The 114,560-nt window shown below is 39.9% G+C and overlaps 6 protein-coding genes across 6 annotated transcripts; 1 reads left to right on the top strand and 5 right to left on the bottom strand.

The window, feature by feature from the left end:
- Positions 1 to 4,971: 4,971 nt before the first annotated feature.
- Positions 4,972 to 12,806, bottom strand: lin28aa (lin-28 homolog Aa; the record flags this gene model as incomplete). Its single annotated transcript, XM_079227513.1, has 4 exons — positions 4,972 to 5,188; positions 8,204 to 8,388; positions 12,126 to 12,298; positions 12,776 to 12,806. The coding sequence occupies 4 exons, from the start codon at positions 12,804 to 12,806 to the stop codon at positions 4,972 to 4,974; spliced, it is 606 nt and encodes a 201-aa protein (XP_079083639.1).
- A 4,243-nt stretch (positions 12,807 to 17,049) lies between these two features.
- Positions 17,050 to 29,350, top strand: LOC306744562 (glycoprotein endo-alpha-1,2-mannosidase-like protein; the record flags this gene model as incomplete). Its single annotated transcript, XM_079227230.1, has 4 exons — positions 17,050 to 17,560; positions 19,558 to 19,667; positions 27,612 to 27,688; positions 28,714 to 29,350. The coding sequence occupies 4 exons, from the start codon at positions 17,050 to 17,052 to the stop codon at positions 29,348 to 29,350; spliced, it is 1,335 nt and encodes a 444-aa protein (XP_079083356.1).
- A 1,354-nt stretch (positions 29,351 to 30,704) lies between these two features.
- On the bottom strand, positions 30,705 to 36,801 carry yrdc (yrdC N(6)-threonylcarbamoyltransferase domain containing; the record flags this gene model as incomplete). The annotated part of the gene is made up of 6 exons (XM_079227740.1): positions 30,705 to 31,545; positions 34,068 to 34,198; positions 34,393 to 34,512; positions 34,608 to 34,722; positions 35,491 to 35,686; positions 36,630 to 36,801. 6 exons carry the CDS (start codon positions 36,799 to 36,801, stop codon positions 31,467 to 31,469), a joined length of 813 nt encoding a protein of 270 aa, XP_079083866.1. The 3' UTR covers positions 30,705 to 31,466.
- A 4,519-nt stretch (positions 36,802 to 41,320) lies between these two features.
- mtf1 (metal-regulatory transcription factor 1) lies at positions 41,321 to 50,808 on the bottom strand (the record flags this gene model as incomplete). Its single annotated transcript, XM_079227670.1, has 10 exons — positions 41,321 to 41,814; positions 42,481 to 42,550; positions 42,925 to 43,601; positions 43,689 to 43,791; positions 43,991 to 44,068; positions 44,370 to 44,503; positions 45,776 to 45,849; positions 46,131 to 46,262; positions 47,223 to 47,461; positions 50,317 to 50,808. The coding sequence occupies 10 exons, from the start codon at positions 50,806 to 50,808 to the stop codon at positions 41,321 to 41,323; spliced, it is 2,493 nt and encodes an 830-aa protein (XP_079083796.1).
- A 1,869-nt stretch (positions 50,809 to 52,677) lies between these two features.
- On the bottom strand, positions 52,678 to 66,608 carry inpp5b (inositol polyphosphate-5-phosphatase B). The gene is made up of 18 exons (XM_079227037.1): positions 66,538 to 66,608; positions 63,767 to 63,845; positions 62,372 to 62,542; positions 60,047 to 60,148; positions 59,673 to 59,787; positions 58,765 to 58,881; positions 58,290 to 58,477; positions 57,980 to 58,091; positions 57,770 to 57,879; positions 56,960 to 57,095; positions 56,634 to 56,744; positions 56,218 to 56,383; positions 55,662 to 55,897; positions 55,106 to 55,210; positions 54,497 to 54,581; positions 53,662 to 53,789; positions 53,459 to 53,570; positions 52,678 to 53,106 (listed from the first exon to the last, which is right to left on the bottom strand). Exons 1-18 carry the CDS (start codon positions 66,560 to 66,562, stop codon positions 52,997 to 52,999), a joined length of 2,208 nt encoding a protein of 735 aa, XP_079083163.1. The 5' UTR covers positions 66,563 to 66,608; the 3' UTR covers positions 52,678 to 52,996.
- Positions 66,609 to 88,390: 21,782 nt separating this feature from the next.
- On the bottom strand, positions 88,391 to 95,012 carry zc3h12aa (zinc finger CCCH-type containing 12Aa). The gene is made up of 6 exons (XM_079226959.1): positions 94,956 to 95,012; positions 93,649 to 94,097; positions 93,054 to 93,193; positions 90,641 to 90,875; positions 90,362 to 90,468; positions 88,391 to 90,239 (listed from the first exon to the last, which is right to left on the bottom strand). The coding sequence occupies exons 2-6, from the start codon at positions 94,020 to 94,022 to the stop codon at positions 89,209 to 89,211; spliced, it is 1,887 nt and encodes a 628-aa protein (XP_079083085.1). The 5' UTR covers positions 94,023 to 94,097; positions 94,956 to 95,012; the 3' UTR covers positions 88,391 to 89,208.
- Positions 95,013 to 114,560: the final 19,548 nt, after the last annotated feature.

Genomic DNA, 114,560 nt, shown 5'->3' with positions numbered 1-114,560 from the left:
CACACCAGGCAGAAAAAAGAGGAATTCATTGTTTGCTTTGCTGTTTCACTTCATGCAATGAAACGCTGAGACTGACTGTAACGCTTTTACTCAGAAGTTGCTCATTTGCACACAAAATGACTCAGTTGCTGATACATAGGAAAGCTTACCAACATTCAACAGTGGTGGAATGTAGCTAAGTATGCAAATGCAAGGAAATGTTTAAAAATAGCAAACACAATTGCCATCAGAAATTCTTAGAACCATGATTATGTTTCTTGTTTTGTCAGAATAACCATCCAAACCCAAACATATTCCATTTACAGTTCATATCTTTATATGTTGAAGCAAATTTCTTTGAGAAACAAGTGTTTTTTTTTTTGCTCAATAAAGAACTTTTGACAATTGTTGCAATTTATTTTCTGTAGACGAATGAATTATAGTTCCATCACTAAACTATTGTTGTACTTTTTACACCACTACATCTATTTAACAGTTATAGCTACTGGTTACCTTTTTATTATTAAGCTCATCTTATTTAGCTTTGACAATGTACACCATTGAAATCCTGGGTAACACTTTATGTCCTTCTTATAAGTTCTAATAAATAAACATAATATGTATTAGAAATTCACTTAAGACCATATAGATTTATAAACTATTAAATTTGGTAACATTTGTGTTGTAGTATAATATAATCTATTTGGCTTAGATTTATTTTAAATGCAATATTTTTAGTTGACATCTTAGTTGTTTGCAGTATCTGTTTCAAGAGCAAGAAAAGAGGCAAAAAAGACACATGAATATTGACATTTACTAGGAAACGGAGCAGATCTCAACATATAGAAACATAATCACTGTAATACTTTGAAAAGCCTACATGCTGCTCATCATCGAAAAACTAGTCTTCAAATCAAGATAAGATGGATCAAGACAAATGTTTTATGGCAGTAAACATTGATACATTCATCAGTAATAAATGTATTTTTCTTTTTGGAAATAGCTCTAGCCATTTATCTGATAATCTTTCTGGTTACCCTAATCTTATAAGATACACCACAGATGAAATGGCTGATGGTCACAAACAAGATATACCATGAAAAGCACACACAATGCAAACTGTGATACAGAACGCTATGATGTGCTTCAAATGTTGCCCTGAGCACATAATATTACAAGTATATCTGAGGCATCGAACACCCAACTAACAAATCACAATAACGCACCACTGACGGGTCAAACAGGTTTGTTGCAATTAGAATGTCTTTCATGGACTTTAGTTCACAAATGATACTTTGAAAACATTACAGCAGAATATTGCAAACATTACAATACAACACTTTCAACCTTTTTAGGTGTCAGAATCCAATTAATATGTTTGACAGATGATTTAGTTAGTGGTTTCAGGGATTAAAAAGAAAAAGTTAATCACAGAGATAACAAATAACAAAAGGTGTTCAAGTTAGAGGATATACTGGCACTGCAATCACAAGTGGTAAATTCAACATAAAAATACACCGAAAAGTAAACCATTCCATCTAATCAGAGCACTTTTAACAATCTTTCCGTCCTTTCACATCCTGAGTTATTGTTTTTCATCAATTCTTAAACTTGTATAAACACCACCTAACAGCAGAGTATAAAACAATATTTGAGTGTTAAATCATCCATGACACATTCTTTTTTGTCTTAAGCATTGATAGTCTGAAACACCAAGTATCGGTTATACGTGTTGAGAAGAGACAACCCCGAATTATATACTACTAGACCCAATCCCTTTAACAACATTTTACTACATCCCCATCTACAACGATTATAGAGGAAAAAAAAAATACAATAACAGTGGAACATTTTCTTCATATTATGTCATATCATGGCAAGTTATGTCAAAGAGGATAAACTATAAAGAACATCATCAAACTGGGTGCATGAAGTTGACAAAGTGTGGGAGTCAGAAATCTTATGAATCTCAATCACAACCATTTCACATAATTTGTATTCATTCCTTTTTTTCTTGGCCATTATCTTAGTTTTTTTTCCTTTTTAAAGTAAAAAAAGAAACGTTTGCACCAAGACATTCCTAAACCCATTTTACTTTGGCATCTCATGTCTCTAATTAGTCTTGTATAAACACTCCGACTCCTTCAAATCCATCTGAACTATTCCCTGAGTTTTCAGATTGGCAATTCCTGAGATGAGCCTAAGAGTGGAGTCTCTTCCCCCGCCCAATGACCGACCATATGTGGTATATGAAAATCAAAAAAATAGAATATAAAACATGGAACATATTCAAAAAGAGATTAACCGAAAATAAAAAGTATTAATGCATCTTACACATGATTAGTGCAGAGTAACATTGCATTGGGTTTGGCATAGATAGGAATAACAATGGGACTCTCTTACAAAAGTCTCATTGTTCATAAAAAAATAAATTAAAAAAGAAAACTCATTCAAGGCAAAGGAAAAACAAACTCACAGTTTACGTCAGTCCTCGGAATTCTATGTACCTGTATGCACTGTATATTGTTATATTACTGTTACACTGCATTCATACTGCATTGCATTATTGTTAAAGACAGTGATTTATCAAGCACATATGTACAAATTATAGGAGTACCTTGATGTTAAAAAATGTGTTACCCAAATATATTCTCAAGTCATATATAGCAATGAATGACACTTGGCAGTTTTCTGATGTCTACTAGCACATTAATGGCTTCAACAGGAGCAGAGGGAGAAGCGGCAGCACTCTTGGATGAAAATAAATTAGTATGATTTTTTTTTTTTAAAAGGCTTTAGAATACTTTTTCATATATATTATTTGGGTGTAAAAGTTGTGTCAGCTTCTCCTGTAAAACGGGAGTAAAACACTGATTAACTAGCTAGTTCTAAATGCTCCTATGTGCAGGCGTGGTGTTCCTGAACTATTACCCTACTAAGGGTTATAGGGAGGTAATGTCTTAAATAACTACCTAGAAATGGATCACACTGGATATAAAACAAAAACACCAGCCTTCCCACTGGCAACATTATGTCTAATTCTGCCTCATTTTTTTTTTCAAGTATCAAGAGGAGAGCTAGCTGGACACCTCAGTAACTCAGTCCAGTTCAAGTATCTTATTACGTGTGATGATGTATTGGTGTGAGTATCACATTGGTTGGAATTCTATCAAATCCAAGTGGAGGTAATTATAAAGCAGCAGTATTTCACACAAGAACACACTGCAGATGGAAAGTTGACTCAGCTCCCAGTTAAAGAGTAACTCAAGAGCAGGCTGAACAACTCTGTTTTGCTGCCATCTGTGGTTGAGACTTTTAAGTAACTACACCCAGTCTAATAATCTGGCTTTCCCTTGCACCTAAAAACAGCTGACCACATCCAGCTGGTGTGTGGTCAGAGGTTCAAGACATATAAGTGGCCAGTATGCTCCATCAGAACTGCTCGTTTGATGGTCGACACACTTTTGAAACATCATCCTCCTGCACTCTCCAGTATCTGAACTGGAGGGGAGGTAACGCACAATTTCTATAATTTTCAAAACGGAAATACACCATTCTGAGGTATTGTTTTGTTAAACTCCTCTTTAAAATTAGGGTTGGTAATGTTGCAAAACTAGCAAGATATTTTTGTATTATCCAACCTAGCCCAGTGTTGCCAACACTTATCTAATTAATATAATAACCAGCAGCACAAGCTCCAAAGGCAGCTAAATCTAGCAAGAATCTCGCTAAATACGCAATACTGACAGCTCATCCCTTCAGGCCTCGCTCCAAAGCCATTCTTTTAAAACTATCGTCGTAAGCATGAACATAAACGGCATTCATGGCTATCGGTAGCAGCTTGTGAAAGACTCAATGAAAGCACAAGCAATGAAAGCATGCAGGCAGGCCGTCCAATCATTTAATTTAGGCACAATAAAATGATTGGACGGGCTAGTCCTGCGACAGCCATCGATACCAGACTTTTCTTTTTTTTTGTGGTCAAATTTGATTTATTGAGTGCTGTCGGTATGTTATGATGATTTCAACAAATATAAGAAGAACTAAACCAAACCCTAGCTTTAAGGGATTATATTATGACTAATGGCAATGCTTTGTAAATACTGTAGTGCAAAGAGGATTTGATTTAATCCCAATCTCCAAAACCGTATTCTGAAAATATTTGGTTTACCATCAGCGGTTAAAATGACAGTTTTGGTAGTAGACCAAACAAGCACCATGAGGTAGACCGTGCACCTTTAAACAGCCAGCAAAACGCTGGATAAAAATGAGGAATTGACAACAACAAAAAAAGTAACTCTGACCCAAAGTTGGAAACCACTTCTGGTCTGACATTCATTTGGCCCCAGGAAAACTGGATGGTCAATTGCAATATTGGCAGATGCCAATACATGGCCTATACCCTAAAACCCGTCCCATGTGTTTTCCCAAACCCTCCTCTTCCCCATGCAATATGCAAACTAACATTCATTGCAGAGGTACCCACTGTCTCACCTCTGTTGGATGTTGAGGTGTAACAGTCAGGAAGGAGACTAAATGGTAAGGCAGCAAAAGTGTAACTCTACTAAACACACACCGAGTATGTCACAAAAACAGAAGAAGTATATAGTACCCACAGGAGAGGCACAGTATCACATATAAAAATAAAAATAAAAGATTCTACAAAAACTCAAGATAACCCGTTATATGGTATTGCTCACTACAATCGTAAAACCCTCAAGCAACAGCAGTGATTTTAACATTTGGAAAGCATCCTGAGTGCAATAATACAGCAGTATTCCTGAGTGTGTGTTACACCAACTAAAAAACAAACAACAACAAAACTTCAGCAACATTCTTCATCAGTATTTTTTTTCTTTCTTTTTTAACCTGAGGTAGTTCCAAAAGCAGCTTCAACAGGTGGACGAGGACCCGTGTGTCCCGCCTCTCCATCAAAGCAGTTTGATTGGCCTCTGTGCTTCCCCCGACGTCAGTGTTGCCCAAATCCCCCGCTCAATCAGAGGTCTCGGGAGGCGGTGCTGTATGGCTGTGCTCCTCGTCTCCTTTCAATGGGGCCGGTTTTCCCTGAGAACCTGGCGATGACTGTTGCGCTTTGATTGGGCAGTTAGCAACCATGTGGTCGATGCTCTGGCAGAAATGGCACTTCTTGGGCTGGGGTGGTAACTTGCACTCTTTGGCGTGGTGGTCCAGGCCGCCGCAGTTGTAGCACCTACAAGAGCAGAAAGTATTTAGTCTTGTGTATTGTTTGCTTGAACACGCAATAACCGGCTTATTTACACATCCAACAGAGCACATTGTGACTGATGTGGAGCTGTGATGTTTCTGGCCAACGTGGCCAGAATATTCATACATTAAGTCACTTATTGAAAAATACCTGTCTCTTTAGCTACTAAATAAATCATTATGTTCACCAGCAAGTCACCAACTGTTTCTGTCTGCTGTTTGGCACTGAGCAGGTAGCGCACAGTTGCTCTACAGCTATTTTTGCTTAAGTCAGCTGCCTGCTGCGGCACCATTGAGAAACAGCAGATTCATATAAAAGTATTAATCTAAAGATCCTCTCCAGAATATCTTGCTTTTTTTTGTACTAAAAAGTTCTATTCACTTTGTGCACATACTCCTTCACGATCATTTTTAAATCCCAAATCCGGAAATGTATCTAAAGACGTGAGCTACTTCAATGAAAAGTCCGATGTCATATGGCATATTGAAGCCTGATCGGCTTTCAAAGTGTTTTGTGACGTCACAAAAATCCTGCTTGTACGTCGTGCACACCTTAATCTCAGATTTAAGATAAACTACAGAGAAACATTTGTCCTTCAGAAGATGAATGTGAAAGCACTGAAGGCAAAGCATCCAAAAGAAGTAACAATAACCAAAGCACATTTTTGAGTGAAGGGGCATTTGTAAGTTGCACCTGTTTTCCACTAGATGGCAACATTTCGCCTGGAATGGCATTTGGTCATACATCTTGAAAGGGCATGTTAGGTCACACCACATTGCTCAGTAGAGGAGCACACCAGGTCAGAACAGCCAACAACACATCATAGTTAGAGCGTTGCACAAGCATTTCATTTAGCTCTCAAAACTGTTACTATCACTAACAGTACAAACTATGGCAAAGTGCTGACACAGCTAACCGTGTTTATCCGAGGGTGAACCAGTGGGTGAGTCCTACGCTTCGGCTGTAGCGGCCGTATGAGCAGTGCAGAGCGGCAGCTGTAAACAGTGGGGTTTACTCACATGCACAAACATGCACTAAAGGCACAAGGCAAAACTCAGACTAAAATGTACGACCTCATTTTCTGCTCAGGTAAACGTTTCTCCATCATATCTTTACATAGCAAAACGTTGTTTACCGCTGTATTTATGCTCCGAATCTAATATATTACACCTTTAAGTGGCACGGCTCATACTTTGTCATTACCCTGGTAGTGATACCAGGACTCATTATCTCGAAGTATCGTGAACAGCTTGTCCTATTTGTCCCTGCCTGTAGCTCACCTTGGACCTCGTTGTATCAAAAGGAAGACATCCGTTTCATCAGCTTTGAACTTTAGAAATGGACACCATGAGGGGTCAGTGGGAGCCATCACGGACGCCATCGGTCACCACAGTTTGAACATAATCTATAGAATGGCCACGCGTGCAAGGGCGGAAGACAGATGGGTGGTGGGCGTGAGGCGGTCACTCTGTGCCACTGCGGAGCCCCTGCCACCATTGTAGCGGCAGATGACGTTTGAACAGAGCGCCTGCCGAGGGGTCAGTGTGGCCGTTGGGGTGGCGTCAAGGTCTATACCGTCACGTCACAGAAGCTACCCACATCAGCATCCATCAGGAGGCAAGTGGAGGGAAGGGGAAGTGGTCCCTTTGTCTAAAAAAGCTGCAGTAATGACCTCTGAACCTTGCCCTACCCGCCCTCTCCTCAGTTCTCTAACCCCCCATCCCAGCCCTCTTGCATTTACTCATACACTGTTGCCATGACAACAGTGACCTTTCACCCCCTTGCCCAGGCCCTTACATCTGTTATCAATTAAATGGATAGGAGATTTTTTCCCCCACCATAAATATAAATAAAAAATACATACATGTGGTCTATAAAACATAGACTTCAAAAACCACTGTTCACTTTGGTTGGCAAAACACGAACTAAGAACTACAATGTACTTCTTACTCCTGTCCCAATGATATCGGACTATTAGTTTTGATCAATCGATCAATCGTGAACCAATGAAACGCCCTCCAGTGGCATTAGAAATACGCCAGAGGGGTACGATATCTTATCCATGGATCAGTGTGGTCAAGGGAGAGTTATTGAGCCACCGCGGGCCTCCCAGGACTCTTTGGGGCAGTAATGATCTCTGTTCTCACACTGACTACTCTCTGGTTCTAATCACAACTGACAGGAGGGTGAAGTTGATACACCTCTAACCCTGTGCTTTATTGATATTCAAAGAATGACCCAAAAATAAAGGCTCCTGTTAGCTTCTCTTTCTTTCACTTGGAGGGACGTTGTTGCCTTTGCACGAAACCCCTTAAATTTTCACGAGAAATTGAATGAAGGACGATACATTTGAAGATTTGGCTCTTTTGTAACCTTCTCAGGACCTGAACTCATGAAACTACTTTTTCAGGGATCATGTAAAGGTTCGGATCAAAGGAAAATCTAAAACTTCCTTGTAATGTGCAATGACTATAACATAGATTTGGTAGAGTCTAAAGAGAACGTGTAAGAATTAACAGCAAAACCTAGATGAATGTTTAGGTTATTTAAATCATGATTGGTTTTGGAGTTTCAAATCGCATTGATGGTTTTAGGAAGGTTTAGGAAGAGAAAAGGAGTCAGTGGGCGTGAATTCACTAGGGGCCAGCAGATTTAAACAGTTATTGATCCAGGTCACACGTCAAGCCTGCTTGTGTGACCCTTGCTTGGGCTGGAGGTGGGGGTTGGGGTCGAGAAAGAGGAAGGAAAATGGGGAGAAACTAAAACACCATTGTATATCTGCTCCAAACTGGACCCAACAATGCCTGTTTGTGGACTTCCGAGAAGGAAAGCTTCTGAGGGGTCTCAAATGTGAAAGCGCAAAATCTGTTGCAGAAAATCAAGTATTTCCAAATTATGTTTTAGTGAAAATGCAAAGTGTTCCTTTACAGGTTTAGAAAGCTGCACTGCTGGCATTCATTGAATGTCTTTCCTGCTCTTTCCCCATCTCATCCTGCTTACCTGTCTCCCTTTGAACGTCGCTTCTGGACCTTCTTGCCTTTGGGTCTCCTTTCACTGCCCACACAGTGTATGCCACCTGGTCCAGTGACCTTCTGCGACTCGAGGCCCTTTGACGACTTCTTGAAGGTAAACTCGGCTGCCTCGCCCTCCTTCAGGCTGCGGAAGCCCTCCATGTGCAATTTGCTCTGAAAGGTAACACAGGAAGAGGATTCAGCATCTAAATTATTGTCTAGTGTTTGGGGGAACTCCAGTTATGTGGGGACTTGAGTTTGTGAAAGGAAAGACGAGTCATATATTTCAATATTTTTCCCATCACAGAAATACAGAAGATAATACTTAGTGGGATATATGCCTGCTATATTATCAGACTAGTGTCCAAATCACCTCCACATTGACCCTTGAGAACACACAGTGAAGAATGGGTGGGGGTTGATCTCATCAGAGCCTGATAGGACTTATCAGGTATTTACGGTGAATATTACCTTGCTAAAACAAACAACCACTACAAAGCTTGCTGTCCCCACTTTAAAAGGTCAGATTGTACAAATACTGCCCTGCCTAAAAAGGCACCGTTGTCTTAATGCTGCTTTGTCTTTTTTGCTGTGTTTGAGTGGTAAACCTGACGAGGATAACCTTCACCCCCCCCCTTCTAACGGAGGAACAGCATTCCACACTGCTGCCCCCACCCCATCACTCTTCCCACCCACATCACAAAGCTCCACGAACACACTGACCACCACCACTAAACCTAAACTGCAGGATGCAGGGGTTAGTGCTACGGTTGGGGGTGGGGTGAGAAGGCAGTGTGGCTTCTCTGGGAGGTTGGGGGGTCAGCGGGACATTCCTTGGATAGTTGTTTGGCAGAAAGACATGAAAGATAAAAAAAAGTTGAGGGAAAGCCCAAATGATTGATACCGGCCTCAGTGCTTGAACATGTGACATCTTATTTTTTGTGAAAGAAACATGGGGATATGATTTTCTAGCATGTCTGGTAAACAGCAACATTGGAGAGGCGTGTTGTTTTAAATCAATCAACAAGATAAAAAGGTTTGAATACGCTTAGAGTAAAAACTAATTCAGCGTCATAGTCACTGAAACAGGGTTCACCTGAAGTGACCTGTTGAGGTTCTTCTACTCCTCTTTCCAATTCCAAAGAAATTAGTGACGAAGGGAAGGTGTGAAGCAGCTTTGGCTAACACAACATGGGAAACCCCTCTCTAAAATCCCCTTGGTGTGAGATCTCACAACTAGAACAGACTGTTGACATAAGAGGAAATATCCCTGATGAAGCAGGTTTGTTTTGATAGACATTAATCCCATTTTCTTTGAGAGTAAAGTTATATTATGATCGTTCTGCATTCTGCGTTTACCAAATCAGCCAGGGATCAAACGGTCCTCAAAGCACATGGTTTATTGGGCGGAAAGTTTGGCGTCTGCTTCAGACCAAATCCAAAATGATCAGTTAAAGCATACAATAGTTTAATGAGCTGGGTATTAGCATTGTGCTCTGCAATTAGAAACAAACAAGCAAGCACCATCTTCTCTAATCCTACAACTCACAATGGAGCATCTGCTGCAAAGTCCTCAGCAACACAACTGGTGAGCCATGACATCTGAGTGGTGATATGGACGTCCGCAGAGTCCCAATCCTGTCAGGCCTCTCTGGCCCGGTGACCGTTATCCCACGTCCTCTTCCATGTGTGACCTTCCCTACCCCCATAACGGACCCTGACCAGCCACATGCCCACATCAGGTTATCCACACACAGGTACAGATCAGTGTCAGGGTGGGGCCTTTTTAGCCTTAAGGATCTGATGTGGGGGGCCTTATAAGTACTGTAAACTCTGTGCAGAATGTGTCTGGAAGCCAAGTGAGGCAGAGAAAGACATCAGAGCAACGCGGGACAATAGCAGGACTGCTGCTGAGACAAAGAGGGGCTCGGTCACGGCCGAGGGCTGCTTCATTCGGATGCATGGCTCTATTGTCCACCTGCACAAAGGCCAGTGGAGCCTGGGAGTTAATTTGACACGCAGCCACTAATTTTAGGGCTGAGGCCTTTTACGTTGCCATAACCCCTATACATCCATCATTGACACGCGTGTCTCCACCATTTCTACTGACAGAGAGGGAAGTAAGTCATTGGTTACGCATTTCTTGTGGATAAATCCTGAGAACATGAGGTCTTCAGTAAAGCAGTGAGCATGTTCTCTCTCAATTTGAGCTTCCTTTTAACTATCTGCAGCAACGATCAACTTGCTTTCACAACGGAGACACTATTTGTTTTGTAGGATGCATATAATGGCAGTTTGTCTTATACTTCTTGTAAAACCACCCATTCATCTGCATTTTATTTTAAATCTGTAAGCACTGGAGCGCAAAACTAAGTTTCTAACCCCACTTCATTCGTGTTTTGGTTTGCATTATGATTAATCAGGCAGCAACGTCCTGTGTAGAGTCAAACAATAATTCAGTTACAATGACTGATATCTCTATATGCATCATCATGGAGCACAAATGACTTAAAAACAGAATTGTGTGTCTGAAAACTGGCTTCAATAAAGTGGGGAGACATGCAAGCTTATAGGAATACAATAGAGAAAAAACAAACTTGCATTTTATCTCAAGCAAATAAAGTTACATCTTTAAAAAAGGAATTCAGTAGATAAAAGTCTCCACAGCATGAGGCCACCAGTAGCCTGGTGTGAATAAGAAAATATACCAAAAATAAAACCCTGGGATCTCCTTTCCTCATTAAAGCTACCACAGTGCCACACACACAGGGGGTTGAGCAGACAGCAAAGAGCCTTTAATCATTTTATGACAGGAACCTTGAGGTGATGAGCAGCTAGTGGGGACGCCTCACATTCACATGCTAAGCCTTTATCTTATCAGACAGCAATGGAGGCGCTCGCTTGCATGCGAAGGGGGAGGGAACTGCACCCCCCCTCCCCCCACACACCTCTTTACCACCCACGCCACCCGTTGTATGCAAGGTAAATGGTTTGAACAGAGAAGACTTGGAAAGTTATCCTTTATCTCTTCAGACTGAGAAACAATTAAACCTCAAGTGAAGGAGTAAAAAACGTAGAACATCACCAACCTTAAAACTACAACTCTATTACATGTGTCCATTTTTCACAGCCTGACATGGGTATGTGTTAAAAGCCTTCGTTAACTTTAAAAAGTGATCAATAATCCGTGTTTAGATGGTTTGTCTATTTACAGAGATCAACCCAGTCAAAGTTTCCACTTCAGCAGATGCAATGATAAATGTAAAAATCCACTCATCACATTCCAAGCAAAAAGGTAATTGAATAAATATCGTCTGTAGCTCCAGAAGAGGAGCATTTAAGAGTCATGGCGTTTCCTCCCCTTTTAAATAATCCGTTTTCATCTCTACTCACCCGATACGTATCGATGCCAGACGAGTTCAATCTAAACTCTGACCACACTTTTATTTGTCCATAACATTATATCAGCGTTCCTCTTTGAAAAACCACGAGGGAGGCCGGCAGCAACACGTGGTCCCCTGAGGGAGAAACACCCACCACACTGCGAATAAAAGCGTCCGTCTAACTCCGTTAAATATATCTCATATCATTTGAACTTTTTAATCAAACATATTGAAACTCCTGGTAAGATCGTTTTTAAGTGTTCTATTCTTTACATCGTTGTTTTTTATTCGGGTGATCTGTTAACTTTGATTAATGAGTCATCGCTCACGATAGTAACCAAGACAAAAATCCTACATTTAATTAAGCTGTATTGGAAACAGGTGGGGTGATCTCACTTCTGCTGGCAAGACATGCTACTTGATTTCAGAGGGAAAGTTGGATTTTTCAGCACGAGCAACGTCGATACATTACACCAGTGTTGAGTTTCACTTAGTCACAGTTTCCGCCACCGAGAGAGTCGTCCTTACCTGGTGGACAAACACGTCGACCGGTTCGTCCAGTGGCACTCCCTCTCGATCAGTCATGGACAGGAACCCGAAGCCCATGCGGACGTTGAACCATTTGCAGAGTCCGACTCCGTGGAAGGACTGTGAATCCTCCTCGGTGCTCGGTCCCTCATCCTCCTCAGTCTTACACACTCCTGCAATAAAAAGTGTATGATTTATAAAAAAATAATCAGCAAGCCTACACACTTTTGGAAATTGGGGCCATCCTTTCAACAAGGTCTGAAACCGGAAAAAAAAAGAAAAAAAAACTTTTCTCCTTTCTCTCGCGTTGCTGCATCACCAATCAATAGGAATCGATTACATGAGGAACAAGCTGAGGCTGCAATGTGGCTTGATTTCGTATAAGAAACTGAACGACACACGGCCCTCTTTTCTCAAGGCATATACCGCAACTTTGCACTAAATAAGTGATCTCGGGGGATTTGCGTGCTGTCAGAATCTCTAAAGAACGTTTAATGCATCGATAGACACACGGGCTGCTCATCACGTGTGTGAACAATACCTTAAAATGTTCTACTGATACACAGTCCTACACTAGAAAAAAAAAACACAAACATAATTAACTCATTCAAAAAAGGAAAAAAAAATGCTGTTCAGTTATGTTACTCAACCTGGGAATGCCTGGTTAGAAACGGAGCCCATGTCTTCAGTTCTGCCTTGAGTCAAAATTAGCACCCACGCTACAGTATCCTTTTTTTTCAGCCCTCAAACTGGGTAATCCTCACAGATTGCCACTTTCATGCAAAATGCTGTGAAAAGCAGATACTGCGCAGCGAGAGGGAAAGCGGGAGAGGGAGGTAAACAAAAGGGGGCTGGCAATCTATTCCCTCTAAACAATGAGGGTGGAGGGGAGTGGGGGTCACCGGGCAGGGTTTGACGAAGAATCCCCCCCTCAAAGAAAGAAAGAAGAAAAATACAACAACTCAGAAACAGACTCTGAAGATATAACTCCCACCAAAAGCTCCCAACATACCTTCTGCCATGTTTGTGGGCCAGTTTACTCCCAGTGTCTTTCTTTCCTGAAACGCGTTTCACCCTCTTTCTCTCTCTCCCTCCCTCTCTCTTGCAGTGGTCAGCTCTGCTGGTCAATACAAATGACCATTTCTCATCCAACAAACCCCCCACACACTCTCGGTCACGTCCACGTGATTCACAATTATACAGTCCCCAAGGATAGATTGCATATTGTGTAATAGAAGAAGGGCTCAACTGTGGAGAGTGACCAATCACTATAGCGACACGTCCCCGCGACATTATTATGGGATTTCTATTTAGACTTGTATGAAACTCACAGTAAGTTGTTAGTACGGTATTTACATACAAATAGAGCCATTTTCAATCTAATATGTGTAGCTTGTGGGCCTTTTTTTTTTTTTGCAGGACAGGGGGAATTTCTGTAAAAATACAATCAAACCTGCTTTTATTCAGCTATTTCTCAATCACGACTCTTGAATCGTGACTCTAAAATAGGAAAAATGAAGAAGAAGAAAAAACACACATTTTGTTTCCTTTTAAAATGAGATCTATATGCAGTATGGCTGCATGCACCCGAGGTGGGAGAGAGGAAATACAACTAGTGGAGCCTAAATTGCCTGTTTTAAAAGACCCAGGTTTTTTAAAAGTCAGTTTGGGTTTAATATATAGGTGTTTTTTAATTAGTGTAGATTATGTTTTTTATAAAACAATAACATCGACTTTATTGTGCACCATGTCATCTCGACTATTGTTTCTCGTTGTGAGCTTTCGTTTCTCTGCGTTGGTGAGCTTCTGTCCTAACATGCCAGAGAAAGGTTTGTAATGTTAATCCAGAACATGGAGGGCGGGGGGAATAGCCAAACTGACTCAAACCGACAGGAGAGTTTAAAATATAGAAGTAAATAAAGTAGAAGAATGCAGAACCGATTTTTTTTTTAAACGGACCAAGATTCAAGGTGGCAGCATGTAACCAAGCCAAGCTGGCCAAACGAATTCATGGATCAATAGTGATTGATCACATCATGTTAAGACGTCGACTCGTGTCCTTGTGGAATGATGGATGCATCAAAGACCGAGGAAAGTGATCTTTTAACCAAGCTGAAAGTGAGAGTCCAGCTCCGAAATGACAAACAAATAGCAAAAATAATTATTTTACAATTAATTAATTAATTAAAACGAAACACAAACAATTTTAAAACAACTTCAGCTGACATAAAAACAATAAACACAAAACACTACAATACAAAGAAGACATATTTTTGAATTATTAATTTGTTCAGATTATACCAACGAACATCTTAAAGGATAAACAGATTGTATTTTACTTTTTATATATATTGTTTTTGAATGAAAAGCTTACTTTTCGATGTGTGTGAGAGAAATTACTAGTTGAATTAGTCACATCATTTATCTGTTGAGATTAATTAGAACGTTTCGTTAATAGTATTATTTTTGGTGAATGCAGATAAGCTGCGCCTCTGTGTGAACCCTTGATTGATGTTTCAGAGGTGACTAGTCGATTTCATCACAACTACCACAACGACCCCTTGTGGACCCGCAACATGCGTATAAATTGCCCGAAACATTTGGCTGCATAACCGCCAGCCAAAATTATGGAATCGTTAAGCTACTCAGAGAAAGCTGTATGCACCATATCAATGCGTTACACTGGTACATTGTTTCTTTCAAGAAACTTCCGCCATCATTCCAAACATCTTGGAATAAATGTGTTTATTAACATGCTTCTTGGCTAGAGAGAAGTTATAATATATTATATTATAATATGAATCAGAACCTCCAACTAAAGTCTCAGGTTTACTGAAACATCTTCTGGACCAGGACGGAAGATAAGAAAGGAAACATAGGAACTATTGATGTTCTACTATAAAACCAAGTACACCAAAATCGATTTGATACATTATGCTGATTGGATTTTTTGTTTGTAATTGGTTTTCGATAATTTGTTTCTATTTCGGGATGCTGAAATGTGAAAATGACTAGATGTGGTATTTTTTAATCTGCAAAATGAAATATAATATTCTAGTTTATCATTACGTTTTTGAAGATGTACACTAATCTTTGCGACCCTATTATACTACTTTCTGACGTCTTAAAATGATTTAGAATGGGACAACCTAAAGTAGCAGATTCATTTTGAGGGATTTTAACTAATAATTCTGACACAAAAAGTATTCTCAAAGTAATACACAATTAAACGTCTGGGACTCTTTGTTTCATTGGTTTCATTGTTGGTACATTTGGAAAGATTACAGTAATGACTACAGACCTTAAACGACCTTAAACAAATCACAGTAATAGACATTTGAGCTCCTCCAACTCTTTAAGAATTGCGGTGTACGAATTAACAGTATGAAAGCTGGGGAAAGAATCGGTAACATACTTCGTCATTGAACAGCAATTGTGCTCTATTAGGATAATTAAGTTTGTTTAACTGATACGTTAAGTTATTTTAGATTTAATTTTACGTTAAATACCACAAGTTAAAACGCCGGATTGCGTCATCAAACTGCCTCAACAAACTGCTCCGTAGACATGGAAAACAATGTAATGAAGTATCAGTAAACCAGATGGAGGGGTCAGTGCCTCCCAAGTGCTGCCTCAGATTATCTTGGCCGGAAGCCAAGATCTCACTGCTGGCCTCCAGCCAAGGTGCACGGAGCTAATGGACTGCTTTACCCTGTATACTGCTGTTAAATCAACCGGGCTTCCCCTTCTGTTGGATTGAAGCTAAACTCCTTCATTTAGTTCATAGTCGACAGTAATAAATAAAATGAAAGTAACATGTTGCCTTTGATCAAAAATAGATACAGCAATACATTAGAATAAGATAAACTAATTAATAATAATACACATTATTATTATTATTATTAATAATAATAATAATAATAATAATAATAATACAATCCCTACTCTCTCTGCATATTAAACTGGACATCACAATGGCAAGACAGGATGTCCTAATACCCGGCAGTACCTGAACGCAGTACGGGGAAGTGCCCTCTGGTTTCATTATATAAAATACCACTAGATGTCAGTACATCTCTTAAGTCAACTAACACTTGAGTTTGGATTTTAAAGTCAATATTATGACAACTGATAGTGTCTCGTGCTAAAGAGATTAGACTCGGTGAGGAGTCACGGGGAAGTCCCGTCCGAGACACCGACAATACTACAGCCGACTTGATCTGTGCTGCTGATATGCTGACAGCATTCACATGATGGCTATTCGTCTCGCATTTCTGTTGCGCGAGGCTCTGCAGCACAAACAAGCACAACTAGAGATCAACCGAGCCCCGCCTCTTTGATACTCAAAACGAACGACCAACCAACCACGGAGGCTGAAAACCCCCTCTGGACATCACCAGGGTGCATCATCCCGACGCCGGTCGTCTGTCCGTGTCCGGTGTCAGGTGGATGGATGGATCAGCATGGGCGGGACTCGGCGGCCAGCTGGAGCCAAGCAGCTCAGAGAATAACAGTTTGGAGATCAGTGAGTGAAGCGTTTTGTTGGGAACAGCATCGCCCTGTTATACAGCCGAATCGGGTGAAACGTTAGCAAACTCGGCTATTCTCATTGTATGGAGCAGAAGGAGCGCGTAAGGGAGTTTCCTCACAGGCTACGCAGCTCGGCAGAATGGAAAACACGAAGCTGCAGGAGAAAGTTACAAATCCAACAGCCAACTGCGTCAAGTAGTCTGCTGCGACCGGATTGCAACCATGTAGCTAACTTTTTTGTTGTTTTTTTGTTATGAATTCTGAAGAATATGTCATTTGCAGTTGGCTTGCAGGACACTTTGAAGAGGAGCTCGTAGCGTGTGAGGTGAACTCTTGGTGAGGGGAAAGACAGCTGGCAGGTTAATTTGCGCTCCTGGTCACTTCCAGCCAGATAATGGCAAGGCTACGCAGGAAAGCGTGCATAGCTCTGTTTCTCTTCACGCTGTTCGTCTTTGGGACCATGATGGGACTGAGGACCCTGAAGCCCAGCGACGGCTTCTCGGATCTGGCTCCGGGCTTAGAGCTGTTGCCAATGATAGCGGGAAAGATGGACCGGCGGTCCGTGTCCCGTGACGCCACCGCGTCCCCGGATCAAGCCCTTCCGGCTGGCAGCAACACTAAAGCAGTGTTGTCCAACTCTGGCCCAGAGGGGATCATATTTTATGATGTTCATATCTTTTACTACACCTGGTACGGCACCCCACACATGGATGGCAAATACATCCATTGGGACCACATCCTGGTTCCACACTGGGACCCCAAAATCGCATCTAGCTACCCGAGAGGAAGACACATGCCGCCCGAGGACATCGGCTCCAGTTTCTACCCCGAACTCAATCCGTACAGCTCGAGGGATCCGGACGTGTTGGAGTCCCACATGGAGCAGATAGGAGCATCTGCAGCAGGTACAGTTCAGAGGTGCAACGGACTGTCTAGATTTCTTGGAAAGAAATAGAAAGACAAATAGTTCAGTTTAGCTTTTTCATGCTCAGATGCAGCAGAGAATATTCTGGCCTCTAAAAAAAAAAAAGCTGCTGGAGAGGCACAAAACATTTCAGCACCACACATCCACTGGACAGCTCCCCACACCCCGAGCTCAAAGTCCCTAAAGATCTGCTGCTGCGCTTTTTCCTGCAGCACAGAGAAACTTTAAAAGCGCCAGTAATCAAGAGATCAACTTATTAGGGCTATATTATGAATGGAACCCCTTCCTGACAATCCCGATTTCAAAATAGATTTAGAATATTTCGAGTGGTTACATTTTAGTGTGTTTTTCAACATAGCATGTTCCTCAGTAGGGTAATATGGTTCAAATCAATATCAGGATAGTAATACGTTTATATGTTACAATACTCATATTCATAATTTGGCAGCAAAATATTCAAGGGGAATAAAATGGTGTACATTTAAATATGTGTCTTGCCTTACCGATATTTAAGTGTTTGTTAATTAAGTGTGTGTTACAAGACTTGCATAAAAGAAGAGATGTAGGATATGGAAGTATCACCCAGTCCTGATTGTCATCTCGATTAAGGCTCAGATCCGGGCTTTTTTTTTTTGGGTGTCTCATAAAATATTGATGTATTATTCTTTACAAAAACGTGTATGGCTTCCCTAAAAGACAGCAGTCCTGTAGCGTGGTATTGAGTAACAGCCTGGTGTGTCCAGCTGTCAGCAGCCTACACATGATAGGCCCGGAGGTTTCTGTCCCGTAGCTCAGTAGGTTATTGTACACCATCCGGAATGATGACCATGCCATCCATCCGTTTGAAACCTCACCACGAAGACAGATGGATCATGGGAGTGCTGGCCCACAATTCTTTGTAAAAATAATCAATTTAATTAGGCACCACACCCAGCCAAACTCTAAATAGTTCCATTTGGCTTGATGACTGATTCCCCACCACTTCACAGAGGCCCATAAATAAAATGAATAGCAGCTGCCTCATTCTTAAGACACACAGACATAGTTGGGTATTGTAATCTAATAGTCCTCATAGCTCCACAGCAAGTGGACATTTGTTTAATGAATTAGCTCTTAGTGCACATCCCATGTGCCAGATCCTCTCTTGTGCCAGGCGCCGTTGTTGCTGATATGAAGCTATTTCTCAGCCAGAATCAGAGCATGAGAAAGCATTTCTCAACCGCAATTTATAAGGTGTGTCACACACCAGAGCTGCGCGGCGAGATTGCCACTAAAACAATACATAATAAATATGTGTATGTTCATCAATCGGTTGCAGGATATGGGTGACGGGCAGGCATTTAGATAAAAAAACACAACAAATGACCACAAAGAGACGCTTAACAACCACAAATCTCAAAGCAACCACGAAGACACGACCAAATGAACACAAAGAGTCACAAAATAGCCACAAAGAGATGTCAAACAACCCCAAAGTGACACATGTAGTTCTATATGGTGTCTTGCTCCTATTTAGGTGGGATGGGGAGCCTTTTACATATGTGTGCCCAATGACTCCTTGCCTCATAATTCAACCATGCACACAGTATTTTACCACAAACCTTGCCAGCATCTGTCTGCTCCTATAAAATACGGTAATTACCCTAAATAGATTACCGGTGCAGAAATTTCACAGTGTGTGTAATAAATGCACAACTGACTGTGTGGTCTCAATGGTCTTAAATGGGTCTGTAAAACTGTGTGAAGAGCTGCATGAAAAAACTTCACTGTACATTAATGAAAGCAAAAAAACGTTCCGCTCCCATTCGGGATACAGGACTGTCAGCATTTCTTACAATCCATTTCAACACGGCATAAGATAACTTATTTAGAGGTTCATATGCATTTTGGACATACTTTCTATGCTCTCTGAGGTTTTAACCAGTATCTTAGGTCCAGGATGGAGGATCAGACTCATGCGTTTACGTCTGTCTCCAGGGGTTCTGGTCCTGTCCTGGTATCCACCCGGCTTGGCTGACGACAATGGGGAACCTTCTGAGGATTTGGTATCAGTTGTGCTGGATGCTGCATATAGACACAATCTCAAGGTAAAATGCGTGTGCGTGTGCGTGTGTGTGTGTGTGTGTGTGTGTGTGTGTGTGTGTGTCTGTGTGTGACCTGACACAAAGTGAGGAAAAAGTCCAAGGCAGGAGAAAGAGCAATGAAACAAATATATTTATCAGCTAAATCTTTACACTGACTGCAAGTTGAGTGCTGATTGTTCAATGATTCGTCCATTTTAACCAATGCCACCAATAATGCTGGTATGGGTTTTGTAGTGGGTATTCACAACTTTCTTCTATTTGTATTTATTTAAAGTTACTGTGAGGAACTTTGAACTGCTTATGAAACTGTCTCAATTTATTACTAAACTATATGAACGAAATAAGTAAGACCATCAGTGAGAAAGTTGGTTATTTCTATATATTCTTAATGCTAGTTATCAGTGCCAGCTGGTCGGATTCCTGGACAGTTCCTTTTAGCTTTAACCTTTTTTATAATCAGGCAAATCACATTGAGAAGGAAGACCTGGCCAAGACGGCAGCTTAAAAGGTTTCAGACGAAACGATACAAAATCAGATGACAGATAAAACGTAAATAAAAAAACATAATAATAGTAAAATAAGACTAAAAATAGGCGGAGAAAAGACAGAATTAAGAATAAAATAATGCATCAATACATGAACAATCGTCTATTTCTCATCTAATTATATGAAAGATATTAGATTCATCACAAATCCAGACTGTGTTTCAGTGACTAGATAAGAAAACAGAAAGACTTTCTTATCTGACAGATGCTGTATTTGTCTTGTGATTTGATATAATGAAGATAAACACGCTTTATAAATGAAAGCAGGACTTGTATTTATGAATTGTATCTGGGAGAAAAGAACCACGGCTATACACCGTATCATCTGCATAGCAATGAGTATTAGTTCCACGGGCACAACAACCAACATGATTTATGGAAAGAAAAAAGAAAGGAGGCCAAGAAAGAAACCTTGAGGCACTCCAATAACTACAGCAAGCTATATTGAACAGTGCCCACTGAATTTCAAACACTACAAACTAAACTACAGCTCAACTAACAAAGACAATGTGTTGTATAGTAGTATTGAGTAGTATTGAGGCATAGGTTCGATGTGTAAATATCTCTGTCCATTATCACACTTTCATCTCACTAAGAGCAGAGTGACACAGGAGCTAGAAAGGGATTAATGGTGCTTCAAAAAGGTGCAGAGAGTTAAACACCTCCTCACAGCCATTGTGCTGTGAGGAGTTATACACGGAAACAGCAGTTCGTTTTTGTCACAGGAGAGGAAGGTTGAGAGCTTTTGAACTTGTTCTGCTACCTCCCATGAAGCTGTCTCTGCTACTCATGGATTTGACTCTGGATGATTGCAGCTGCAATGACATTTCCTCTCCAGCATTAGAGCAAAAAAACAAAACAAAGAAACAGGTCAAATAGCTGCTCTTGCTGGATCAGTTGTTCAGTCAGGATGAACATATCAGCAGGCTGGAGAGGTGGGGGGTTGCAAAACCACATGACCGACTTGCCAATTAGGTTGGAAAATGGCACATTGAAGGAAATAGCCGCCCACCATGTTGGTCTCTCTGCCTCCTGTCACTGTATCGAAGGCTTATTAAACTTTTACAGGGAAAGCTTGCTCGTAATGCGATACAATTCATGTTAGATTCTCACCAGATAAAGATAGGGAAGGGAAAGACAGAAAATACATTATGACACAATGATCAGAGTTTGATGTGTTTTTTTTGGTCAGACTTTCTCTTAAAGGAGAGTTGAAGAAAAATACATCATGTGTTCATGTGCACATAAAAAGCTACTCAGAAGCTTTCTGTATGAATATGAAATGACACATAAGAGAGACAAGCGGGTAAGAGTTTTCCTATGTAAAAGCAGGTGCCATTAATAATGCACTTACACATTTGCACAACACGCTAAATGTTTAAGTAAAGAAAAATCAGCCAGCCAACCAGATAAAAGCATCAACATATCTGTAAGGTTTTGTTTGAGTTACTATGATTTTTAGAGCTGTTAAAATATAAAATTTGTCAAATTGTGGAGAAAAAAAAGACAATTTTAACACAATTCATTATGCTGCAAGTGTTTGTATCTTGATGTGAAGATAAAGATCATTTATTTTCCAGCAGTGATGTGACACATATTGGCCTCGTCCTGCGTATAAACAACTCTGAAGAGAGACAGTTTGTCAGGCCAGTTTGTCAGATTTGATATCCCATTTGTTTAGTGTGCCGTTTGGCTGCAGGCAAAGAAATAATGTATCACAGCGAGGGCAAGATAAGAACGGCCGGATTAGACATGCACCGCTGAGCTGATGAGGTTTTACACATAATGCTGTCAGGAGAGAAGCTAATAGATGGAATGCAATGCCATGCTATATTATCATGAGTGACCGAGCAAGCACAACATTTTCAGAAAAGCGTGGAGGAGGTTTGTGTGGAGAGACAGACCCTGATAGGCCTTCTACAAATGAACGGAACATTTCAGAACCTCTCTGCATTGAGACGGAAGTGTTGTCTTGTGGAAGCCCTTAGAAGATCACAATCATGCAGCAGAGCAGAGAAAACCAGAGAATATTCTCTCTGTGTACAGCAGCATGGCGAGTGCAGCATTTCCAGGCATCCTCTTCCAGTTTTCCTTGTTTTTGATGAACTCCTCCCACTCCCTCTCCACACAAGGACATTTATTTCTGGAGTGTTTCTTCTTGCATAATTTCAGCAAAAATGCTGACAAGGCAAATAACTTTGGCTCTGATCATTTGGAACTCAAATGCAAATTTTCTAAAGCAACAACCTTAAATTATTTCTTTGCTCTTTTCAACTAAAAGGCAGGCTAAAGGGAGGGAGGGAAGCCAGTGGCAACAGCCAAAACATGTATCAGATCAGGATTCAGCAAACACACAGTAAAGGCAATCTGCTTTTATAGCAAAGTGGATACCAGCCCATCTGAGAAATGCTTCGAAGAATGCATGAGCAGTGTTGTTTTGAAACATCAGGCCCTTGGAGAGTCGATATAAATACAGAAACAATAATAACGTTAATATAATAGCGTTATATTACTGAAAAAAATATGAGCAAACGTTAAAGAGAAAAGTGGGGTATGGTACCTGTCCATATTCACTTGGTTTTCCATCTCACATCTTTGTCCGTCCTTGTCCTTTGCTGCCTTATCCTGTTTTTTACAGCAGCACTCCTCCTAACTGAAGACATGGATTGCAGTGAGCTTGGCAGACTTTTAACTGCTTCACAGAGCAATCTAAAAACAGCATGTGAATGTGTCTTTACAGAGGTTTTATGTGGCTCACTGTGGCATGAATTTGACCTTTTCAAGATTCTATGTATTCAGGATGCACCCTCAGATTGACAGCGCAATACAAACCACGGCTGAAAAATCTAACTTCCTAAACATTTAGTTTTAAGTTGATTTATTCAAAATTGTGTTACTCAAACAACATTTGAAATACCAATTGTATTGAATGTACTGGCATATATATATATATATATATATATATATATATATATATAGAGAGAGAAAAGCCTCAAATGTTCATATATTAGAAATTGGTAATTTTTTCTTGAAATTTTTTTTTGCTAATTTTCAGGTCCCTACCACGTTTTCATGCTTTAATGTGCGATAGCCACATTATTTTTCTCATACTGTCTTCCCCAATATACCTGTAATTACCTCTGTATGTTAAATACACAAAATTACACATTTGGCATAACTACATGCTCACAAACTAAAATTAAGATGAATGGAAACTGGAGCAGATCTATCACCAAAAACAAAACCAACTTCCATATTTCTGGCAATCCCACACAACACCGCTAAAAGCACACAGGCTCCCTACCCAAGAAAGCAATGCACTTTTTTATTATATAAGTTGAACAGTATTTTAGCAGCACCCACACAAGAAAAGCTTGTGTAGCCTGTATTTGGTTGGAGAGCAGATCACATGGAGCCTCCACAGCAGAGCTGCTGCTCGACCTCAGCTTGAAGAGGAGTTGAAATAGTCCTCCTGCCCAGGGGAGGGTGGGGGCGGTTTGGTGGGGAAAGGGTGAGGGGGTGATCGAAAGCTGGGTGCAGGAGGGAAGGAGCAGAGGTGGAATGTGCATCATGGGTCCCATGACTCAGTTTGCCGCTCCGAACAATCTGCACCCCGAGGGGCTGTACAAGTTCTATCCAATAAATAGGCCATGTAGCTGTGTGTACACGGGGCAATAATGCCAATGGGTGTTCTATGATGGCATCAGCCACACTTTCCAGCAGTAACTATGACACTCCATCCACTGGCTGTGACCACAGAGCAAAACTGACACTCTATCATGAAGAAATTTGCTCTGCTTTGTTGAAATTGATAAAATTGTTATAAGGGTCTGGACCTTTATCTTTGTGTTGGCTCATATCCCTCCTTCAGGGCTTTCTGCACGACATGGCACTAAATTCCACTCTGCTCAGCATGAATCATGGGGTTGATCCTGACCCATGCTGTCAATGTTTATGAGGTATTAAAATGCGAAGACTCTGTCTCATTTACTTAGAAATTACCACAGAGTAATAGGCCAATGTGTTTGGAAAATTAGCTTTATATAGTGGCCTGCGTTCTGCTGCAGTGAACAGGAGACCATCACAGCTTTTCCCCTTCATATCGGCTAATACCTCACAGTTTCTTTAAAAAATAGGTTCACATTTGGTCTCACATTATTGGGCTGTTACTTTGCAAGAAGTCCAGAGAATTACGGCTGATAAAACATTGTTTCCAGGCTTCATTTTATCAGATGGCCAGGATCCTCTATTTTTCTTGAAATTGATATTTTGCCAGCAACTGCATCTTACACCATTAAAATGTATGTTTTGTAGCACATAAAATCACTTAGCATCTCCATTAGCAGCACAAGTGGTGACAGTTTATCTATAGACATTTGCAGTTTGAAATAGTTTGCGCAGCTCTAGCCAATTCTAAACATCACTTTAATCGATTAGTACACTTATGCTCAATGTCATAGCGACACCTCTTTTCCACAGGTAAACAACAGTGCAGTGTGAACCCCTGTTACGCCCGGCCTAGGGGAGCCTGAGCGCAACATACGGACGGGTCTCCCAACCTCCCAAATTAGGACCAATGCTGCAGAGGAGTAGTTCAATTATGTTTTATTTTCCACCAGGTGTCATAAATTCTTCAGGGTGAGCCTGGCCCAAAATAACAAACAAAACAATCTGTGCACGTAATCTAACTTCCCTACCACAAAAGGAACAAAAGAAAATACAGGTGTCTTACCTATCTCCCTACCTGAAAACAGGAGAAAACACGGCTAAACAAAAAGGGCTTCTCACCCGTACCGACACTCTTCCTAACCCCACCACCCCAAGGATCCCTCTTGTGCAGCATGGCCCGGTTGGAAGCTGGAGAGAGAGAGCCGGCCCCACAGGTTCCCTCCTAAGTAGCCGTCCAATCACCTGCAGCGAATGAAAAAAACACAGGGCAAGGCAACACATATCACAACACCTACCCGCCTGAGGGGAGGTGAACAGCACTAAGTTGGGGCTTCTTTCCATGATGCCCCGAGTCATAACATCCCCCCACCTAAGATCAAACATTTCTTCACTTGAAGAAAAGTTTGTTCAACACCCTATCCGGGACAAGGCATCCGCCATGACATTATCAGTCCCTTTAATGTGGTGAATCTCAATGTTAAAGTCTTGTAGCAGTAGCGACCAGCGCATAAGACGTTGATTGTGGTTTCGCATACGAGACAAAAACACCAGCGGATTGTGGTCGGAATACACCCGGACCGGGGTCGAGCTCGAACCAACGTATACCTCACAGTGCTGCATTGCCAACAGCAACGCCAAAGCTTCCTTTTCGATAGTGCTGTAATTCAGCTGATGTTTGTTAAATTTCTTCGAAAAATAACACACAGGATGGTCAATACCATGATCATCTTCCTGCAAAAGAACAGCGCCTGCACCATGAGCACTGGCGTCTACCTCCATTTTAAAGGGGCGCGCAAAATCAGGTGCAGCCAAGACATTTGCAGTTTGAAATAGTTAGCTCTAGCCAATTCTAAACATCACTTTAATCGATTAGTACCCTTATGCTCAATGTCATAGCGACACCTCTTTTCCACAGGTAAACAACAGCGCAGTGTGAACCCCATGTGTGCAATACAAGCTTCCCCATAGTACGTAGATCATTTTATTACAAAAATTACACGAGACAATGATTCTAAAATGCAAAAAACATACTTTTCATCATTGAGAAGTTCTTATTCTAGAGAGTGATGCACGCGCTGCAAACCTGCAGTGTTTCTGTCCGTGTTTCTGCATGTTATCCATGCTAACAGCGTGGCTCTGTCTGTCGTGCGACTGTGTCATTTTTGCACAGACATTCACGGTGGAATTAATTCTGTGGGTGCTTAATGACTTTGTTGATCCACTCACTCTAGCACCACCAGCAGACATTCGTGGGTTTAAGTGGATTGTCTCTGCAACTGTTATATGGATTACAATGAAATTGGCTACATACATGTATGTTCATCTCAGGGGGATTTGTAATAACCCTGGTGATCACTGAACATTTTCTTCCAGAGTAACCACCAGGTAAAACATTTAACCTGTTCGATCAGTCTTTGTCTCGTTCAAAAAAATACTGGTCTAAATGAAGACGTTCATTCGGTCAAGAGAGGAATACAACGTAGGTGATGTAGCTCACATCCATTTAGTTACTGTTGGCCTCCACCATCTTAAAAAGCCATTTTTATTCACATTTTCCCCCTTGGGTCTCCACTTCTCAAGAAGGAAAGTGTTTCATTTTGATCATACATTATTCAAAGTCTCTGAATTCTCTGGCCATTCCTTAAAATATTCAACTTCAGCACTTTTTTTGTACGTGTCACTTCAGGTCCCTTGTTCCTCTGCTGTTGTTGTTCATCAATTACAAATAACCGTTTCTAACTGAGCCACTGACTGAGCATTACAAAAGTCTCCAGAGGGGCAGCACTGAGGGTGAAAACATCTAAAGTGTGACATACGTTGTCGTGAAAATGAAAACATGGTTCTTTTAAGTCACATCCTGTCCAAAAAGGACTTGTTTGAATGGATAACTTTTGTGATGTACTGGTGGCCAAAGTGTGTGTGAAATGCATCTATTCATAGGTTTTTAGAAAATATGTAAATAACTACAGTTATCTGTAACATGGTACTAGGGAAGAGAAACCAGAATCCGGATGTCATGCTATGCTTCAAGGTGCTGACATGGATCGTGGTTATCTGAATCGTGGACCATGCCTACTACTCATTACATGATTAAGTTCTGTCATATTCATTGAATGTGCTGTAACTCCGTTACGCTATTCATTCTGGTCACATGACATCTATTGCTTCTGTCCGTCCGGCGAGAGGGATCCTCCTCTGTTGCTCTCCCTCAGGTTTCTTCACTTTTTTCCCTGTGAAAGGGTTTTTACTATCTTTATTTGGGGGGAGTTTTTCCTGATCCGATGTGAGGTCCCGGGACAAGGATGTTATGTGTACAGATTGTAAAGCCCTCCGAGGCAAATTTGTATTTGTGATGTTGGGCTATATCAAATCAACTGAATTGAAGGTCAAAATACAAGGTAAAAATGGTGCATGACTAACTTTTTTAGGCCTTTCTCTCTAGGAGGAGGAGGAAGCGGAGGTCCAATCAGCTGTTACAGCCTTTGACTATCATAATATGCATCATATTTGTGACAATCTTTTAACTAAAAAACATATTGTCATTTTCACTCCCTGATGACTCAAAATCAACATTCAGTTGCTTAGGGGAGACTTCCTCCCCATGGCAACTGAATGTTGATTTTAAGTCAATAAGTTGCTCAGGTCATCTGTGAGTGGTATCATTTTTTGAATGACAGTAATAAGATAAATGGAAAAACTAACAAAGTGTGGTTCTTTTTGCTTGTTTTCTTAGGTTGCATTTCACATCCAAACATACAGAGGACGAAACGACCAGAGTGTGCATGACAACATCAAGTATATCATTGACAGGTAGGCTGTACTTCTCTGTCACTGACTCAACTTCAAAAGAAAACCATTAAGATTTCATGGACAGTTAAAAGAACATTGGCTAAAAAACTGAAATACGTTTAGAAAGCATTTCTGATTATATAAGGCTAGTTTCATGACTTATGAATGAGTTTTTGAAGCAAATTAAATTTTACAAAACTTTAAGTGTAAAGGTTGCTCTGAAAAAGAACACCTGTCAAGTACATTCAAACTCAAATCCAAACCCTCCAAAAGATATTAACTTTTCATCAAATTCTAGCAAGAAATAAAAAACAATGTATGTTGTCATTAAATGAAGAATCAGTTACCCTCTGACCTTTTCTTTAGAAACCCTATTTGGCCCTAATTGTCCCTTGAAACGACATATTTGTCCATGACAATGTCTCCTAAATCTATTGGCTGGCTTTTCATTAAATTTGCTGTGGAAATTCATGGCGCCCAGAGGATAAATCTTTGTGTTTTAGGTGATCCTATAAACATTCAATAACTGATTTATTATGGCCCCTTGGGAGCAGCAGAAACAAGTTATGAACACACAATTAAGATTTTCTCACCTTCGATATGGTGAACTTCCAGCAGTTAACAATTGACATATCCAGCAGTTCTGGAGGCATTTTTTTTATTCCTTTAGAGTTGTGTTTCTGGCCACACTATGGTCCAATATTCTCTCCCTTTTAGCTCTGCTTTTGGTCGCAACCAGCTCCTGCAAGAAGATTGTCAAGAAACTTACTGCGCAGATTCAGGCTCCCCAGAAGATAAACCCTCTCCCTCTTTAACCTGAGCCTTCCTCCTGTGTCCTCGTAATGTCTCACAGTCAACTTGAACATGCAGATTAAACTGACACTTGATAATATTAATGCTGAGGGGAAACACCTTTTTAGTCCCATTAACTCGCTGTCAAGCCTTGCAGAATGATAAGTAGCGACCACAGCAGCCTTTTGACTTAATCAGCTATTTCAGCCCCAACTTACTATGTTATTAATTTACTGTGTTAATGTCTTCAAAAGGTATGGTGACCATGGAGCCTTCTACAAGTTTACTTCCAGAACAGGGAAGACTCTTCCTCTATTTTACATCTACGACACCTACCTGACTCCTCCAGAGTCCTGGTCCGAATTCTTGACTCCCACTGGCTCCCACAGCGTGCGCGGCTCGGTCTACGACGCCATCTTCATTGCACTGATTGTGGAGGAGCGCCACAAGCACGACATCCTCGCAGGTGGCTTTGATGGCATGTACACTTATTTTGCCTCCAACGGTTTCTCCTTCGGCTCTTCTCACCAGAACTGGAAGGCCATCAAAGCGTTCTGTGACGGCAACAATCTCCTCTTCATCCCAAGCGTTGGACCGGGTTACATCGACACCAGCATCCGGCCGTGGAACAACCACAACATGCGCAACAGGGTGAACGGCCGCTACTACGAGACGGCCCTGCAGGCGGCGCTGAATGTGAGGCCGGAGGTCGTCACCATCACATCTTTTAATGAATGGCACGAGGGGACGCAGATAGAGAGGGCGATGCCCAAAAAAACTGTTACCCGCGTGTACTTGGACTATCAGCCACACGGACCGGATCACTACCTGGAGCTGACCCGCCGCTGGGCAGAGCAGTTCAACAAAGAGAAGGAGCAGTGGCTCATGTGAGCTTTAATCAAACTGACTTGAAACAGCATGCGCTAGTGGAAGTGTGTGTACACATGTAGGAGGAAAAAAGGGGGGGAGGGGAGGGAATGTAGAGACTGATCGGTGTAGAGATAAACCGAATGTGAGAGTTTCTGCGCGTGTGTGCGCACACATGCTGATCTGCAAGAACAGGACACTGTGTCGTTGGTGTGACTTGTCTCATTGGAGTTTCGGAGTAAAGCAGCATTAAGAGGGTTATTCTGGGGGAATTTGTTCCATTGACAACCCAGAGTCTTAAAGGTAGGCCGCCTCTCGGTCTTTGTTCCCTTAATGCAACTTCATAAACTGTCACCATGTAAGGGCCTTTCCCTCTCTGCAGTTAAATTAATAGCATAATCAATGCTATAGTTAATGGCATTGATTACAATAGCCAGACACATCTATGGTTTCGCTGTCATACACAACCGGCTGTCAAACGAATTGAGATGCTAATGGCAACCTCCCCTTTGTGTTTGAAATCGCATGCTGTACCGCATACTGCTTATTCAATTAACGATTGAGTATGCCATTACCAGCACACTGCTCACACTGAAGTATACTCAAGCAATACATCTTCTCTGCATCACATGAATGTATTGATCACAACGTTAATGTTAGGCGCTACCATTGACTAAAAATGGTTGATCACAAATTTGAAATCAACATTACCTCTACCACTTAATTGAATATGTTCCAGTATTGTTTTAAGGCAAATTCTAATTAAGAAATATTTTAGTGTTCTACATAGTTTCTCAATGTCGCCATCATTTCTAATGATTCTTTCCAACGGTTAATTATTCAACCCGGCTGTCGACCGTCTGAAAGGCAACAATACATTTTGGGGCGGTTGAGTATGTCCAGTAAGCTCATGTTGCATACATACTATACACACAATCCACATAACATGCAATTGGAAAGCACTACATACTACATTTTACACATGAGTTCGAACACAGCTGTGATGTTTTAAAAGCTGTACATAGGGGTTAATAAGCAAGTGAATAGAACCATTTAGAGTTTGACTGAAGTTAAAACAGAGTCATAAAAATGTTTTTTTTTGTCTTCAATGTTTTTGAAGTGGCTATATGAATAAAAATGCACCACGTACTGGAGCACTTTGCTCTATAGATTAATTTGATTTAGATTTGATGAAATCCTGCGGTCTATTAAAGTAAAAGGTACTTTCAAACATGTTTGAGAATAGAAATATGCTCTTTGGTTGTGAGGGGGCTTATGAGTGGTTTCTGCTTAAAAAATAAAATAAAAAAATTAGACACCGAAAAATAAAGACAGGCATATGACTCATATTTTCTTATTCATCAATAAGAATCTGATACTGGAAAAAAACAACTTTTCTTTTATTGTGGCTGCGCGATCCATCAAAACGACTCTCGTCAGGCGATGAGAAAAAAAGCTCCAGTTTGTAACGTGCAAATGGGCAGAAGAATTACATATTGTTCATCCACTTATCCAACATGCTGAAATATTACAGTATTTTTAAACTTTTAAATGTAGTTTAGAGTCTAACATAAAACAGTTATTGTAGCTGTCGCATGTGATCAATTGTAGTGCAAGCCTCACACGGTTTAAAATGACATGCGGATAAAATAAATAGAGGAGATTCATAAGAGAATAAAAAAGTCATAGAACTCCTCCCATCCCTTATGTCAAATATCACATTTAGGCCATAAAATGAAAACTATGACACCACTAACTGGCATAGAAAAATTTAAATAAAACCTCAAACCATTGTATTTTCTGTTAAGCCACTTTGTTTTGACAATACAAAAAGTTGTAATTCTATGCAAGAAAAAATAAAAAATTCAATACAATATAGCTGACTTTGCTCTACGTTTCTAAAAAGATGGTAGAGAACTGTGAAGCTTTAAGATCCCACGTTAAGACAGTCATGTGAGAGAATAAGGTCATCAAAGGAAAAGCGCCACCAGAACAATATCAGCCGTCGAGTCGTTCTGGAGTTCTAGTCCTTCCTTGGGAAAGAAGGACTCATTCTTCCATGTGAACATGAAAAACGTTCGTCTCTTCTGAAGAAGCCAACGGTCAACGTTGGTTGTGCGTCTCAGCGTGTGCGGAGAGTTTAAAGGTTCACCTTCTCCCCCGAGTCCTCTGACAGTCCATATTTGTGCTCCAGCACATCAACCGTAGAAGGAAGAGCACTGAAAACAGAATTAGAGTCATAATGTACCGAGCGTCCTTCAGAGTAAACGTGGCAGGACATGAGGCAATAAAGCTTTTTTGTGTGTGTCCATAGCCATGTTTTGGTCTGCTAATTAATCCATTACACCCCTGATTACTTAAGTATTTACATATTCTGATTCCATTGACTTGATGAGTTTCCAGGAGATTCATAATCACAGCAGGTGCTGCAGGAGGCTCATCCTCCCAGTGGTGGAGAACATTGTGATGACACTGTTGCTTCAGTACAAAGCACAGCAGTAAACAAAAAGGCACTGGCAGGTGCTTGTTGCATCCAGGTGCATCTTTCAAGGAAATTAGCCTGCACTTTTCCCTTGGTTCGTATATTCCCTTCTTCCCGAGTTGTGTAATAAACAGGAAACCTGAAGGTACAACGATCACGTTACACTTCAGTCTTGCATTTATATTCTCTCAGTCTCCAACTCACTTAATCTGAAGACTACAAATGTCAAACTTAAGAATGTGTTTCCTCCTTGTTCAACTTTACCATGCAAGTAAGCATGGGCAGACGAAAGTGTCCCAAATTCATACTACAGTGTGTGTGTATATATATATATATATTCTATACAGTATGTACAACATCAGGGGTCACTAACAGGCGGACCGTGTTCTGCACCCAGACGCCGTTGTCTCTGGACCGAAAACTGATAGATAATTGAGAATTATTACATTTTCATGGATCACTATTCAACCGGCGCAGCTTTTCTAGCCTTTACGGTTCTCGTTTAGCACACCGACCAATCACACGCCTTGTAAATCCTCTCATGTGATTGAATCACATGTATGTATTCCTATAAACACCGCCCTCGACTCAAGTGCCATATTCACACACACGGGAGCAACAGGAAAGACCCGATAGTTGGAAAAGGTATGAGAGTCAGAAGTTATTTCACTTGCTCCAAAAAGAAAAATGTGGATATCTTAACCAGAGCCTTTAACCAGGAATGAACAAACCCTTATACGTTTATTATTCCCACAGCCAGTTCAAAAGCAGTATGTCTCATGTTCAGAGATATTAAAGCAGTGATGTGAAGCGCCACTACGAAACAAAGCACAAACCTTTAGAACAAATGGACCGACTCGCATCCAAAATAAGGCACAGAAAAATAAAGAGAAGAGCCCAATGTGATCAGAACCCGAACACATTAATTAACTGGCCAACAATGATGTTAACAGAGAGGAGCAATTAGGTCAGAGAATAGAACCTTGAGGTCAGAGCATAGAACCCTGAGGTCAGAGTGGTTAAACAAGTGGTTTAATAACCACTAAATCATATAGCGCAAATTTGACATTATTGTGATGTTCCGGACTTTGCATGAGGACATTTTCTCTAACTGGACCAGACGTCAGTCTCTTGATTGTTGTTTGTCTCGTCTAATGTCTAATGTATGCACCTTCCGCCTAACTAAATTCCTCGTTTGTGCAAACATTCCTGGCAATAAACGGTTTCTGATTGTCTGGATAAATGCATTGCATGTATTATTCATAATCAGAAATTCAATCAATTGAAGCAGTGAAAAGAAATTGTGTGTGATTCTCTGTATTCTCATCATGAGTCCACCTTAATCATGTTCTACAATAATGATATGTATGGTGTACTAATAACACTGTCATATAATTATAAATGGTTTCAACACATCCATAAGTTTCTTAAGCGCTAAATAAACTTAAGAACAGCATGCAGCAGGTCATAGTCTCTGTCTGTGAGACGGGCAATGGGCGTGTGGTGTTCACAATGTACGACTCGAGAAGGTCTCGTAAATAAGTGATTCCTTGTCGGCAGAATCGATAGCGCAGCGTACAGGAAGTCTTTATGACGTGAGAACAGATCTTGGCGATCTGGAAGAATTCTCTTCCTATAAAACTAATATAACTAATATCACTCCTTCATCAATGAGGAAGGGAGCTGCCTTTTTTGTCCGGTGGGAGTGGCCAGCTTATCCAGTGAATTTCAGTAAGCCTGCTCGGGAGCAGGTTTACATTTTTGGCTGTGTTGTTATGGTGATTTTTCTAAACTTGCTTCGAGGAACCGAAAAGCCTGACATAGGTCATCTTATCCTGACAATTAGCCCGCTAACTCAGTAAGCCAGCTACGAAGTATAGGGCCCTGAAGTATAATGCAACCTGTATCAGGCTTATTTATTTTGTGTACACATATACAGAGATTAATACTGAAAAGGCCAAACATATATCATAGGAAACATCATGGCCACTTCAATGGAAAATGAAGTACTCCGTGCAAATAAAAAGATATACCGACTGCATATTAGACCATATATTTGTTTTGTGCAACCAGTAAGGTTGTCCAAGTCTGTCCAAAATGTCATCACTTCAACATTTTATCTAAAAGGTTTTTCCTGCTAAAGGTTTGGTTTCCTGCAGATATTATTGGTGGGTATGATTTAATACGGGGAGAGTAAATGGCACATGCAACAGCAGAGAGTAAAAGCTAACTGGTGTCACAGAAAGGACATTAACTCACCAGCCGGGTCTGATGATGCGGTATTTGCCGAGAACCGATAGGTCGACCACTGTTGATCCGAGGCGGCTGTGGTCTCCTATTGGTCCGGCATCTACGACCACTGCCAGTTTGGGCCAGAGCTCCTGAAACTCCTTCAGAGGAAAAACAGCAACATTAATGAAAAACGTAGGAAACTTAAATGACAAAGAGATAAAAACAAAGAGAAACTCTTGCAGCCTGAAGTGAAATGCTGGGAAACATACTGAATTAAATTTGAAAAAAAACACAGTGAATGCAAGACTGATAAAAGCGCGACTAAACTTGTCATGTACTATTTTTCACTCACATGCACGGCCACGGTGCTGGTGTGCGAACTGATGTTGGCGCTGGTAAGAGCGAGTGGTTCAGCACACATCTGGCAAAGGCGTCTCATGAAGTCATGGTCCGGGATACGAACACCGACAAGCTGAGGGGCACGTGGACATGTTCACAGCAAATGACTGATGTTCAATACGAAACCATTTGTTTGCAGTAATATCCAGGGAAAAGGGGTGGGCTTACTGAAGTAAAGGGGTTGAGATCCGTGTTCAGTACTTCAGATCTTTCAAACACCAGAGTGACAGGTCCAGGCAGCAGGTCGCCCAACAGCCCATCCTTCACCTTCACCTTACAGTACCTGACCGTGGAAACAAGAACAGTGTTTAAAGGTTTCTCTCAAAAGGATTTAGAGCATTAATATAGCAGCAAACAATTGCCATTGACTCGTCGATCTTCTGATTGGAGGACAACCCGCTCTACCACTTAGCCACTGCTCTCATACACGGCAGTTACCGCTGATAATGCAGCCCCCGACCTAACCTACAGTTCCCCCTCAGCTAAACAGTGTTAGCTCGGCCAGCACTGTTGCACTGTTAGCTGCGAGCCGCCGGCTCTCTTTTAGTGGTACATACGGTAATTATCTGAGAGAGTTACATACAACTGCACGGTTCCACATTGTACGCCTGTGATGTTCTATGTTTAATCCAAGATGTTGTCAGCGGGTAGTCTGCCTCATCTCCTCTGTATTATTTTGTGATTTACTTACGAATGCCTCAATTTAAGAGATTTCTCCCGAGCAAATAATGAATGAATACGGGGGTGTTTCTGTGACAGCAGGTGTGCCCATCACTCAAAATGTAAAATGTGTCTTGTTGGTGTGGAGACGGCCTCTTCTACGTCTGACTCATCTGTGGATGACTAATATAGTTTGGTCGGTCTATGATTAAAATATCACACTTCTGAGGCACCACTGATGTTCTAAATTACAAAAACTGCCCTCCAACTGTTTGAAATATCAGTTTACCACATTCACAGTTGACCATCCATCAAACAACAAAATAGGCCCAGATCTAAGTCTTCCTCTCATTCTGGAGGTAAAATGGCAAGCATCCGGACAGAAACGTACTTATAGATATCCTGGATTTCTCCGAGACAGATGGCCAGCGGTTTATGTCCATTTCGTCCTTTGATGTCGTAGGTTTTTCTGACGGCTTCAGAGTTCTGTGCCAGACATGCCAGGCCGTAGATGGTGTCTGTGGGCACGCCGACCACATGACCCTCCTTCAGAGCCTTCGCTGTACAACTCAGGATTTCAGCACCATCTACAGTTCAAAAAGACAAGGAGGGTAAATGGAGGCATCAATCATAGCAAGACACACATGACAATAAAACACAGAGGGGGGGGGAGAATATATATAAATAAATAAATAAATAAATAAATAAATAAATATATATATATATTATCATATTGATATTGAACAAGTCGGTTGTATACTGGAGATTGATCAACAGCATAACTATTGACTTGCATGATGGGACGTGCAGACCATTCTTTAACAAAAGGTACATACGAGCAGTGCAACAACACTTTTTTGTTACTTAACCACTCCACTGTCTTTCTGAGGGAACTGTGGTGTCTTCTCAACTACACTGATCGCAAGGTACTTTGCAGATAAAAGGGCTTGCAAGCAGAGGAAGAAGCTAGGAATATGATAAATTGTTTTAGTTTCTACTGCCCAACTAAACGAGACACATTTATTACAGATCCATAGTTTATCAAGTCATTTCCCTTCTAATAGCGGAGCACATCTGCAGTTAGTGCATTAGTGCGTCCACACTTTAATATAAATCCCACTTTGAACGTAAGTAGTAAAGGAGTATATTACATGAATTTGAATTTTTGACGTGCAGAATTAGGATACTTTCCCGAAAGCTGTTAAACAGCTGAGGCCATGGACTGTCACATGATGACATTAAATATAAAGCTATGATGCCTTGATGCTCAGTGTGTGCAGGCAGTCTGATTATGAAGTCTATTAACGTTATTATATTGGACGATAACATAAGCTCTGTGTGGGTGCGTACCTGGAACACGCATGACCGGAAAATCAGGAGGCTGATGTAACACGCTGCAGTGTTTACGTTACTCACTGCCAAACATCTTTTAAACATCGTTCTTCAATACTGTGGCTCAAATCTATCAAAGTTATACAACCTGTAGTCTACAGAGATGCACGTGCACTTTTGCCGTGAATGTAAGCTGACCTGTTTGGCCCGCCTGATGAACACATGGCCCATTGGAGGTCGGCGGCAACAGACGCAGCACTTTGGTCTTGAGCTCTTTACACATCTCTCCTCCGAGTCGACGAGCTGAGGCGGAACTGTGAGCTCTTCTGGATTTGATTAATTCAACAGCGACTTTACAAGCGGACTTCATACAATCAAAGCTACAGCCTATTACCTCACAGCCGGGGAGCAGGCATGTTGTCGCCTGAAGAAATGACAGAACTCTTCCGGTTACGCCCCCCAACCAATGACGCCGACTCACTTAAAGGGCCAGCAGCATATTGTTTTAACTATCAAGCGGAGAAAAAGAACGTTTGGACTGGAGAATTGATTTGCTATAGCAAAATGACACATCCCAAAATATACTGAATAATGTAATATATATCTGCAAACGAGCTCTCTCTCTCTCTCTCTCTCTCTCTCTCTATATATATATATATATATATATATATATATATATATATATATATATATATATATATATATATATATATATAGTCTGGACCACTGATAAATGTGTTACATTACTTTCAATTTTCCTATTTTTCCATTTAAACCAACATGTATTTATTGAAGTTTAATATTGCGTTAGTTTGTCAATTCAAAAGAGAGAAAACAAAACAATGATAGTCATAGACTGTAGATGAATTTAGTGGAAATGTGTGGGAAGCATTGTCTGGCACTTTTTCAGACCCACCAAACAGATCACAAATCCACGTTACATGCCCGCCTCATTGCTCATTAATTTAATTAGGGGAATGTGAATCACCTGTGAACAATTGCATAAATACAGAAGGCACAGGCAATATGGAAAAGCAGAGCTTACAGGACAAATAATAAATCTATCAACATGGCTGAGGACAAAGGTAACAACAAAATGTACTTTTAGGTTTTAACCTTTGCATTATTTACATTTCTCTAAGCAGGTTTGTAAAACAGTTACAGATACAGAGTTGCAAACTGACGAGGCTGTTTCCCCGGTCAAACAGGTCAGCCACGATCTTAAGCTTGAACTTTTAATTGCCGTCTGCCCAACATTAGCAAATGTCCACCATGTTTTATTTGACAGGACTTGAAGGACCTGGACGACAGACTAGGAACCCTGTCTGATAACGTAAACCTGTGCAACCAAGTCCTGAATGACTTGAGCGATCTAAGTGGTGTCCTCGTGGTGAGCTCGCCTTTCTCTCCTTTGGAGGTTGCGACTTTATGACTTTTTGTTTTTAACGAGCAATCTTTATTTCCCCACAGAGGAAATTTCTCCAGGATGTGTCCTTGCCACCGCAGAAGTGATCCGAAGTGGAACATCCCCCCCTTTCTGTTTTGACTAAATAAAATTAAGATCAACTGTCAATTTTAACTGTGAACCCCTTTAATAAACATAGGAAGCCATCGTTTCAGTGACAAGGTTTTATTAGTATATTGCTCTCAATTCATAAATGTATTTACCATATTACTTTATATGAAACAAGCATAAGCAAACATTTTCACATTATACATTCTTTAAAAATACAAACCCTTAATTATTCCTCACTCTTTGGGTTTCAAGACATTCATTTGGAAACGTATTGTTCTTTTTTTCCTTTTAACATTTTTTCTCAATTGGAACATTTCTGGATCTCAATTTCAAAACCTAACTATATAACAATGTGATCAAACAATCTGCTTCCAAACAAATGACTCGGATTTAATTTTTAATTATTTTATTTTTCTGATGTTTCCAGTTCAGGTGAACTCCCAGAAAGACATACCTGGGCCACATGCCCAACTATTTATCTGCTTATTGATTAAAACAAATGACAGCTGTCAGTTTGACTTCTACTGGTGAAGATGAGCCAACAAATCATCCACATATTTTAAATGTGAAAAGTGATGATTACATAAATGGAGTGAGATCAAATGAAACATGTTTATACAAATTGTAAAAAGAAAAATCTGCATACATTTGACCAACATAATTCTTAAAACAGAATCATTCACTAAATACTCCTTCAAACTAATCCAAATCCAGTTGGTTTTAAACAGCATGTAAAAGGGTCACTGTGCTTCAACATTCATGGGAACAGCGCTTGGACACTCCAAATGTGAAATGGAATTTACTGGAGTTCAAGAAATGTTTCACATATGCATTAGAAATGCAATTTCTGCCTCTGGAGTTTCACATACAAGGTTGTGGAAGAATATCATTTAATGGAGGGCAGAGTAAATCTTTTTGTCGTGAGTCGGTATGCAAACTTGCAAATGCCATACATAAACTTGCATAGTTGTTCTTTGACTGTATGCATGCATGAAAATATATATTCATGGTATGAACTTGACACATGGCAGAAATTTAGAGTGTCTTTACAAAGAAGGGTTGCGTAAATTAACATTTTGTAATCCAATGGAACCAAGTCGAGACACTAATACTGCATACGTGGAATGATTTAGAGACGAAAATGTGTGACTGGAGCCTTTCACATCATATCTAACTGCCTTCTTGGCACCTGTGAATTAAGATGATGCTCCACTCCTAAAATTTGGCAAAAAAGAAACCAGACATGATTTATATGACGTGCATGTCAGTTTGGTTTGATCCTACAACCTGGATCTAAAATGTAGAATCACATCACTTGTAACCATTATGCTGCGTATCCATCAATGACTTTCCAAAAAGACAGCTGAAAATTAAAAAAAAATGTTTCTAAGAAAACCATATACTTTTCTGTGTCAACGCTTTTGCCTTATTGGGGTCTGTTGCTGGAAGTGATTGCCTGAGACTCGATGAAGATGATGGGTTGGCATGTCAATGGCAAGTCTGTCTGAAGCAGAAACCGTGAAGGCAAGGAGACTCAAGGAAATAGTTATGTTGTAAGGCCAAGTAGCTCTACACTCTATAGTATACAGGGTATAATGCCTTCGTTCAATTATCATTGCATTGTGTCCCGTGTGAAACAATACCGTTAAACTCTGAGCAGGAGGCTATGCGTTACATATATTTTGTTACTATGGGGACTGTACAAAAGCCCAGCTGCTTAAAGAACCATTCAACTAAAATACAGCAAAAACTCCTCTACATAAATGTGACTGAGGGAAGAATGCAGGGATCGAGGGTATACATCAACTCGGGGATATACATTAGCTCCAAACTCAGAGTTAGTAATTCAAAAGTCTATACAAAAATACAAATTCTAGAATAATCTACAAGTTTCTCAAAGATGTTTACACTAAAATGTACTGTATTTACATTGCCAGGACATCATCTTTGAAATGCTACTTTACAGCAGTTGTATACAAAAAGTCTGTAGTGGTGCTGCGCCTCAGCTAACAAGCTGTCAGATTACTCACTTTACAAGTTAGTGTGCAATAAACAGGGAAGAGTGCAGCAAAACGTAGAGCTACTGCAAGTGTGGGCATCTGGTAAGAAAAACTTATGTCTGAGTAACAAATTAAGGGAACCAGGATCATATTATGACTTGATGCATCCCTGAGAGGGTCACAACCCTATAAAACATGGGATATTGACAGTAGTTCTTTACCGTTTCATTGCGGACAATCTTTGCAAACAAGCAGATCCTCTAGGACATTTTGTTTCACTGTGCAGTGTACTATAGGTGCCTCTTTTCTCAAACTTGCTTTTAGCAATACCCATTACATTCTTAAAAAAAATAATAATTCAGTAACATAAAAACAGCTCAACTTAAAAATACAAGTGATTGGAATAAATTAATAGATTTTTCGGCTATCTTAAGGATAATAGTATTATCAGTATGATGAAATAATCAAGTATTTAAATAAATTAACATGTACAATTTTAAATTAGTTTAAGTTATAGGCAACTTATTTATGTTTTTTTTTACTTAAAGACAGGCAGATCGACTCACAGGTTCTTTTCTCGATTAGTAAATATCTGTCAAAAAGAAATAAAGAGAGAATTATCACATTTTCTATCACACTAGTTTTCCTAGAAAAAAATAATAATACTGAGGAAATCACTTCATATTGTTGCCTTATGAGGAGGGATGTGACCAAACCCTTCAAATTCCTACTGGGAGCAATGAGTGTAAAAATCAAATTCCTCTAATATACAGTGCATTCTGGTCAGTTGCATACCAGCTTTAAGCATTTGTTAGGACCTGTAGTACAGTACAAAGATATACAGACAAGTTTTGTTTCCCTGCTCAGGTGTCTGACCTTCAAGGAAAATGGAACTATTAAGTTATCAGTGCTTGGACAACACTCATCTGTTTCATTCAATCAATTCAGATTGGATATTGAGGGTTATTATATACATTTGGATTGTGTTCATAAAAAAAAAAAAAAAAAAGAGGATAGACTGCTTGCTTTTTCCCTGCATTATCATCATTAGCAAAAACATTGCTAAATCTCAATAAGCAAACCAATCCCATCTTTAAAAATGCAACTACTGCAAAGAGACTCAACAGAAAAAGTATTCATAGTTTGTGTGTGTGTATATAATGTTGCACAATTCTCTACAGAACAGAAAGCACTGCAGGTACAGAGGGTTCGATATATACACACACACACACACACACACACACACACACTATATAGGGAGAACGAAGAGGCGTCGCTGTGGAGAATGACTAGAGATGTGGGTGGAATAGATGCCTTTGGATGAGTGGGTGCAAAAGATGAACACATGGTGCCAGACTCAGAAGGCAGCTCTTCTAAGGATTGCCATCAGTGGCCATGTTGAAGTCCTCAGCGACCAGCAGCAGAGCCTCAATGTTGGCAGCTGTCTCGGGGCTCTGCAGGGAGAGGAAGTCCGAGACGTCCATATTGGCTAACCCGTCAGATGACGGGGGGTTTGTGGCAGTGCTGCTCTCTATCGTGGAGAGAGTCTGAGTTGAGGAAGAGGAGGAAGAAGAAGTAGAAGAAGAGGGGGCCTCCAGCCGCACCTCACCCACCTTGGAGGAAGACGCGGGGAGGCTGTGTGAAGAAGAGGCGGTGGCTGGATGATGTGGAGGCTCTGGGGGTTGTGATAGTGGGGGAGGAGGAGGCTCTGGTGGTTGCGGCTGTGCTGGGGCCGAAACAATGGAGGAGGCACTCTTTGAACTTTTGTCTTTAGCAGCGTCCCTGCAGGCACACTGGCACTGGCAGGATTCCTCCTGTTTGATGATGATGACGGGCAGACTAAGGCCGATCTGTTGAACCGAGCTGCCTGAAAACAGAAGAAGAAAAAAAATTAAAAGTTGAAAACAAGAAGCACAAGATACATTCATTTTCCAAAATGTCCTGCAAAGCTCATCAAAAGAAAATGAAGATAAGATACAAAAGTTATAGGGGGTGAGACACAATGGATGGCTTGTTGGAATTCATTAGTTCTTGACAAAGAGAGCAGAGTTAATGCCACATGTACTGAGAGACCTGTTCCGTCAACAAATTAAAAGTACAGAATGTGACAGAGGGACAGCTTTTTTCCTCAAAAGATAATCAACTTTTAAATCTTGTTCCTTCCCAACATTTTTAACCTTTAAGGGAACAACTGCAAGATAATTCATCAGGACTCTTTTGAAAAGAAACATATAAAAGCTAAAACAAGAGGTCAATTAATCGGTTCATCGACCATACTCATGTTATTGCTCCTCTCCCTTTACTTGTAATAATAATAATAAAATAATGATACCATTTTAACAGTTCTAGCACTCTGCATTAATTGTGACAGTATCTTATTGAAGCTCTCTGGACACCAATCAACCATTTACTTAGTCCTATTAAATAAAGCACTGGATGCCAAAACTAGATTTATAATTTAATTACAGCCTTTTGGCTGATGTCCAAAACATAAAAATATATAATAATAATAATTCACAACTCATCGACTTACCAGCATGTCCTCCCACTGGTATGGCTGTAGTGAAGAAAACTTTTTCCACTTTAGGAGCTCCTTTATGCGACTGTGAACAAACATTAAACACCACAGTTGAATTAGGATATAACAAAATATTATGAGGTTGATTTACACCAGATTTATAACTGTATTGAAGGGACTTGTGTGGTGCATCTGTGTTGTATTAAAAGTAATAATAATTTAAAAAAGTAACACTTTTCCCTATGCTACACTCGCTGCAAATATAGTCACTGCGGAGCACGACTGTAGCTATCCCAACTGGCTTTTACTAATCCTCTCACATGAACATACTTATGGTTAGAAGGCAAAATGCCAGAAATCCCTCATTGTAGGAATGTGTCTTTAAATTTAAGAACGCATCACAAAATCAAGACTAATACAAATCAAGTTTCCATTGTTCAGAGTGGGAGCATTACTCACCGCTTGGTCTGGGTTCTGCTCGCTGTTGGCAGCACTGCTGAGGATCCACTGGAGGTTTTGGTCGGACATGACCAGGCTGGGCTGAAGCAGGTTCGGGGTGGGAGCTATGGTGATGGTGGCAGAGGTGGTGGCCAAACCAGGGCCAGAGTTGGTAACAGGGTTGTTGGCCAAAGGCACAGGTTGAGCCACAGCTGCCACGACAGCATCTGTTGCGGTGGCTGCAACAACAGACACAGGAGCAGTGCCTGGTGCTGTGGTAGTCAGTGATGGAGCCACTGCAGCCGGAGTGGAGACAGACGGTGGTAGAGGAGTGGTCTGGGTGGCACTATCCGGCTGCAAGAATGTGGGTGGCAGTGCCACGTAGTGCTGGGGGGTTACATGGTTTAGTTTTTGGACAGAGGCTTGGGCAGGCACATCGGAGATCTGCTGAGGCCCGGTTACTTGCATGAAAGGGGGAGGCTGTGTTGAGCTCACTGTAGCAGTGACAGAAACAGAAACAGGGGTGGAGGCCTGGGAGGAAGAGCTCTGACTGAGCTGGGAAGGAGCCTCCATAACTGCAGTTGTGTGGGAACAGGAAGATGAGCAGGTAGGATGGAAAGAGAATGAGATGAGAGGCGATCCATCAGTCACTACCGAATGGGTAGGCGTCTCTAGGCTGAAGGATTCAGCAAGGCTCTCTGAGGAAGAGGCACACAAAAAACTCCCCTCAGTGAACAAGAACTTTCAATACAATTTTGGCTGACAGGTTTTGGGAATGTACTGACCGTTGGGATGGGCATCATCTTGGCTGACACTATTCTCAGGACTCTGGAACATGAGCTCAAAGATTTTCACAGGGGTCACACTGCTCAGGTCCAAATGTTGAGCCTGCAGTACAATTAAAACGTATGCGATAAATACATGGAATGGCTTACTTAGTATTACAACAGTCAGAAATTATTTTCATCAGGGACAATTTTCTTTAGGTGTCAATATGGTTGCATGTTAATTTCCATCTTTACTGACTAGCTTGAAAACACTTAAACCACTGTCTGTTAGGCAAAGCCAACGCAAAGGCCAGACTTACATTGTGGATGTTCTCTCGTAGCTCCGAGTCTGTAGAGATGAGGCTCAAGTCACTGAGGCACAGCGAGTGATTTGCATCCTGTAATTAAGAGATTAATTGGACCCGATTAAACTTGCCACTGCTATGGAATCAGGCGTCATGATAATTGGAAAAGAATGCAACACCGTGTGTATGCTTTTGTAAAAATAATTTTACCATAAAAAGCAAACTAGCGACTAATGACAATTATTAACTATTCATGTGAAAAAGATGTGCAAAATTTGTTTTAGTGAGTAGACTAATTTAAAAACATTTATTTTTCACGGTCACGTTCAGATTTGCTGAGGACCAGTGTCATGTTGCTCTCAGGCTGCATGGAGAACAGGTGCCAACAACTCACTTCAGAGAGCGGATGGGTGAGGGTGACCGTGAAGGGCTGTCCTTTGTCGTGGCCCCGGATGTGACTCTTCAGACTGTACTGGCTGCTAAAAGTCTTCTCACAGCCGTTGCTCGGACAGTTGAATGGCTTCTCCCCTACGAAATGAGCAGAGGCCAAGAGGGAAGGATGCAGAAGGAGACCGACAGGTAAGAGCTGGTAGTTACAGCTTAATCATTAAACGTCAGCCAAGATAAAAGTTGCGACATTGAATCGAGAAAATGTTACAAAGAAATCTAACAATGACCTATTGCAGACACTAAAAACTTAGAACCACTTGTTCTTCCATCAAAGATTAAAACAATATGTGGTAAACTGCAGCAGCTTTCCGGTTACTTTTTCATGCACAGAGCTGGAAACACAGGCAAGCAATATTGCGCACAGAATCTTATGTTTCACTTTTGTTTTAATAAATAGGATGTACTACTGAATATATAGCAATAAAAACAAAAGGTCTATTCTCCTTCACTGGAACAGAACTACATTTAGGAGATTGATAGGTTGGTCTTATGCTCCACTACATTAGTTCAAGCTACAGTTTGGGAGAATCATCGATATAAAAAACTACAAATAAGGAACCACATTTAAAAAAATAAATAACACCTGGACAGGAGTGAGTAGCTGGGAACTAAACAAGAATCTAAGCATTCGAGAAATAACTTAACCTCAGGTGCCCTTTTGGGAACTTCCTTTCAATATATTATTTCAATTTATAATTTAAGATGCACCTCTGAAGATCAAGAAACAATACATGGAAATGAACAGACATTTAAATAAAAGAAATAGGTTTTTTAAAGTGTCAGCCACACAAAACTAGTGATAAATAAAATAAAAGAACACTGAAAAACTAAATACTACTGAATATGTAGAAACTGAATCTACATATAAACAAAGAAATTTAAATCAACATCTAAAAACAAGCAAAGAAGCTTTGAAGTCACGAAAAGAAAATTTGCTTCTCAAACATTTTAGCTACTGCGCAAACAATAGAAATTGCTCAACAATTATTAAGATCTAGCAGATCACCTTCTTTTTGGAGAAGAGTCACTTTAGTACATTTGGGAAAATTAGTACTTGAGAAGCTTATTTAATATTAAACGTAGTCTCTAAGCTATCAGACCCAGGAGCACAGCCAACAACAAGTAGGGAAGTTATTTGTCCAATAAGACAAAGTACACATGACATGATCACAGCTTTTCTACACAGACCTTTGAAAGTAAAAACAAAACCACATCAAAATGTCTTTATATGCGTGGGAGGCAGTTGTAACAATGTAAATGCAAATCAGGCGTAGCGGAAAAACAAACACGTCCATGTTCAAGCCTCCCTAGAAAAACCAAGGTTACATAAAACAAACCAGTAATATGTACCTGTGTGTGTCCGTACATGTGTTTTTAGGTGATGACTAGCAGCAAATGCTTTGCCACAGCCATCGTGGTCACACCTGAAGGCAAAGACAGAAAAATTAAAATTGTAACAGAATGTTAGAAATGTACAAATAGACAGTGATGAATTTTCATGACACCAAAGTGTAGCTCTCAAAAAAACAGAGTGAAAGACACTGAGTTAAATTTATTACTATGAAAATGCCTTAACCATTTCATTTGTGTAGACAGGCAAACATTAAAACAGACTCAAAGAGCTATCTGTGAGTATTACAATCACAGTTCCTTCATCTTCTACTAAGGGGTGGAATACATCTGGTGTGATAATGGAAATGCTCACCGGAATGGCTTCTCCCCGGTGTGTGTGCGAATGTGCTTCCTCAGGTCGCTAAGTGTGGTAAAGTACTTTGAGCATCCCTCTGATTCACAGTTGAATGTCTTGCCTGTGTGAAGTCTCTGGTGTGCTTTTAGTCTGTAGAGACAATCAAGTGTGTGGTTTTAAACCACAATGGGAGACATGCAAAGAGAAACAAACAAAGCACAGTGGCATTAAACAACACGTGTTGATTCCTGTTGCGCTTTTCTTTTCTCTTTAAAGACTCTCTAAAAACATTATTAAAAAGACAGTCGAATCCACATTCAGATGACAACGGCATCTACTCAGACATGGGAGCCGGCTGAACAAAGTACACAGTCTCTAGTTGGTGGTCGCATAGTCTGGGTGACATGGAAGATGGGTAATGTTATTAAAAACAGAATCCACACATGTCATGTGTGCCACTAGTTGGCTGCATGAGTACCAGCCTCTGCCAGGGGTTTGATGGCACACAGCTCCACCAAGCAACCAAACGCATTAAGACCAGAGGGCTCGGATGTTGACTGCTTGAGCTCACAACAAAATACAGAAACATCTGAACGGTCAAAATGCAATAAACTAAGAACTTGAATGACCAAACGTACGCCTCCACCAACATTTTAGTTGATAAAAAAAAATGTACTTGAAGATTAAAGGAGGGTGTTTTCATTCATGGAGAATTTGATAATTAGGAAGCAATTAGAGCGAACATGCAGGACAGAGCACCCTGAGATGACAATGTTCTGGTTTATCATGGTATTGTTCCTTTTATGGCCAGTTTTGTGGCACCTCTGACCACACAAATGTCCTTCTTTTGATTATATACTTACATTTGAGATTTGTAAGCTACAAATAAAATACTTCAAAATACTAACTGTGGTCCAGGATTACACACCTCTATATAGAACCTAAGACAATTATACAATTTTAGTTTATTTACTCATTGTGTCCATCTCATATCCTTTTATTTAAATAAAAGTTAGACATCTCAGTGGTTTGACAAAACTGGTGAGACAATCTACTTCATGGCAGGACGTGCCAAACAACTGACTTGATGACACATATGTAAAGGTTTACCTGTATAACGTGTTAAAGGCCTTCTCACAGCCTTGCACCTCACACTCAAACGGCTTCTCCTTGGTGTGAACACGCACGTGGATCTTGAGGCTGTACGAGGTGAGGAAGGCCTTTCCACAGCCCTGTTGATTGCACACAAATGTGTATTCGCCCCGGTGTGTCTTCTGGTGTGTTCGCAGGTTTCCCGCCGTGCTGTACGTCCTGGTGCAGCCTTCGAGCATGCACTGGTAGCGCTTCACCTGATAGAGGAAGAAGAGTGGGACATCAGCGCTTAAACTTGGTTCAATTCAAATAAACTGAAATCATTCTGAAACAAAAGATAACATTAACGCTTTTAAAAATCAATTAAAAATGGTCTTTAAACTGTATTTAAAAAAGCCAAGAATTAGCTTGGTCTCAGTAATAACCAGCCTGGCTCTGCGATGAGTGACAGTCTGGCTCGGTTTGACCTTTCAGTTGGGACCTGAACTTAATGACTCAGCCACCCGTCAGCACATGAAGCGAGTGAGCACAAAGGACAGTGATGATGACTAACCCCCCATGCAATACATCCCATCCAGTTCTGTTTCCCAGCAACAAGCTCCACTGCAGTGTGGCAGTCTCCTGCTCACACAAAAGCCCTGGGGCAATGTGAATAAAGGCTTTTCATTCTCCTCTTCGATACAACGCTACCCTGTGATGAACACAGTCAGGTGGAGGAAGCTTGTGGTGGGCAACCTCAACAAGAGAATCCACATTCTCAACTAACATTGTTCCTTTAACTCACTGCCTCGATCCTCAAAGAGATATTGTAAAAACATAATTACCGTAAAATTCCCCATTGACATGACTCAGATAGCAAAGTGCATGTTTACCCCTCGCAATAATAGAGTAGGGATGCACAAACACCAATACTGATATATTTTTATTTTCATAAAAAAAAAAAAAAACTAAAGTTCCCTCATGACGTTATTTATATATTTGTTATGGTGAAAGTGGTGGCTTTGTCAGTTGTGAAAATAACTCGGCCATAAGTATTGTTCATCCTAGCTAACAGTATCAAACCTTCACTTCAGGACATATTCTCCAACACACCTCATCATGCCATGAAACGGCCATTCGCTTAGATTTTAAGGATGTGGGAGAGATCGTTTGTGAAGCAAACAGCCACTGTAGGACGTCTGCTAAAGCGTGTAGCTCAGTACTGGATTCATCTCCCACACCGTCGTGACTCTACTCCACCATTAGTTTGATCAGTGGGAGAAAACTCTATGCTTTGGTCTCCCACATGTATGCATGTGGAAAAAGACCACTCCATTACAAATTAAATGGTTATGTGAATGCAATTACAGCAATGCATTACTAAATGCTTCATGTTGCTTGTCATTGGGTGTTTTCCTGTTGAACAGGAGGCTGGGATCTTCTTTTCGTTGTTCTCAAGAAAGTCACTCTTGTTTCCTCTCTACTCTCGTCATGCCTTTCAAAAAAGGTGGCTACATTTTGTTTTATATGTCAGTACACATTCAATTGAATGCACACAGCACAATTGGAACCACATCACAATGTCCTCATGTGACAATTTACTAAACACTCAGATTTTGTGTAAACATAAGCAAGATGGAGAGTAATCTGGTTAGAAGTTTCTTCTATTTTCTTGAGTTCAGTTTAGGTACATTGAAGTATCGTAGCTGAACGTTTACCTTCCTCTTGGAGATTAATTACGTCATCATCATAACAATGTCATAATAAATCAAGCCACAACATCAAAACAATAACATTGAAAAAGAAAACAATACAGATAAAAGCCAACCAACAATGGAAGAACAATTATGTTGATCCAGACAATCAAACATTACATGAAGATTAAACAAATATCATGCTCTGTGTACAGAAGTTAACGCCCACAAATACTGGCCGACCGCCACAAACACAGTATCATATTGTGTTTGTTCTGTGATATTATTCTGCAGAGTTAAAAAGCATTACAGGCATGTGACTTCACAAAAGGAAGTACCCTGTGGCCTCAGAATCAGGTCAACACAGGATTTTCACTAAAAAGTGATGGCACATCACCAAGAATTGTGTGTAATTTTTCTTGTGACTCAGAACCATCAGTACACAGTTGTATCATATCGGTGTTGCAGGAAATAAACTATTCATGCAGTTTCTTATTGTAGACAAGAAAACATACCTCTCTAAAAAAATCTTAGTAAACTTCAAACGAAAAGAGTTTGTTTTAATTACTCTCCATAGAAATGAGTATTCATCCACAGCTCCAATGCCATTCTCCTTGTGATGGCAGAGGGGGGTACAATTCAAATAAAACAATGTTTTCTTCCATATTAAAAACATTAGGGATAACACTGCATTCACTCCAGTTGTTGAGGCAAATGGTCAATAATTAACAATTGATGTGCTTGGCAAAATAATTGTATGTCACATGTCCAGTATAGTGTGAACCATATGACATTTGAAACAACTGAAATGCAGGACAAAGTTCTTCCCAGTAGTCCCTCAGCACCATACCCGTTATTCCGCAAAGACCAGCTACTTTACTAGTGCACACTTACTATCAGATGTTTTTAAAGTTCACTTCCACTAATAAGTCAACCAGGCTCAAGCTGCTGGGGAAGCTAATTTTGAAAGAACTTCCAGCATTCTAATGTATTTGCAGTTGTACTTTGCGTTTCATTTAAAAAAGCAACCACTTCCTATATTATGCATCAAACAGTTTGTAAGGGTATTAGACATGTTAGATTCCTCTTTAAACCATCTGCTGTTCTGTTGAGCAATTAGCTTGAATGACTGGAAGAGCCTCCACTAACTAAACCGAATGATTACTTCAACAACAACCAAACAAAACCAAGCAATTGCTTCAGCACTAAAGAAACAAAACAAAGCAGTACTTCTGTCAAAGAGCTGACAACATTCTATCCTCCTCTGTTTTGTAACTGATGCAAAGAATGTATTCACACCATATGCTACTGAATAGAAGCATAAAACCGTATTACAAAAGAATCTGCCTGTTGAAAACTAAACTTCACTAAAGAAATGTCCTTCGTAATCCAACAAGCATAATATATAACATTCATCTGTATCACATATTTAGGCTTACCTCTCTCATCTTAGTCTCTGGGCACTCAGAGTGCAAGGTGAGGGTGGCCCCTTCTATGTTGCGTGGCATGCGAGTGGAGCCAGGATTTATTGTGAACTGGATCTGGTCCTGAGAAATGGTGTGGTGCACATAACCCTGTGACATGCCATCAGGGTCATTCATAAAGGCCAGAGAGCCATCCTCCTCATCTCCATCGCCTTCTGTTAGGAAGGTGACCCCATCGTCGTACCCTCCACAGTGACCCTCCTCCTCTCCCTCCTCATCTAGCCGGATTGGGTCCCTCTCAATGAGTACTGTAGTGCGGTCGTACACCCGTCCAGAGGACGATGAAGGCTCAGCGATCAGGTCGTCATCATCTTTGTCGAAGTGTATCTTGTCCTCCTCTTCTTCTTCTTCTTCTTCATCATCGTCGTCGTCGTCGTCATGCTCCAGGTGATCCACCTCCACCTCAAAGTACATCGTCGCCTCTGTATGAGGGCGATTCTCACTCATGGTCCGTGGTGCCTCTCCTTCCTTGGCAGGGAAGACTGCACACTCACCGTTAACGTTACAACCTGAAATATACATTTGTTGAATAATTATTCAAATTTGGCATTTCAAGGAGCTTTAGATAAGACATTAAAATAAGTTATAAGACCCAGTGAGTTATACAAAATGTAAATAATAGGGTTTAAAAAGAGTAACATGAAAGGTAGGCGTAAAAAAAGAAAAAACAGATGAACAAAAATTACAGTGCCATTAGAATGAAATGCAGGATATTAACAAATAGTCCTAGATTCAATGTAATAAAAAGGCAGTGCCAAACACAGTGTCTGAATTAAAACAAAAACAGAGTTGGAGCAGACTTGGAGCAGACTTCATGTTTTCAAAGTAAGCAATGCTGTCCCAAATGAGTTCAGAGGTTTGGACAGTCCTTCACATACATATTGCACATTAGAGAACATGTTTAAGTGAATCATATCACATATACATTATGCATATTCCTAGAGAGTACTGCATCTTGAACGCCTGTTCTAGCAGAAAGGAACAATAATACACATCCTCAAATGTATGTGTTCTGCCTAAAGAAGGTACTTAAATTACCGTTATACTAAAAGCCAATGTAAATACGTCCGTGAATCCAATCTTAAGGAAGACAATTATGCTTTTCTTGACTGAAAAATGGATTGTTTGCCAGTAAGCTTGCGGGCAACAGGACACGTTAGCGAGACCAAAATCTAGAACTTTCGGATTTCAATGACAGAAGTCACGAGACACTTGCGGCTCAACTCGAAGCTAATTTAACTGACATGATCGATCATTTCCCAATCAATTAAAGCCCCCCATAGTACCTTGTACAGGACGTTACGAGCACCGTGAGATAGATGTCACACACATACACGAATGCCAGTTAACTTTTCCGTAACTCACTCGAAATAGCGGGCTCACGTTTACAAACACAGAGTGGCCCGATGGACGCGGAGCGACTGACAAGTTTACACACAGTTTGAATGACAATGCCGTATTTAGCTTTAACTTAGTATCACAACACGGATGGTTGTTCCACCGTTGAGCAAAGCCGTGTAACAATTGACACAGACCTGACGTTATTTCACAGAGCGACGTTACATCTTGGTCTGCATCGGCTCAGATGTGTTTCGCTAGCTTCCTGCTACAAACACACGTCGTTGGAGTGATATTAAATAACACGTTCATCGTTATTAACTATTCTCGACATCGAGTGACTTGATCGCAGAGCCAACGTAACAGTTACCATCCCTGTATCAGACATCAAAATGAATGTTGTGGAGCTATTCGCTAGCAATGAGAACTGACGTTATCACTTACTCCTCTGCACATGCATAGCTGCGCTAGCTAGCAAGCTAAGCTAGCTGGTAACGTTAGCTCGTCCACTGTCGACAGTTGACGTTGCCTCTCTTCCCTGCTAGGATACCAAGTTTCACGACACCAGGTGACAGGCTGACCAACACCCAGTGCTGCATTAAGGCGTAGGTTCGTCAACTAAATAGAAAATTACATCAAAACATATATTTACCTGTCCAATTTTAAGCCTTATCCCTATGCTTTGGGTGTTTAGCACTTTCTTTCTATCCCCTCCCTATGATAGCAAACAACGTCACAGACTCGCAGCCATTCGTGATGAATTATGGGAAATTAAATAGCATTTCTGACGCTAAATTAAAACATCAAATGTCATGCTTTTTAAAAGATGGGAATTTTGACTTTTTGTGGCAAATGTATTTTAGAAATTGTATTCTAATACAAACACACTTTGAGAAAAATTAATAGTAATAGTTTATTTCTTTGTTGGCTGTCAAAAAAAACACCAGTGAAACGCACATTGTTTCCAACTATTTTATGTAGAAAAACAACTGATCTCAACAACTGTTGAGATCAGAAACATTAAAATACATTTTTTTGTTTAAATAAAATATACATACATTTAAAATTGTTACGTCTCTACAGATGCTCAATGATATATAATAAACTCTGTGCATTCAAAGATCACAAACCTTGCTGTGTGAGAAACAATTAATATCAGATAAGAGTCATTACCGTAATTATACTACATATCTATACAAAGAAAGGAATATGAGAAATCATTTAAGTTTATTTCAAATACTGGACTGTACAGTTTTTAGTGTTCAGTTTCAGCATAAAGGAGAAGAGAGTCCTCCATCTAGGAGGAGCCTTGGGTCAGGAAGTGCTGGAAGAACTCCTGAGTCTTCCTCTTTTCTGCAAGATCCTGCTTGGTAGGTGACCTCAGGAGCAAGGAGGCAAAAATGGTGGCTATGCAGAAGGAAAATGAGTTTTAATGTCATATCTTTAACAGCAGGGTTATATTTTCTGTGATAGAGAAGATGAGAATACATTTAATGTAATAAATCATCATGTATATATTTTTGATAATTATCTTCAACCATTATTTATACAGGTAAGGTTAAGTGAGCATCCATTCGCTTTTCTAGAAAGTTCTGGTTTCAAACAGCCCTTAAATGGGATATTTATTATTTTCACTTCCTATGGCTTTATTTCTTAGTTTCCCTTCTCTTTCTCATCATGCTGACTAAAACAGAAAACAGCCGCTAATAATAACACATTCCCAAATGAAAGTGACATGCAACAAGCTTCTGTTTCTTACCCAAGATGTTGACATCTGATCGATTGCTTGCAGAATTCTTCAACAGCTCACGGAGAAAGGCAGCTAAATAGTTGAACACATTTTTATGGCACTGAGGTAGCATGGAAATAACCTGAAAACAGAAGAAATTCAAACTTGTGATTTAACACATCTTGGAATAGATCAATAGTGATCAGCGATTAACTGTGGGCTATCTCACTCACTCTCTCACACTGACTGGCATTGGAGCAGCATTCTAGGCACTGCTGGTAAAAGGAGTAAGGAACCACAGGCTCTGGGAGTGCATCTAGGAAGAGGAGCAAGGCCTCTGCCACCGAGTGGTTACTGCCTGCTGCAGGTCAATACTGAGTCAAGGCCGTAATTCTTGAGAGGAATCTGCATGTCTTGAAATGTAATCAGTGCAAAAATAAAAATATAATATGTGGCAAATGGATTCATTAAAAAGGCAAGGTTAAAGTTACTACGAGGAACTTTCATTGTGTGTTTGATTTTGGTAGTCCCTGTGGACAAAAGCGGTAGCGTTTCAGAGTCCCTTTAGAAAACATCTACATTTTATAGGAGCAAGTTCTTCTGATAGTCCTCCCAGCTCAGTCATGGGTCTGGTTCTCTCATGCCATCAGTCCAAAGGGCCCAGAAATATGGCTTGGGCCTCCAGCAGCGTGGTGTTGGTGAACTGTTGACCAGTGAAGCAAAGCTCTGCTCCTGGCCAGAGGAAGAGGCACTGCTGCGGTGTGGGTACACAACACTCGTAGGCACGTCTCTTCTTCTGGCTGATGGTCTTGATTGTCTCATACTTATTTTGGCCATATAGACGCGTCAGTAATACATTGAGACAGTTTCATAACCAGTTTAAAGTTCCTCATAATACCTTTAACCATCAGACAGACAGAAATACAGAGGAGTTATAAATAATTAAAGGGCTGTTGTCAAAACAATAACAACATATGTATGAACTACATTGCTAAATGTTTTTAAATATTTCATAAAGATACAAAATAAAAAGTCAAAGGATGGTTATGATGTAGTTTTGAAAGATACGGAGAGAATCTGGAATGCCAGTGTCAAGGCAATCCCTTATTTCTGCAAATTCACTTCGGAGCCCAGGTTGCTGAATGATGTCTTCCTGCAAATAGAGAGTGAATATCAAATAGTTGTTTCCTTAAAATGCACAGTAATTAAGTCAAGGGTGTAAATTACTAACAGCTTCCCTTGGGCTGAAAATACACTTTTGATTTGTGCCTTAGTGGGGCTGCAAATAGACTAAATTAAAATGAAAAGCAAAATCCTATTTTTAAATTTTGAAAATGATAAGAAGATTAATTCCCTTTATCAATGCAGAGGCCCAACAAAGCTACTTGGCTCGCTGGCACAGCCATATAAAAGATCTGCAGATCAGTTTATTTGGTTCAGTTACTACCAGTGTCTTTGTCGACTCAAGAACATTGAAACTTGTTATTTATATCAATACTGGCTGCATGCAGCGACTTTTATTTATTTGTCCTTATACGCAAGACAAAAAAAGTTTGACGGCAGGCCAACAGTTGAATAATTCACTGAATGGATATGCCATGGAAAATTGCCACAAAAATGACACTATTGTATTCTTTGATTTTATTATAGCACCAAAACAGTTAGCAATGTTCTTACCTGATTGAGTGCATTGCGGAACAAGTGATCCACCATCATCCAGAGTTCTTTAGGAATGTCTAGAGGCTTTTCAGTGTTTTCATTATCATCTCTAGACATCTCCGCCTGATGTTGAGAACCAACGGAGCAAAGACAGGAAGTTCAGTTAAAATGGATTCAACTTAAAACATGAAATACTATAAAACCAGAATTACTGCCTCTGTGGTTTATGCCTCCGCGAACCACTTAAATTGCAGTTTACATCAATATCGACCAAAATGTCCTCACTTCATAAATTGATCCTATCAGACATTTGCGTGAAATATAACGTTTGTATAAACTCTCGAGTTATGGCCGAAAGTGTATTTTGTAAGGAAACAATGATCGTTGACCACCAAAATCTAATCAGTTCGTTCTTGAGTCCAGGTGGACATTTGTGCCATATCTGAAGAAATTCCCTCAGACAACCGGAAAACATAATGCATATTTCTGTTATGCTGCGGCCTATGAGACAGCTCTGAATGGATGAGAGGTATGTTAAGGGCACATTCACTGTTCTGCACGTGGGACTACTAACCACGTTACGGAGGGTCTCTTGGGGCATGTCCTGGATGGGCTCCCTTAGTTGGCACAATGAATGGATGGAGGAGCCGTAGCAGCTGGGCCGGTAGTTTCCTGTCACAGAGATAAAGTAGTCCTTGCCACGCTCCAGGTGGAGCACAAGGATGTCTTCTATCTGCTCCTTTCCAGAGTTAAGTTCAGGCGCGGTTGAGCGGTTTACAAAAACCTCAAGCTCAATGTCCACAGAACCACCTATAAGTTGGGAGAGATGCATATGAAGTGACTAAGGGTGTGGCTCACTTTATGGCTGACATGAATCAGGAACTCATGCCTGCTTCCCCAGTGAGTCGCTATGTTCGTGTCACTACAAGCACTCACTGAAGTAACGCTGTTTGAGCGTTTGTGACGCATCAACACATCTATAATCTGTGATTACTTACCTTGCAAGATAAAACGCCTGCCATTGTAACTGTACATAACAATTTCTAAAACTTACAAGGCACGACAATGATGCTTTATCAAAATGAAATATGTGAACCCAGAGTGAAAATCTTACTTTATGTGCTACTTACCCTGAGCAATGAAGCCTTTGGGAGGGTTGGCTGTGAGCCAGGGCTTGCAGTACGTGGACTCATTCGGCTTCTGGATAAACTCAAACTGACAAGGGACCTGCCCATCATTGAAGAGGCTCAGTGTCTCTGCCTGGTGCTGCATGTATTTCACGTCCTTAAAGTGGAACTGAAAGAAGCGGAAACTGCTTATGAGGCAAAATAGAAACATTCTACTCTATTTCATGTAAATGTATCCTTTAAATATCTCCATTATCCTCACAGAACAAGTTAAATATACAGCTTCATTGGATGTGGTTTTCTAACTGCATTCATCAAAGGACCATATTGAGAAAGAAATTGATTTTACAAGGTGTATCAGAGAGGTATTACAGCTCCCACTAAGCTCTAAGGGGATTGAATGTGATGGAAAACTTTACCTCTCGCTTGGACAAAGTTACAGATGGAATGCACTCATTCTCCATTTTGTCTATATTGCGTACAATCTCTTCAAAGGTCTTCTTGTAGGCCTCAGCATTCACTTTCTTGATCTTTAGGAACAGAGAAGGAACATGTTCAAGGCTAAGTAACAATGCAGCATAGACATCCGTGTAATATGACAATTAAATAATACACAACAATAGAAAACAGAAGCCTATTGACGGGAATCAAGCAGATAGTTATATCTTAATGCACTTTTTTTTTTTTTAAATAACGTAATTAAGGAAATTCAAGATGAAACCATTTATAACGCTGAATTATTTACCCCGACGATAAGCAGGGAACTGACTGGTTTGTGGTCACTGGTCTTGATGGTCATGTGACTCTGGTAATGCTGCTGCATGATGTTCTTCCCTCTCCACAGGATACGGTCACACCACGCAGGCACGCGGCATTTTTCACTACATATAAAAGAAAGCCCAGATATTAACACTTAAGTTATTTTATTACAGTTTTTGACTCTACAAACTATTTGAATAGAGACGGCAAACATTACATATTTATTGCAGTGTATTCTACAGTGTAAACTAGTCAACTACAGAAGGGAAGCTTTCTTCAGGCCAATTTACAACAAGCAAAGGAAGTCATTAAATTAAATGTATTATTGTAGGGAATTTAAGTTTGATATGCTACACTAATAAAAGGCATTTTAACTACACCCCTGGCTCGATGCAAGAGTGCTTGAATTAGGCCCAGGGACCCAAGCGGTTTCAACATTGCTACAGGGCAGAGTCTAATTAATGACTGGCCATGTCCCCTTTGGACTATATTTGTATTAAAATATAATATTGGCACACAATCCTGAACCCCACATTTTTATCATAATGCTACTGTGATTCACTATTGTGCCATTCTTTTCGTGAATACTCCAGTCAAGTGGTTTTGACATAGTAAAACATAAATAAAAGACATTGCCTCACTATATGAGAGAAACATCCACAGGAGAAGTGTCATTGTTGTAGCATTTCACCTATCTTTAGCCTAACTGTGAACATAACTCATTACCGAAGAATCGTAGTCTTCCTATAAATGTTGCATTCTGCTATTTCACAGTCAGGCCTTCATATGAGATTACCTTGTGTCCCACTTGTCAGAGCCGGTGTCATATTTATAGGTAGGCTGGAAATCAATCTCTCCTTCCACAAAGCCAACAAACACAGCCTCTTCATCGATCTGCCTCTTGAGCTGAGGACCATTTGCAACTGGTAAGTATCACGACTCATAAACACAAGTAAAAGTAAATACTTTTTAAATAGCAGAAAGAAGAGTTCCACATTGATATCACCTGATCGTAACTGTGTAGTGTTTCAAAGTCATTTTTGCTTATTAGCTCCTTCACGTTTGAGACGTCAAGTTCACTGATCCTGTAGTTGAGGTCTCCAATCCAGAAAATCACACTGGTGGAGGACAAAGATACAGAGATAGAAACATGGAGATAACTTGAATATGGGGAAAATGTTGTCTCAGTTGGATTTTGGATGCGAATTTGCAATAAATTCTTGATGTAGTGACATAATGTTTATCATTTATAAATTAACCACTTCATACATATGGTTGACACTAACTGTAATTTACACTGTAATTCAATTTCATACTCATGCTTCATGATAGTAAGTGAAGGCTGGGAAGGGTCGAACTGGCGAAACAGGAGACGACCGCATATGTCCTTGTAGTCTTGATTACGTCTCTCGTACTCTTCAATGTGGGCAGCGAGGTGAGAGTTGACCACGCAGATATCAGAGTTGTAGAATCGAAAACGGACAGCCACAGCACCCTTATTTCCCTGTGAATCAATGAGTGTTTTAAAGAGAAACTCAGATAACATATTAAGTAACACAACTTAAAGCTCCTGCAAAGGATTTAGAGAAAACACAATGTTTACGCTGACGAGGGGGAGAACGTGCAAACTCCACGCAGAAGGTCTGTTTATCCCTGAAATCGAACATGGGCCACTCTTGCTGCGAGGTGGGTGTCAGTGCCGATGTAATATCTTATAATATACACACAACCACATATATTTACATCAGGATCAGTGAATGAAATATAAAGACCTGTGAAATTGGTCCTTACCATCCTTCCCATAATGCCAGTGCCCACAGTCTCAGCCTCCACATCAGAGATGAACTCTGCATGCTCCTTTTTCACATAGAAGATCAGCATGATGCCCACCAGTCGCACCAACTTCACCTATAGCGGAGGATGAGTAAATTTACAAATGTCAACGATTAACAGAGTAATGTAACATGCATATTGACTGGACTTTTTATTTATTTAAATGTCAGAGAGTGGAGTTTATTTGATCCTGCAGCCACATGAAGCAGGCTCAAAAGTGCTTTTATACAGTTGTTGCCGTTTATATCAGCTTCTTAACAGTTTGTCAACCACAACTACTGTGAACAGTGACAACATTTACAGTTGAAGACATGTAGTGTCATCCCCTGCCTTATCTCAAGAAAAACAGAAGCAAAAAGTGCATCCGAGAATATAAGCAGTTATGCAAGAGAGGACTTAAAAATAGTTTGATATGCCTCCCTGTCAAACTTCCCCAATCAACATTCAGATGTGAATGGGAAAAAAAATAGTTTTTCAGCTTGTTTTATACAGTGTCAGTCACAGATCAGCCAAGTATGCTTTAGTCAGAGCATTGACAGTGGATGAAGAAATGACACGTCATTATACTACCTACGTGACTTACAGACATCCTGTATGCTCTAAAATTATGAGAAGAAAACAGTCAAGAAAAGAGGAAGCAAATAAGCTAGAGTCAGCGCTGTGAGAAGAGGGAAGTAGATGAAAGCGAAGAAAAAGACAAAAAAGTAACGTAAATTAATAAAATGATGGTACCAGCATCCATGTTAAAAAGAGCTAAACAAGCTCTACAGACAAAACATAGTGGGCACACAGGCCCAGTCCAAATTCCAACTCGCTGTTAACTTTGTTAATACTGGAAAAACAGGATATATAAAAGTCTTCCTTACTAAGGCATACTTGGCATCTGGATGCAAGGCATCCGACACAGCCCTCGTCCACTCCAGCTCCTTGGGGGTGTCATTGAAGAAGAAAGCCTCTTTGCTGAGGTCAAGCTCCTGAAAACTATTGGGAAGGACAAACAGTAAATGTAATGTAGAGTTTTTAGCTTTACCCAGTACTTTCATGGTACTTTCAAAACTTTTCAAAACGTAGGCAGGATTACTCTGAGTACTGAATCTGAGGGTAGGTCTGATCTCTGACTTAAAACAGGATCAATGGTTGCATACATCTGTCAGAGGTTTGAGCAGTAAATATCTGTCTGTGTAATGGGATTAAGCGGAGAATTGCAAGGCTATTCTCCATCAGGTTGAATGGTACTTACCCCACGCAGTACATGTCAGGAGGGTTTGGAGTGCAACTCAGCCAAGGACGGAGGCTGTCTTTTGGCGGCTGTCCATTCACATTGTATGTGCCGAGAAAAAAGCTGTAGATATTGGAGAATAAAAAAAAGTCATCTTTTGACCTCCGAGCAACCCCACTGGAATTTAAGTGCCCTGTTGAAGGTCACCTAAATAGCGAGAAATGGTTAAGAGGACCCAACCCTTGCCATTTACCTCCTCACTGAGCTTTTTTCCTTTCAATAGCCCTCTTCTCTGACCTTCAGGCAGGAGCTGCTCTGATTATGCTGCTGCAAAAGAGCAGAATTTTGTGCTGACTGCCATCGCACTGTACAACACTTTCTACCCTAATGTCCATATGCTCAGCTAACTCTAAGACGCCAAAGCTATCTTTATACAGACTGCTGCTCTCCTTAGCTTTTCCCCCTTAGTTTGCTTAATCAGCATGTATTGTTTTAACATTCTCAGTATGTAGACTTTTTTGTATATCTGCTGTTTCCGATTATTGCAACTATTGAAGTGTATTTATTTATATTCAGAGTCATGCAGGGACAGAAGCCTGCCCAGCCAGCTTTGAGCAAAATGTAGGTAATAATTTAACTCACAAATGACAAGATTTGTTTTAAAAGCGATAACAAATATAATCTTTTATTTCCTTATTATTTAAATTGTGTGTTTTTATGAGGGAAAAAAAAGTAAAAGGATAGCATTTAGAATGTTGATGGTTTACCAACTTCAGAGTGGCTGAAATGAGTGGGAAATAAAAATTGTCTGGAACCTTGTCGATCAGCTGCTATAATTAAACAACAATATGGATCAACAATGATCGGCAATTAATATTGACGGCCAAAAACATGATCAGCGATCTTTAAAAGTTATATTTGCTTCCTTTTTTTCCCTTTTGTGCTGATCCGATCTGTGATCCATGATACAATCCGAACCATTAGTTGTATGATTCATTGAGCCACTAATGTTTTAGTACAGCATATAGAATAATTCCCCAATTAATTTCTTTGTATCACAAATGCTGTTGTATTTTTATATTATTAAGATTCCTTCTTCCATTTCATTATATCTATATTCCTGTTTATTCTCTGCTATATTCTTTATGAAGGTTTAAATAGTAAAACATAGATCTACCAGCAGGAGGCAGTGTCAGCATCCTAGCAAAACCATGACACTGACTTCAGCAAATGCATATTTTACATCTGATGAAAACAACCTGAGCTACAGCAGTTAATGCACTACATTGGTGCATTTCTTTGGTGCACAGTGTCTAAGGCAGTACAGCTTAATTTAGCAAAGACCTAAACACACAGAAATACAAACCCACAGAGGTTGACTTCATTTTACATAACCCTTTAAACTCAAAACTGTGCTTACGGTCACCCTCTGGGCTCCCCTGGTCATGCATGAACTGTCTTTAAGAAACTATTTTAGACTTGCAACTTGACCCAAAGCGTCAACACATTATTGATTAAGTAAAAAAAATAAAAATACCTTGATATACATTTACTGATTTGTTATTTATGATTAAGATATTTAATATTGCACCATCAAATAAACAAGAATTACAATTGAAGTAATGAAGCAACAAATTGGTCAAAACTTAAACAGGAATTCCTGTTTATTTATATATATATATATATATATATATATTTTTCTTCTCTGTTCCTAAAGATCAAGAAAGTGAATGCTGAGGCCTACAAGAAGACCTTTGAAGAGATTGTACGCAATATAGACAAAATGGAGAATGAGTGCATTCCATCTGTAACTTTGTCCAAGCGAGAGGTAAAGTTTTCCATCACATTCAGTCCCCTTAGAGCTTAGTGGGAGCTGTAATACCTCTCTGATACACCTTGTAAAATCAATTTCTTTCTCAATTGTCACGGCAAAGATCTTCTATTGCTAAAATGATCACAACCTCAGTTTTTTTTCCATGTCTCACTCCAATCTCAGAAATGGCAGACAGTTGACCCCCCCCCCCCCCCCCCCACCACCACCACCCTCTCTCCCAAAAACAAAAACTCTTCGGATCTACGTGATTCACGTGGATGACATATTTTGGTTTCAAAACGGCGAATTTCGCCGAAAGGTGAGGGATTTTCATGTCTGGTATATAGTATATCATTAAATTGAATTGAATATATCGGCCCCAGTGTCACAGATACCCGAGTCAGTATGGCCTGAAATCAGTATCTGTCCGCCCCGAATGATCACCTAGTTCCACGTCCAAGTTGCTGGACCAATCTGCCAAACACATGTACATTTTTAAAACAGATTCATAACTGATATGACGAGATAAATACCTGAAGTCCTCCGTGTAAGTGTAAAGGACCTCATTCTTCAGCAGTTCACATTTGATGAGGTTGTCTCGCAGGCCGAACTGCGGCATGGCCAGTATCTGAGCTTTGTTGGAGGTGGTGTGGCTGGAGGAGCGCACCAGGTCATCTCGGTCCTCGCGACTGGATTTTCCCTGACTGGAGACCAGGACGGAAGAAATAACGGTTAGGCGTGGGAGGAGGGACAGTCCAAGGCAGAAATAGAGTAATTTTCTCAAACTGGTGTGATTTCATAAACTTTGCATTTGGTTGTTTTTTTGGTTGCCAGTTCTCATGCAGGATACTGCAGCCTAACTGCAACAAGCAATACCTCAGCTAAAAGCCAGAAATACCATTTGGGAACAGCAGAAACATTACACTCTGCTCCAGACTAACAGGCCAATGTACAGTAGATCACCACAGTGACAACAGGAACCCGGGCTGTGGGGTGAAGCTCTATTTCCATGTTGTCAATATAGAATGAGGCTGAGGGGAAAAGGAGAAATGCAATATGCCGAGACCCTGTAATCTTCCAAGAATATGCTGTAACTGACCTCCATTTTAAGAGTATCGGCATTTTATCCAAAAGCAGCAGCAGTGGCTTCCAGGTTAAACAATTGAACTGAGCAAAATTGCATTTTAGACTTTAACAACTTTAAATACATTTAATGCTCATCACCAAGCCGCTGCCAGACGCATACACAGTATCTGTTGTAAAGCTGGTGGAGGAAAGTAATCAAATCACCATAATTATACTGTTATATTATGCACTCAAACACAAATAACATAGCATATGTTTAAGGCTTTACCGAGTGTTATCGTTAAAATAGTTTCTGAAATACTTTTTACTTGAGTAATAATAATAATAATGTATTCTGTCAAGTACCTCTAGTAGGATCTATGGACTTGTTTTTGTGAGTACCGTCCCATTTTGGTTGTTCTCATGTACCAACACAAGCGTGCAGGTTATGCAATACACATTCCCGTCAATGGTTTCACACTCTTCCACTGATCTACAGCCGGCGATAATGCACCACGAAAAGCACCACTACACCAACAAAAGGCAGGAAAGACGACAGCTTGCAAGTAAAAATGTGTACAAACAATGCAGGTTCTAAATGAAAAAAGATAAAATAATAAAAAAATCAGCTTTACACATTACAATATAAAATCAACATTTTCAATAATCCTCAAGGATACAACTATTTGGTAAATAACACTGAATGAACACAAAAACTTTGTTGAAAAAGTTAAAGTTAAGAAACACCACTTGAGTAGTGGGATATTCTAAGACTCCATCTACCCCCATGTAAAAAGACATACATAAACATACATGTTAAGCATTTTCAGAGCTCCCAATGTGAATTAAAAAAAAGGCCTTACCTCTCTGGGCCAGAATAGGCTTGTTTGGACTTCTGTGTGCCGCTGTTAGCACCTTTCTCCTTTTCGTCTGACGATTTCTCTGTTCGGGAAGAGCGGGAGAGAAAAGGAAGATTCATTTTATTTGAACTTTTAACAATGTTAAACGCAGAGCATGAAGTTAAATGGCCGCATTATAGCACAGCCTGCACTGTGTATCACAAACTAATATATTGTTTGCAGGTTGTCAGTTAAGACTATGTGTCAGTGTGCCTTGCAAGCTTCTGGGAGACCTTCCCATCTACATGACCTTAAACTCTGCCCGAGGTACTGACAACCTGGGACGACTCACTCTAATAAGAAAGAACCCAACCCTTGGCAAACCCATATCTTGACTCTTACAACTAATATGGGGAATACATAAGTATCACTAAGAGTAAAAACAAACACGCAGTAACACGGAGTAACACACACGTCAATCATAAAAGTGCCATGGCACAGGTCAGTTGTTGCGGTCAATGGACTGAGGCTGCCTTTTGCAGTTGGTTACAGTTATTGCATCCTAAGTAGCTGGATTTAATGGGTGCATGTGAAGTATGAGACAGCATGGCCCCTGTCTCCTGCAGCTTGGCAGGGAAGACAGCTGGCTGCTCTGAAAGGGAAAGCCAAGTTCTTTGAACAGGAAATTAAACTCGACAAAAGTTGTGGCAGACTACATTAAGGGTGCACCTGATCAACAGTACTGAGATGTGCATCGGTTTCCATGTTTGTACTCTTTTTATTAACATGATCTCTATTTGGCAAACTGAAAGCCACTTTGTCTCTTAAAAATGGGATCACAACCCATGATGCATTTGTTTTATGATCCGTTTGTGAGCAGCATTTAACACAAGACATTAACTGACTGGACATGGATATATCAACAACATACCTACTAATAGGATTATACAACTATTTTCAGAACAAGGTCAGAGAGGTAAGGAAATAAAATAAAAGGTAATACATTTGTGCAACCAAAAGGATTAAGAGTTTGAAAATAAATCTAAACAACGCATTTGAATTAAGTCTGACTGGCGATCTCACAGCCCAATTTCTGTTAGAGAGGTGTCATTTTGAAATAGCTGTGTTTAATGCAGCACTAAAGTCTGAGTCAGTCAAAACAAAAAACACTGCTTTTATCATAATTGCCACAGTTGTAGTTTTTGTTTGACTGAGAAAACCAACAGCATACTGTGAAATGCTCCTAGAAGTGAGAGTAGGAATCTTAACTTTGAGATGGTGAAAATCTCCATGTGCACACAGAGAAACCTGCCTTGACTCAAGAGTTTACAAATTGTTCCTATGCAAAACCAGAAACGAGTATTAACAACCCTAACCCTGGGATTGCAAGGATGCCGATGAATGAACCATAAATCATTAGAGTTCCTTCCTATTCTATTGTTTGCATCGATAAAACGGTACAGTAACTTTACAGCATTTATTCTAAACTGCTCCGAATACCAGGTGGAGCAGAAAAGACAACAACATAAGACTATACACAAGGGTTCTACAGTGTTTCCTTTTTTAACTCGACTAAAAATTGAATGTCAATATAAATGTACAAGTGGTCGTTCTTGTTAGAAAATGTTAACATCTATTAGTCTCAGAAAAACAATACAAAGACAGACAATGTTGTTTGCAACCTGCCGAAGACAGTTATGACACAATGCATTGAACTTCTATGGTTTGTCATTTGTTAGTTACTTAAACTTGACCATTACTGCAACCATTTTTTTGCAACTAGCACCTGAATGAAGACCTGCCGCCGTGAGGCTTTTGAGTGTGAGCACCTTTGTTATTTCATGGCATGTCTTACATTACTGCTCATGCTTTAGTATTCTTAACTAGCTAATGAGCTTAACCAAACTTTCAACCTCCAAGGAGTAAGTTGAAAGTGTGACTAACTGCAATTTCACACGCCTGTGCCTCTATCTGTGATTGATAACAAGTCATCATAAATGTCAAGATATATCAGCTCTCAGTCTCTTCAGCATTAAAAGAGTCATAGCTGTTTAACTAACGTTATATCTGCACAAAGTTCAACATTGCACAACTTCCCCTCATGCTAAATCGACAGGTAATAAACTGCAGAAGAACACAGTTATGTTATTTACTTCTCTACTCAACTGTTGCGAATCATTTTATTATTATTTTTAAAGCAGAAAGTAAGTAAGCACCATAATCTCTACAAGAGGCCAGGAGAAAGTTTACAGACCACTGATTTGTTAAGATAATAGGCTTAAAGTTAGCTCAAAGTTAGCTTGGAGGATGAGCCTCCAGTGAAAGTCTCAATCTGGAAAAACAGAGAGAAAATAGAAGAAGAGCACACTGCCTGAGAAGGGAGACAAAAACAGTGTCTTGATGGATGACACAATTCTGTGTCACCCCAAAAACACGTTATTACACCACCAACCACAGCAGGTGTGTAATTGTCTGTCACACGAAACCGTGAACATTTAGCCGGGACTAGTGACTATTAGCGTTAACTGGTGTGTGAAGCGAATCGTCGATTCGCGTTAGGAACATATACACATCAATTATATAACAAACTATTATTCCGCCGGACGACAATCGGCCCTTTCGCCGATTTGGCTAAAGTTAGCTTGTTAGAGACGAGCACGAGCGTTACTAACGTTACTACTCGCGAGCGTTACGTTTGCTAGCTACCGGATGCTACGGAGTTGTGCGATGGCTTTTCCTTTCCTACCGCCTCAAAATGAAAAAAAATAACTAATGTAGGAATATTTGTTTCATACCAGAGTCTCCCATCACCCTAGACATCTCCCAATCATTATGTGCAGAGGAGCAATGTCCAGTTTGTGTCAGACCTGCCCATGCTAGCGTAGGAGGAGGTGCTTAGCTTCCCCTGCTGCAGAGGGGCAGGAGGAACTTATTCTGTGCAGAAACGTGCGACCGGAAACTGCTTCAACACTGTATTACATCAGGAAGTTGAGCTCGTACATTGCAAGACGATAGATACGTTGACTAAATAGTAATACTCATAGCTTATTTTTAACACCCTGTAATGACCAGATAGGTGAAACATGTGGTATGAGTTTGCACGTGAACATTACATTTTAGTTGGCTCCTTTTACATTCATGTATCTTTGCATATGGCACGCGTGTTTTAAACAGCGTGGCTCTAATCTGGCGTGCAAAAACATAACGTGGAGTGAAATATGTGTGAAATTGGCAATCAACATGCCAGACGAATTACAGAAACTGTACATACAAAGCCTACACATTGTACATTTCACAGATCTCGCATGGAATCATGTTGCAGATGTATTTATTGATTAATACGTAGTTGCCTTTTCTTTGTAAACCAAAAGATATGTTATTGAACAGCCTGGGCCCATGTTTAAAAAATGTGAAATGAACCATACTCATACTTTACAGGTAGAAGGCACTTTACTTACAAAACGCCCCATTATTTGACATGGCAAACGTATGTTGTTCCGTGTCAAATCTTAGCATGCTTTTGCTGTCTAAGTTCCAGTGTGGCGCCTACCACCCTTCAATATCACATCTACTTAGTTTATGCCACATCAAAAAAATGCAGAACCTACCAGTATAGGCTGACATTTGTATAACTCATTAATTTAATAATGTTTGACCATTCCCTGAAATTGCTTTCCGGTAATGTATTTTATGTGCACCAGGTAAGAATCTTGTCAGGTGCAACACAAATAAAGGATACTTATTTACTTACTATCTGTTGTGTTATTAAGTGTTATTAAGAACACTAATGACTGCATTCAATGTAGTTATGCCAGGACCATTACACTGCTGTTGTCCATGCTGGTTCGCTGTTATTACATTTCAATAAAATTGAGCCATATATTAATGACATTAGTTACACTTGTGTCTTTTCTGCTCAAGCCTATTTCGTGGCTAGTTTCCCTCTCCACATGGCTCTCTTAAAGTTATATGTATTTCTTATAACTCATGTTGGGCCAATTGTATTTAAAGGAAGTGGTGCTTTCAAAACCACCTTGTTTCATCATGCAACCCTTTGATGTAGACTTTTATCTGTGTGAGGCTATACATGCAAACACCAAAGAGATTAAAAAAAAAAAAAACGAGCATTGCATGTCATCTACTGCACAAATACTGACAGACCTATTCCAATTAACTAAAGTTATATTGGACATAAACTGGCTGTGAATGTCTGCAAATAGAAATAAATTACAAACCTGTTTTCCGGTGCTGGTTGAGTTTAGAGAGTGTTGTGCCCAGGGGAGTAAGGGCCTGTTTGACAACTCCCTGGCCTCTGGTGGGTTTGTGGTACTTGCTGATCCATTCAAACTTGGGTGCCTGTGCGGTTGATTTGCAAACATCTGAAGAAAGACAGACAGAGAGAACATGGAAATATGAATACATTAGGATAATCCCAATACTTTGTGAGTGAAGAATACAACAAGAACTTTGCTCTGTTTTTCAGGCAAAAGTGCAGAGGATAGAGCAACAGTAATGGTGAGATTCGTGATATAAATACAATTGCATATATTTATTTACTCCCCTTGTGCTAAAGATATATAAAAAGTGGTATTTCTAAGCAACATCTTTCTTTTTCTTCCTATTCCATATGGGTCTTACTTCAAATTTGTAAGACCACTTCCACACTGTGTGCTCTACTACTACTGCTCTACTGCTTTAAATGTGGCTACAAGTTACAGGTGCTGCAGTGCATCTCACTTTAATCCACTTACCTTTACCACGTCCCGCACTCTTCCTTTTAACAACAACAGGTGCAAGGTCGTTCAATCTTTCCATTACTGATATCCCTCACCAGGTTAAAAGCCTTTGTTGCTCATCTTAGAGTACCACCAAAAAACAACATATCAGTCTTTGTCCGTCCTTGTGTGGAGTTTCCACAGTGAAAAGTAGTGAGCCAGTGTCAAAGGTTACACACCCTTCACAAAACAGACTGTTAACCTTTCAAGTGTCAATTCCAGTCAGTTGCGCAGGATGCAGAAAGTAAAAAGTGGTCCGAGAAATGCATTGAAGTGGAAAGTGCACGTCCTTTTTAAACTGTTCTCATCATGTCGCTCTGTAAACACGTACGTTAAAAAAGACAGCGTACACTATCCAAACTCCACCCCCTCTCTCTCTCTCTTTCTGTGTCTCTTTTTGTGTCAGCCATGCGTCATGTACACACCCAATAACTGACAGATGAAGTGGCACCACCAGTTTGTAGTTCTAAAATGGTGTAAATTGTAAACCACAGCCACCAACAAACAAAACATTGTTTGTGTACTGTTTTTTAATGCTTTTTTCCATAAGCTGTCACATTTTTAAAATAAAAGTCTTGTATAGTTTGCCACATTATGTGACCTCAAGGCAATTGAGGACTGGCTGAGCAAGTTTCCTTCAAACAAATGATTAGAGCAGCAGATTATTTGTATTTCTTCAGACATGCGTGCTTGACTGCCTATGTTGAACAACTAAACCCAAATGCATAAAAAGAAGTGAGGGTCCAATAAACTGCATTGTTTGAATGAATAGTATTTTCCCCACACATGTCCACACATTTCAGTTGTATCCTTGCCAATGTCGTCTCAGTTAAACTCTTTTTTCAATGAGTATTTTTTTGTTAAAAGTAGTTTTTAAAAACTACGATCATCCTCAATAAAAGAAAGTTCAGCTGGATGTCATGAGAAAATATCACACATCTCTGAAGGCTGACCTACCACTCCACGCCCTGTTGACCTCACTGAAGAAGAGACGTGAGTGGGAACCAAAAGGAAGTCTGAGCTCTAATTCGTCTTCCAGGAAGCTGACTCTCACTTTAGTGTCGGCACCTAGAATCAGATAAGGAACACAGGTAAAATGGGATATTGAATGTCACGCAGTAAATCAGTTATGTAACATATCATAATCAAGCTGTATTAAGGGCAACTCACCCACGATCGCAAGTTCCTCAGGTGAGGAAACTGAAAAAAAGAATGCACCATGTCAAATGTGGAAGGGCCCTTGAGATACATTACTATCATGATATTTCCTTCACTAGAAACATTAGTTATCTTGAGTAACACATTATTATCTGTCTCTCTCCTTTTTAAATGTCCGTCTGTTTGCAGTTGAATACAACATATGAAAGCAGCTCACCCTCCACGACAGCAAAGTCGAGGGAGATGGGTATGATGTCCTCCAGTGACACGTCATCAGCAGTAATAGCCATCCTTCGATGGGTATAAATGAAGATTCTACAAAATATTACAATTGGATTTAGTGAGCAGTCTGAAGGCACATGCAGGGGAGGGCAGAAATAATACATGTTAGTATAATATATAATTTTGGTTACTGTGTCAGACAGGTTGATGCAACTTTGTGGTCATTTATTTCAGGCCAGTTTGTGACTGTCACTCCCTCTCTCTACAAAATGTAATTTACTTTTAAATATAAGCACGCTCAATAACATATACTAACATATTATAGCTCCATTGTACTATATTTTAAAACTTACGCATGCTCTTTTGTAGACTCCACCAATCCCAGCAGTCTGCTCTCTGTAATGTTATCAAAGAAGACGTCACATTGCACAGCATGTTTACAGTTTAGTTAAGGGTATAGTGGAAATATGTGCATGTGGGTTTTTTCAGTTGCACCTTATATTTCAACTTGGGCAACCTTTGTAGTTGGTTTCCTACAGTATAACAAGTTAGGTAGTTGTCTTAGAGTATTTCGATGTTATACCAACTCCTTTTTTTGTTTTACATGTAACTGACATAGTTACCTTACAAATTAATAATTCTCATATTAAATGCATCAGCAGAATATAACATATGATACGTTAAACTGCTTAGCAGAATGTAAAATAGTTAAGATAAGCCAAATACATTAAAATGGTGTTTACATTCTCATGAACAATAGTACAATATTACATTATACCATTCTGCTGCATTCAAAATACTTTTGATACTTGACTTAAGTAACAATATGAATGCAGGATTTTTTTCTTTGATATTAAAGACAAAGCAGCAGCTGGTGAAACAAAGCTGCCATCTTGCGGCTGAGAGGTCTCACTACAAAAGTTTGCCCAAATCCTTGGAAAGTCACACCCAACTTGGACTAAACCAACTCTCGTGCTACAAACTACGTGCACTTTAAATACGCTGCCATGCGTTAAATTCACAGGTTACCATTTATTGATAGATGTCAACAGGGAGCTTTAATCTCACAAACCCATCTTCGAACTCTCCGATATTCTTCAACGGAGTTATCGTCCAATTTAGTTTGAGGCAGGTAATCCTCCGTGTGAAGTGCTGATAATCGATAAACCAGCGCACGAGCGTCTCAAAGGATACTAAGATGCAGTTTTCTTCCCTTTCCAAAGTCTCTTGAATTGCGACGGATTGATCCATAGTGAGGACTTGTGTGACAACTTCTGCTCTCCCGCGCCTCCGTACTCGAAAGTGCCCTGAGAAATTTCGAGTAACTCCAGTTATTCCTCTTCAAATACATACACACTTCATGGTCCTCGTGTAATCCGACATTATTTCCCCTTTCGACCCAGATGCGTTCTTCTTCCCCCACTGCTGGCTCGACCCAGTCTGCCACGCACCGATTTGGGATCGCCCCCGTGCACACGCGCTGACGTCACATGTGAGCTGTCATCAGCTGGATTTGGGCCTCATGCGTTTGACCCAAACCGGATTATGTCCTAAAGAGCCGTAGCCCAGTTTCTGCACAGATATGCCACATCCTTCGAGGAGGTTTGATGAGCCATCAGGTCGATTAAGTGGTTGTTACTTTTGGCGTGAAAACCAAACTGATAGTTTAAGATGACTGGGGGCATTACATTCAATTCTGTTGTAGGATAGTACACTTGTTTTTAAAACAAAAAACCTCAGTTCCTAGGGTTAAAAAAAAACTATTTAAATTGACCTTATCCTTATAATCTAGACCGCCACCTAAAAAAATAATGACTGATCAAAGTGGCCTTCACACTGAGTGGGATATGTCAGAGCATCAAAACAACATGCTCAGGTGGACACACTGTGGTGATACGGTTTCTAAACCACCTCAAACCTAGAATGACATTTCCATATTATACTTTCTTGTTACTCATGGTATGATACATCTGCAATAAGATATTATCGCTCTCTAATCCCAATAGTTTAACAGTCATGCAGGGAGCAATGTGTTGGTACATAATCAAATTCCGCCATTCTTTTGGCCTAAAACTTTTTCCTAGTGTACTAAGACCAACATTTGGGCTTGACGAGGAGATCTGTTTACACAAGCTCTCTGGTGATGGAGGAAGTTCAGATCCTTCTTCCCAAATGAAAGTACCAACTACATTGTATAAATACAGTTTCAAGTGAAGACCCTGCATTCAGTTCCTAGAGTAAAAGGTGTACGAGTTGGACTTCTAAAATTGTATTCTTCATAATCTGTAGTTATCAAATAAATGACGCACAAAGTACAATATTTGCCTCTGAAATGTAGAGGGATGATATGAAGTACAAACTAACTCAAAATTGTACTTTATAACAGTATTTAAATATGTTCATAGTTTCAATTACTGTTCCCTGAGTAATTTATATAATACACTTTATTAATTTAGCCAACAGTTGAAGGCAAGTGGCCACCACTTATATTAATTAACCTTAAGTTTAACAAACAATCCTTTAAAAAAATGTTGTGGCCCCCAGAAATGTCCTCACTCAAAATAAATATGTGACTTAATCAAATGATTCATCTGACAATTTATTAGATACAAATCACAAAACTAGAATACATTGTAGCAATTCCAATTTAATTTTACATTACCATTATACTTTATAAACCAGACTGTAGACATCCATCTCACTATTCACAAAAATATTAGACAGAGTAGCCAAAAGTACTAAATTGCACATTACATTTACAAAAATGCTTAAGCAAACCTTCACAACACCCTGTAACAGCTCAACATTTGTGTTTCATAAAGTGCATATAGTCATAGCTGCGTCACTCACAATGGCGTAAACAGATGATTATCTACGTACAGGTTTGGGAAATAAAACATTTATAACCATGTCAACATAAAGTGTTGTGGACCACTCACCCATCCAAAATTTAAATGTTTTTACAATCGTTTAAAGAGAAAAGGCATCTGAAGTCAATTAAAATTACAGACAAGTGCATGGCTCAAACAAATAGTCTTTGGCTGTAAGAAGGATATTCATTTTAATATATAATTTTGTTAAATATAAAAGTAGTTTTCACCATAAATGTGAAATGGCGTGAAGACTGAGTTGCATCTTGCATGTTTTCTTGATTCACCAAGTTGATTTTTTTAAATTTAGAAATACTGTTCAAAGACATTTTTGATAGTCTTGAACCAAAGATTGGGACATTATAATAAAACAAGTAAAGTCAACATTGTAACTGAGGCATTACATAATTCCATACATATACACACACTACAATCACATATGAATATCCATGAGATAATTACGGGTGTAATAGGGTCAACTTCTGCACCGCTAAGCTTTATTATTTGTTTTACCTGGAGGGACTGACACAAATCTCTGATTACCCAATAACCCACAGGGCAGCTGACCAAGCTCCTCCCATCCAGTCACTCACATGAGCAAAGTGATGGCGAGCAGGCAAAGTAAAGAAGCAATCAATTCTGTGTGATAATGAGGACCTCTGGTGGAGAAATTGGGGACATGCAGTGTACCGTTCAACCAGAGGCAGGAGGTCGTTGTGGCGTTGCAGCACTCTAGATGACAAGAAGGTTGTGTGGAGGTCTTGCATGGATCTTGACCAGAACAGTTGGTGGTGCAACTTGCTGTCCACTGCAATTTAGCATCAACAGTCTCCTTTTTCAGCTGCAAAGGCAATAGTGAGTGAGAAAGAACACTGCCAAAGCTACAGTGCATGTGGTTAAAGTAAAATGTTCACAAGCTTGTTTTGCTTATTGTTAATAGTGTAGCATACATTCATTTATATAGCATATAGATGAGACAAATTTAAGTTGAAAGTGCCGATGTGGGTCTTTAATGCATTTTTGAAACCGTGGATTATAAATATTCAGTATTTTACAGATACAATCAATGATGTTTTTTTTTAATCTATAAATTAACTTTAGATGTACATATACTAAATACTTTTCCCTGCAGTATTTGTGTATAAATACAGCATTTTGTGAAGTTGTTTGACTGTTTGATAACAATAGTTTGAGGGATCACTAAAGATGTACACTTCTCATAATTAGGGTTCCTGACAGCCATTTACTTACCTAAATTGACAAATTGTGAAGTAAATGCTCTGCATTTGTGCTGAAAAGACAGATTTGTGGGGCCAGGGCAATTTAAATGATGCTAATCAAAGAGATCTCAGTCTTTGATTGGCACCTTTACATTGAATGAAGAGAAAACCAGATTTTTTTTTAAACCAAGATGTATCTGGACTTCAAACAAAAACAGTGAGCAGTTCTCACCTGACAGTGTGGCTGTGAGGAGGAGCACATTTGTGCTGTTCGATTTACAAAACCGGTGTAACATTGGGTACCGGTACATGTACCTTTATGGCATTTGTTTCCCTGAAAAAAAACAAGGATGATATTAATCATACACTAGTTCTAACTTCCACTTTTTGGCAAATTGATATTTTGTTCTATATCAAATTTAATACATTGAATTATTGTCAGAAAGTTATTATAACACCTGGGAAATATTTAAAGGGCAACATTGTGCCAAAATACTGACAGCGGATAGTCAAAGAATGCGAGACATAAATAACCGAATTGAGTTATAACACAACTCCCCGTTTGCTCGCATCCAGTCACATGCAAACACCCATTTACACATGCAGCCTTTTGTCCTTACATTGGTTGTCGTTTGCTGACTGGTAGGCGTTGTTGCCGTTGTGGTAGTTGAGATTACTAAAAGCAATAAAAGTAAATTATGAAAGCATTTACCAACCAACTACTAAAAGTGCACACATGTGGTCATGAAATACAATGTCATAATTAATAATTGTGAGGATGACATTACATTTAACAATTATGAGAATCATGCAATGGGGACGTTGAAGATGAGTTTACCTGTGGTCGTTATCATCATCATGGATTCAAAGGTGCTATTGAGGCAGCCAGTAGAATTGCAGCATTTCACAGAGCAGTTGGTCTGAGAGGCGTTGACGCAACTATCAGCGCAGGAGGCGCTGCAGCTAACAGCGTACCACATGTCCGTCTGTCTAATCAGCTGATACATTGCAGAATGACACAAGAAATATTTTAATTGCTTTTGACTTTTACTATCTTTCAATAAAAGTCACTGACCATATAGCACAATGCAAGACTATACTGCATCACATTATGTAGAGAGTAAAAGTGTAAAGTATATACACCCTTACTTTTAGTTACTTGGAGAAACTACTCCATATTTTGAGTTCAGTTACTTCAGTGATTACTAATACATCTTCTGTATATTTTGCTGCATATACTTAAACTGAGATGCAATTTGTCAATATACATGAAATAGTTTTTTGGGATGGTTAAAGATCATTTGTCAGTGTCATTTGCCTCCTTACCTGACAATAGCAGGCACCAGCAGCACATAAAGTGGCATTCTGACTGGTGTACATTGTATAGCAGCCAGAGTAGTTACAGGTGAATGATCGGCACCATATCTGTGTTTGAGAGAGATGGAAGGCGCATGATCAAGATGAGGTTAAAGTGAAACACGTTATATTACACGCCTCTGACAGGGTGGACTTACCATTATAGTTTCATTCTTATCAGGCATGTCTGGGACAAAAAGATGGTCACAATTAAAGATAGGGAAAGACAGAAACACAAATAAGTTTCTTTTTTTTTTAATGTGGAAATAAACCCTGGGAAGTTGTATTAAACGGTGAAACTTGACATACCAGTGGAGTTTGATGACAGGCTGGCGGACATCATTGAGGTCATGGAACCACTTGTGGTCATGTCGGAGCTGGACTGGGTCATGGCTGTAGAGGGGGCAGAGGTGGTACCTACATTTTTAGTGCTGATTGAATTATAAGTGGGGATAGAAGTTGAAGATGCAAAATCGGTAGTAGTTGCTGTGCTGGTGACAGACTGTGTGGGGATTGCTGATCCCCCCGAGGTGGTTATAGGGTACTGGGTGGTAGTAGTGAATGCAATGCCTCCGGATGTGGTTGTGGGGGATTGGGTGGGAGTAGAGGTTGCCGGGCCTTCGGCGGTGGGTATGGTTGTGGGGGACTGAGTTGCTGAGGCCCCGGAGGTTGCTGTGGTTGTGAGAGACTGGGTGATTGTAGTAATTGCTGTACCTCCAGAGGTGGTGGAGGTGGCAGACTCGGTCACAGGGGTCTCCGTGTTGCCACTGGTTGTTGAAGGAGACAGGATAGTGGTTGAGGTTGCTGCAGGTCCAGATGTGGTAAAGATGGAGGGCTGGATGATAGTGCTGGTGCCTGTGCTTTCGGAGGTGGTGGGGGGCTGGGTAGAAGTGGGGTATTCTGTGGCTCCAGAGGTCATGTTGGAGAGTGCCTGGGTGGTGTTGGTACTGTTGCTTGTTGTGGCAGCAGTGGACTCTTCGCCCAACACCAACACTGATGGCAGAAGTAGTCCCAACAGGAGGAGGTGCAGGATGCCTGTGCAACCTGCTATTTTAGGAAACATAAGAGGGAAATATGTATTTTATTGTGTAGAAACCAGTTATGAAATTTGCAGTACACATAGGATTTCATATTTAATTAAAGTAAAACTCTACCGGTTTGTGAGTACTCTCAGCTAAAGTTGCAGAATTTGAGTCTTTTTTAAACTTCTAAGTAGTTGGATTTTTATTTCATGTTTGTGCATGAAAAGTCTGTTAAGGCTGACGTTACTGAATTGTTTAATTACCTTGTGTCCTGAAGATGCACGTGGGGCTTTTAATTAAAATGCAGCTAAGAGTGCAAAAGGGAATATTTCTCTCTTGCGTTGCCATGCTGGTCATTTGTTAAACTTGGCATACTGTACTCTGGTTCAAACTGCAACATCTTTTCATTAAATACATATGAAAAGTTGAAAATATTCCTTGTGATTAAGAGGTGATGGAGGGTCCCGCAGCAAGACGAGTTGAGAACCACCGTTCTATACGATTGTAACTCTGTCCGGTCTGTTAGAGGGATACCGCCTCTGTAGATCATCCTGAGTTTTATTTATTCTTTTTACCCAGGTAAATGTATTTGGGGAAATTTTCCTTTCTTTGAATTATATTATTTAAGGATTAAAGGGTGTCATACATTGACAAATGTGATTTTGGGCCATGTAAATGAAATGACTTTAGTACCCTTTTATTATATTTTATCAAATCTCATTAAAAGGGGTTCCTGGCCAAGATGGCAGCATAAACATTTTACACAAGCGCCACCTAAAAACAGAAACATCAGACCGAAAAGACAAAATGTTAAAACATAAAAAAACTCCAAACCTGAGAGTATGCAGAGGACTACCGACATTGATATTAAAAAAGGCAAACACGCACTCATACCTGTGTCCTTTATAAAAGTAGTGGAGGCCATTGTCACATTGGCAGAACGGAAACGAGCTCTTTGTCCAGCCTGTAATGAAGCCATGTCCTGGTAAAGGGAATTGTCAAACATGCACATTATGAATGAAACAGCTGACATATTCTGCTATAATGTCCACAACGTTTTAGACAGTACAAACAATGACAAGTATCTGCTTGCAGAATAAAACTAAGCAAATAAACGTGCTTATTCATTGCATTCACCCGAGCAGTTCTTTTGATTTGCGAATGCCAAGTCATCTGTGTCTCCTGTTTACAATCCTCTAATTGTTCCGGTGAAACTGATCTCATAATTGTTTGGATGAGTTATAAGACATGTATAAATGTGAGATATAAAGCTGCACTTACAAGGTTTCTCACACAAGTAAAACAAAATATTTGGTCAAACCATTTTAATTTAAAGCATAATAAGCAAATTGCATCAGTTGTCACCCCCTCATGAGGTCCAGCTTATTTCTGTGCAGTGACACATTATATCCTGTGTGACAGTGGTTTATCAGTGAACACAATTAAAATGTGTTTGTTCCTCCACCAGTCCCCTTGGGAGAACCGCTAAGCAGCACGGCTTGTTTTTTCCCCTCTCCCTAGCAAGGCGTCCTTTGGGCTCTTCACCCTAGAAACTGAGTGACAACACTGGCCATGTTGGCTTCCAGGTGAAAATGCAGAGTTTAACTGGAAAAAGGGAAGCGTAGTTCCTTTATGCATGCTGCAAAGAAAATCTTCCTGTTGGTCCCTATACACTTTCATCATGTTATACTGGTGAATCAAGGCCAAGGCCTAATTATTAGACTCGTTAAATGAAAACAAAGAACCTGCTGGGTATACTGTATTCCTGAGACTGAAATAAAGGGGCATAAATGAGTCTATTTTTGGAGGTAGAGACGCTATAAACAGAAAACCGCAATGTTTAGTGAATCATTTTGTAATCAGCCAAAAGATAATTTTAAGCATATTGTTTATGAGACTGAATAATAAGTCATCTTTAAAAAAAAAAAAAAGATACAAATAATTAATGGAATAGAGGGAATTCTTGGATTGACTCAAAGCGACACTCAATTAAATCAAAATATTTGTTGGTGAGTGACAATATTATAACATTCTGATAATGCATAAGAATATCATTTGTAACAGAAAAATCAAAACATCACAGCATTCTCCTGCCGTAGCAGTCGCTGGCTACAATAGCACCACTGTTGTTGACCTGCATCACCCTGCGCACAAACATCAAAGCATTATTTAGCTGAATTTCAATCATGCTGAAATGTTTTCTTTTTTAAATCTGTAGTTTTTCTATGAAAAGTCCACTCACCTGTGGTGCAGTTTGTAGAGATTTTTTGTAGTCAGCTGTGGTTGAAGTGAATGAGCGCCCTCTCTGGAGATCCCTTTCTCTGCTGCTGTCCGTCACCTCCCCCCTTGTGCTTCCTGCCAACAGCACTGAAGTGGCGATGTAAGAAGGGGAAACTCACCTGCACAGCTACACTGGTGCGATAGGAGGAGACTAACGGCCTGCAGTTACTGGGTGGGTCTCAAGAGATTCGATGCCGTAATGACACCTGGAAAAGGTACATTAGACATTTTCATAATGTGCTGGTTAAATTCCAGCATTAACAAAACTGAAAGCACCAGATTCATAATTATCCCTTTGACTGGTTACGAGTTTGGTCCTGTAATCTGGTCAACCCAGGAGGAAACAAATCAAATATTTCATCTAAATACTAATCCAGCGTGATAAATAATTCCCCACCCAAAAAAGAAAACCACATTTAGTAAAACTCTTCTACACTGTATTGTGCTACATAATTAACTTTGAATCACCATTTCAACCTTTGAAATACCGTTTGATACCACTTCAATGTCAATTTAACAGATGATATTTTACAATAAATCACATCGTTGGGTTACTTTAGTAACGATAACCTTGTGCAACCAACATTTAAAGATGTACTCAAATAACTCAGTGGATTAGGCCTTTGAGAGTCTATAAGAGTGCAGGTGAGATTTCAGTGCCCTGAGGGGGGAATTGTATAGGGAGCTGGTTTCTGTTCAACACAATGTGAAATCAGACCCCTTCTCTCCGTCAGCCATAAAGCCCCCACAGACCACAATCAGCTCTTTGTGGCCTAAAGAACGAAGAATTCTTGGCCACGACACAAAAGGCAGTTGCACAATTCAGGTGACAAAAGACCTTTTTTCCTTGCAGCTTCTTGAAACGCATGAAAAGTTGTCTGCAGTGTTTGGCTTTTTCAAGGTGTCGTTAGAAAGAAAATTCTGAAGGTAATAACTTACTGTGCTCCTTTCATAACTTAACATGCATCCAATGCTTAAATATATATTCTCCCAAAATATGGTAATCTTTCACTTGACTAGAAACTGTGGTAATAGTTAACACATGTGCCCACACAATTGTAACACTGCGGTTGGATATGAAATTGTATAATTTACCATTAACCTTTTCAACAATGCTACGATGTAGCCGGGAACCAAACGCAGGACAAGAGGTAAGTGAAGTGATAAGGAAGGTTTATCAACTGGAAGCAGAGAATGAAGTTGTGAGGAGGAATCCGGCAGCCAGCTTCACAGGTCGGTGGGGAGACGTGGACTGGAGCGATGCGGCAGCGCACGGGAAGGCGGCTGGAATGGCCTCAAGCTTGCAACCACGACTGCAACAGAATTAATAGAGCAATGAGTGTGTGGAGAACATGAATAAATATACTGTGGAGTTGAGGGGTTGATGGAAGACAGCTGTGGAGGACAGGTGAGGGGAATTAGCCGTAATCAAGAGAGTGCCAGGAAGGGAGCAGAACCAACACACACACACACACACACACAGTGAACATATTCTTTACATATAAGGATGCAAGCAAAATTCATTCATAATTCCTCCATTTATCAACTTTTAGCGAATATATAGTCTTCATTGTCCCAGGAGATTTGTTTTCACACACTACACACATAGATACTGTTTATCCTCACATATTATTGGGAACACATTTACATGCATGCAGTTGTTTATTTACAGTAATCAACATGGTTTTCTATTCAGGACTGCCAACTTGGCTTATCTTCCCTCGATATCACATAACGCATCATTTTTGTGTAAATTATTTGTATAATTCCAAAAGGACCTCTACAAAAACACTGTTGTCTGCCAACATGCTGCAGATTCATCGACAAAAGAGTGACTATGAGTAACTCAGATATCATTGTTATTGTTTGATACTGGTGATGTGGATTTGTACTGCTTGGTTCCGTTTGTTTGCATGTACAGCCAGGGCCATAAGTATATGGACTGTGACACAATTATTCTTATTTTCCTCTTTACACAACTTTACACAGATTTGAAATGGCACAGTCAATCTGTGCTTAAAGTGTATACTTTCAGCTTTAATTCAAAGGATATAACAAAGCTATCGCATTAACCGTTTCGGAATTACAATCATGTTTACACAGTCCCCAAAATTTTTTTTTTTTTTTTTTGCAGAAATGTTTTTCTGCCTCTTTGAGTGAAACAAATAGACGCAGCCCACCTGAACGGAAGCTGACCATATAAGGGCTGATCTTATACGGCTATTACACACACGGCAATTAACCATATAAATATTGCCTAGAGGCTCACATTTCACTTAAATGCCCAGCTTTGGTTTGAAACCAAAGACTATTGTATTATAATCAATAGGAGAATCAACCCTTTTCATAGTTGATTTCCTAACAGTGAGACTGAAGGTCTCAGTTACAGTATCACTTCCCTCATTTTACTGGGTGTTGGCCTCATGGTTATAAACCTTCTGTGCAATATTATATGCAAATCCAATTTCTGGTAAAACATTGCTAACCCAATACCAGCCTTTTAGTGTGCAGGCCGGACGTAGCTCATGCTCTGGCACAATGGCAAATAAATAAAGTCAGGGCAAGGGGACATTATCAAATTTCAGCTCTAATTTGAGTGTTAACATCCACATCATTTTTAAGAAATTAAAAATGATAAAGCTATTATCTAATATATTAGGCTGCAAATGTCATTGCAGACACTTCTTCACCAACGACGCTCTGCCACACGCTCTGTTTTCCAAGCAAGCCAAAGAGGCCCCAAAGCCCTGCGTTTGGAGTAATTTGATGTATTGATCATTTGCTTCATTAGTACTAAATGCACCACTAAATCAAAATAGAAGAGTTATAAAAGGGCCTAAAGGTTCAAATAGTTTCAACGTCTTTATGGTTTTAGTAGATCTTGTGCTTAGTGTTTAATCAAGGTATCACAAACTAATTACAAATAACTAACACACACTAAATTAACAGCATGTTGGAGAAAGGAGGTGGTCAGTAGAATTAACCAGCCCTTCCTTGGTTGCCTTGTCTGTATGTTTAGAATCATTATCCAGCTGCACGGTCCAAACATTGCAGCTAAAATGGGCTCTATGAACCTTATCTTTAATTCTACTGGACCCACAGTTCAGTTTTTACTAACTAATGTTGTTTGTCCTAACATTGTTAAGACTTACTGAGCTTTATTTATCAATTTAGTGGAGATACCAAAGTTACCAAAGATACATATGTCAAAAAATTGTTAGGAACAATCATATAAAATGATACACAAGACTAAAAATAAAAAAATATTATAATTAATAGTTTGACCGAACTTTTAAGAAACCCTTAACAGGTACAGTTAATTGATTCCATAGAATTAGTCTAAGTATATTTGAAAATGATTTCAGCTTTTAGAGCATCTAATTAACAAGTTAACCAATATTGCTACGTTTGTTATAATATTAATGGCATCCCAGGTTACACTGACCACAAAGTGATTGTTTTCCTCAACTTATTTGTTACTCATTTCTCTTTATTGTTGTATTGTATTTTGTATTTGTTTAACTATGTCCACATACCTCCGTGGTCATCGAGTAAAAGGGTCTGAAGTCTACAGTCCCCTGTGTTGTTATATTTTACTGCACGTAAAAAACAAAAAACAAGGTAGCACTTTATAATAACTACACACTAATAAGCTTTAGTAAAGCATGAGTAAACACTTAATTCATAATTTATAAAGCGTTGATACAACATGAACTCTCATTAGTAACTCATTAGTATGCAATTCATAAACACAGTTATAAATGTTTTATTCTTAATTAATAAGCTTGACTTGTATGCATTTCATGATTGGGTTTTCATACTTTATAAATGACGGATTCCCCATTTGTAAATTAAGTAATATACATTGCAAACAATTATAAAGGACTCATAGATGATGCACTAATGGTTAACATGTGCTTTATAAATGTGTTTTAATACTGCAACTCATGATTAATTCAGGTAGTCACTAGTCGTTAGTTAAATATTAGTTAAGTATTTTGTGTGACCCCATCGAAAGTCAGGACTATCTATGCTTTACAACACATTTATGAATGACATTGAAAGGCCAGCAGTGCCTTTCAATGTCATTCATAAATGTGTTGTAAAGCATAGATAGTCAGCTTTACAACACATTAGCTTTAAGATTAGCTTTTTTTACACGTTAGCTTTAAGGCCAGCAGTGCCTTAAAGCTAACACAAGGCTCAGTTATCTTCTCAACAGAAAAGGTAAATAGACACAACACAAAGTGATAAAGAACATCCATATGATGGTGATGGGGGATGATGCCTGTCAGTGGCACGAGTGTTTCCTGGCACATACATATTATTGATTTTTGATTATGGGTATCATAAGCTAGCAAGCTTGTCACTAACTAGAGGTCCTGAGACGGCACGCGTCACCTCATTTGTAAGACGACCAGTCCAGGTGATAGCTAGATACTCATAATCAATAAGATGTAAGTGCCAACAAACTCTAACATACTTGACACTCATGCCACTGACGGGCATCACATCATCTGGCCGGCGCTATTTTTGACCCGGACCATGGGATGGTGGTAACACACCGGGTCCTAGAGCGTAAACGTGTGTCCCGTGTTGATGACATGTCACCACCGTGGCCCGCACCAGATATAATGCTGGCCAGGTGATGTGCCCTTCACTGGCACCAGTGTTGACATGTTTTTCAGTTTGCTGGTACAAATGATTGATTATGAGAATCTCGCTATCACCTGGATTGGTGCCTGCCTGTCTCAGGACATGACTGCCAGTATGCTAGCCAGTACGCTAGCTTGCTAGCTAGCATATTGGCTAGCATACTGCTTACAAATGGAGTATCGATCATTTCTCGATCATTTCAAAGATCAAAACCCAATCATGAAATGCATAATAGTCAAGCTTGTTAATCAAGAATAAAACATTTATAACTGTGTTTATGAATTGCATACTAATTAGTTACTAATGAGTGTTCATGTTGGAACAATGCTTTATAAATGATGAATTAAGTGTTTACTCATGCTTTACTAATGCTAAATAGTGTGTAGTTATTATATAGTGCTACCAAAAACAGCAATGAAGAGCTGGACCATGTAAATAAAAAACTAATATGTGGTGCGGCTGGAAATGCAAGTAAAGTATGTTGCAAATTAAATGGAAATTCAAGTAATATTTGTCCCAACATTTGTTTATTATCACTTCAGCTCTTACAACTGAATCGAAAGACAGACGGAGCAGATGGATGCTGACACTGAATCCTCCTTCCTCCAACAGGGGTAACAGTTGCAGGGCATGTGAAGGCTTATTCACATTGTTTATAGATAAGGCTCAGTAGCCCAAATTAAGCAGCCTGAATGGAACTGGGCTGTGTAACTGCATGACTAAGAGGATTAGACAAGATTTACCTCCCCAGCAGTCGTCAGCAGCACTGTTCGCACAGACGTGGTGCATATAGCAACAGGTCAGTGCGCCACATTAGCATTCAACATGGACTAGGACAGAGACCCATTGAGCAGGAATGGGAACTATCGTCTCTTTATGACCCCGCATGGGATTGTTTCCTTCCATCCTACAGTTGAGCTTCTGGCAAAGGTCAGTGTCCCGCTCTGTCTGTTCATTTCCCAACAGTAGGCTTCCATCTATGTTTTGATGTGTGTTTGTTTCGGTCATAGCGTGGCAGCATCCAATTACAGATGGCATAGCCTTCTTCCTTTAGCAGCCGACACCTGATCCTTTGAACTCATTATACCACGGTCCAGTAAAACTATCGTCAATACACGGTAATGTTGAGATCAATATCATTTCAGATTACATCCCCGCATTACTGTCAATTCACCTTAACAGTATTTCTTTACCCAGTCAGAATATCCCAATGTGAGGTGAACATGCTTCAACATGATGGCATATATCCTGTGGAATGCATTTACATGGACATTCAAGGGAATACTGTGCACCTGCAGGTTCCTTTGGGTGAGTGTTTGCTCTGTGAAATGTGTCATTTAAATCTGGACATCTCATTATTAACACGTTTTGACAAGGGCAAATTTTTATGGTGGATATAAACCATATTTATTTGCATTTCAGATATGCCCATACAATGCAATCAAATTCTTGCCAAGGGAACGTCACAATATACGAGACACGAGCCGACAGCTGAAACAATTTGTGGGTAAGGATGAATTTCAGTAAATGAAATAAAGTCTATCTATCACATCTATCAGGGTTGGATGTAAACCAACAACAAGTTGTATTGTCCTATTTAGTTTATGGAGCCAAAGGTCAATCTGCATACTGCTATAAATCTGCTTTAAATCTCGTCAGCACGTGTAAATAAAGATACAATTTGATGATCCCATTTGACTTAATTTGTCAGGGTCTGAAAGTAAAGGAATAGCAGCCATCCCAGGCAGCCCCGACCGTACAACAGGCCTTTACCAAAGACTGACCAAAACTGAGAAGGAGATACTGTCACTCAAGACTAGGGTCGCCTGTGAGAGAGCATCATGGGAGAGGAGGTTTGCAGAGCTGCAAAGAAAACAGGGAGAGTTACTTAATCAGGTGAGCTTGTGAATATGTGTGTGCGGTGGAAGTTGTGCCTATGACAAGGTGGAAGAAGTATGCAATCATTGACTTAAGTAAACGTAGCAATACCATGGGAGAGAAATACTCTGAAAAATTTGAGAACTTTCAGAACAAACCTTACTTACTTAGTACTGTATTACTTTCCACCAATGGACTTCAGTGACGATACCTTGTCTCCTTTTCCTCAGCTGGCCTCTCCGGCTGGACTGTTGGTGAATGTGGACGGTTGTGATGAGCATGGAGAGTCAGGGGTGGACAATGGAGACGCCTTGGAGGAATGTTCAAGTAAATGACACACTGAGCTCATTTAGAAGTGTTTTTATGAAATCATGCTTTTGAATTCAATAATGATGTCAACTGCTTGTTTCTCACTAACAGGTGGTGTCTCAAGAAGGATGTACCAACACAGAGGTTCAGAGGTGTCGTCAAGAGGTGACACTTATGCAAGCAGTTTGTCAGGCAGCCAGTTATCCTTATCGTTGGCACTAAGCTCGAGACCTTCCTCCTCCTCAGCAACCAGGTGCAGGCGTGCAGCCCTTAATAGTTTGTCAGAGAGTTAGATGAGAAGATTGACCATACACTTATCTGTACGGCTTAATTTAGCAGACTGCATGGACACTGGGAAACAGCTAACTTTAAAGCTCACTAATCAACACCAAATTAATTATGTGTTCATCAATCTTTTAATGCTAACTTTTTGACAAAGTGTATTTACCAAACTGTCAAACTATACTGCATGTTTTACGAATGTAATCAATATTATTTTACTTCACAATGAAATGTAGGTATTTTCAGCAAAGAAAGAACACTCAGTGTACATTATTCAATAGCACTGATGTTTCTAAAGTTCTAAATACTTGAAATGTATCATCTCTGTTTTTGTTGCATTACTAACGCTACCCCTCTCCTTCCAGTGTGAGATCATGGAGGACGTCCAAAGGGCCTCACCGGGTGTTTGTACCCCATTCCCCTATGGACCTAGAGTTGGGTCACCGGGTCAGGATCATGCTGCCATCTGGACGGATCAGCACAGGAACTATTCGTTACATGGGTCACCTGCAGGGGGAGGCAGATCTCCACCTTGGGGTGGAGCTGCAGACACCTGATCACGGATTGCATGATGGCAGCCTCGGGGGATTTAGCTACTTTGAATGGTAACTGGTCTCATTTTCTTACTGTGTGAACACAAGCAACATGCAGTCTCCTAATGTCTCAGGGTGTGTAACCCTGACATTCAGTGCTTCCCTAGGATTTATTGTGTTCACCACTGCGTCACTCAGATATCACATTTCAGATTCACGCAGTTCATTTAGAATAACTTCTAATGTTCTGCCAGGATCATCTGTTAAATCATATTAAAGTATGATTCCAAAAAGCCTGGAATAAACACATAAAATCACACACAAGTGTTACTCGGTATGAAGTGACTGTGGTCCATAGGTATTCAACAGCCAAACAATGCCTCCAGACACACTTAAACAACTTCTGTTAAGTGATAAACTTGTCAGCCTCAAAGTACAGCATTTAAGAGATAAGGGGTAAACTTGGTATGTGAGGTCTGAACTCATTTGCCTACATCAACAACACATTTTCAAATGAAGTATAATACGCACATGAACTATTATATCCTAGACATGGATAAATTAAATACATATCTTTAAAACCACTTTTATGTGCCCTTTGCTGAATGTTTTACTTATTAACTAAAGAAAGATTTTATTTTAAAAGTGCTTCATACAAAATGCAGGGCGACGGCTAAGCCAGCAGGTTGCAGTGAACGGTGCCATTAGTGCAATATATTTACATTGTAATTGATTGTTTGCTTCTATATTAATGCCCTGCATATTGTCTGGAGAACCTTTTAAATTAAGTTTTCTCATGGCCATTCTAAATATTTTGATATTTCTGTTTCTGTCCTTTGCAGCAAGCCTGGCTATGGCGCCTTTGTATCATTCCACAAACTACTGATGGCATGGGAATGACCAGAAGTACAGACTGCTGATGTAGAACTTCCCATTAGGATGCATAGAAAGAGTGCTAACAGAGTGCAGAACAGTACTGCATTATACATGCATGGATTTAACAAATAATGAGAAAAGTCTTTGTATCAAACAATATACATAAAACGGATGTATTTTCCTTTGTTATTCCCAATAAAAATACCATGTCATCAAGTACTTCCGTTGTGTGAGCTTAGACGGTCAGTAATGTTGGTGTTGCAAAAAGTAATTGCTGTTCTTTTGTTGAGTTAGTTGGTGGACTCGTCTGCTCACAAAACGAGCAATAAAAGGTGTCTTAATCTCACCGAGAAATGCTGAAATATAAAATCAGGTTTGGAAAACCAATGGTCTTCCAAACCAGTTGAGCACAGTGAACTAAATATGTTGCCGTGAATGCTCCTAAAAAGGGTCCTACATGCTCAAACATGCTCACAATGATGATAGCATGTTACTTAGTAGGTATAATGTTATCCATGTTCACCATGTTAATCTAACGTGTTAGCATATAATATTCAATAGTTAGCACTTAACACAAAATACAGCAGGGTACGATGAGAATATCATTAGTAGGTATTTGGGCATAAACCAAAATAGTCAGGTACTCAAAGTGATTACAATTCCTCCTCTGGGGACCATGAATGTGTTTACCAAAATTTACAGGAATCAACGCATTCAACACTCCAGAACAGTTTGTTCAACTGATGTCAGTCTGTCTCTGAGTACACACACACACACACACACGCACACACACGCACACACGCACACACACACACACACACACACACACACACACACACACACACACACACACACACACACACACACACACACACACACACACACACACACTAACCTTTCCCCTTGCACAGTGGAAACAAGTTTCTGTTTGGTCAAGCTTGCAACATGAGCTGAAGAGCATTTCTTAATTCGTAAAACCCTTGGGCTTCCCCTAATTTTTTTTCAGAAAAATGGTTGTAGTAGGCAGGTCTGTGTGTAGGAGACGTAGTTTGGAAGGAATCTTCGGCAATATGGTCTGAATTAAGCACGAGTGAAATGCTAAGCTTCTACGACATTTTAGAGACATATTTACTGAATTAGCTCAGCTCAAGAAAGACTGGTACAGCTTTAACCTAACTGACACACATATCAAACACTTACATTTTTGTGATTATTTTATTCCTAGATACGCTAACTATGCATTTATCTCACAGTATACATTTCTATGAGAACATAAATCTGCATGTTTATGAGAATTAAATTCCATATTTCTATTGTCATTTTTAATCGCAAAGTGATCCAAATACACGTGTAATATTACAGCAACACTTGTTCTGAGATTGTATCATGAAACTGATGCTGATTACAAGAAAGGGTGGTGACACACCAGCAAATTCCTTTTGCTAGTGTCAAAGCATTGTCCTCATTTTCCTTGTGAGGTCAGGTTTCATTATGACTGGATTGACACAAGCTGAATCCTTCGGCTAGCCACAGCATATTGTAATATGGTGTAGCTCCACCTCACAGAGATACTATTGAACAACACGCTGTTCTGGAGAACTGTTTTGAACATAAGATATAATGTAATACTTTATACAGCGTTTTCTTACTTATGACAACTTATTTTTGGAAAGAAGATAAATATTTGACACATTTGACGCAATATGCACCAAAGGTCAAAACTCTAAAAACTCAGTCATAAATAGTTTTGGTCTAGAGGCACTTTACATCCAAATCATTGGATGATAGGGTCACATTTGAGTACAATGTCATACAAATGCATTGCACAGAATGCATTAATAGGAAGGCAAATTGCACAGAAGGAAACATATTTTCAATTATTATTCATAATAATTTAAAATCACTCAACTATAAACACTTTTCAAGCCTCTCAAGCGCTTCCTCGTTCGCTATGATAGAGAGTCAACACAAGAATCATGTCAGTTCTGATGAAGGAAGACACCAGGGAAGGAAACAATCAGAAGAACTATCAGAATATTCCTCTCTGAGCCTTAAGTTTGAGAATCTCTGCAGCCAGTTTCTCCGCATTCATCACATGAGGAAACATTTCCATGACTGTATCCACCTGCTGCGGGTTGAAGATGGCTTGCAGCTTCTTGCGGAGTTCCAACCTTTGTGGGTCGTACGCAGCAGAAGACGACTGTTGTTGGCCCCAGGAGTGGTACTGTTGGCCTTTGTAAGAGCAGTTGTGAGGGTGTGATGAGTGGGCCGAAGAGGGGAGAACACATGATGTCCTGGCTTGGGGCAGCCCCTGAAAAGGATCAGACCAGTAATGTTGCTGATGATGTGGGGCTCCACCGTAAGGGACATGGCTGGGGAGGCTGTTTTGGTTTGGCACACTGGCCGGGAACATGTGAGGCGGGTAGGTGTCGTATTTGGGTTGACCCTTGGTGCCCTGGTCTCCATGGTGTTGCTGGTGAGCTGGCACTAGGTGGGAACAGCACCTGCAAGACTGGCTGGTGTTATTTGTCTCCAAATGCACTGGGGCATGTCTGGGTCCATCGAGGGCACTTTGCTGCTGAGGCCTGAGCCTGTGGGAGTTGTTGAGGCAATTTGAATAGTCAGAGTACTGACTCTCATAAGAGCCAAGGCCAGAATCCAGGTAATCGTGAGAGATGTTGGCATAGTAATGATTTGGCATGGAGTGCAGCACAGGCCACTCTTTCTGACCCTGGCTTCCTGTTACAGGACAGGGCATATGATTTTGATTTTTTCTAGGATCCTCCCAGTACAGTGTATTTTCACGAACCTGACTGGGATGGGAGTAACTTTGCTGGTCTCTTGTGTGCTCTGCGTTTGAGTCTTTAGGATGGGAAAATGCATCATGAGCTGGCCCAAAATCAGACTGAAGCTGTCTGGGTGATATTCTGGCATTCCTTTGTTCTTTTACAGTAGAAATCTGGGCTTTTTCTCTCAATTCATCAGCCAAGGACAGGTAGGACTGGTTTGACCGCTCTGGGTGGTAGAACTTACATTTGATACCGTAAGTACACTTTTTGTCTGAGGAAAACAAAACGGACACACAGGTACACATAAATTATAGATAAGCTAATTTGGGAAGCAGTTTACTTCGTTGTCCAAAACCTCTAAAGGAATGGAGCTCTATGCTAATCACAATTTACCATAAGGACAGAGCGGTCTCTTTTGCTCTGTAGGCAGCGGCTTTTTCCGAAGGAAGTTGTCAAGACTGGGTCCATGGCGACCCAGAGGGTCATCTGGGGGCATGAATCTGAAAAAAAAAAAATGCACTTGTGACAAATCAACTGGGTGCTGCATAATAAAGCTTCCCTGATTACACCCTTAAGATGCAATATGCCCTCTGGAACCCAATTAAATAGCATTCATGGAAGAAAAATGTGGAACCTCACAAGCCTAGGAAGAAAAACAGGCTAATTGCTTACTTGTCATTCACAAAGGAGAACATGAGGAGCCTCTCCTCAATGCATTTCTTCCACTCAGGTCTTTCTCCTTGGAGGTCACGGTAGGTGTCATTGGATACAATCACTCCATCGGACTCATACGCCACCTTGACAATGAAACGATCGTCATAGCAAACCACTCGCTTACCACCAACCCGGCGCGATGGAGTGAAGACCACTATTTTCCGTTTTTCAAGCTCCGTTAGGATGTGCTGATCTGAAAGTTGAAACAGTCATGAGTCAGATGGCTGTGGTGATATAGTGACGAGGAGGTACTTGTATTTTTATAAAGTGATAACCTTTGTTATGTAAAATGACACACGTTTGCCGTGAACCACAACCACACGTTCATGATACAAAAAACACAAAAGCATTTTACAAAAGAAATCAATCCCAGACAAAAGACATCAGATAAGGTATCACCTTTACAAACTATCTAATATTTACATAATATTGTATTACTCTCACTGCAATTTGAGTGATTGAAAACATAATACACACACACACACACACACACACACACACACACACACACACACACACACTGTAGGGGCATATTACACATGGAAGAAGTGAAATGAAACATGCAATTTGTATGTATCAACAAGGAGGCCGGGTTACGTCGAGGCTAGACATGTGAATGGCTGAGCTACTGCCATACAGACAATGCACTCAAACACTTAAAGGCACTTTTCTAACTTAAGTGCCTCTGTCTCCACTTAACCTCTTGCTGTAGATGACTGACAGCAGTTAACTATAATCTACACGCAGAAAAAAACACAGCTGTACTTCCTGGTGGGGCTTTCCCAGGAATGACTGCGAGCCAACTTTTACTTCCTTGATTGAACATAGATGCTTTAGATTGCTCCACACTGTCTGCACAGATACTGAATCATGAGAGAGGATGCATCCATTTTTAAAAGATGGCCCACCCTTCATTACGTAGTTGTTATTGAAAGTGCCAAAGGTTAGATAAGCACGAATAGCTTGAAACCATGATCCATTAAGACTGGATAAAAGCGATGTTGTAGATGTGATATCAATCTGGCTTTGTCAGATACACCCAAAACCCATAGGAACTCAGCTGTCGGTAAAGTAGAGCTCTTCTGTGTTCTACTGAAACAGAAACTATTAGAGCAAATTGTTCGTAGCGTATGCCCACACTTGCTGTTGTCTTGGTTTTATTCGGAAACCATAACTTGGTAGCCATTTGAGTAATCCCCTGTTTCACAATCTTAACCGTGTTGCCTCATGGCTTTGTCATGTGTTCAGTAGTTCTGCCTCAGACAACATGGAAACAGTAGCTCATGGCTATTGTGGGATTAATTCTCAGTTACAGTATTATGCATACCTGCTAAAGCTACAGTTCCAGAGAAGATTTGGTCATTATCACATTTCTTTAAAAAAGCAAAAGCTCTGTAAAGGGGAACACAAATGTCTTCAAAAGCAAAGCAAAAGAACCACTGATTCCTGGAGTTCAACAATTTGGAAAATGTGCTTAATACTCCTTACCACACCTCTAAAGCTGAGTCTTGGTATTAAGTGAAGTGGCAGTATTTATGTCATCAGTGAAAATCCTGTTAGAATAGACTGCTTCTTTATTGTCTGAGAGTCAATGAGTGACTGGCATACACATCGACATATTTTGTCTCCCCAATGCTGGTATTTCATACTTTTATTTTGTCAGTCAGGTATTATTTGTGGAGGTGTTATTTGGTAAGAGACATTGAACGGAAGTGCCCATATTTGGACTGTGGAGGTGTGACGCCGTATACGGCTCTGGTAGCGACCTGTCAATAACAAGGTTATTGCATACCCTCCTTTATTGTCTATTTGACTTTAAACAGGACTATTGGTCCCTGCATGATACTGTATTGAAGAAGACTTGGGACCATAATATGATGTTTCCAATATTTACTGAGGTAATAAATCAAGTAAGAAGGATAATTTTGTCATAGACTTCTATACAATCAGAATTGCTTTTGCAACCAGGGAAGTCCATTAGAAAAAATGCCGGTTTAAGGTACTTACACATTGGCTTCACTGTTCAGAACTGATGGTTAACGCCTGGTGACAACAAATCTTTGAATTAAACTGAACGAATTTGAAATAGCAAAAGGATTTGTGATTTCTACCTCTACTATCCCCTGTATGCTAAGAGTGTGAATTCCTGTGCTGTGGCTATTCATTTAAAACACAAGCTAGTTATCCCTGCATCCCAGCTGGCCACTCAAATGTATGACTGCTAGGGCCAGGAATGAAAAATAGGTTTGCCTCTTGGTTATGGTTTAGCCAATGGGGTTATTTCTGCTCCGACTGAGAGGCTGATTTAACACTACTCTGCTTGATGAGAACCATCTGTCTGCTTGGTCGTATGCACTTCTTGTATCCTCACCTGTTATGGGGCCGTCCGGTCTGGGCTGCTCTTTGCGCCAAGTGGGAACAAACACGGTAATAGTATTGTGACCTCTGTCCAGAAAGAAGTTTACTGCAAGCTGGATACCACGACATGAGAACACTTCCTTGTTGCCATGGCTGTAAAAATAAGCAAGGGAGAGAAGATAGATATGAAAGGGAGAAGTACAACTTCAGTTAATCTTTATAAACACCACACACCTTTGAATGGCTCGGGCTATTACTCACTGTGAACTTCCTGTGGAACACATCATATCTATTGAGTGGTGGAGATTTTGAGGCGTGTGCCTAGAATTTGCATATTGTAGCAGTATCCATTACAGAAACATGCACGGGCAGGGTGACAAACACCTCCTCTTTTTAAAGCAACACAACAATGCATATTTCAGGGTCGAAGTTTAATGACGCCACGGCAATGAATGATTGCAGTCCGACACGTTGTTTGACAGACAATTTACGGTCCTCAGGCTGCCGTGGTTCAAAGAAGTAAAACGTAGCTTTGACAATTGTTAAATAAGATTCAACAAAATGATCTATGATCCCATAAAAGAGAGGAAAAAGCATATCAAGATTACCTCATTGCAACATTGCTGCCGTCAATAACAACAGGCCTCAATTCTGTGTCTGTGTTCTTCCGGTCTCCAAGTTGTAGATTGATTCTGCAGGGTCCAAAAGCCCAACTGGGAGGCAGCAGTGGGTCCTTTTGGCCCGTGCTAATGTCATCGCCATCAAAACTAGGCATGCAGGGTGCAGCGCCGGTCCTGCTCAGAACCAGTTCTCCCAGCACTGAGTTGGTGTCTGTGCTCAGGCCCAGCTTCCTCAGAGCAGCCTTCACCTCTGCTGAGGGGTAACCCAGTTTCCTGAAGAAGTCCACTCTGAGCTGGAGCTCCTCGCTATCCGGTTCAAGCAGGTCCAACACTGAGCTCTGGCTGGGAAGTGCCTGATCCATCCTGGAGCATCTGGGCGTCTTTTCAGCAGCATAGACGACGTGTTACACGGCCTCGGGATGATATTCATTGACTGACTGAAGGGAAATTATATTTATATGAGAATACATGTTTATTTTACATAATTTAACCTTTAGTTTTCCCTTTATCTTTCACTATTGCGTCATTTAACCCAACATTTGTTATTTATTGGAAACTCTGACATCTCCACTAGACTGAACAAAATCAGTCTCACCAAATGTGAGAATTAGCTTCTTTTGTTGTAACTTAACTACAGTAAATTTAATATTTCCGGGTTACACTGCCTCAGGGTGATATCAGGCCCATCCCTTTCCTGAACAAAACCACCCATTCGTGGACGCCACCTCGGGCTCACAGATTATGTGATGGACATTTATGTGACGCTTTACAGACTAAAAGATGAATTGATTAATCCAGAAAATGACAATTATCATCAGTTCAAACTTGATTTGCTTCATTTTAAGTATATATATATATATATATATATATATATATATATATATATATATATATATATATATATATATACTCACAACTTCTATTCTATATATTATAATTTAGTGTATCTGATTAAGCTACAAATTCGTGTTTCATTCAGACATGTAATTTGATGTAGTTTGATAAAGACTTGAGTCAAATGAAAAAGACTCGTCCACCACACGGTTCCAGGAGAAGCAGCCCGACGTCAGGCCCACTATGAATACACTCAGCCTGCTCGAACGAAGTCAGCTGGAAAACCAGGAAGAAACGCGCGTTATGTCCCCTGAACGGAAACATAAACAACTCTTAATGGTCCCTGTACTTCAAGGGACTGACGGAGGTGCCATTTCCACCGCTACCTGACCGCCAGGTTATAGGCACCAGCTTCTCCTCGTCAACAACTCTCGGGACGCGAACCCACAACCACAACTTACCTCCACTGCTCGTCTTCTTTCTCCCCGTTTTTCAGCAGAAGTCACTCTTACAACTCCCGTGGATGTTGTGAACTACAGTAACTTTGACACGGTTCGGACTCCATAGCGCCGCCCTCTTGGAAAATTATTTATTCTGCTGTTCCTCCTCCTGACAGAGGCACGCCGAGCCTCGACATATTTGCATAACGCAGAGATTAGATAAAGTGTTCGTTTTCCTTTGGCTGTCAGTCATTCACGCTACTGGCTACACCAGTTGTTTTTCTTTCATTCCTTGTGTGTGTGTGCGTGTCTCGGCTATTTTACATCGCCTTTGTTGTTTGCCGCCGTCCCTTTAGGCGATGACACTGGCAATAAACGCAGGACATTAAATTAAATCCACTCTTAATTCGCTCTGATAAGAGATATTAGAGATTAACACCGAAACACAAAGGCACACATCAAGTTGATTTATTTATAGGGCACATTTAATCAATACATATTGACCAAATTAAAGAAATATGTAACACTAATTGTAATGTTCATGGTATGTATCATATTATATATATATATATATATATGTATATATATATATATATATATATAAATAATCAATAAATACATGTATAATACATGTATAATACCTGCATTCATACATAACGTATGCCTAGAAAATGAACAAATATGGCTATAAAATATATAAACAAACAAGGCAATACATATGTAAATAATTTTTACAAAGGGCTACTTTTATGTCGGGGCTACTTTTATGTCGGAGGACTTTTGTTTAATAATTCCATATTTATTAATGTAATGGGACTTTTATTTCCTAATTCCACATGTATTTCCCATTGCTTTTTTATTCTCATCTGTTAAATTAAAATGAATGGAGTGTGATCACCTCAGATTTAGACCAAAGCAACAGCACCTGAGTACCATGACGCAAGTTAAACAGAGCCAGACCTCCTTTGCCTTAGCTGGCTTGACAGACTCAGAAGGCCCAGTCAGAGTTAACTTGTACCAAGACAGTTACCAACATGCTTTGTTTATCCCGGCTTTCTTCATCAAGCTCTGAGTGTATTCCCATAAAAGAGAACATTTTGCACGTAATTTGTCTTTATGGCATGCTCGCCTATATGAACAATATAAAATGATGATTTAAAACAGCATTGCTGTTGCTGCAAATACTCTAAGGCAAGAAAGGAATGCTGGTAGAACATTTCCAATAGTGTAAATTTGTATGTGAATATATTTATTTTACCAATCCTTGCACTCTAAATATAGGCTTGCTGTTTATTTAGAGTGCAAGGATTGGTAAAATAAATATATTCACATACAAATTTACACTATTGGAAATGTTCTACATTTCCAATAGTGTAAATTTGTATGTGAATATATTTATTTTACCAATCCTTGCACTCTAAATATAGGCTTGCTGTTTATTTAGAGTGCAAGGATTGGTAAAATAAATATATTCACATACAAATTTACACTATTGGAAATGTTCTACCAGCATTCCTTTCTTGCCTTAGAGTATTTGCATATTTGCATCATAAGAATATATTTATTTTACCAATCCTTGCACTCTAAATATAGGCTTGCTGTTTATTTAGAGTGCAAGGATTGGTAAAATAAATATATTCACATACAGTGCCGATTCTAAATCTAAATCTCTTGTAAACTTGATGCAGCACAATCAGAAGAATGGCATTTAGGTGTGGAACATAATCCAACAACATAATCCAAAGCGGTAACGTTATGATTTTAGGGAATTATATACCTAATTTCATATGCAAGTAAACATCACACTGATTAATAATAGTTCACGATTTATGTATATCTGTGATATTACAGAAACCGTCTTTTATATTCAACGAGGTCAAATGGCCGAAAAACACGACAAACATCTCCGGCATTACAGCGTAACCTTTTCTATCGCTCTTGGAGAATTTTGTCAGGAAAAGCCAGCGGATCCGTTCAGTCTCTAAAAACTCTCTCCCTCCAAAGAGATGCTCATACAATCCGGGCACTTATGACGATCAAGCCAGGTTAAAGTAATTTAAAACTGTGGTTGAGGCATTCCTCATAAGAACAACCATAATCTCACATTGTAGATCACCAGAACAGCACTGCATTACAATCTCTTCTTCCTCACTCCGCCCAGTTGGTGGCGGTCAAGGAAAATAATTGCCAAACGTAACCATCTTCACATAGTTTTGCTTCAGCATACTTCATATGTATTATTGGAGAGGTAATGTCATGTTAGCGTTGCTCTCTGTGCTTGCTTTTTAACTAAAATGTATGTACGGTCGGGCCATGTCAAGGCCTGAATTTGACTTTTAAAATAAACGTTCACGGATCCTGAATAAAACGGTCTCAGGTCTGGGATTAGCAGGTTTAGACCCAAATGCAGATGAAGAGATGAGGAGTCAACAAGGAGAATACTGATTTAATGACAAGAAGAATTTACAGCTTGATTATAAAAGCATGCAGAAGTATATCCAACACAAACATGGATTACCAAACACAGAAAAAAGGCTGAAATATAGAAATAGGCAACTTAAGCAGATGACCTGACGCTGAAACAGGGAAACACACATCCTAAATACACTAGAGACTAATAAATTAATGAAACACAGGTGTGTGGGAGAACATAGGCGGGAAAAAGACAAGAGTAGGAAGTAAAACAAAACATGACACATAAGGGTAGCTTTCACAATAAAACAGGAAACAGACAAAACAAAATTTTTTGATGACGGCTAGTATGTGTAACTGTAAATCCCCCCAAATTACGAAATGAGCGCATAATTTGCATTTTTGCACTTCTCTATTGTTTAAGTTTAATTTAATTTCCTAAATTAATACTCTCTGAACTTTACATATTTTTCATCCCAGCTAATTTTATTTTATTTAAATGTTTGTATACATCTTTCATCCCTGTTGTTTTTATATTTTATTTTGTGTCTGTAAATTGCTGCTACTTCGACAACAAATTCCCCCTTGGGGATTAATGAAGTATATATTCATTCATTCATTTTCAAAAGAAACTAAGACTAACAAAAAACACCTAATAAAACCACAGGCTAAACAAGAATTACAACAGAAATAAAGCAAACTGTCGACAACAAGTCACCTCGTATTGTTTGATTAGAGGTCATCCTCCTCTTTTTACCCTGTATATCACCGTAATAATAACACATCACAGAGACTGTTTATATGGAACCGCTCATGTCTGGACTTGTACACCTTCAGAGCCAGTAAACGGGCTGGAAAGATCACTGCAGACCCCTCACACCCTGGACACTAGCTGTTCCATCTCCTCCCCTTTGGTAGGCGCTACAGAGCACTGTGCGCCAAAACCACCAGACACAGAAACAGCTTCTTTCCACTGGCCGCCACTCTGATGAACAATTAATCAGACACCTCCATCTGCACTACTTGCACTACTCTGACTACTCTGTTGTCTTTAATGTCTTTTTTTATATGTATCTTGTTTATTGTATATACTATGTATATTAGTACGACGAGAGCAATGTGGAACCGGAGTCAAATTCCATGTACACACACATGGCCAATAAAGCTGATTATGATTGTTCTATAATATTCCCACTAGATGGCCCCCTCGCTTCATGGTTTTCCCGCCGTACAACTCTCACCAGGGAGATAATGGAGGATGTTGGTCTGCAGATGGTTTGGCCTTCGGTAGTAGGCTGCTGGTTAAGCTGTGAAGTTCTGTCTTGTGTGCATGTGTGCGATTGTAAACAACCCTCTGTGTACAGGGTTAATGGTACGGTTGACTTGAGATCACACCGTGAGCAGCTGGTTAATGGCATATACAGAGTAGAGTTCCGGAGAGTGGAGAAAGTAATCAGGACCAGTTGCCAGGCGGTTGCCTCCTCTGAGGGCCCACACCACTGGTCCCAGGTGTCTGCAAGGCCTGATATTACTTCTGGGCAATGAGCTGCAGCCAGCAACGATGATTTGGGGTGAATACACACTGACACACAGACTCACATTCAAGCTCAGACTGAAAGACAGGAAGACACAGAGAGCATTGACACACACGTCCCCACCTTTGTACAAGTGAGTTATCCATGACTTTATATGTGGGAGAGTTTCCAAATACATTATGACAAAATATCAGTTTCCACTTGGCATGAAGGACAGTCATATAGTATTTTTTATTGAATTCAATTCGTAAAAGCTCCATTTAGCCTACAGTGTGGTTGAGTGTTTTGTTTTGTAATTTATGGCTTGATTATGTTGGAAGGCATCATTTGCATTCAGAGAGGTATTGTTCAGTAATGCAAATCTTGATCCTTCGCTGAGAATCCGAGGGCCCAAGATTGGATGAGATTAGTGCAGATTGGGTATTGTGAACATCAAACGCATATTTCCTTAACATCTTGTGGGGGGGGGAGGCATTACCCTGCTCAAAGGCATATCGTTTTCCTCCAGGCAGGTGTAGTTTGGCAAGGCTTGTTAAACCTGAGACAGTTGATCAAATATTCAGCCAGGCTCCTTGTGCCGCTGAGAGCTTTTGGATGTTGCTGGAATAGTGCTGTGCTGATAAAACCAGCTTTGTAGTGCCTCAGTGCTGGCCTCCCTTTGCTATTCCTTTCGTCGACTGCCCGGGTCAGCCGTCTGTCGGAAAAATTAATTTTTCTATGATTTCTTTAAAAAGAACCAAAGCAAAGAAAAGGCAGCCTTTAACTGGAGTAATCCATCTTGCGCCAATGGTGTCAGAGTGATTCACGATTTCCAATTTAGCCATGGTTTGAATCTAAAGTAAATCAGGCAGGACGGCTCCACCCTTTGTGCAGCCGGACGACAAACTCTCAGTGACAAGAGCTTTCAAATGAACATATCCCCCACATTCATCTTGTTCATTTATTGCATCAGACATCCCACTGCTTGTCCTACATAGATCAGCAAGCAAAGACCTCCTGGCATTGTGAGTGAGTGGAGAGGAGGTAAGGCATTGAAGCTGGCTAGGTGGCTATAACGGTGATGGAAGATCAGACAAAAGAGCAGTAGAACGGGGAGGGCCCCGATTTTAAGTCTGTATTTAATTACATTTGCTTTGATTATTGACAGGTGAATTCCCTGAGCAGGATTTGTATTTATTTTCAGGTTTGTATTTATCTCACACACACTCATTTATTTAGGTTTGTAAGAAGTAAGAAGTTTGTCAACCATCTTACTTGCATCCTTATTACTACCTTTTACTACATCCTTACTTCTACTGTGCATATTCTCATGCCCTGTCATACTGCCAAACACAGGGGACCTAACTGATAGGTAAATTAATAAGACATGTTTAAAGCAGCTATAATCAATATTTTGTATTTCCCCAATGGATACAATCACTTTGAGTAATCTCAAATCCCAAATAAGGTACAGATATTTTAAACATTCTCTTATTGCCAATAGTACTCAAGAATTATTAAAATGTCTCTTTTCTGGGTAAATGTGGAGAGAAAAATCTATGAAAACATTCGGCACAGTTCGGGGAGGGGCAGGGGGGTATTGGGATATTTGATTAATATTATAGGGTATTATGGTCCAAAAATCAGTTCAAGGCTGTCCATGGGTTCATGCCAATTCCCTTAATTGCATCCATGTCCCAATGAATGGAGAGTTATGTTTATTTGGTTAAAAACTGGACTGCAGTGCACGTTGTTATGCAGTTTTAGATGAGTCTGAGCAGCTGCAGCTCAAGTCGGTTTCATGCAATAGCCTTCATGATGGCGGACTGGAATGATTTTCGGGTCAAGCGACGATCATGGAGCAGGGAAATCAAATAAGGGAATTGGCATGTACCGCATGTGTGTACTGCCAATTATTCAGTTTAAAGATTGAACGTATTTACTCCCCTTTGTGGCATGTATGCAGATAGTTGTTTTTTGTTTGCACAATTGAGATAATCCATTTTTTTTATGTGTTTTCTTTTTGAGAAAATACATTTTTTGTACTCTGTGTAAACTGACCCTTTAACTGTCCAACAACCATGCAAACACTTGCTTCTTTGCTTGAAATAAATGTGCTCCAGCCGGCCATAGATCATTTAAAGATCATTGTGTGTAGCTGCACTGGATCCCAATGCAGCTCAAGCCCTTGCAGGTGTAACCTCAGCATGAGGCACCGGCCTTGTCCAAGTGCGCCAACAATGGCATGAGTAATTGTTCCCGTCGGTTTAGGTCATTTAGGCCAACATGTTATTCTGCATATTACTCATATCTGTCCCAACAAAGGTGCACACTCACAACAATGCATGAGGGCGTACATGTACACAGAGGTGTGTGCATTACAAGTACACTTGGTCACTAGCACACACAAAGGCACACAAACAAAACCGCTTCCAAAGCATGGACTCGTGTGTGATAGCAATACATGCTCAGGCAGTCAGGCAACGCTCCAAGGTATTCATTACTATTGATGTCAGAATCCACAACAAGAAGTGATGGCTGAACCTCCTGCAGTCTGTACTGTTTAAAGCCAAGCTCCTCTCCCCCAGCTGTTGCTCTCTGTCTTCACTTAGAAGGGAGACTGTGATGATTAATGCACTCTCTGCTGGGATCTCGGAGAAAGAACATGGAGTTTCTGCTGAAGTGCTTCGCTCATATTGTGGTGATTCGGTCACACAATATCTGCACTGTGGAGCAACACTGAAAAAAAACAAAATTGAAAATCCTGTCGGTCTAGCATTCTGCTATGTGTGCTGCTCAAGATGGATTTAGCGGATGCCTGTTTGTTCAGAGCGATGTCTGGGATGAGCTGCTGTTTTTCACTTTCAGCTACTAATTCAAGCTTCTGAACTTTTACCAGCCGTCATTAATCAAGACGGTTGTGGCCTGCAGGAGAGAATGACATTGTATTATTGGTATTGGTTTATCATGTTGGTGGATTAGGTTTTATGTCAAAATAAATAATAGGGATGTTGTTGGGATGTTTGAAGATTACATTTGACAGCATAAAAAAGGTGAAATTGTTCTATGGTGTGTCGTCTCTTCTTGAATTCAGATGTTGATTACTTTGATGTCTGTTCCCCTCAGGACTCCTGTTCTCTGCTGACGGTGCTCTGTGTTGGTGTTCAACCTGCACACTGATAAACTTGATTCTGCTTGCCGGTGCTGCTGGAGGGACTGCTCATCTTGATGAGTTCAGCTGTTCAGCGATTCCCTCACTCTCGTCAATGCTTGTCTCATGAAAGCCTGCTGGGGTAGCTTTGTTGTTAATTAAATAGTGCTTTAATAAATTCAGATAGCTTCTAATTCCTTCTGCTGTCATGATATACAGTAAGATGCATAATTATTTCTGGGCTTTACTTGCAGGAAAGGTGACACATGCTAATTAAAGGGGCACACTATCAATTTAGTTTTGCACTCACATAAAGTTTGGAGACTTGCATATTTAAAAAGGAGATGGTCAAAATCCAAAGAGAAGAGGCTAAAATATCTTCATGTTTAGTCTCTAGATTGAGCCAAGTTTAAAAATAGCTGGATCCTATTTGCCACAATGCAACCGATAGCGCCACTATGTTTGACCCACTCTGCCTGGTAAATGCTCAAGTCTGCAAACTCCATGTTACTAGTTTATAACACGGGCGTTCTGTAACAATATTTGCAGTTTGCGCCCGAGTCATGATCATTAGGGCTATTTCCTCAAACTTCATCTCTCTGCAGAGCAACGAAAGGCCATTAAGGTTGTTCACAGGCTGCATAGTGCTTAAGGTTTTTAAATAGATAAAGAAAAAACAATTCAAAGATTTATAAATTAACTCAACGAGATGTGATGGATGTTATTGTAGGATAATTAATAATAATAAGGCATTACATTGTCTTACTTTTATGCAGCACCAACAAGACTATTTGTGTGTGATGCCTTCTAGTGGCCCACAAGGTGCATTACATATAATTAGGGACAGGCCTTCAATAGCTGGAGAAATGTAGTTGAGGTTACATAGAAACAGGAAGGTTCAAGATTTCAGGACAAAGATTTAAACTGTCATGCGCAAAAGCAAACATTTGCCCCAAATCATGGGTGACAACTTAAAGAGAAACATGACAAAACAGCCACTTCCATACTGGGCAGAGGGCACTAGGTGTCACTGACTGGTTTGAGTAAGAAAATGATGTGAATCATATATTTTAGCCTGCAGTCACCACAGCTCAACCCAGATGAACATCTATGGGAGAGCAAACATGCTTGATAGTGCTCCTCCACCATCATGAAAACATCAAATGAGGAAATATAATGTTCAATCTCTCCAGCAGAGTATACTGCATGAGAAGAAAAAGAGAGCATGATTTAGACACTTTGGTTTTCGTTTTAATTTGTCACCCATCTGCAGGCATTTTATCCTGCTGCAGATCCACGTGTGAGAAATGTGTGTGTGAGAGAGCTTAAAAGAAATGTTTGAATTGTGTTTACAGACTGGATAATAATGTCCTTTTTCCCTGACCAGTTCAGTGTGCTCCCTCTTATAATTATACGACAAACACCGAAGAGGAAAATCCACCTTTAGTGGTAAAAGGCTCAAGTGCTTAAGAGGTGTTGGGAAAAAAAACAACAGCCATCAATTTCAACTGAGGGCGGATTTTTCTGTCTCTCTTTTCTTTCTTTTGCCAGTTTATACCCACAGGGTCATGGTGGGGTGTTGACAGCTCTTGTGCTGCAATCTGTATGTGTGGGCATTAGTTTGCTGTCAGTAGCGCTACATGGGGCGACTGTTGCCATTAGCTGTTAGATTTCTGATTCACACCCAGTGGGAGTGGGTTCTCAAGAGCCAAGCTGCCAACTGGCTGGGATAATGTAACGTCGGCCTTGTGCCCCTTTTTTGTCCTTTAAGACTGTACTGATTCTGCATCTTTACGCTTTCCTTCTGGCTTTTGTATCTCTGACCAATTACCAAAATAATGTATATAATAATAATGTAATATGTTGCAACAAACGATTGATAAATCTGCTGATTATTATTCTTTTGATTTATTTATCAATCGTTTTAATATAAAAAATCTGAAAACAGTAGAAAATGTTGATAAGGATTTTCTTCAAATATTCTGTTTTGATACACACTCCACAAATATGTAATCTTCAACTATATGAAACAGAGAAAAGCTCTCATTTGAGAAGTTGGAACTTGCACATATTTGATCAAAATAGTTGGCAATACATTTATGTTGATCGACTAATCAATTACTTGAGTAACGTTTTTTTCTTCTTTTTCCCTAATGATAGACAAAGATACACAGGGAAGTGGGAGCGGGTTAGATTCAAACCTCAGCCTCCTTGGTGAGCTACCAGGCACTCCTTAATTATGTCTTATCTCTAAAAGAATACTAAAGAAATACATACAATGTTTTCTTATCTGCCGTTTTATTTGGGGGTATGTACGTTTGATTTACAACATTTGTATTGTATATTTTCAATTTTGTTTGGAGTATTCATTTTCTTTTGGTAATTTCAGATTTGTATTAAACTTTCCAACACATAAAGGATAGTGCAACCAAGACACAATCTTACAGTAAATTAATAAAGATAGAAAAGACAGCATATTTTCCCACTATAAATAGGGGGTGTATTTACTTCTTATTACATACATTTTCAAAATCACACCAAACTTCATAGGACTTTCCCTGATAGTATTACTCCTTGATATTAGAGATTCAATGCTATTCAGTCAAATCAAGCTTTGTCTGGCTCTTTCAATATCATAAAACAATCATTGCAGCATCATTTATTGTTCCTGTTCTGGTCATTATCATAAAAAATATTACTGCCATAGTCTGGCATTGCCTCTTTACAATTTGCTTGCAAATGTCCATCTTAATTACATCAATGTGTGAAAAACAGGTTGACATTGAGCAGGGCAAGCAGGGATGAGTCTGACTTCCTATATGGATGGAGGATGGAGTAATGAATGGACTGAAGATGGATGGATGGATGGATTGATGGATGGAAGAAAGATGTTACATTCGATCACACATAATATGGAGAATCTTGAAGTTGTCCTGTTAAATGAGGGAGTATTATCCTTCTTGTCATGATTAATGAAGTTCTTTGAATATGACAACTGACTCCTTAATAGCTCCATTAGGACGCCCCCAAAAGATTGATACAGTACCTTACCCATCCTGCAGACCACTATCATGCCTTTTACTATGTGTGCTTTGGGGGCCATACTGTGTCATTTTGATGAGCTCTAAATCACTTACATCTTCCATCGAGAAAAAAGCTTAAACCAGTAAAACAGAATGATGCTTTTAGTCCCTCCCCACCCCCCCGCTGGTTTATTTTTCAACAGTTTAAAGAGCTTTTAACCCCACACCAGGTTTTGTTTTCCTCTCCTCAGTGGTGTGTAAAAAATGTAATTCTTCCTTATCATGACCCAAACATGCAGCAATTTATCCAGCGGCTGCCAGTTTTTTTTTGCTCGGCTTCAGTTCACTTGTCAGCCTCATGCCATGAATACCTGAAATGGAATTTTGAGTGGTTAAACACAGGTAGTAATTCACAGTTTCTTTCTCTAATGAAAATGATTACCATACAATACTGTGCACATTATGTTGTTTTTAGCTCCGGGGCTTAATAGGGTGATCATTTCTTGTCATTTCATTGCCAAGAACTTTAATAGAATTTCCGGGTAATTGCAAAAATGCTAATGGGAATCAAAGCTTTTGGAATGTAAAATTGCGGAAAGCAAATACTATGAAGGCGGATGAATCACCAATCATAATAGTATTGCTAATATCGTTGAGAATCAAAAGAGAATTGCACAGTAATGTGTTTCTACGCTGGAAGCATTTATAACCCAGAATACAGAGGGAATAAATCACACATGCGTCAAGATATTAGTCAGAAAATAAATAAAAATGAATTGATATGATGATATGGTGATCAGAAAAGGAGAGTCAACAATAAACAACCCTGCAGATAGTCTAAATTTGCAAGACATAACAAATCTTATTCTCCTGTGAGACTCTGAGTGGGAAATAGGGAACGTTTCAATTACAGTATACATGGAAAGGGCATCTCTGCAGCAGGATTGATATGTCATTCTAACAATTTCCAATTAAAAAAGGAGAATGCTTCCATTATTCTTTTATTAGAAGACCTGTGGCTGAAACCACATCGAAAGACATGCACATTTCCGGTTAAAGGTGAGAGTCCATCAGGCGTGAAATGAGTACAGCACACATAAAACAATTCTTATTTCCCTATGGCCGCCATAATTTAGCTTGACAATTATTTTGAATGAGATATGTGTGTGTGTGTGTGTGTGTGTGTGTGTGTGTGTGTGTGTGTGTGTGTGTGTGTGTGTTTTAATGCCATTGAAACATGCAAAATAGCACTTTTGTTATTGGTTCTGTTAATATGATGTGATTTATAATTTATTTATGTTTCTCAATATCTATAAACTGGGGATAACATTAAGCTTCAAGCAATAAGATTTAGACAAGGGAACTAAAGTCCTAATAGAGAGACATAGTTCCCTGTCCAGAGTTAACGGCTCTATATATAAGCATCAGATGTGTACAAGATTTCAATAACATCCATTTTTGTAGTTCAGATATTTAACACCATGCATCTGCTTTTCTTTTCTTTTTTATACCAAACAATATCTAGTTCCAACTTCTCCTTTCTCCCTTTTCTCTGTTTTACTTCATTATAAACTTAATATCTTTGGGTTTTTACAAATTAGACAAAACAAGACACTTGAAAACATCCCCTATGATTCTGGGTAAGTGAGACGGTTGTTTTATAGACCTAGTCAATTATTTAATTAACCAAGTTAATCAACACATTAATTGGTAATGGAAATAATAATTTGCAGCTACAATATCTTAGAAATGGAAAACCTTCAAAATGTAGAATATATAAAAAAAAAAACACACAGCAACTACTGAAAAAAGAAAAAGAAATATTACTCATTCCCTGCAGGTGGCGCTATACTTTCTGAACTGCAGCAATTGAAATGGATGTTATTGGTTGAGTCTTTTATCTTGCGCTTCAATGACGCTGCGTGACCTTATTGACAAATAGTCGAATGTGCTCTTTTTCTAGTCACACAGAGAGAAAAGGGCAGTAGTTCACATTGAAATTAACTTTTCCTGAGTATCTGCTGTGTAACTGGCATGTCATAAAAGGAATACTTATGCAAAGAGAAACGGCCTGCAGGGTCGTTACCGTGACCCAGTTCAAACTTTGCGGGAGGCAAGAAATCTCTTCATGGCTTCTCTTCTTCTTGAATACAGTGGAAATGATGGAATACATTAATGCCAATGGAGGACTATGACCTGACACGTACATCAGTGGCAATGAATATGAGCCCAACAAATCTAAAAGAGATGGGAAAAAAAAAAGAGATGGGAGAGCATTCTGTTGGTTCCCCAGTGACAGGAAGGCTGCACTCCCACTCCACCAGCTACCTCCTCCAGCTACTACATTGGACATAATTATCCTGTGTAAGCAGCAGCCTGGGGATAAGCCACATCTGAATACTCAAAACTGTCTGTTATTCCTCACAATTTAAACCTGCGTAACACTGCTTATCAGCATTTTTTCCAGCTTCAAGCTCCCCATCCCTTTTGCTGAAGAGCATAATTGTCTTGATATGCTTATCACGTACGGCATGAAATGTTGAATCCACCTTAATTATCTTCCCCAGGGGTCATCGCTGTGACTTCTGCAAAGTAAATAAAGCAGCGCTGCATCTACACAGGCGAGCCTCCCAGTGTTAGTTACCCGCCACACTATTTTAAGTCGGAGCCCAAATGAATGCCTCGTTCGCCGTAATTAAACAAGCCACCTTGACACATTTCAACAATTAACTTTTAATCACTTGGATCTCCTTAAATCAAAATCTCATGGTTGACGTTTATAAGTCAGTCTTCTCTGCGGCTGGGGCTCGGGTCAGTCTCATCAAATGAAATCTGAAATAAATCATGTGAGGTAATTGAGAGTGTGAGAGGGGCCGGTCTTATCTGGTGACCCGATATGTCGTCTAAGCAGAGCGTGATTGACTGCGGAGGAGTCAAGTGTAACTTGCCAACTGAACCTATTAGGTGCATGTTATCTAGTAAGTTCATCAACACTTTAGTAAACTATCTTCACGTGAAATATCACTCAAGTTACATGGTGTAACTTTGAGTAATGTCCTGCCTTATAGCAGCGCTGTTGTACATGATTTCATCAAACCAACCAGGTGCTACCCCCAAACCCTTTGTTTCAGACATACATACATTTCACTCTTCGAGCTGAAACTCCTCAATAAAATCGGCAATGTCATGATGGCTTACGAGAATGATGAAAGCAAAGAGAAAGCACAGTTCATATTGACATTCCCATCTGCATACGTCTCATACATTCATTCTTTTTACTCTGGAGCAAATTAAAGTTGAAGTGAAACTCCAGACATTTTTCTACACTGAAACCCAATTACACTTCACTTACTGTAGACAGCCCAGCACAGCATTTCAAAAGAAATCTTTGCTGGTTGTGTCATAACTTAAGCGTTTTAGCAAATTTAAGACGATTCACTTCTCTGTTTTGACTTCCAAGAGCAACTGCAGCATGAATACAATGATATCAACTTTGCATCTTGGGAAACTGCTCAGAATGAATAAGTCACTGTTTCAACAGAAAATGTGAAGACATCTGTTTGGATTTGATTGAAGCACACAGGACATGATAATCGATTGTCACATTACATGAAACGGTAAAAGGTACAGTACAAGATGAGATGGACACAAATAGCCTGACCTAATGTTGTATTGACAGCAATAGTTTAAACTTTTGTGAAATACACATTCTTGCCAAGAGTTAAATTATCAATAATACTCAAAATAAATGACTGTACGAAAAATATGAGGCTACAGCCAGCAGCCGATTGGCTTGGCTTAGAAAAACTAAATTCTTCTCTAAAGCTTGTAGATGAAGAAGCCTGGAAACCTCACAGTGGCAAGACTTCAGGAAGTAACTGCGTTTGACCAAGAAATAGTCCAGCACATCAGAGAAAAACTAAGACTTGTTGTTTTTACACATCGGTTAAGACCTAATAAACCCCAGCAGCCGGCAAAAATGGGGGTTGAATTCTTCATCAGGAGCTCTTCCTCACTCTCCAAGTCCTCGTACTCCCATTAAATCGATACCAAAGCCACTGATGTGACATAGCAAAAAAAACTGCAAAGCCTGGCCATACAAGAGCATACAAGTCCATTTGACATGTTTAGAACACAATTCAACCATAACTATGACTCGAAGGACTCGAAAGTGAGAAAGAGAGAGCTCCCCAAGTTGTGAAAATATCATTTTTTATATCCCTAGCTTGATGCCACACATGATTGGCACACCTTTCTGGAAAGCTTACGACCCACGGAATCCGCCAATTGCGGCAAATGACAGTGGTCTTTCCTGTGTTCTATCAACAACCAATAAACCAGTAACACATATACTGCTATATGAACCTCTTAACTGGTCTCACACGTGTTTTCTGTATATATTATACCTTTTGAAATTATTAACAATAATACAATAATTGAATAAAATGATGGTAATCTAAACAATGTATAACACAGGGGCTGTCAGCTTTTCAATACCCGATTATTGGGACTAAAATAAATCTTGATAAGGATATTAGCTCAATATCTATATAACATTTGTACAACGATGCTATGAGTCAATTTCATCTTTAACTTGGTTAATTGTGCATTTTGTCTCTTTTTTTGGAAAATAACTTACACTCAAAATACTCTTGTAGTGATGTGGAGCGATAGTATTCAACTGCAACTGTACAACACATATTATCATGGGTATTATGCTAGCAATATTTCTTTTTTTAAATATCATTGTCAATACCGGTAGAACGCAACACCCGCAATCTTGTTAATCCATATTCAACTTTATTTCTTCAGACACATGAGTCCATACAACAACAAAACATATTAATACAGTACGAGGACACCAAGGCACAGGTGTAATTATTGTTTAAAAGTCAATCGTGGTTAAAAAACATAGGGACATTAGTTCCAATGTTTCCAAAAACAAGAAGAATACCTTGTATCACTATGTGTTGGCTCAGTTAATACCTTTATGAATACATTTTTTGATGCAGTCAATCGACATTTAAATTTGTGCATAAAATGCCTCAACACAGAATGAAAGGTGGGAACAATAGTCACAAACATAAGACTTGCACTTGTCCATTTTGGGAGCTGTTTTTCAATTGTTTGCAACATTGGTCATCACTTAGGTCATTCCTGATGACGTGACCCAATTATCTCACTCCATTTACCAGAATTAGTGCTTGGCCTGCCTTAAAAAAAAAGGAAAATTTAGCGAAGTACTTTACTTCTTTTTACATTGTGGTGTAAAAAGATAAGTCTACTGTTATGTCAAACATCTGAGTACTTCTTACACCACATCACACTACTTAATAAACACATTATTTCATGTTTTTGAGATAAAAAGAAAAACACGTGGAGGCACTGATTGCCAGCAACTAGATTTACAGTCAAGATTTTTAATGGTCAGCTGTACAGTAGCTCTAAAAGAGAGAGGAAACACTGTGGAGACCTCTGAATCAAGGAGGCTAACCCCACCTGCTGACCGGTGCTACTTCCCAAACGAAGAGGGAGAGCAGGGGGCAAATATGGCCCCGAGACATAGGGTCTGTCACAGTGTAGCCAACGCCAGGCTGATTTCACGGTTGATGTCCCCCAGAGAGGAGAAAGATGTGCCATTACTGCCTGTAAGTATATTCTCCACCAACAGGGGTCACTCTGTATTTAGCAAAAAAGACAGGCAGCTGATGGGAGAAATAGTAACAAGAGGTATAAAAGTGTAATCAGGATGCAGCATGAGTGAAGGTGAGTTTGGATGGAGAATCACACTGGTGAGAGTGGGTGGTCAAGGGGGGAAATGACACAGGAGATGACTGTGGACATTTCGGGGGAGAACAGATTGATCCAAGCAAATGAACCAACCAACGGTCAGATGGACAAGTACAGAAAGACAAAGGGAGAGACAGGCAGTCGGAGCGAGGGAAACGCTGGAAACCATTTGGCCCCAACTCCTCCACTTCTTAAAAAATGGCCAGTGAACCAACTGGAAAGTTCCAAAAATCCCACTAGCTCAGTGATGACTACGGTGCTATGATCCTCAGGGAGTGAAAAGGATGGATTAGTCCATTTCTATTGCTTGGCAAACGCATCCAACAGCCCTGTCTGCTCATCAATCATTCACAGTATACTCCTATTCCCCAGTAAGCTGCCCCCTCATCGTCTCTTTTCTCCTTCCAAATTCTCTCTTTCCCTTTACCATTCTTCTTTCACTCTGTCTGTTCTTCATTGTCAGTCCTCAGAGCCTCGGAGCACACGTTGAGATACATTAAAGATGAATGGGCACGGATCTTCCAATAGGATCCTGTCTTAAGTTTTGCGGCGTGAAGTCTGTTTCTCTGTATTGGCTACGACTTAATGTGATGTGAGAGTTGAAGAGTGTTTTCAAGGTAACCCTCCTCCCTAACAATTAGCGGGAGCTTAGGCATGCAGCCAAAAGATTTTACTCGCAATTTAGCAGCCAAGAAAACCCCTTGTTAGAGAGCTGCACTTTCATGTACCAGTTTACAACACTGCTTCAGGTAGCATGGAGTATAGTAGAATAGAATAGAGTACTACAATAGAAACCGCCCGCTCTCCAGAGACACAACAAAGCGTTTTGTAGTGCAGGGTTCAGCCACAGAGCAGTGGTTTGGAAAAAAAAAGCATCACCATATATTCCGTCCTTGCTTGAAGTCCAAATTTTGGCCAGCAATTGATGTGGGTTAATATCTACAACATTACCAGAGCCTAGCTAAATAGCCTTGCCAAATATGTATGATTTAGTTCACCACTAAATCCAATTTTGATTTTGTATGTATACCAATTAATTTCTCTGATGCAAATGAGAAATGAGAAGCCAGCCCATTTGGATTAATAGGTAATGCATTTTGAAAACACTTGCTGTTTAAATCATTGTGCATCCCTTCTCCCCCTCATCAACATACTTTTTTAGTGTAGTAAAAAAAAAAAAAGAATGTTTCTTCTCCACTCAGAGATTGGAAAGTAATTCCACTGTTCCCCCCTATTTATTTGAGGAGCAAATGGATTTCCAATGCAAGCTACCATGCTCTCCCTTTTCTAACAGATGTTTGAGTGTCTGCGTTGCATCTTGGGTGATTAACCCTGGATTTCGTTCGACTAAATTTGGATGCTCCAGATTCTCGTTAGCGCTGTTGTGGGATCTAAGTGCTCGCACGCAACACTGAGGTGCTTCCTTATCTATTTTTGATATCTGCCAGTGGAAGAGGAAGTATTCAGATCCTTAACTTCAGTAAAAGTACATCTCTTAGCCTTTCCACATAGTGTATTGTAAACATGTAAAACAAAATGGCATATAAAACTCAGCCATTAACTTGAACGAACATTAACCCTGTTCACACTGTCTGACCAAAGAAATATGCCTCACTTTAAAATCCACAAACAACAGGATACAAGAGGCTATGTATGGTGGGGACATTCAGGTCGGTCAAACAGCATAACACATTAAAAACAGGCTTTTGGAAACATGAGACCTCACTAAACCAAATGGGGGCCTACTCCTAAGAACAAAACCAACTTGTTATAGGAATCATTGTAGTGGTTTAAGAAAAATAGAAAAATTAATGGCACTTTTTCCCATAAAATAGAAACAGAAATGCACTTAACCCAAAAAATAGAAACAGAAAATGCAATTAAATAAACCGAACATCCACTTCATCTTTGCCTAAATAAACAGAAAGTGCACTATATCCTATGAAGTTTATAATGTTTCTCTATTCTTCAAAATAGCGATTGTATCGCATGAGTAAAAGTCTCTTGAATCTTTTATCCGACAGCCTGTTCCTCCTTGGGGTCAGAACAATACTGCCCAGGCTGAAAAGCCTTTCGACAGTGTTGTAACTTGTTTTATTACATGATTTACTCTTATTGCGAAGAGCATGTAAACAGGAAGTGCTTTTACTTTGAAGGCAGAAAGTACAATGACACGTGCTTGTTGACGCTAACTAATGTTGATGTTACGTGTGGAAAATATATACATGTCGGGTGCAAGAGCGCGTTCTCAATCGCTTTAACAGTTGTAATACTGCAGTGCACCAGTAAAGTGATTCCGTTCATACCAGACGTGTCTTGTCCTCATTAGAAGCTCCACGTCATTACAGACAGGATGGTGTACTTGATGGTATTGGAGTGTTGTATTGCTTTGCAATTTCCTTAATCCCAGGGAACCAGGGCCCTATTTCTCGTACCTGGTTTACTGAGTTAGCGGGCTAATTGTCAGGATAAGATGACGTAGGTCATCCTCATTGATGAAGGAGCGATATTAGTTATATTAGTTTTATAGGGAGAGAGTTCTTTAAGATCGCCAGGATCCATCCTTTACATTATCATGACTTCCTGTACGCGGCGCTATAGATTTTGCCGGCAAGAAATAATTTATTTACGAGAGCTTCTCGAGCCGCGGACATTGATCACCACAGGCGCAGCTGATCGCCCGTCTCAGACACAGACTATCAGCCGCTGCATGCCGCGCTGTTCTTAAGTTTATTTAGCGCTTTAGAAACTTATGGATGTGTTGAAAGCACTCATAATTATATGACAGTGTTATTAGTACACCATACATATCATTATTGTAGAACATGATTAAGGTGATCGTGATAAGAATACAGAGAATCACACACAATTTATTTTCACTGCTTCAATTGATTGAATTTCTGATTATGAATAATACATACATACTGATCCACCATACACATATTCAAACTCATATACACATATACAGTACATGATTCATACGCGCATACAGTACATGTATCCTCATAAGTATATATTTATTCGTAAATATAATCTGATTGAGTTGGGTGACGAAGCACTTAAAATTTGCCGATACATTTTCCACTGACGCATTTAACTTGTCTGATATATTTGCGACGCTTATGTCTCGCAGCCGGGGCGATGTTAAAGTTGCGTTCACGCCAACAATGTTGCAAAAACTTTGGAATATTCGCAACGCGTTTGCTGTGAATGACTACGGTATTGACTTCCTCATATGCCTTCATGATCATCTCCTGCTTCTCATTAGAGACATAAAAAAAGGTTCCTCTGAGTTTATTTGCCATTGTACTGTTAGAACATCGTGGTGTCAGTGCTCCATTATTATCCCTTCTGAAGAGGAGCGGGCGCGCGCATTTATCCAGATGACTGACGTCTGGCTAGAATAAACGAGACCGTTTCAGCGCGGATCAGCCGTGAAGAAACCCAGATAGCCTGATGTCAATCATCTCGCTATTTTAAGATGGAGATTAGGACATTTGCTTGACTTTGTTTTGCCAGGTACGAGAAACAGGGCCCTGGAGAGAGCCTCCCAGTTGGATCCGGGCACTCCGTCTCCGTCTCATCCATTCCCAGCTTCCCTCCTACGCACCAGCAGCTACGTCACTCAAATCACTCAGATCGAGTTCTGTGATAGACTGTTCATGCAGGAAGTGTCGTGTGACTCACGCGCCACCAAAAGAGAACTTTTCGGACTAGTAAAAATGTCTTGAGTAGC

Source organism: Taurulus bubalis (genome assembly GCF_910589615.1).
Source record: "Taurulus bubalis genome assembly, chromosome: 12".
NCBI lineage: Eukaryota > Metazoa > Chordata > Actinopteri > Perciformes > Cottidae > Taurulus > Taurulus bubalis.
The sequence above is the reverse complement of the archived record's forward strand: the minus strand, read 5'-3'. Positions and strand labels throughout refer to the sequence as shown.

What these genes read in the sequence shown, in the direction of transcription:
- inpp5b (XM_079227037.1), bottom strand. Translation starts at nt 66,562, where the DNA reads ATGTCTAGGGTGATGGGAGACTCTG. An exon ending in CAGATGCCAAGTATGCCTTA is followed by an intron (nt 58,882 to 59,672) that starts GTAAGGAAGACT and finishes CCTCCGCTATAG; the next exon opens with GTGAAGTTGGTGCGACTGGT. An exon ending in GTTCCCTGCTTATCGTCGGG is followed by an intron (nt 56,745 to 56,959) that starts GTAAATAATTCA and finishes CTGTTCCTAAAG; the next exon opens with ATCAAGAAAGTGAATGCTGA.
- zc3h12aa (XM_079226959.1), bottom strand. Translation starts at nt 94,022, where the DNA reads ATGGATCAGGCACTTCCCAGCCAGAGCTCAGTGTTGGACCTGCTTGAA. An exon ending in TTCTCCTTTGTGAATGACAA is followed by an intron (nt 90,469 to 90,640) that starts GTAAGCAATTAG and finishes TTTTTTTTTCAG; the next exon opens with ATTCATGCCCCCAGATGACC. An exon ending in GAGACCGCTCTGTCCTTATG is followed by an intron (nt 90,240 to 90,361) that starts GTAAATTGTGAT and finishes TGTTTTCCTCAG; the next exon opens with ACAAAAAGTGTACTTACGGT.